Raw genomic sequence first — 137862 nt, forward strand, 5'->3', positions numbered from 1 at the left:
GTCTAGATAAAAATCTGCTCCTTCTCTAATTGGTGATCAACGATTTATAGTCGGTCAGTTGTTTTTGGACACAATATAAGGTTGAGATAAAAAGTTAAGGCATTAAAATAATACCTATTTATTCTGCATTATTAATATCAAATTAAAGATGAGTAATTATGCATTTTTAAGCCATCTCTAATGGAGTGCTAAATGCTCAAAAGTAAAAATATAACAAAAAAAAAAAAAAAAGCTAAAAAACTGTCTCTAACAAGCAAGCTAAATTCAAGTCAACATCAGATTAATCCTTATTCGCTTTGTCAGTCGGCCAAAGGGCTATCAGGTTTGACAAACATAACAAGCCTGATAGCCCAAAGATAAGTTTATGTGGGCTCCACTTTTCTTTTTCCTCGTCTCTCTCTCCTTTCTTTTCAAATTTCTTCCTTTTCTCTTTATCTCTTGCTCGTTCTCTTTACTCTTCCCAATTCTCTCTCATAAGTTCCGTCTCTTGGAGCACACATATTAATTCAAGCCATGGATACAATGTCATGCGTTTTAATATTCTTGCTTAATATTGTCCACCCATAGAACATGTAAATATTTCTCCTTAGTAGTTCAAAAAAGACTTATTGCACAGTGCATAACGTACTAATTGAAACGTTCTGAACCAATAATGCAAAAACTCACACACTGTATCTGCGTACAAGAAGAGATTACTGTAGTCAACCAGTCCTATACTGTTTTCGTGTTCACCTAGCCTTGCTCTGCTTTTTCCCCATTTCTTTATTACTCACATTTCAACGAAAATGCCATAAAAAATCATAAAAACAATACAACGCTATTATTATGTATTATTATTTTTGCAGCACAGTTTAAAGCTGCAACGGAATCACCCTATACAGAAAAGTGTGTGCGTAGGATTGGAGCATGCATACACTCTTTCCAGTTTCAAAGCAAACGAAAGGAAAAACAAGAGAGAGGAGAGAGGAGAGAGGAGAGAGGAGGGAGGAAGGGAGAGAGAGGGTGTGTAGAACTAGTGGGTTCATCGAAAGGTCGGTTTCTTTTGGAGGGTAAAAACAAGCACTCGATTAGGAGTGGGAGAAGGAGGACAGAGAGAGAGAGAGTAGGTGCTCTCAAAAACCCAAGCTTTGGTCCGCGTGCTTGGATGAAAGGAACTGATGGGTCTTGGTTTGTGCCAAATTAAAGCCCCACTAGTTGATAAAAAAGATCCTTGGCAGTGCCTTTGTGCAGTTTTTGTTCCTTGATTTTGGTTCTACTCTGGACTGTCCTGTGGGGGTACTCCTCTTCTGCTTTTGTTCCCCTTCCATCATTGGACTGGACTGGATTGGATTGGATTGGATTGTTTGTTTTCTCATGGGATTCTCACAAATGGGTTACTCAATTCCTTGGATTTTCAGATGAAAAAGTAAGAGATTTCTTGATTTGGGGTTCTGGGTTTTGCATTAAACATGTTAAAGTTCAAATATTTGGGGTAAAATACTGAGAAATCCGCAAGAGAAATGATGGTTTCCGTGGAGGAGAAGCTCAAAACTGGATGCTTGCTTGATGAGATGAAGCTGCTGAAAGAGCTGCAGGACCACTCTGGTTTGTTTGTTCTTCCTTTTTGATTTCAAAAAGTTTGAATCTTTCAACGTACCCTTTTAATGTTGCCTTAATTAAACGGCATTTTCATCAATTTTTGTCGGAAGTTTGTTAAGGATTGTGTCTTTGGTTTGTTTCAGGGACCCGGAAGGCTATAAATTCGGAGCTATGGCACGCCTGCGCCGGCCCGCTTGTTTGCTTGCCGCAGGTTGGGAGTCTCTCGTACTACTTCCCCCAAGGACATAGCGAACAGGTTTCAAATTGTTGTCCGAATATCTGCAATTTTGATGTCTTTCTGTTTGGTCCTTGGTATTTGAGGAAACTGATGAGGGTTTTGCTGCTGAAATGTAGGTGGCGGTTTCGACGAAAAGAACGGCAACCTCACAAATTCCGAACTATCCCAATCTCCCTTCGCAGTTGCTATGCCAAGTTCAAAATGTTACACTGCATGTATGTATTTTAGCAGATTGTCACTTGTTTTCTATACATAGGAGCATACTGTCAACGAAGTCGGAAAAAACAATGATTTTAAACCGTGATTTATGTTTCCAATAGGCAGACAAAGAAACCGACGAAATCTATGCACAAATGAGCCTTAAACCAGTGAGCTCTGTAAGTTTGATTACTATTGTAATTCTTAAATTTGTCACATTTTCATCTGTTGTTAACAATTTAAGTTCGATAATATGATGTGACGAATAATTTGTCGTTCGGTCAGGAAAGGGATGTCTTCCCGGTACCAGACTATGGAATGAAGCCTAGTAAACATCCATCTGAGTTTTTCTGCAAAACTTTGACTGCAAGTGACACAAGCACACACGGGGGATTCTCCGTGCCGCGTAGGGCAGCAGAAAAGCTCTTTCCTCCCCTGGTGAGGGTTTTTTTTCCTTTATTTTGTCTACCCATTTTTGTATTGGGAAATTTTAATCAGAGGAGGATGTGGATTTACATTTTGCTTGTAATTTATGCCAGGATTTCACAATGCAACCACCAACCCAAGAACTTGTTGTCCGAGACTTGCACGATAATACCTGGACATTTCGCCACATTTATCGCGGTGAGAATGCTGAAGTATTCGTTTCTACTTCATGCTGTAATATGTAGTTGAATTCAACTTATTGGTTCTGGAAGATATAGTGTTCGAGTTTTTAACTATATATAGTGTTTTCTCTCTGTCGAAGTATCTCCAGTTTAATATTACATGCATCTGCCAGCGATTCGTTGGATTTCGATTTTTTGAGTATATCCTGTTTTTGTCCATCTATGTAGGGCAGCCGAAACGACACCTTCTCACAACTGGATGGAGTTTGTTTGTTGGTGCAAAGAGGCTTAGAGCAGGGGATTCCGTTCTATTTATCAGGTACATCGGAGTTACATCTTAAGCTATGGTGCTATGTTCGCCAAACCCTCGCAGATAGTTTACGTTGTGATGCTACCACTGTTGTCTGATTGACCATTTTTTTTCTCACTATCACAAGGGATGAGAAGTCACAGCTATTGATCGGTGTGAGACGAGCAAATCGTCAGCAAACAACATTGCCGTCATCAGTTCTATCTGCTGATAGCATGCACATTGGTGTCCTTGCTGCTGCGGCTCATGCTGCAGCTAATCGGAGTCCATTCACTATATTCTACAATCCAAGGTCCGCATGATGTGTATTCGTTTCCCTGTTCATATTTCATGTCTTTTTTGGGGATATTTTCTTGACTGCTATTTCTACTCAACCGTAGGGCATGCCCTTCAGAATTTGTCATACCTTTGGCCACATTCCAAAGGGCTGTATTTGGGACACAGCTCTCGATTGGCATGAGGTTTGGAATGATGTTCGAGACAGAGGAGTCGGGCAAGCGCAGGTAATGGATAACATCGTTGGTAACTTGTTACGGAATCCAAGTACTTTTCTTAATATTTTCAATGGTCAAAGAATGCAGCTGGTTTCAATATGTTCTGTGTAATACAATAACTACGTTATCAACACGATAATGGTGTGTTCATCACTTTAATGGGCGGAGGGAGGTTAACATTTTCGATGATCTCTGCAGATATATGGGTACGATAGTTGGAATTAGTGATTTAGATCCGCTGAGATGGCCTGGTTCGAAATGGCGAAATCTTCAGGTAGAGTGGGATGAGCCAGGGTGTTGTGATAAACAGAACAGGGTTAGTTCATGGGAAATCGAAACTCCGGAAAGTCTTTTCATATTTCCTTCTCTGACTTCGAGTCTTAAAAGACCGATGCACTCTGGATTCTTGGGTAAGTTTTACTTTCTTCTGTTTTCCAGCAGGCAACTCTGTAAATGTTTTTCTTACTACTGTTTTGGCGCTAACAGGAGCAGAAGCCGAATGGGGAAATATGACCAAAAGATCATTCATCCGGGTTCCTGAGATTGGAAACGGGAACTCTTTTCCATACCAGATTTCAAATCTATGTTCGGAACAGCTAGTCAATATGCTAATGAAACCTCAACTTGTTAATCATGCCGGAACATTAGCTACTCTACAGCAGGAATCAGCTGCTAATGTAGATTCAGTAGATATGAAGGCTATGCAGGCCAAAATCAACCAAAAGAATCCAGCTGATGGCGTAAACGCGAATGCACCATTTCATGGAATTCCACCGGGAAATCTGAACACCGTAGCCAAGTTTGGAAGCCAAGCACCAGTTGGAAGTAGCACTGAGAAGACGAAATCAGAACCTGAACTTTCTGCAGATCAGTTAAGTCAGTTGAGTTCAGCAGGGCAAGGCATCGAGGATAAATTAGTTGCAGGGTTTGCGAGTCCCTATAACATTATGAATCAGCTGACATTTGCCAACCAAAACACCAGTTCAGCGCAACTACAAACTAGCCCGCGGCCTACGCAGCCCTTGGATTCACTACTCTACCACTCTCAACAAACTGATTTACCTCATTCGGATTTCAATGGCATGAACAGTTCACTTCCATTCCTAGACAATGATGAATGCATGTTTTACTCTTCTTGCCAACCCTTTTCCGGGGCACTCACATCACCGGGGGCTTTGTCTGCGTTTGGTTTACCAGATTCTTCAACTGTTTTAACTGACGCAAATACTTCCTCCCTAACTTCAATCGGTCAGGACATGTGGGATAATAGCCTCATTAATTCAAGCAGCCTGAGAGATTTGTCGGATGAGAGCAACAATCAAAGTGGGATCTACGGTTGTCCGAACGTCGATGTTGGTAGCGGCTTAAGTACTGTCGTTGACCCTTGTGTCTCAAGCACTATACTCGATGACTTCTCTACACTGAAGAATGCCAACTTCCAGAATTCTTCGGATTGTTTGGTTAAAAACTTGAGCTCAAGCCAGGATCTTCAGTCGCAGATTACCTCGGCGAGCCTTGGAGACTCTCAGGCTTTCTCTAGGCAAGACCTGGCAGACGCCTCAGGCGGTACATCCTCGAGCAATGTAGAACTTGATGAGAGCAGTCTACTGCAGAACAGTTCGTGGCATCCGGTGGTTGCACCCATGCGAACCTACACGAAGGTAAGCAATTTTATCGAATTGAATCTTCTATTGTAACGATTTTGATTAGGTATATCTCTCACGCCGAGCCTAGAGTGATGAGTTTGGTTTTGGTTGGCAGGTTCAAAAGACGGGTTCTGTTGGGCGGTCAATTGATGTTACTAATTTCAAAAACTACGAAGAACTATGCTCTGCAATCGAATGCATGTTCGGATTGGAAGGGCTGCTAAATGATCCAAGAGGTTCAGGGTGGAAATTGGTTTATGTAGATTATGAGAGCGACGTTCTACTCGTCGGGGATGATCCTTGGGAGTAAGCAAACCAAAACTTCTGCTATAAATTTGTGTTGAAAGATTGTACTGGTACTTCAACTCAACTTTGATCGCTGTCATTTGTTAAAATTTTTGCAGGGAATTTGTTGGTTGTGTTCGCTGCATCAGAATCCTTTCGCCTACGGAAGTTCAGCAGATGAGCGAAGAAGGCATGAAGCTTCTGAACAGTGCTGCAATGCAAGGGATGAATAGCACCATGTCCGAAGGTGGCCGTCCCTAAAATGGCCGCCACTGCAGCTACAATCGCGCACAATGGTCCAGGCAGGTTGCACGTTAGGGTTTGCAACTAGGATGCAGTGCTAGGCAAGTTGATGTGGGTGCTAATGTACTTTAGCTTTTGTGTTCTAGGCGAGGTTTGATGTACTAATACCTGACATTAATTAGCAGGAAGTGAAACTAGAAGGGTACTTTAATAGTGTAATGGAAACTTTTGTGCTTCTTAAAACTTCTATATCATCCGCTAAACACGAACGAGTTTATAATGCAGAAGCAATTGATGCAGATAAACATCGAAAGCGTTCCTCGGCTAAACTGGGATAGATGGCTAAATTATTCAGAAGAGCATGCATCTTTGAATGGTAAAATGAATCAAATATCAATGCCGTTATACATTTAAGAATACACTATGATTTTTTCACTTCCTAACAATTCATTGTCTAGGGAACAGAATAACTAATACTCCCTGAAGTACAAAATAATAGATACGATAGCTTACAAATTACAGAACCGATTCCATTTTCTACCACCTGCTCTTATTGCAATGTTGAAGGAATATCACGAGGATGTTAAAAAGCAATGAACCTGCACAAATTGCGTGCGAGGAAGCATATAGAACATCAAATTTTTGCTAACTAATGCAGTTTCTTGCGAGAAGTACCTGGTCATCATACTCTAACTGGTTTCTGCAAAACGGCAGACAAATAGATCTCTGATTTGCCTGACCCTGCTGCCCCCGCCTTCTCCCCGACAACCCATTTCAGCTTTTTATATCCAAACCGCTCGATCAATCTGGTTAAATCCCTCTTCTTTTCATCATCGGAGCCATAAAAGTTGTCCAACCAAAACAAACCTCCAGGCCTCAAAATGCGGTCGATGTCAAACATCAAGAACTCAAACTTTTCCGGTTTTCCCGCAACATCCAATCCACTAGCGGCATGAACCAAATCGAACACATTATCATAGAAAGGAAACCTATGATCTAAGCTCAAAAAAAGAGGGAAAAGCCCTCTTGCTGCTATGAATTCGCTAAACGGGGCTTCGATATTCAATGTGTTGGTGATCACAGTCATGTTCCTTTCTGCCATTCTAGCAGCAAAGGTACCAGACCCACCTCCAATATCAAAACCTATTCTGATTCCTCCACTCCCTAAAGCTAAAACATCATCAATGAGGAAATCATTTTTGCTCCTAGCCTTAACATATCTCTGGCTTTCGGACCCGTTAATCAAATCGAAACAACCAACGCAATCCCTATTCAATTTCTTAGCATTCAAGCATTCAAATTTCTTGCATCCAAGGCCACTCCAACTCACAATCTTATCACTAACAGGTTTCCAAAGCGAAATCGGTAAAGGGTTTAAACCCACCTTAGGAACCGTCTTGGCAAAGCACCTCCGTCGCGGCAGAGGCTCGCATCCCCGCAGAATCAGCTTCTGGGCAAGGTTCCAATCATCGGGGCAGGGCCCGGAGACCTTGTAGTTCATGTACTGTGAAAGCAAGTCAGCGGATTTCTCGCAGGAATGGCCGACGGAAGCCACCATTTCCGTGATCCCGGTTTTCGAATCTTTTCCGAGAGGGAGCTGGTGGTGCTGGAGGAAGACTTTGAGCTCGTTCGCGACATTGGGTTTCGAAAGATCGATGCTTTTGTATCCAAGGAGCTCCTTTTCCATCTGGGCAAGCTTCTTTTGCGACGAATCGATCTCGCGGAGGATCAGACCGACCTGCTCGGAGATGAGGGAGATGTTCTTCTGGGTGTGGTGGAGGAGGTGGTACGTTTGGTGGTCTTTCGGGGCGGATGTGAAGGCGTAGAGGGCGAAGAGGTTGGTAGTGATGACAGAGAAGAGCATGAGGAGGTTGACGGCGGAGGAACAGAGCGACGCTCTTCGGAATCTGGCGGTTCCGTCGCCGATCTTGAGAGAAACGGAGCCCATCTTGGCGGTGTGAGTGAATGAGATTTGGGGAGTGATTTGAATGAACAAACACTCACTCAGTGGGGAGTGGTGGAGAGGAGGATTAAAGAATTGTCAAGTGGGATTAGAGAGTGATTTGTGAAGTTAAGACAGTGTTAACTTGTCTAGGAATCAGGACTTTGTCGGCTGCGATTGTAACGTGTAAAGAGCGTAAAATGGGAACCGGATCCCTTCAGATCCCAATAATCTAAGCTTAATAATCAAATAATCCGATCATTGAAATTTGATCTAACGACTACAAACAGATGACTCCTCTAAAGTTATAATAATTGTAACGGTTGGATCAAATTTCAACTATCCGGATCAAATGATCCTTGAGCTTAGATTATTGGGATCCGGTTCTGTAAAATGGGATACCAAATGATGACGTGGTTCAAGAAAAACTCGATAAAATTGTTCGACTTAATTAAGCTTTCCAAAAATCAAGACTTCGTTTAATTAGCACAAACTCTAATTTTCTCTCTTACAGCAAGAATTTTCCTTCTTTGGAGGTGTTGGGTGCAAGTTGGATAGGAAATTACGATTCTTACTTGATACACATCCGCACCAAACACAAATATTGCAAAATTGGAACATTCTGAAGAGGAAGAAAAAATTGTATAGAAACCGAGAACGTATAATTTTCGAAATTTCAATAATTCTGCAGAAGATTTGGCCACAACTGATCAGCAAGGAGTTACGTTGAGCACCTGTATATGGAGAAAGAGGTTGCCGCAGTCGATCGGAAAAACTCTTAGGGTGGGTATAACAACATAAATTAAACAAATTTTGACAAAATCTAGCTCAAAAGGCAATTTTGAGCCACACTAGGAGGCTCCGCAATTGAAAGATGTACACACAGGAAGTAGTAGTAGCTACACTAACTGCTAATCTCCCTATCCATTTTCATTCTCTTTGTCTTGTGCACCTCCGGCACACTACCACCTCGTGGCTGGGACGATGCATCATGCTGGAATGTGCAATTTGCTCCTTTGTTGCATCCCCTTGCACTGTTGAAGTATATGCAAGGCTTCATATTCTTAGGCTTTGAATCTCTTGGTTTGTAGTTATTATTGGATTCTTGGTTTACAGATGAATGATCGCTATGTCGGTTTCCAAATGGTGGAAAGTTGTCCTGCCTGTCTCCTCCATGTTGTTGAATCAAGCTTTTATAATAGTTGATGTCCTTTGCTAGTGGAGGTGGTCCAACAGAAGGCGAAGAATGAACTGAAATTGATGCAGGAGGAGGTAGTCGTGCATCAGGAAAATGTCCCATTCCAGCAACGTTTGGTGGGGGATAGAAATGTCCACTTGATGAAGGTGTGCTGATTTCTGTCCTGATCATGTGAGATGAATCTGATAGGCCCATTTGGGGTGGCCTTGTTATTGGTTGTTGATCTGTAACCAATTTCTCAATCATTTTTGGGTTGCTGAGAATCTTAATGAGCAATTCATGATCAATCATATTTCCGTGCTCATTGTTATTCACAATTGCACCAAGGGCAGCAGCTACAACATCAGGTTCTGCTGCAGTAGGCATTCCAAGTGTTGCAGGTATGTGGTTTCCATTGTTAGGAATATTGTTTTGAGATGGAGCCGAAATTCCCTGAACGGATAGAAAGGACTGCGAGCTTGTGGAAATGTTAAACGCTTCCACGGATTCAGATGATGTTTCACCTCCTGCATCTTCGTCTTCAATAGGAGTAATAGGTATGATAAGAGGTTGCCCACCAGTATGACTAGAGTCTTCAACATCTGCCAAAACAGAGGGGCTGTACACAGAAAAAGAAATACTGTTCAATTCATGGGTGGGTGGAACTTAAATCCAAAATTGTAGAAAGCAAAGTGACGAACTTTGAAGGAATGGCAGATGGCCGTGGATAAACAGCTTCCAGTACTCTTATCTCTCTCTGATTTTGAATCTCCATCTCTTTGCTTTCCTCCCCAGAAACCACTTGCCAAGTGAAGTTTAGTACAACCTGTTAAAATTTAGTATAATTCGAAAAATATGTATTAACTAATATTCAGTATTTTTCAAGGCATACATGCTATTGAAACAAGGTATATTGGTCAAGATTAAAATCCCAAGCCTAAGGTGTACTTTACCTTAGGAGGGCATCTCCATTTGATCAAAGGAATTTGAGACAAGTCAATCTGCGGCTGATTTGCCGGATGAGCTCCCTCAAATCCAGGGGGTAGAGTGTCATCTGAGCCTGTTCCAGATGAATGTGATGGCCAAGATGCCTTTGCTTGGAGGTGATCTTGAGCGCTCAGCCCAACTTGCGAAGGAGATTCCTCCAAGAGAAACAGCTTTACCTGTTTAACAGAGAAGCATCAGTACGATAACCATTTAAACTAACATTAATATATCAACATTGTCGATCATCATTTTCCACAAACTTCTTCAGAATGCTGAGCTTAGATGCACAGGGAAACTTCAGAAATCTTTGGCATAACTTCTCCTTTAAATAATAACACGACTGAAATCCTAAAGCAAATTATGAAAATAGAAGTGAAAAAGAAAAAATGCACAGATAGAAGAAATAAAGATCATAGAAAATCAATTAAACTATACTAGAGATTAACGTGACTACATATCACTGCATTTAATCCTCCCATGTCCATCTCCACCCGGTCACTTGTAATCAGTTTATTCGAGATTGTACTGGACACATCAATTCGTATATAGCTCAACAAAAATCAGATTTAGCAAGGAGGATTTTGCTAACTATATAGGGCAATGAACTAGACAACCCACTTCTTAAAACAAACTTATTTCGGGCAACACTAATACGAGCAAGTTCATCCAATAATTAAACAGCGTCTTAGGAGTCAAGAAGTGGCAGACATCACAGTAAACTCTAGATGGCTTTAACAGAATTATTGATGTTGTATCAAAGAGATAGGAATCCTCTGAACATGGTTTGATAGTTTGAGAGTGACCTTTGACTAAATATTTAAGACAAGGTTGAATAAAAAACCCGCACTTGCCATTAAAATAAAAAATAAAAAAAAGACGACAAAAGATGCATCACATATCACACTCTGGGAGGTGATATTAATGCTATCCGGATGCACACCCAAGACCCCAACAAGCCTTTAGCTTTGATAGCTTTGCATGCCCCAGCAGATAATGTGGAAGTTATCCTTATGATATGGCCCTCCCATGTTGGAAGCGGCCCAAGTCTTGGGCTTATTCTCCTCTTCAAACAAAAAGAAAAGGAACAACTTTAGAAAGAAAATAACAAAGAAGACACTTCTGAGTAGCTTAACTTCATGTTTATGCAATGACACATTAAACTCTATTAACAATAGAACCAAGAAATTTGAAATAGAAGTTCCCTAATGAAATGATTCAACCTTTCTCAAACACAAGAACCTTTCACATAATTTGTAATGACAAAGTATCACACAACAATAACAAACCATTCATGAACACAACTACGGTAGACAACCAAATGCAATCAATTCAAAAAGAGAAATGCAGAAGTGGCCACCGTATTCAAATACACGCCAGTCAAAAAACCTTGACAAAACAAGAAACTCAAGTTTTTGGCCTTTCTCTGATGGTTTTAGAAAAGTCAGTCACTAATCCAAATAAAGCTATTCAACAAAGTGCTACACAACATGACCAGGTTTATGATAACGCTTATTCCATTCATCTTTATCAAACACTAGGAAACTACAATCACCCCACTATTCTATGGTTCTTGTAGAACCTTTTTAGCAGGAAATGAGAACACTTCTCAGGTGAGAAGTCGCGGTTGCAAAAGACCAATAACCTTATAATTCCTCAAAAATATCTAACTTGCATATATTTCTTATTATCCCCTTTTATTCCCAGCATGGCCAGTTATCAATCAACATTCTCAAAGTTGCTCCAAATTCAGTGAAAACTAGTTTAACAATTAGCTTGTGATTTTCGCATTCATTTACATGTATATTCATTTTAAACCTCATTGCATATTATCCTCTTTTGAAATTATATTGAAGAACGGGCCACCAACTTACGAATTCTTCATAAAAAGTTTCAATGTTGGTATTTGTACACAAGAATCCATTTGTATCTAATCTCACTTTCTTCTTCATAAGCTTTAAGCCACTTTTTTCTCAAACAATGATGGATTGCTGCAACGATGTAGATATGGATTTGGCGTTCAATGGTCATTCTCGCCCTAAAGATCATTAAGTGTTCCAATGGTTGTGCTTACCACTGTTCCAATTGATTAATTCATCAAACAGCACCAAGACAAAAACTTCGAACTTTACCCTTTCAAAATTTACAGCTTTACGAAAAGGTGGAAAGTAGATTAAGCTAAAAGGGTAACCTTATTTCATCACTTCATATTCTGCTTTTCATGAATACACAATACCAATTTCACAAGAAAACACAGGACTGTACGAGCTGCAGATGCAACAAATTCCAACATTTAAGTCATACAAATTCAGAAAAAGGCTTTCTTTCTCCATCAATCTTTGTCAATTGTCAGATGACACTGAGACCAACTTATCATAGACATGCAATGCAATTCGACACAGAATCACTTCAAACGAACGAAACGATTACCAAAAGTGGAGAACTTTAACATACATTTTCTAACAATTCATCAACTAAAACGATGCAGCATATAACTACACATCATAGCAAACCAATACATATGAATACATATCAAACAAAATAACACAATCCACAGAAGTTCAGATAGCTGATTCTTTTCGAGCTCATTTCGTATTCAACGAACAGAAACTACTGAATCGCTTATTATCATCAGATTGGGTCATTGAAAAATGCATTCTTTACCTGACAAAGATTAACATCTGAAGCCCAAGAAATCCTTTTCGTTTTGTGCAATCCCCGCATGTTAAACGAAATCCCCAAGAACCCTTCTTTTCCTGCTTCGATTCCAAATTTTAGTCACAGTATCTAATTCAGGTCAACAATTTCGGGTTCCAATCGAAATCTAAAACCCCTGCAGCTCTCTCAGATTCGAAACCCTAGTTCCTACTGCGTCGTCGGCGTCAAAAATCCCCTTTTTATAACTTAACCCTAACCCTAACTGTACAGATTTAACGCGATCCAATTGCAGAGAGGCTCTCTGTGCGTCGCGAAACGGCGATCGCAACCATGGCGGTTCGTCGAACGGAACGAAGCGCTATAAAATAAAATTCCTCTGGTTTTGGGCTTCGGCGTTTTTCCTCCTCCACCTTTTGTTATCCTATTTTTTTATTTAATTTAAATTTTCTTTTTATCATTTAAATAAGCGCGTGGTGTGTCGGATAGTTTTGCCTGTTGCGAAGATGGCAATCACGCGCTGGTATTGCGAACCGGGGTTTTTTTGGGTGGGCAAAGGTTTTTGGCCACGGCCTGTAGATTGTACGGAAAATGATGAATTTAAAGTGTTGAACTTGTTTGGAATAAAAAAAAAAAAAAAACAAAAGGAAAGTTCTCACTCTTTTTTTATTTTTATGTACTTTTGTTAATTTTTATTTATTGATTTTTTTTCATTTTATAATCGAAAATTGAGGATTGTGTGAAATAAAAAAAAAAGTGTTAAATAGCACTACCAAAAAAAATTGTGCTTTGTACAAAAATAATGAATGTTTCGATGTATATATATCAAATATATATATATCGATAGAATGAAGAGTTTAGATGTACCAACAATCCAACAACCATGCAAGATATCGACATATACATCAATTCATACTAGAAAATTTATAATATTGAGCTGAGATTCTTCTTTCTTTTCTTTTTTTTTTTTTTAGCCAAAGAAAAAAATGTCAAGCTCAATGTTATAAAATTTCTAGTATGATTTGAGCTTGATATTCTAAGTCTGGATAAACAATATGGACCCCAAAAGATAGAAGAAAAAAACCCACAACTTGAAAAGATTGGAGTACGGTTAGGTGCTGTAATTCATGGATGTATTATAATATAAGTGATTCTATATTGTTTATATTGGAAACATTAACCATGTCACCCACAAGAGAAATTTGCATAAAAAAGTGATGTAATATGATAGTTTGTTATTATGGTAAGCGAAATATAAAAAAAATTAACAAAATAAATAAATAAATTGAAAAGGGCAATTGGTATGAAGTTAGCGACGTAGCTTGGATGTTGTTGCTAGTGTTCTAGGGACTCTGTTCAAAGATAATCGGAACGAAAGTATCGATCATATCATCTTCTCTATTTTATAATATTTTTTTTCATTGAATTTTTTTCTTCCTTGTTGATTTTTAAAGTTGAAAAATAAACTGGTGGTGATGTTCCATTGACAAAAATAATGTGGTGATGTTTCAAACTTATTGCTCGTGGCTACATATTTTAACCACTTGCGTATGTTGCATGATTATTTTATGACAACCGACACTCAATTGGAAGACCAAGAGTTAACTATTGAGGCTTTGGGTTATCCAGGACACATATTTGAGATAGATGAACAATACTCCCCCTCCCTAGAAACGTATAAGAAAGTATGTAACTCAACAAGAAATTTCCTTATTTGTCCAATCTTTACACATATATTATTTTATGACACCGGCGCTTTACACATATATTATAATACGCAGATTAATTATACAACATGAGAAAGGAATGAGTCCCAATTGAATTGGGTAGAGACATATATTGTTATATTCTCTATTAGGAAAAGTATTTTTCCATTGATAAAATGAATAACATTACACTTTAGGTATTTATACAAAAGCTATCACAACTAACAAAAAAAGAAAACCTCCAAAACAAACTAAGATTCCTTAACCTCTAAGCATTATCTCTTGTAGGTGTAGTTACATTTTTATCCTTCATATCTCCCCTCAAACGAAATTGTGGAACTCTCAGTTGAAGTTTGTCTCTCAGAAGCAAGAACCTGGGCTTAGAGAGAGAGACTTGGTACAAATATCAGCTATTTGATCCTGTGTATATATATCAAATATATACATCGAAAGAATGAAAAGTTTAGATGTACCAACAATCCAACAACCATGCAGGATATCGACATATACATCAATTCATACTAGAAAATTTATAATATTGAGCTGATATTCTTTTATTTATTATTATTTTTTTTTTGGCCAAAGAAAAAAGTATCAGGCTCAATGTTATAAATTTTCTAGTATGATTTGAGCCTGATATTCTAACTTTGGATAAACAATATGGACCCCAAACGATAGCAAAAAAAAAACCCCACAACTTGAAAAGATTGGAGTATAGTTAGGTGCTGTAATTCATGAATGTGTTATAATATAAGTGAATATATATTGTTTATCTTGGAAACATTAACCATGTCACCCACAAGAGAAATTTGCATAAAAAAGTGATGCAATATGATAGTTTGTTGTTATGGTAAGAGAAATAAAATAAAAATTAACAAAACAAATAAATAAATTGAAAAGGAGAGATCGGTATGAAGTTAGCGACTAAATCTGGATATTGTCGCTAGAGTTCTAGGGACTTTCTTCAAGGAGAATCGGTATCAAAGTACCGATCAAATCATCTTCCCTATTTTATAATTTTTTTTTTGGTAAATTACACAGAACTACCTCAATTATTGGGTCATTAATAGTTCCATACCTTGTCTTTAAAAAGTTTCAATGTCATACCGTATCTTCGAATTTGTTATAATGTCATGTCTTCCGTCAGTTGTCTGTCAATTCCTCCGTTAAATGCTGACGTGACACTCTTTCTATTAAAAAACTAAAAAAATATTATTAAAAACTAAAAAAAAAAATCATTTAATATTTTGTAATTATTAAAATAATAATTAATTTAAAAAAGTTATTAAAAATAAAAATAAATAAATAACCCACCCCATGTTCGTCTCCCCCCCCTCGGGGGCCCAACCCCTGCAACCCAGAAAGGAAGAAGAAGAAGAAAAGAAAAGAAAAGAAAAAGAAAAAAAACCCATCTTCATCTTTCCCTGACCCCCCCTTCCCTGCAACCCACCCATTTCTTCCTCCTCCCGTCTTCCCATTCCCTCATCCTTCGCATCCACCACCTGCAACCCAGGGAAAAAAAAAAAAAAAAAAAAACCATATTCATCTTCCTCGATCCCCCTTTCCCTGCAACCCAGATCTCGTCTTCTACCGATTTCGTGGGTGGAGAAATTGGGCACGGAGAAAATGGGGGGAATGGGTGTGGATTTAAGGAGTGGGGTGTGTAGATGAGGGAAAATGGTGGGTGCAGAGGAGGAGGGAAGGGGAAGACGGAAGGGGGAAGAAATGGGGTGTAGGAGGGGGTTGGGGAAGATGAAGATGGGTTTTTTTTTTTTTTTTTTTTATAATTTTAATATTTAAAAAATATTAAATGATTTTTTTTTAGTTTTTAATATATATATTTTTTTAATAGAAAGTGTGCCACGCCACAAGCCACATCAGCATTTAACGAAGGAATTGACAGATAACTGATGGAAGGTATGAAATTGTAACAAATTCGTAGATGAGGTATGACTTTGAAACTTTTTAAAGACGAGGTATGAAACTGTTCATGACCAATAGTTGAGGTAGTTCTATGTAATTTACCCTATTTTTTCATTGAATTTTTTTCTTCCTTATTGATTTTTAAAGTTGAAAAATAAACTCGTGGTGATGTTCCATTGACAAAAATAATGTGGTGATGTTTCAAACTTACTGCTTGTGGCTACATATCTTAACCATTTGCGTATGTCGCATGATTATTTTATGACAACTGACACTCAATTGGAAGACCAAGAGTTAACTATCGAGGCTTTGGGTTATCTGGACACATACTTGAGATAGATGAACAATACTCCCCATCCCTAGAAACGTATAAGAAAGTACGTAACTCAACAAGAAATTTCCTTATTTGTCCAATCTTTACACATATATTATAATACGCAGATTAATTTTACAACGTGAGCATAGGAATGAGTCCCAATTGAATTGGGAGAGACATATATTGTTATACTCTCTATTAGGAAAAGTATTTTTCCATTGATAAAATGAATAACATTACACTTTGGGTATTTATACAAAAGCTATCACAACTAACAAAAAAGAAAACCTTCAAAGCAAACTAAGATTCCTTAACCTCTAAGCATTATCTCTTGTAGGTGTAATTACATTTTTATCCTTAATATCCCCCCTCAAACGAAATTATGGAACTCTTAGTTGAAGTTTGTCTCTCAGAAGCAAGAACCTGGGCTTGGAGAGGGACTTGGTTCAAATATTAGCTATTTGATCCTGTGTACAAACAAAATGCACATATACTTGGTTTGCCAAAACCTTTTCACAAATGTAGTGATAATCGATTTCAACATGCTTGGTCCGAGCATGAAAAATAGCAATACTAACAAATTCTCCACCAAAATCAGACCTTAGTGCAATAATGTTTGTACCCAGAGAATTTTCAACAAGTAATTTCCATTGCATAAAAGTGGAGAGTACATTAGATTTACACTTTAAGGGATAAAACTAACAATATCGGGTGACATAATACCTAAAACCATGGTGAGAAAATGTAGGTGATGGTCCCCAAACATTGGTATAGATAAGATTCTAATGGCTTATTTGTAGTACAAGTAGTATCAAAAAATGGAAGTTTAGAACATTTCCCTAGTGCACAATCTGAGCAAAAAGTCTTATTTGAACCATCAAAAACAGGAATACATGACTGAGATGTCAATTTATTGATGATTTTAACAATAGGGTGGCGCAATCTTTGATGCCAAAGATACCTTGGAGCTTTGACAGATGCAGTGAATGCTTGATGAAAAAGTAACAGGAGATGATTATGAGTGAAAAGGATAGAAGCCATGTTGAACTGGACCTTTAAAAAGCATCATCCCCGAAGAAAGATCCTTCACAGTGAAATGAAAAGGATAAAGATGCATGGAACACGAATTGTCAAGGAGAAATTGATTTGCAGAAAGAAGATTATGCTTTAGATCAGGGACATGTAAAACATGTTTCAGTGCGAATGAATTATTTGGAGTATGTAAAGATGATGAACCAGAGTGGAGAATTGGCAAACCTTTGATATCTCCAATATACATTTGCTCGGGGCCATTGTATGCTTCTGGATTCTGAATTTGCATAAGAATTCATCATATGCGAGCTTGCACCAGAGTCTACAATCCAAGTAGGTGTAGAATTGGAAGTAATAGCAACAGAATGAGAAGATTTGCCACTGTAATTTTGATCTATGAGATAAGGACAATCACAGGCTTCATGATCTGATTGACGAAAAATCTGACAAATGATCTTTCTATTGGAATATTAATTGTTACGAGCTCCGCGATTGAATCCTTGAGTGTTGTTGAATCTATAGTTTCCACGATTCTGATAATTGCCACGATTTGCATTCTGATAATTGCGTTCCACATTGCGACGTTGACTGCTGAAATTAAAAACATGCTGAGGAACAAAAGCTTGAGGATTAGGGTTTGCAAGCAAGGGAAGAATACCAGTAAAATAGTTATACACCTGAAGGCTGAAACGGTGCAGGTAAAACGGTTTTCGTTCGATTATTAAGTTAAATCTCTTTGCTGAGAAGTAAGCCGTGCAATTCATCAATAGTCGCAGATCCAATACGAAACTGAATGACATCCACAAAAAGTTAAATTCAGGAGGTAATCCATGAAGAGTGACTGAGATAAGTTCTGAATCTTTAATTGGAGCACTAGCACTTGCAAGTGCATTTGCGATTGCTTCAATTTGCTAGAGATATTGAGCAATAGTTGATTCACCTTTAACAAGACTGCGAAGACGAGATCGAAGCACGTGAATGTGAGATTGAGATGCAATTGCGAGTCGTGATTCCAATTTCGCCCAAAGTTCTTGAGCAAAAGTCACGCCAACCGTGTAAGGAATTAAAGATTCATAAAGAGTTGAATTAATCCATATAAGAATGTTTTGATCATTCTTAAACCAAGTGACATAGGCTGGATTGAGAGTTGTCGTCCGACTCCCTAACGAATCAAGAAGAAATTTAGACGCCACCATAGTTCCGTCAATGAGACCAGTGAGATTGTAACAATGGAAGATTGGAGCAAACAAAGCACTCCATGTCAGGTAATTTGATTGGAACCATGGATCCAATATTTTGGATCATAATGGAAGAAGAAATCGCAGAATTAGGGTTGAGATTGCATCAGGAAACGGATGAACAGGAGAATCTGATTCCAAAAGGAGATGCAGAGGTCACCATAGATGTAGGTTGAAGAAAGAATCACGATCAAGATCAAGAAATCGATAGATTGATCGGAGAAGATGAAGAAGATTAGACGATGCAGAGAGAAGCGGGAAAATTGGATCGAAGAGGTGTCGTGAGACTATAGGCGGTTGATACCATATTAGGAAAAGTATTTTTCCATTGATAAAATGAATAACATTACACTTTGGGTATTTATACAAAAGCTATCACAGCTAACAGAAAAAAAAACCTCCAAAACAAACTAAGATTCCTTAAACTCTAAGCATTATCTCTTGTAGGTGCAATTACATTTTTATCCTTAGTACTCTCCTGAATTGATCTTTCGACCTGAGTTGAAAAGGTGGAAACTTAATCCTGCCTACCTATACAGGGAAATCCTAAATACTTATCGAATATGGTAAACTATCCTATATATTCCTCACCTACAGATGACTACATAAATATATGTACACACACACATCCGTGTTATATCTTGAACTATCATCAATTAGTTGTGTCTTTTCTTCACCTGTGAGATATTATCATGGCTCGTGGTGCTGCTAATTTCACGTGTTTATTCGTCATGGCAATACTAATGCAAGCTTTCATGGTCGTGCTCTCTCAACCAGTCGAAGCAGAAGCAATCTCGAGGTCCTGGTTCATCACCGTCGACAAATCCGGCAACGGCGATTACACCAAAATACAGTACGCAATCGACGCTGTGCCGTCGGGTAATGCTCAGCTTGTGTTTATTTGGGTCAAGCCTGGTGTGTACCATGAAAAAGTAGTTGTACCTTCGGACAAACCCTATATAACAGTAAGTGGCACGGGTACTGCACATGAGACTGTAATAACATGGAACGAATGCGGAGAGATTCATGATGTTGCCGTTTTTACTGTGTTGGCTACTGATTTTATAGGCCGCTTTATCACCATTCAGGTATGAATATATGCCTATGAAACAAGTTTTATATTTACTAAAGAATAGATTATCGATATGTCATTTATAATATGTCAATACCATTGTAACCAGTAAAATGTACTAACATATTAACCCTAAACCACAGACACATTATCTATACATTATCGACAATTTCTTCACATGCATGCACATTAACGAATACTTTAATTTTCTCATTGCAGAATACATATGGAATTGGTGCGAAAGCAGTGGCGCTAAGAGTCTCGGCCGATAGAGCAGCATTCTACGCATGTAGAATTTTGTCTCGGCAGGATGCCTTATTCGACAACGTCGGGAGGCACTACTACGGACACTGCTACATTGAAGGTGACACCGATTTCATTTTCGGAAACGCTGCTTCTTTCTTCGAGAAGTGTCATTTGCATTCGCTCTCGGAGTACAATGGAGCGATCACGGCACAACGAAGGTATGCGCCTTCCGATCAATCGGGGTTCACCTTCTTGGCATGCAGCATCACCGGCGTCAAAACGGCACTACTAGGACGGCCGTGGGGTCCCTATTCGACAGTCATCTTTGCGTATACTTACATGTCGAACGTGATTCTTCCAGAAGGCTGGGACGGATGGAGACTAGCACCCAACAACTTAAGTCATGTTTACTATGGGCAATACAAATGCTATGGACCGGGAGCCGAGACATCACAAAGGGTTAAATGGTCACAAAGCCTTACAAGCGAACAAGTTACACCCTTCTTTGATCAAGCGGTTGCCCTTCGATCCGAAAGCTGGCAAGGTCGTTGGCCTCTCCTTCATCCTTACGGAGCAGGACAAGGAAGCATGGACGGTAAGAACAATATAGAAGAACTAGGGGAGGATCCCAGCCCCGTCGGAGAGGACGCGGGGGTTGGTTGGGACCCTGTGGAATGGAGTGGGGCAGAGGGGATGTTGATCAGCCCAGCGGAGGATATGTCGAGCTGCGAGAGTCGTAGGTCTCCTAGGATTTTTCTTTTTCTTCTTTTTAGTTTATTTGTTTAATGTCATGAGGAGTAAAGCAATACCAATGTATAACACTGCACTGACTTATCGATGTAAGAATGGCACAAAAAAAATCTTCGATACTAAAAATCAATTAGAACATGGCAAGTGACTACCTCGATCAGTTTTCAAGCATCTGTTTGGAGACCGATCGAAAAATGAAATGATTAACATTATGAAATAATGAAAACAAAGAAATAAGAGAAAATTGAGTTTATTACAATAAAACCTGGCAAAAAGCTTTCAAAAGCTCTTCACCTTATAGTTTGCCCCAAACTTTGGATAACCAAGCCAAAGCATCTGTACCGTACCCAAATCATATCACACAGCAGATTATACCATTTGGAACAAGTTGCAGAATACCAATTGTAAAAAAGGAAAAAATGTACATGAAAACGTCACTCGGCGTCTTATATTTATAGAAGGAAAACCCTGTAACTAGCGTCGTTAAATCAGGCGCCATCCAAGTTGAAAAAAGCTAGTTACAATCTGAAGTACTACCAGACATGTAATCATCAGACTCCGAATTTCCTGTTAAGGACTGGTCGTCGGCCACTGTTATCTTCAAGATGTCCGATTACTTCAATTCTTCACCTGTTCCATTTTCTCTCTGAAAGAAGCAGCACTCGAGCAGTAAGAAATCGGTTTATATTGCAGAGATTATACCCGATATGACATTATTAATCATGCTTTTTGGCAATGCAATCAAGTAGATGATTCATGAGAAAGTATGCATACCATTTGTCTTTGCACCCGGCTGTGCTTGAGACATTGACCGCTGGATGCGCGGAGACCCCTGCCTTCCATTTGTACCAGGTAAGGAATGTCTCTTCTTTACGTAAATGTCTCTGTCTTGCATATCTGGACTCGATCTTGGAGAGAGATTTGCTTGAAGTTTTGCTCTTGCAGATTCTGTGGCTTGCATGAAATGGGGGATGGAACAGTTGCTACTGCTGTCTCTTGGTTCTTGATCAATGTTATCAGCGGCGGGTTTTGCTGAACCAAATGAATTGCGTCTCTTCCCATTTTTCTGATCTTTACTGGATCCAGAATCATGATTTGGATTAGAGGGAGATTTCTTTCCTGCTGAAGCAAACTTACGTTTTTGGTTGGATCCACTCTTTTCAGCTTTGCCCCTTTTAGCTTTCACAGATAGCAGACTGGACGGTGTTCCTTGGGATTCTGGGACGGTCAAATGGCTTCTTGGAGAACCTTCTGGGGATGACGCATATGCTTCAATACCTGCCTCGGTGTACTGTTCTCTCTGGAGATCAGACGTAGTTCTCTCTGGCTGAGACTCTGTTTGATGGGAGTCCACAGCAACCACAGAATTTTTGATCTCACCATTAACAACTTTTTCTGGTTGATCCAAGACTGAGTCAGATAGGTTGGAGACTGGGATTGTAGGTAAATCTTTGGCTTGGACATCCGCATTTTCAGTGCTGTTAGCTTTGGGTCCATGCTCATGTTCCGTAGCTCCAACATCAGATCTATCAGGCGAATCAAGGGTGGAAGAAATGGAGATTTCGGTGCCACACTCAGAGCCACCAACTTGAACACTTGATACATGGGTGACTGGGTTTTCTGTCCCATTGACCTCCTTTCTGATTTCAGCATCCACCGCAGATGAGAATGCATTCCTTTGTAATTCACTTACAGCATCATCTTGATGGGACGGACTAATTGATCTACCTGAATTGGCAGTTGAACTCAGCACTTCAAATTTTGACTGTGCAGCAATAAATGCAGGATTACTCACTTTCCTCGATCCGAATACAGATTTCTTTCCGTCGGTTTCTAGATCTTCTGAGGCTAATCTTTTCATAGAACGTTTAGGTTGTTCAGTTTCCGTGACAGGCTTCCCAGAAATGGACTTGAGCTCCACTTGAGAATCTGCTTTTGATTGCATACTTTGATTTGAAGATAATTTATCTCTTCTGTGATCTCTTTCACATCAGATATACTTATATTCTGCAACTGAGGCTGTTCAATATTGGAATGGCTTGCCTGAAAGTTCAAGTTGTCAGCATCATAAGTAATCAGATTCTCTTCACTTTCAGATGGCACTATTGATTCCGTGATGCTGGACTTTGAGTCTGATATCTCACAAAGAACTTCATCATGAATTTTAGATTCCCCAGGGGACTCAGAAATTTCTTCCTTTCTTCTTACCTGTTTCTCCATCGCTGGCACTGCTTTTTCTGACTCTACAATATCCACCATTGACAGCGATGATAGTGACGTCCATCTCTCCATCCATTGCCAAGTAGAACCGGGCTTAGAGGAATCACACTTGACATGAAGAGGTTTGGTCTTTGGTGATGATTCCAACAACTTCAATTCAGAAAGTATGAGTTTAGGTAGTATATATGAATGAAAGATAAAATTAGCCAGGAGTACGGTTACAAAAGCAAAACATAGCAGATAAAGATTTCGAAGTATACCTGGCGGGCGAAACTATTCCTCAGTAGCTTCTCATTTGAAGTGTATGTTATATTTGATTTGGCTACTGATTTTTCCTTTTCCTGAAACAGAAAAAATAAATCCGGAAAATTCGTCATGAACAGGTAAAAACACTATTAAGTTGTCTCAAAGAACATTTCCACAGGGATTATGGGCTGATAATAGCAATAACAAATAACTTAACAAAAATTGCAATTGTGAAATAACCACTTATGCCTTTATTTCAGAAGGTGAATACAACACGTGATATGGAATAGAGCAAACAATATGATGTACAATACATAAGCATCTCAATGCCATAAACTAACCTCCCCAAGCTGAAGATCTTATAACACTGAATCTCAATGCGATTAGCTAACCTCACAATGATGGAGATCTTTATGACATTGAATCGCGACAAATTTCAGTTATTAGTTGACCTTTTCGTATTGCAAGTCAGACAATCTATTCATTACCTTTTTCTAAGAATTTGAACACAACATGCGATTTAAGCGGAAGGCTATCTCTATCAAACAGCGCCTAGCATTTGGATTACATACATTTAATCATTTTTATACGAGTACAGGTAATATTCTGCGTTACCATTATTCTGACTTGTTCCTATTGGCTTGACCAAGGACAGTTGGCATAGGTTAACAGACACCATACAAACTACCATCAAACAATTAATGAAGTTATGAACAAGATCACTTAAGGCAAGGAATATTTGAATAATGGCCTATAGAGAGCAGATTATTCTATTCTGAACTGAGTAGCATACCGAGATCTTAGAGTTATGGTCTATCTCTTGATGAGCATGACGAGCACGAACAAGAGCTTGCATTTTCACAAGAGCTTGAACACATCGTAGAGTTCCCACGGCATGCCTACGGACCAAATGCCCACGAACGGCAGCTTGCAACTTAACAACATTCTCAAGCTCCATAAATGATTTCTGAGCCTGCTTAATAATTCAATGAATATATTATTGGGAATGCTACTAATTATATACTTCAGAATTCATGTATATCAACAAGAAAAATTACCAATAATCCTCCGGAAGCAGTCTGCACAACAAGAACATCTGACTCATCCGGTTTGCATTTGACTGCATTTTCATCTTCTGCAACATTTTCAGTATGGGATACCTTTGGTTCAGTTTCGGTTACTTTCAGTTCAGTCTCCGGTACTTTTGGTTCAGTCTGGGATACCTTCTGTTCAGTCTCGGATACTTTCGGGTTCTCAGGAGTTACCAACTGGTGTTTCTCGTCAGTGCAATGTATAACCGATATCTTTTCTGGAACAGCAGTGCTCGTTGGAGGTTGGAAATTAAGAGCGGCTGATTCTGGGATCTCCTTATGTCCAGAAGTGGGGGTCTCTGTGATAACAGTGTTGCTCAACACTCGATGCCGCGCAGATCTCTTCCCGAAACTCCATCCGCGCTTGTCACTCGAACTCTTGCTCTAAAAAAAACCGAAACAACATTGATCAATACACCAAACACACACATATAACAACGTTTGATCAATACACCGCACACACACACATATAACAAAGTCCTCAATGAAGCAACTAACTGCAATAAGCAATTTAAACGATTTTCGGACAATATTATTAAATTGCAAATGGCGGTTATGATGAACCAGATATGCTTGAGAATCACACGATTTACGGACAATTAAAAGGTAGATAATTTTAGAATTTAGGATTGCATTTATCCTACTTATATTAAATCAGCAAAAGTTACACACACACTACCCAGATATAAAGATTATCTACCGTTTTTCGCAATCGGAAATCATGGTTTACAAGTATCAATTCTTAACCATATAACAGCTCCTAATGCTCCGTTTGGTAACACGAAACAAAGAGATTTTAAACAGTTAAATGCAAGATCAGATTCTTCAGATCTTCGCATAGAAAAGTCATTAATCTCTCAAAATCCAAACAGGGAATTAGCTGCTACAAACCTATAAATTAACGAAATGCAAATGGCATCATAGGCAGCAACGAAACCAAAAACGAAAAGTCATAGGAAACACCGAAATGCAGAAACCGTGAGCTATGAGAATACCTCAGGAGCTTCGAGGTCATCGTTGTTCGCTGAATCCTTACCGCAGGTGATAATATTGAAGCAAGAGGTAGATTTCCCCATTTTTTTTCCTTCTTTCACTTCTCTCTCTCGCTCGTTGTTGTTTCACTCTCTCTCTCTCTCTCTCTCGATTTTCGACAGACAACCGCCTACGTTGGTGCGGTGTTTCGAAATGCGACAAATGTAGTAGCTTGAGAACGCGGACCTCAACACACTCCTTAAATCTGGCTATAAGTCTTTTCTGGAGTCCGCCATTTATCAGCTCCGTTGCGCTTCTACGCCCCCCGTCTGTGGAAAGGGAAGGAAGTAAAACTTTATTTTAATTTTGAAACATCATATTTATAAATTGACCCCCAACTTGAAGTGCTTGTTTCACTTTGGTACTTAAGTAATGTGTCTCAAGTTGCTTCAGAACTCTTAAGAATGTATTAAATATGGAAAACATGGCATTATTTACCAAGTCTGGAGGTGTAATCATATTCAGGAGGTTCTATAGTTAGAACGACTAGTGAATTCCACAATGTCGAGTTAATTCCTGAAGTTTTAAAAATGCATTGATTATAAAAGTATCAAAACTGATCATGTGTATGATTATATTTTTTATTTATTTAGAATGACCCTTAAATATGATAATGTCAAATTTATTCATAAACTTTTAAGAATGTAAAATATGGATAACAATGACGTTAATTACAAAATTTGCCAAATCTAATGATAATTCAATTAGTTTAAGAGATTTTTTTTTTCATAACAACTCATGAATTCGGCAATATCAAGTTGGTCCTTGGATTTTAAACACCGACAACAATGTCGCCAATTACAAAAGCTATCAAATCTAGTGGCAGGTTCAACAATGTTTGACAAGTTTTATGATTAGGAACGACCCATGAATTCGACAATGTGCAGTTTGTCATTGAACTTTGAGAATGTGTTGAGTACATAAAACATAAAACAATAGCTTCAGTTACAAAACTTGCCAGCACTAATGACGTGTGCAATTATGTTCAACAATTTTTTTGTTTAAAACAATCCTCAATTTTGACAATATCATCAAGGAATTTTTTTGGACTGACACTTAGCTGTCAATGTTTTTTTAGACTATCGAGATAGATTTTAAACACATATAAAATTATCAGCCACGTATATTGAAGGAGATGGATGAAGATGGACAATAAATCTATGTTGCTAAGGTGCTTAACGAACCAATGTAATACCAAAATGACCACTTACATTGAGACACATTTACATCATTTGTTTGTTTAAGTCGTTTACCACTTCTTAATGTCAAAGCTAGTTTTTCAGTTTGGTAAATGTTAGGCCTAATCAATTTGTTTGGTTTGCCCATTTATTAGCAAAATATGCCTTGCCATAGGTACAAGTGGTCATATGGGAATAGACGATGACAATTTTGTTCAAAGTAAATGTGTCACTTAAAATTATTTAAAAAACAATCATGTGTTATTATGTCAATTTTAATTTGAAATAAAAATATGTTTTCTACCCTTATTAAACATGTTTTCGGCTTGCTAAATAATTTTTTTTTCCAGCATTGTAAAAGCAATGTCCCAAATTTGACTTGATTGGACGTTGAATTCGATTCCTTATTATTAAAGTATGAAACAGAAAACATAAGATACGGGACCAAAGTGAAAATATCCTCAAGATTTGTGAGGCAAATCTGCAATTAACCCTTAAAAAAACTGTAAATTGAGAATATCTTATCCAGTCCACCAGCCGTTGGTCATGGCTCACGAGCGTCTCGAGAAATTGCGTTTACCGGGGGAAATTGGATTAGCGGTAAGTTACCGTTAGATTAGATTAATAGCATTTATTTTTGTGCTAATGACGGTTTATTGGTTTATCCCCACCCATGTTTTTTGTGAGATGACACTCCAAACTCCAAAGTGGAGTTTCTTGGCCCACCCCCCTAATTATTGTTTTTTTCAATTACAATCAATATCTAACTTCTGACTATGATTATGATGGATGATTAAGTATATAAAACAAAACTAAAAATATTTGTAATTTATTGTGTTTTAGATTCAAACTTCAAACATTATTGTAGTGTAATATTTAGTGTAAGAATATTGCGTGAAATCAAAATTATAAGATATTTTTACAGAGTTTTATAATCAGAAATATAGTATGTCATATTCCTAAATTTATGAAATGAATCCCGAGTTAGTGTTTAGAAAAATTTGTCAGAGGGCAAAGTCATGCTACGTCTTAGAATGTTTATATGATACAGTTGAAACGTTTCCTTAAATTCATAAAACTGAATCGCATCACATAATTTTTCCCAAAGTTTAACTGCTATCCTTTATTTTTTTTTTTTTATTTTTTTTTCCAATTGCACTGAATTTGATCGATATAAGTTTGTTGAACCCACCCACCGTCTTTGGGTAATTGCTTCCATTTGTAGGCTTATCATTGGTGTTTTCAACTTGATTAATCATAAACCAAAACATTGGTACGTCAAAGCAGGTGATATAGCGATATGATTAGCCAATGGATTATAGATAAGATTGATTAGGCAAATTGGTCATTAGAAAATTCAAACCTAACAGTAAAACATAAGGCTCTCTCCCGACAAAAATTAGCTTATCACGAGAATAAGGACAAGGGTGTGCTGTGAGGAGAGTGGGGCCCAACCGTGGCTTTCATGTGAGAGGATTTACAACAACGAGATGATGGAGGAGAATAATATTTTATGTAAATGACAACGGTGGTATCCTAATAACAGGCAGATTTCAATCAGTAGTGAGTATGTGTGTGATTTGTACGACGTGATGAGAAAAATACTAATATATTTTGTTACTAAAATATTTTTAAGAGAATAGTCAACTATTCAGGCAAATCCAATTTACTGAACCACATCAACACAAAAACGTTATTTTTACGGTACAAATTGTATAGATAACGTAGTCGGTGTATCCTTTTTCAAAGTTTTTCTTGTATATAAGGGGCAGATGCTCTAAGGTGAGGGGGCGACGGAGGTTGCCAAGTAACATTGCTTCCTTTGACATATAATGTTGACTTATTGTTCTTCAGTACTCAGTATTACGGTTTGGTGGTATTTTTCTTCATTTGTAAATGAAAGGTCTTAAGTTTGAATCTCGTAGATAACAAATTCGATACCAAATTAGGTTGTCCGTTGTATGGCTTAATTGAGCTCCTCCTCTCTTTAGGCCGCCTCCAACCGACCTAGCCAAAGGGTCATAAGGCTAAAAATAGTTCGAAATAACACGAAAATCGTCTCCAACCAAGGGCTAGGCCAAAGGGCTTGTGGGCCCACCGGGCCCAAACCCCAAATCGAGCCAGCAGGCTGACCATTTCCAGTCAGCCCTCCAGCCCAACCGTCCAACGCTAGAATGTCAAGCTTGACAGTTTGCCAGCCTTCTAGCTCCAGAATGTCAAGCTTAACATTTTGCCAGCCCTCCAACTCAGCCCATTTGAATGTCAACGACTATCTGGCATCAGCATGACGCCAGCTATCTAACGTCATGCTGCCATCAGGTTACCGTCAGAATTTGAAAATTTTTTTTTTCGGACGAATTTAAAAAAAAAATCTAATTTTTTTCCTATAAATACCTACACCATTCCTACAACATTGAAAGCTGAAAATAAGAAGTGCCACGTAGATATCCTATCTAAAATTTGCACAATCAATTACATCTCGACACGTGACACATGAAATTCTATCTGAAAAATTATTAAGATTACATAAAGATTAGAATTTGGAGGGTTACTTACTTTAACAACATGTGTTACTCGAAATCCTATTCGAAAAGTTATTGAGATTACATAAAGATAAGAAATTTGGAGAGTCACATGTTAACGACACGTGTCACTCGAAATCATATCCAAAAAATTAATATGTCAAACTTTATTTTAATATGGTAGTTTAATTTAATTAACTATATTAATTTAATTAAAATAATAAATTATGTTTGGCCTATGTTTCTTTGGTCCTTTCGGTTGGATATGGTTTTTTGTCAAAAAGACTATGTTTGGACTATGGCCCATTGACCCCCTCAATTAGAAATGGTATAAAATATCGCATAGTACTGTTCATTAAAGTATAATTTTTGCAAGATTATAGGGTTAAAGAGAACTCTTTGATCCTTCTTCGGTTAGAGATTATCTTAATATAAAATATATTATTATGCTAAAAAATAAGGTAAAGATGCTCTAAGGTGAGGCGTAGACGGAGGTTGCCAAGTTACATTGCTTCCTTTGACAGATAATGTTGACCCATTGTTTTCCAGTAGCCAGTGATCAACGAACTACTGACATCTCTTTTGTCCTAACGTGCCACGTGGTTTACTGGGTGCACGACACGTGTGATCACATGGGAATCTGAGATCGTACACCATTGATAATTTGATATAGCTTGCTGAAGGCATATGTCGCCATGTTTGGGCTGAACTGCAAATGGGTTGCCACGAATCTGTCAGGTGCGGGCCCCACCACCAATTACTTTACTACACTGAAAGGTCTTTGCCATATGATTTTCATGGTGGCGGTTGCACCTGCTCTGCTCCATCTCAAAACAACTCCCCGCCGTACATTTGAAATCTGGCCTCCAATGTTGCTAGGGAACTTACTTGCAATCGAGATGTTATTTTTATCGGTATTTCAAGTTCATTACATGTTGCTAAGTGTTTTAATTTGTTCATATAATTGTATGATTGATCGTGACATAAGTTCTTTACCAAATTAAAATTCTAGAGTAAAATGTTCCTATACTATAACTAAAAAGTCCTCTACTAGTCAATTTGAATAATATCGACTAATTAGTTTTGAACTCGATGCTCACATTTGAACATAGCATTAGAAAAAAAACTACTCACATGTTTTGGCATGTTCTAATATCCTTTTTTTCTACAAGAGAAGGTAACGGCCATCTTCCCTACCGAGAAAAAGTAGGCACTTTGCACACGCCTATTGTAGAAAAAGTAATCCCGCTTAATCTTACTCCCGGCTAAGTGGCCATGATTGAATAATTATTGTGGATAAAATTTTACTAATAGTTGTGTGGTCTCCTTCCCATTTCTCCACTTTAACCATGGAGATGGACATAAAATGGCACCAACCCCATTAAAAATGGATATTGTTGATTGCACAAGGACGTTTTACACCTAAGATTACGATTAAAAGTAGGTCTTGGACTTAAATCTTTAGGTGGGGAATTATTTCAGCAAGCAGCTTTCTTTGTAACCATTTTGATTTAGGTACAACGGCATATACGACCGTCCACCACGCCGGTCCTCCAATTTGGAAAATAAGGCCAGGTGGAGCCCACTTGTCACATGGCCGACGAGGACGTGAGTGATAAAAATACTTTCTCCGAGGCCATTATTGCAATTATAGTATTACAATCGGAGGTCCTAGTGGTCCGACTGTCAATGCCATGAGCGTGATCTCTTTTCTTCGGCATACTTATTCTTTGGCCAGGCTGCCTCTATTTGGGCAGGTAGGGGGCACTTGCCTAAATTATTTGGGACGCGATTGTATAATTCTAAACCAATAGCACAACGATACGAATTTTATGTTTTTTATATAGATATGCGCTGTTTTAGTGTTCTTGTTTCATATAGTTTCTTTTCATCTAAGGACAAATTTGTGTTGTACTCACTACATAATCCTAATGGTAGCAAATCCCCATAGTGCTCCATAGTACCCCTAATCTCCGTCTGTTAAGGACCGTATAGTGCATGTCTCAGTATTGAATTATTCTGCAATTTTAAAACAAGTGACAAACACTCATTAGATGGTGGCGCTACTGAGATTTTGTCTCGGTTACAATACTTCTTTTATTTGAGATAAATTTTTCTGTGTTTGGGTGATTCACATGCACCCACACTTGATTAGGCAACACCTAACACTTCATGAATGATTGAGAGTCGCGCGTGGGTGACTGCCTAATAGAACACATGAAACCATTCAAGGAAATTCGACATCTCATAGGAGTTTGGGGTCTCAATATTTATCAGATGTTTGCTGATTTATGGACATAAAGTATCAACGATTAGGAAAGATGGGACCTGTTAGCCTCGTCCAGCTTTAATCCCATACCCAAAAGCTTTGTATTTAGTATGCAGCAACACGTTTGAAAGCAATTGATGCTTGCTCGCAGCTTTCCCGTTCCTCGACTTTACAAGCAAAAATGAGTGCCTTATTGGTCCCCTCTTCCCATAGATAATCCTAGCCAGACGTCTCGATCCGAAAATTTTACCATGCTCCGATATACAATAAAGAATCCAACGCCCTAAAATTTCAGTGTACAGTGCTATATATACTATACACCGACGCATACTAAGTCTCCAAAACCTTGACTTCATTACGGACAGATACATTCAATTGGGCCCCACTACAATTTTCCCTATTAATAATAACAAATAAATATATAAAAAGGAATAGAGAATGTCCACCAAAATAAAACTTTGGTACAATTTATCACTCGCATTCTTTCATTTCAGCCGGATGTTAAAAAACAGTGTTCAATCCAGTGTTTGTTTTCATCAGATAAGCACATCACTATTTGTAGTGCGGGAAAACGATAAAGATGAAAATAAAAACAGTACAATGAAGCAACTCGAAATGAGGCGCAAATTAAGCGCTGCGGAGTAATTAAGTACACTTCTCTACATTGAGAGAGCAAAATTTCGGATAGGGACTCGGTCCATAGGGAAAGCGCACAACTTACGACTTGCGAGGCCTTCCTCTCTTACCAGTTCCAGTTTTTGCTGGTGCAGGACTTGGGCTTTTATTTGCGGAAGGAGGGCGACCCCGTCCACGCTTTACCTCAGCTGGTGCCGCCTTTTTAGCTCCATTGCCTCTACCTCTACCAGAAGTCTTCCCACCTCGTCGCCTTTTAGGTTCTTGCTCACCATTGTCCTCATCATCACTTCCATCACTGTCATCATCAGGCTCATCACTGTCTTCTTCATCTTCCGAATCAGAAGGTTCTTTTGACTTCTTCCTCTTGGAATTTTCGGATGCTTTTGAAGCACCCCTTTTAGGAGTTTGCTTAGAAGCTGGAGCGGCACTCACAGGTTCCTCACTCCCTGCAACAAAAGTGGAAAGAATCGACAAACCAGGTTTAACTTTAGAGCTTCACTTAGTTTGGACCAACTTTCCAAAAGGCAACTGGCTAAAGGATGAATGAACTATTTCCCATCTGCAACCATTAAAATCAGCATACCTTCAACAGAAGCTTTGCCATCATACACCTCAAGCTGCAAAAACGAAGTATTTTTCAAGTTAGAGCAGCCATGCGTTAAACAAAGGAACTTAAAACAACTGGATTTTAGCAGAGATATGGAATTACCTGATCAAGTCGGTCAACAACAGTTGTTCTATCAACAATAACCATGGAATGGCCAAGTCCACATGCAACACTACAGAGCACAATCCTCCATTGTTAAGGCTGGAATGTACAATTGACTCTTATGGTACGCAAGGAATGTAGACAAGATAATACAAAAACAAATCATCACCTCATAACATGCATACCCTCAAGGATATCCACCTTTTTGGGAACTGCAGAAGACCTAAAGAGCCAAAACATAAAGCCAAAAATCAAGGAGGAGGAAAAAGACGTTAAAAGAAAGAAAGGTATAATAACACGAGATATCACGTACTTCTGTCCATTAGGGCCATATCCCAGCTCTCCATTTTGAGCATGACCCCAGCTTATGCAGGAGGAATCAGCACCAACGAAATGGTGCATATTGCCTGAATCCATGCAACGCAAATTCCAGCCACTATCAATGAAGATGAGAAAATTTTCTAAGAATTTATGCCACATTCTAGGTTAAAAACAGAACCGAAAATCCTAAGCTATTTTGATGAGTCCTCATAAAACACATCACAAGATAAGAAACAACTTCTAATCTAATTCAAAATAGTTCCCCTGCTCATTTCTGCAAAACAATGACAAGCAAAAGAAAAAAATATATGTAGTGATAAATGGCTAGGCTCTAGCTCTAGAAGAGTCAAAACTTCTAAAGTGAACAGACAAATTCAAGATAATCAAGGATGAGAGCTGAACCTTAAGTCCATAAGTGGTTTAGGATACATCCAGTCGTCACCTGTATTCTTAATTTTACCCCACATATACAATTGCCCTCCACCTGGAAAACCAAAAGAAAAGAGAAAAATATGATCATGACGAACATCTCAGACTGTAAAAGTGAGGGATTATTTCGGAATATAATGTTAACGTGATTCCAGTTACAAAGATCAATCACCAATCATCAATTTATGAATGACCTTCCAAAATATAACTATGCAAAGTATAAACGCTATGCTTAATGCTTTTAAGCTTTCCACTTCTTATAGACAGAATATCTGTTAAGAGGGAGCTAACGAACTTTAGAAACTATTAATAACATAAAAAGCACACTTATAATAGCAAACATGTGACCAAAAATGATCCGAAGAACAGATTAGTGAAATATAAGAACGAGAGAAAAAAGGTCATCCATTAATTATGATGTGATATAGCACCAAGAAAGTCCCTATACAGAAAGAAGAAAAATAAATAAAGACACTACACAGAAGGCCTCGTCTAAAAGCAAACAAGAACAAGTGAGGAAAGGAGCCTGGAAACATATTAATTGGGTACCTGCAGTACATGCAGAGTTTACAGAACCAGCTGAAATAATTGCATTAGGAGGAAGAATATTATTCCTTTGGAAGACATCAACACGACGAGGAGCCCATTCATCCTTCTGCTCCCTATGTCCAAGCCTATAAACAGCACTCCAGGAGTTATATGCAAAGCAAAAATGACAACAAAGAAGCTGATGAAAACGGGAAATATCCATAAGCAAAGTCATCCACTTTAAAAAAAGAGGAAAACTAATGAAAAGGGCTTGAAAACTTTGAGTTTTAACGACAACGACAAAATAAAGGGTAGAGTGAATAGTACCATGATTGACTTTTTAGTGTAAAAATGTGGTTTTTCGTTGAAGTGAACAGTACCAGGAGCTTTTTGTTAAAGTTACCTAAAAAATGTTAAAAATCTAAATGCTAATGGAATAGTGAGTACCAACCTTCCATAACCACCATAGCCCCACCTGTAACCATATATGATTGCAAATTAGACAAACATGCCAATCAAAAAGTTAGGAAGCAAGACAAGGGTAATGCCATATAAAAGAACTTACGTATAAACATAGCCATTTGCATCCACTGCCACTGCATGCTCAAAACAAATAAACTAATTAAGGAAATGATAATGACATATATTGCAGCGGAATTAGACGCATATACAATCACAGAGGAAGAGAGAGCAGGCATGGCAATAACCTGTATGATTTGTTCCACATGCAACTTCACAATAATTTCCCCAGCTAGAGAGGCTATTGCTTTAGGGCGTGGTTGGGCTTCATAAGCAAGCTTCACTGAGCTGTCTTTAGTATTATACTGCAATCACATGTCAGCATTTATCTCATCATCCAAAGATTAAGGTGTATACAAATGTATAGAAAACACCTATACGATCTTCCCTAAAAAATACCTCATTATCAGTACCATGCCCAAGTTGCCCGTACTGTGGAAGGCCGGCAGGTTCTGGAAAAAAAGAAACATTTTGTAATTCAATCAGTAACCATAACAAATTGAGAACCAAGCCAAACAAGCAACTGGCTGAAAAGAAAAAAAAAAATACTCAAGTATCTGCAGACCCTACAGTATCGAAGCTCCTTCAACACTAGATAACCACACAGTGAAGTCACCCCCACAAGCAACATTTTTAACCTCAGACACTTGACAGCGAACGGGAGAAGCCTCAACTTCTACAGAGGACAACGCAAGTGTGTAACCAGAAAGGCTGTTAGCAAGTATGCAACCAAGACAACACGGAATAGAAACATTTGAAATGGGCCCTAGATAGCAGAACACCATGAAAACTTAAGCATGATTCAATTAGGTCATCCATACAATGACTTGTCATCAGATTCTCATAGCAAACTCCGAAAATTTCATCTAACTAACTTGACAGAGTAGAACCTACCATTTTTTGCTGAACCTGAACCCAGCTGCCCATGCTTATTCCAGCCAAAGGCGAAAGAATGTCCATCCTCAGTAAGGACTACAGTGTGATTCTTCCCGGATGAAGCTCTAACAACTCTGTACCTACAACACAGAATTTTAAAAAATTGAAGAGTTCTCCAAATACGACCCACTAAGCAATTCAAAAGGGTCAGCAAGCATCAAAGATTCAACGTTCCAATTGTATAACAATGACTAATCTTTCAGGTGATTTTCATCAAGAAAACAAATGTGTCCAACATTAAACACGCAAACATACTTTGAAAGTTCCGACACTACAGTTGGCCTATCGCGCTGAATTGTATCACCATGGCCCAGCTGCCCCTTCTGCGAATCGTAAATTTATGCATAAAATATAATTAAGAGTCCCCATATGCATCAACAAAGAATCCGAAACTAAAGTTTGAACACACCTCATTGCGTCCCCAAGTATAACACCGCCCTTCCACATCCAATGCCACACAATGACACGAAGCTAAACCCAACACCAACACAAACAATTAATTAAATTCAATTAATAAAATAAAAAAATTGTGAAACAAACAGTAAGAGCGAAACTCACAGCAACCCGAGGCGACGAATCGGATATCGATGTCGACGAGAGGGCGGAGGCGCGTGGGGGAGATCAAGTTACCTTCAATGGTGCCTTTGCGGCGACCAATGGCGTCCCAAGACGTACCTCCGCAGAACAAAAGCTCTCCCGATTTCTCCACCTGCTTATTCTCCCCATCCCCCACCTTCTTATCCACCTCGACCGCAGACATTGCAGGACAAACTCCGGCAAAGCCGACCGCCTAGCTTTACTCTGGAAACAAACGGAGAGGCTATAGAGGCGGTGGATTAACGGCTAGTTTTCAAAGGGGATAAACGAACGGCTGTGATGGAGGTGAGATGGCGGGAAATGGATGTAACGGCTAGTTTGAAGAGATCGGAAGCGGCACAGGGTTTTGGGGGTCCGGACCAACGGAGGAGGAAGAAAATGGATGAGAAATGAAACCCTAATTCAAATGGGAAAGGAAGGTATTAAAAGGAGGGATTTGGTTGGGTTTACGAGAACAGGGACTTAATTAATTTAAAAGGGAAAAAGTGAAAAAAAGGAAAATTAATAAAATTTAAAGGGAAAACCCGCCGTGTAGTTAATAACAATAGCATTTTGTTTTGCTGCTGCTTCTCGCTCTTTAAAATCTTCAACTTCAAAACTTATCTGCAACAGAGACGTTATTTTATGTATTGATGTTGATGTGAAGGTATTTTTAACTTATTACATGTTGTTATACGTTCTATTCTCATATAATCGAAATACAACTAAAATGTTATTTTGACACCGACACGAAAACATATCAAACATATCTTGTGATTAGTTTATGATATCAACCGTTTTTGCAACTTTTTCTTTCGGTCTGTTCCTCGTGGGGCTATTAATTTCTTAGAGTACAGATGGTTTTTTGGACATAATATTAAAGTACAGTGGGTGGTTGTGGAATTTACGAACAATTCAAAAGGAAAAAGAAAAGAAAAATATAGCAGGCAAATCTCAAAGCAGTATTCTTTCACTAGGAAAATTTTCGATAGAGTCACCAAATATCCAATGAACCAAAAAATGAATTAGGTTACATAAATTCCATAATAATATTTATCTCAATGTAAATTAGACAGTTACATAAAGGATTTAATATATGACATCATATTTTCAAAACAAATTTTGGCACCAAAGGGACCAACACAAGCCAACGTTTGTGTTGGCCAACCTATTGGCTCAACTCCGGCTTAGCGGCAGCGTTGCCGTTCTGGTGATGCGAAGGTCGATTTTGCTGAGGCTGCTGCATGAACTGCTGCGGTTGCGTGTTCTGTTGAGCTTGGTGCTGTGGCTGCTGTTGCATTTGATAGAGGTTGAGATGCTGCAGTTGAAGCATTTGCTGGTTAATAGATAATTGCTGCGCCATGTTGTTTGAGAGGTGGCCTTCTCCTCCACCGAGCTCTCCAGCGGCAAGCTTTAGTCGCTGCACTTCTCCAGTCAAGGCTTCATTTAAAGCTGCAACATCATAGACACAAATTCAAGGAAGACACAATTAGTCCAGATCCCACCTTCATCAGCAGGAATTGGTCGTAAACTAATATAAAAGGAGTCCATTTCCCATGTGTGCTAGGACATTCATCAGCTGATATTTGTATAAATATTGACACAGATGGACCGAGTGTTAATCAGCCTACACAGTTTGGCAATTTAACTAGGGCAAATCATGGACCGAAAACCCATCAAGCTAAAATCTAGTTTTTGAGACGGGGAAGGAGAGGGGACAAGAGTCAATCAAGCTAAATCCCTTCAACCACCTCAGCCCGGGTCCAGAGCTGAGTTCAATTTCTCTGCAATCTCTCTCTTCCAATCAAAAGATTGACTTTAGGCCTACATGGCTGTGTAAATACATAAAATCATTGAAGGTGGATATGAATGATTTATAATTACAAACGTTGGAGGCCTAAAATCATACCTTGCTTCCATTCATCCAAAAATCACATGTATGTTTGGACGTAGTGATTTTTGGATGAATCACAAACAGACAGATACAACAGCACTTTTTTCTATTTCCCATCGAGATACCACAGCATAGTTGGGATTGTCGAAACTAACTGAAAAGTTACCGGTTCCAAGGTTTTGAGGAATTGGTAGAAGTGAAATGAAAATCCAAAGTCAAGGAGGTGGATTACCAAAGACAAGAGCAAAGAAAACTTATAGCTAGATAAGGTTACACCACCAAACTTACATGTAATAACACAACAACAAGAAGAGTTGTTACTCAAATCCACATATTATTAGGTATAACTATTATATTAGTTTTCAAATATCAATCATTTAACCTTGGGGGAAATAGAGGAAACTGTCTTTAGCCAAATCTAACTTTATGTGCAAGCAAATTAGAAATACATAAATCCTGAACTTTAAACATTTGTTTTGGTTGACGAGTTTTCACTAAAAATCATATAGTTTATATGGCACATATGATAACTGCGATGTTCAATATACATATAAAGAGCTGAAGAAAAAAGCACAATACCATCTTTCAGTTGGGCCTGTTGTTCCAGAGCTTGCAGCCGAAATTTCAACTCATTGTTCTCACTTGTAAGACCCACAGAATCTCTCTGGACACAAGCAGATACCATACAGTCAGTGATCATTTGATGAAGGTTCAGTAACTTTGGAATCAGAAAACCTCAAATGGAATTGCATACCTGCAACTTTGTAAACTGGGCAGACAAAGTGGTTGCCTCCGTCTGCAGGGTTTGCACCTTGTGTTCCAATTCTTGAATGTATCGCATCTTCCTCTCCTTGGAACGAGCGGCTGACTGACGGTTAGCCAAAATCCTGGATGAATTAAAAAAAACAAAAAAACATGAGCAAATTCACTAAACAAGACAACCAGTACAAACAAACAGATACAAGCAGAAGTTAAATGCATAATACCTCTTTGCACGTTTGGGGTCTGATAGTGCTATCTCAGCAAGTTTCTCACTTTCCATTATCTTTTTCAACTCAATTGCATTGAACTCACCACTTCCAAACTCCATGCTGATCTTGGCTGAGTTACCATCAAGCGAAGTGCTGGGTGATTGTTGGCCTAGCGGCAGGGGTTTCAATGGTTCATCATCGAAATTCAGACTTTCCATATAACTATCCATTGAAATGCTCCTACAGTGTCGGACATTAGATACAACATCGCCGCTAGCAGTCCTCTTGAGCCCTTCCCTCCTCTCACTCGGAAAACCAGAACCTGGCCTCTGCCTGCCGTTACCATTCCCCTTTAGACCACTTTCCACTTCATTATCACTACTCTCGCACCCGTTTGTCTTCGAGCCACTGGCTCTGCTATCCAAATCCTTATCCTCATTACCGGACGAGTTCATTTTGTCAATGTTCTCCAAATTCATGTATGCATTAAACAAATCATCCGTAATCTCTCCCCCTGATTTCCTCTCATCCATTCCCTCTGCATTCCCATTTGATCCCTGTTTCATCAGCTGATTTGGCTTTCCAATCCCTGAATTGTCTCTCCCAGAAGCCGATCCATCCAAACTTGTTCGCCGCCCAATGGGAATCAACTGAGGCGAAGATTGAATGATAGCTGAGAATCCTAACGGAACATCACTGTTAGAGCGCCGGTGCGCTCTGCGAGGGGGAAGGCCATCTCCAGCCCAAAATGCACTGCTATCAGAAACCGGGGAACGAAGTGAAGGTCCCTGAGAATTAACAACAGTCTCCTCCATGGAAACCTCAACTGAATTCGGGTCAGACAGAGAAGGACCAGAGGGGTCGCGGTAAGTCAAAGGGCTCAATGGGGGCAGGGAATCAAGCGAGAAAAACGGAGGCTGAGACAAAGACCTAGAGTGGGATGACCCTGGGCTCAGACTCTGTGTTCCCAACTGCCAAGAACGCGATTGAGGCCTCATGACATTCGAAAAAGGCATCGAATTGTGGTTATTCGGGTGCGAAGGAGGAATCCCGGGCCTCTTACTGTTCTCAGGACTCAAACTAGGGGAAGATTGACGCATGGGGAGACCCATCTGAGAAGAAGGGCTGAAATTGGGAATATCTAAATTGCTGTTTGGCTTAGGAACCGAGAAAGACGACGACCCAAAAGTTGGATTAGGCCGCTGCTGCTTGGCACTACCACTACCAGTGTCATCACTGCCCTCCATTTAAGCTCAGCTAAAAAACTCTAAAATCCTCGATTCGTCCCAAAAAAACCATCCAAGTTTTCTACTTTTTATCAAAAATCTCTAAACCCAAATCGAAGAAACGAAATTAAACCCTAGAGAGAGAATCAAAAAATGGGATTAGTCAAAGATTATGGCTGCAGAGTACCTCATTATATATAATCCCTTGAGCTGACCGGCCTGCTTTGGTGCTCAGTAGAACTGCAGAATGGCAAGAGAAGAAATAATCAAAAATGTCAAAAGGCGGTGATTTCACGGCGTTTTGATCATATAAAATTGTATTTGTTGACTACGAATACAATGTTGCCACGATGAACTTCAGACAATTTTCTCCCAAGGACGCGTTTTTCTTTCTGTATATATAATTTTGATATTTTTTTTCCCTGCCTTTATCACCGGCTTCTTCTTCTCCTTGTATCGAGGGGACAAGTGTGTCTGTATATTATATTAATTACGGATATTAACAAACATTTTTATATTTTACTAATCAAATCAATGAAGGTAAGAAAAGAATGAGATCCTCCGGATCATTTTTTGCCAAAATTTTGAGAATCTTTCAATTATATCTATTCATTGTATATCGTGCAGTTAGAAATCATTACAAATCTTTTTATTTAAAATTAAATATAAACAGTATCTAACAAAAACTGACCGCAAAATATATAATGAATGAATCACAAGTCATAAGCAAAGAAAATCATAATGGACCCTTTTGACAATTTATAATTCGACATAGTTGAATTTAGTTAAATTAATTAAAGCGTTGTGATTTTTTTATTTCTACATTCAAATTCAAATCGACATTTTATTCAAATCCAAATCAACATTTTTATAATTTAAATACTTTTGACAAGTGATCTTTTGCCACGTGTAAAGGTATTGAGCTTTTACATGTCAATGTGAATTTAAATTATGTCATTAGTTAATCTAACATCTAATCAAACGAAATTTATCGTCTATCCAAATAAATAATAATATAAATACTTTTATAAAGATAATCTTATCGTTTATTAAAAAATATTATAATCGAGCATGTATGGGTTAAAATTCGAGTAGATCACGTTCAACTAAATTTGCATATAAAATAAAAAAATCCGGAAATGAATCTATCCTAAATTTTGTAACAATTCATGGAAATTATCATTAAAAGATAAGGTTACCGTACGTTGATTGATAACCAAAAGAATAATAATTTAGAAAGATTAACGGAGATTAGGACATAATCTACTTGTTCTCAATACAGTATTGGATCTTTCTTTCCCGGAGATTGTGGAGGTTGAGTCGCTAGAACGCAACGGAAGATATCATTTTGCACTTCTTGCACTTAGTAGAAGCTAATATTAAGGAGATATTGTTCGAATTCCGTCGCAACGACAGTTCATGTCGTTGCGACTCGTATGCTCGCTCATTTCGGGTAGAATATGCTCTGAGGAAAATTTTAAATACAGTAACCAGCATCCAACGAATCAAAAAAATGATTTAAGTTGTTGTTGATCCTAAAAATTACAAAGGCTAAGTGGCACGCAGACTGAGTAACTAATAAGCTAACTACGTCATTCGGTTGATGCGGGGCGTGCCAACTCGTCGGCCGAGCCTGGCCGAGGAGTACAATTTGTCGATGTTGCGTTGAGCGCGTTGCTGATTTATTGATCTTGCGACTGCGTCCGAAGAAGGAACAAATCTCGACCTTTGGATTCTCGAGCCTGAAGACAAGGCTGCTAATTCTGCGAAGTTCACGAATCGTCAGCGCCAGATTCAGCCACAGTGATTATATTCGTGATGGTATAAGCACGTCGAATCGACACCAGACTATATAGACACAAATACTCAAAGGTGATGTATGTCTTGATGGTAAATGTGGTTCGGCCATCAGAATGTCGAACTCTGAAACTCATTTGCGAGTATCCAATCATAAAATCATTTGGCGTACAATATGCCGAATGTCGTAACTCGTAACACCTTACTTCCTCGAGAAGGCTAATAAGATGACCTCTGCCAATAAGGATTCGGAAACCCTTCTTGACCAAAACTTGTATAGATAACCAGTCGGCCTCGACACAGTGCTGTTTATCCAAACTGAAGGTGCTCCTCGGTCGGGTGCTGTTTATCCAAACTGAAAATGTTTGTCGGTTGCCTTCACAGTGCTGTTTATCCAAACTGAAGGTATGTTGGCGGAAAAAGAAAATAAAAATTCTCAAGATGTTTGAGAGGTTTGCGCAGGGCAATTGAGTGTTGAATTGGAGAGCTTTGAATGTTGTCCGCGACTTTGTATTTATAAGAACGAACTGCCTCACCCTCAAGTTGTAGCCGCATCACACGATTCTTGGAATATTACTCCAGGTAGAATAATCATCACTTAATCTTGCTGATTATCCTATACGCGCAATTGCATTAGGATAATTGTCCCTCATCACTCATCAGCCAACTGGGAGTCGTCACATGCATCATGATAGAATTTCTAAATTGCACGGAACCATAGATAGTCATTATTATCACCTCCACACGTTAGCCAAAGATAGAATCCTAATAGAACTCTTTACTTGCTGCATGCAAAATTAAAAACCCCCACCTCATCCTCCATTGTTAGTGATAATCCACGTGCATAGCAAACCTGTAGGTCTTTGGCTAATCCCAAAAGCCATTCTGACCACATCACCATTTCAATTTCATCTTTATCCCATGCATAGATTAATTGCATGAAATTAATCTAGTAGTAGATGCACTGCCGTATGTCGAATGTCTCCAATTAATTTGAATTGTAGGTTAGAGATATTATTTGCATCACGTTTATCTGGTACAAGAGAAAAACCAAGATAATTCACTATTAAAAAATAATCATTATGATTAAAAATCATAATATTATCTCTTAACAATAAAATTATCTTAATTTATTCATATGACGGTGTGAAGTTATGGTCATTCAACGGGCTTGATTGCACGGGCAGATGGTGTAAATTTAGGTCCAAACAGTTGCATAAACTTCATAATAATATATGCGCCGATTTAATTTAGACACTTACATATGGATTTAATATATGACATCATATTTTAAAATAAATTTCGACACCAAAGCGACCAACACAAGCCAACGTTTGTGTTGGCAAACCTATTGGTTCAACTCGGGCTTGGCAGCAGCATTGGAGTTCTGGCGATGCGAAGGTTGTCGGTTTTGCTGAGGCTGCATGAACTGCTGCGGTTGCGTGTTCTGTTGAGTTTGGTTTGAGAGGTGGCCTTCTCCGCTGAGCTCTGCAGCGGCAAGCTTTAGTCGCTGGACTTCTCCGGTTAAGGCCTCATTTAAAGCTGCAGCATCAAAGACACAAATAAAAGGAAGATTATATTATTAGTCCATATCACATCTACATCAGCAGGAATTGATCGTAAGCTAAATACGATGGTATGTGGTCACACAAGGGTATTTAATAGTTCAAAAGTTGCATTTATAAACGTTTTCCGACTTGTGCGGCGACATTCATCACCTGATATTCATATAAATATTGACACAAAGGGGTTCGAGTGTTAATCAAGCTCTGCGGTAGGCAATTCAACTAATGGAAAATCATGAAGCTAAAATCTCACTACCACCCACCGAACTTTTTGAAACAGGAAAGGGGAGTGGACAAGGATCAATCGAGCTCAATCCCTTTCCCATCCAGGGGCCAGGGGCCAGGGCTGATTTCAATTTCACTGCATTATTTGGTCTTTCTATCAAGATATCGACTTTAGGTCAAAAGGGTTGTGTGAATACATATCCTGCATTCTGTTTTAAAATGATATCTATTTCAGTTAATATTTAAGTTGGTTACGCAAGTTCTGCATTTTTATCTACGAATACAAAGAATATCCCGATCTTACTGTTATCCTTTTACTTGATTGCTGAAACCAACTGAAAAGTTACTGGTTACAAGGTTTTCAGTAATTGGTAGAAATGAAATGAAAATCCATTGTCAAGGAAGTGGACCGTGGACTAACAAAGACATGAGAAAATAACGCTTATAGCTGGAAAAGGTTAAACCGTTAAAATTATGTGTAACAAGAACAAGAGTTTTTAATCAAATTGACCTAGAGGTGAAGCTTAATAGCATAATTATGTATGCATCTGGAACTTTAAACATTTGTTTCGGTAGACGAGTTTTCACTAAAAATCATATAGTTTATATGGCACGTATGATAACTGTGATTTTCAGTAGACATATAAAGAGGTGAAGATATAGCACAATACCATCTTTAAGTTTGGCCTGTTGTTCCAAAGATTGAAGCCGAAATTTCAACTCATTGTTCTCGCTTGTAAGACTCACAGAGTCTCTCTGGACACAAGTACAGATAATGCAGAGTCAGTGACCACTATACCATGAAGGTTAGTTTCAAAATGGTAAGAGGTAGACTTTAGAATCAGAACAACCAAAAAAAACCCTACCTGCAATGATGTGAATTGGGCAGACAAAGTGGTTGCCTCTGTCTGCAGAGTTTGCACCTTGTGTTCCAATTCTACTATATATCGCATCTTCCTCTCCTTGGAACGAGCAGCTGACTGACGGTTAGCCAAAATCCTGGATAAATTCATAAAACATGAGCTAATTCACTAAACAAGACATCCAGTACAAACAGATACAAGAGAGAAGCCAAATGCATAATACCTCTTTGCACGTTTGGGGTCTGATAGCGCTATCTCAGCAAGTTTCTCACTTTCCATTATCTTTTTCAGCTCAATTGCATTGAACTCACCACTTCCAAACTCCATGCTGAACTTGGCTGAGTTCCCATCAAGTGAAGTGCTGGGTGATTGTTGGCCTAGCGGTTTCAGTGGTTCATCATCAAAATTCAGATTTTCCATGTAACTATCCATTGAAATACTCCTGCAATGCCGAGCACTAGATACAACATCTCCGCTAGCGGTCCTCTTGAGTCCTTCTCTTCTCTCATTTGGAAAACCAGAACCTGGCCTCTGCACGCCTGCGCCGTTACGATTCCCATTTAGACCACTTTCCACTTCATTATCGCTACTCTCACCCCCATTTGTCTTCGAGGCACTGGCTCTGCTATCGATATCCTTGTCCTCATTACCCGACAAGTTCATTTGGTCAATGTTTTCCAAATTCATGTATGCATTAAACAAGTCATCCACGACCTCTCCCCCTGATTTCCTGTCGTCCACTCCCTCAGCATTCCCATTTGATCCCTGTTTCATCAACTGAATTGGCTTTGCAGAAGCCGATCCATCAAAACTTGTTCGGCGCCTAACAGGGATCAATTGCGGCGAAGGTTGATTGATAGCTGAGAATCCTAATGGAACATCACTGTTAGAGCGCCGGTGCCCCCTGCGAGGAGGAAGGCCATCTCCAGCCCGATATGCAGTGCTTTCATTAACCGGTGAACGAAGCGTAGGCCCATGAGAGTTAACAACACTCTCCCCCATAGAAACATCAACAGAATTCTGGTCAGACAGAGAAGGAGCGGAGGGCTCGCGGTACGTCAAAGGGCTCAATGGGGGCAAAGAATCAAGCGAGAAAAAGGGAGGTTGAGACATAGACCTAGTGTGGGATGACCCTGAGCTGAAATTCTGTTGACCCAGCTGCCAAGAACCCGATTGAGGCCTCGAAAAAGGCATCGAATTGTGATTATTAGGGTGCGAAGGAGGAATCCCAGGTCTCTTACTGCTCTCAGGACTCATACGGAAACCCATTTGGGAGGGGTTGAAATTGGGAATATCTAAATTGCTGTTTGGCTTAGGAATCAGGAAAGACGACGACCCAAATGTTGGATTAGGCCGCTGTTGCTTGGCACTACCAGTTTCATCACTGCCCTCCATTAAATCTCAGCTAAAAAGCTCTAAAAACCTCGAATCATCAAACGAAAAACCATCCAAGTTTCCTACTTTTTTATCAAACTGAATAAAAAACAAAAATTCTCTAAACCCAAAAACCCAGATCGCAAATCAAATCAAACCCCAAAGAGAATCTGAAAAAATGGGATCAAACAAGATTATGGTTGCAGAGTACCTGATCATAAAACCCTAGCAGCGGCTGCTGGCCAGATTTGGCTCTCAGTACAAGTGCAGAATGGATAATCAAATGTTAAAGGCGGTGATTTCAAAGAGTTTCGATCAGCTAAAAAATGTTAGTGTTGACTACAAATACAATGTTGCCACCGACAGCAAGGAAGCAGCACAGTAGGAAGAGTTCAGACAATCTTCACCAGACGCGCTTTTTTTTTTTTGTTTTTTTTTTAATCTTCTTTTTATCTGCCTCACCGGCTTCTTCTCCTTTAATTAAGGATATCAACAAAGATTTTTGTTTTATTTATGAATTAGACTTCACGAGTCATAACCAAACAAAACCACAGTGGGCCCACAATGGACCCCACTAATTAATTTATTGATTACTTGTCGAAATTTCCCTGATCTTGTAATTCACGGCCAATTTGCTCTTTAAAAATTCATTTTACTTAATTACCCCTTAAATTTTATTACATCTCAGCTTCCCTACTGTTAATGTTAAATATTATCGCAAGTGGTCATTTAGTACAGTGATGGAAAAATATTGTACCCTTACATGATGGCGTAGGATTCAAATCCCGTCAATGATTAATATAACATCTAACTCATTAACACTATAGCTCGACTAAAAGTAAATGTCGAATATCACCACAAAAAAATTAAAAAAAAATTATAATTAAAATAAATGAAACAACAAACCACCAACCTCCAATTTATCTATCTCGATTATCTAACCGATTCTAACCCCCTCTCCACCCACTCCCAACCTCGAACCACCAGCCATCCAAATTCCTTATCGAATTCAACCTCACCTTAAAATCAACTCCAACACCGTCACAACCCCGAGGGCTGGTTGCTCACCTTATTCTTTCCAAATTCCCAACCCAAGCCGCAAACCCAATTTCTCATAGCACACCCACCGCAACAGCTCCTCTCTCACTTAACCACCTGAGTCCAACATACCAGGTGATGTCAGGCTCAATGAACCCTCTGAAGGTGTGAACCACTTATATTTGAACCAACGTGTGACTCTTTTTTATGTCCTCTAGCTTGTATCAAGCCAATTTTACACACAGTTTGATAATATACGTATCAACAAGAGAACTTTCTTCTTCGCATACGTTGGAAATATAAAGTTGATAGAAAAAGTGGTTTGCTAACGCGCACATTTTTTTTCCTCACGTCTAAACGGTTGAGATTTAACAGCTTTTTCTGAGAAGAAAAATGTGCTGGAGAGAATTATCACGAAGTAAAAGTGGTGTACAGCATTGCACTTTTTGGGCCTGATGTAGTATTCTAGGCCCACTTATTGACTGAATGATATTGCTATCTTGATACCTAATCATTATATGGAGGGTGGGTTCACTCAAGCCCCTAGGCCTCAAAACAATCTAATTACATCACAAAGCCCACTACTCAAAACACCTTAAATCGCAGCCGTCCGATCAAAACCCCCCAAACCCAAAACACCTTCCGAAATCTTTTATAAACGGTTCGACGCGCTGCCTTTTCAGTCGAACTGTAAAACCCTAGCCGTCTTTTCTTCCTCTTCCTCAATCTCAAACTTTCCCTCTTTCGATTTTTTCTATGTTTTTCGGAGCTTACTTACTGTCGGCGTTCGATGTTCCATAAATATTTTCTCTCTTGTTTGTTTTCCAATTTGTGTTTGTTGGAGAAATCCGCGAGGCCAGTTGATGAAATCTTTTTCAGCGGTTGAATGCTCGGATTTCGATTCGGGCATGGTGATACATTCTTAATTGAATAGGAAGATCTGATGCCTCTTATCTCTTCTTCTTCCCTTTTCTTTATTTTTCTATTTTTCAAAGGTTTTTAAGAAATATGAAACATGTTTTTTTTTTCAAAACGTTGTTGGTCGAATGTTTGGCCGGTGATGACTATGTTATATCGACAGAATCGCAGATTATAATTTGCGTAATGTGTTGATAGAAATTATCATGAACTAGGACGGTCTGAAGGCTCTGTATATTTTTTTAAATTTTTTTGGTTTTGTTTGATTTAATTGCTGTGGATGATGAGATCACAATATTAACAGTTATCCCTGTCTGACTTATGGATGCTGAAAACATGTTATCTGACACAGCTTAGCCAAAATTTCTATTATTCTCTTGAGAAGAACAATGGACGGCTGGGATTGAAAGAACCCCAATGATTTTTATTTCTCGCTGGAGAAGAATTATGGACGGCTGCGATTGAAAGAACCCCAATGAGTTATAGCAGTACATGATTCTTCGCCGTTGGATCCTTGATTGTTAATGTTAAATTTTTTTAATCCACGTATAATACTGGTTCATTTTTCCGGTGCATGGCATACACCTGAAATCCAATGTAATATCGAATTAACCATAGAATATAATTTCATAACACGAAAAAATAATCGGTAAGAAAAGAAGCTTGAACTGATTTGCGCTAAACCAATAGCAAACACATGTTATTAAACGATTGGTTTAGTTTTCCAAAACTGAGAGTGCTAAAATCGCTACAAGCTCGTAAAAGTTGGAAGTGGAAATGATTGAACTAAGAAGGACATGCACAGATTAAAGCTTGAAATGATTCAACTGAGATGTATCAACAAACGATGCCAGATACACGGATAAGATGTGGCAATTAGGGTTTATTAATACAATACAAACCCGTTTATTACAGGGGATGATCGGAGTCGGAGTCCTCGGTGCCAAGACTGGTTCGAAATGGCCCTCCTTCTTCCTCGCGTGACCAGACTGGCCTTCGCTTTCCAGAAAATCTTACTACATTATCAACCTACTCTTTTTTCAAAGGCCACATTGCTCGAGTAGATGCCTACATTCCCAAATCATACTATTTCCAACTGTCTATTATTGGATCATTATTTCGTCCCGCCATCGAGCTGAAAATAAAATTCATACATGATCACTAGGTTCCCTTCTCCTACCTGACTCTGACTGCGCTCTACCCAATTTTTATCTACTTGATCGTGATGTAGCGATTTGTTCCATGCTTGGCCCAGTGGTCCTTGAGATCAACTGGGTTTGACAGATCATGGCCTTCGGCTGCAAGGCGGCTAAGTAGCTTGTTGAAGGCGCTCCCACTCATCTTCCTCCCACCTACACGGGCATGTCTTTTGTTGGGCACTGCCGGCAATGGGTACATCGACATTGTAGTTGTGCAACATGAGGATTGCCAACCCCCATTCCCCCACTTGTAGCATTGCCTGAGGAGACCAGTGCACGAGCACATGGGTGCCGGCATGGTTGACTCATCAAACGCAACCTGGTTCAACCCCAGGTCCTGACATTTCCAATCAGACTTTGACACAACCACCTGCTTGTTAAGATCGTCACCTCCACTGCCCATATCCTGGCCACCCTTCCAGTCATGTAATTTATCAAATGTCATCTTATTTAAGTCTTCGCTCTCCCTCTTCACTTTCCTTGGAGATTTTGAAGGTTTCTTATTTGGTTGCACCGTCTTGGGCTCCCTCGGTCGTTTGGGCTGCCGCGACTTTGTAGGCACTGAAGCATCCGGTGGCATTGTGATGGAATCGCTTGTGTGCATATCCCTCGAACCATAAGAAGGTTCATTCATGTGCGGCATATGATGTACATGCTGCTGCTGCTGCTGCGTGTGGTGCACATGTTTGACCCCGCGGGAAATTTGGCAACCTGGTGGGCATGAAGATACATTGCCACTGTTTAAGGAGTTATCCCGGTACTGAAGAGTTGCAATGGCGCTGTCTCGTTCCATTATCGCACTATTTCGTTCTGCAATTGCTGCGTCTCGTTGCAGGAACGCCATGTCACGCTCTGCCAGGGCAGCCTTTTTCTCAGAAAAAGCCAAATTTCTTTCTTGAATAGCTGCATCTCTTTCGCCCATTATAGCCATTATCTGTTTCATTGATGGCTGATTGTGCATCAACCACTAAACAAAAAACGAGTCAAAATATCATCAGATAAGCATTGAATATGTATACAACGCATACCTCATGCAATAGTTTAGACGTGCCAATTCACATAATATTCAATTTAAGTAGCTGTATCCAGAAAATTGCTTCCACATACCTGACCCTGAGCTGCTTTATACTGATCTGCTTTGTGCCTTCCATTTTCGCGATGGCCACCGTCATCCATCTTGAGATTAGTAAATAGCAACAGCTACAGATGCTAGTTTTACACCTCCGCTGCAAGTATAAACACTATGCTAGCAAACCATCAAACTCCCATTGAGGCTACATATCCTGCAGTGGATGCCCATTAAGATAAATGTTCACATTTCGTTTATAGATTGCAGAACCCTAAACGCGATTCCTTACAACGTAAGTCAGAACAATCTAAGAGAACCCTAAATGCAATTCCTTACATATAAATCCGGGAACTTCATTGGTAGTCATGAATCCACAATAAAAAAAAGGACTAAACCCAGTGTGGCAGACATGGAATTCAATTGATTTCATCTCTATTTTTGGAAACATTATGCAATTTACAGAGCATACCAATCAAAACGCACACAACTCCTTACGATTTTTCACAGATTGTACTAAAACTAGCCAAGACAGAGCAGCTAAAATCAGACTTCTTCCCGATTCTTAAGCATCCAATCAAATTTTAAACCAGGCTAAGATCAAACATTCAAATTCTTACGAATAGTAGCTTCAAAGTTCCAAGAACCAGTTCCTAACTTCCTAAAGCAGCACAAGCGAAGCAAAACCCTAGAAACCCCAAAATCTCCAATCCAATCACAAAAGCAAGCATCATTTCCAGAACCAAAACACAATCGTAATCGAAATTATCAAACAAAAACCAACTAATTCCAAACTAATTCGAAGCTGCTCTGAAGAGCACCGCCTAAAACCAAGCTCCAAGTATAAACTGATAAAAAAGAGACCAAAGATATAATCTGCAGAAATGAAAAGAAATCGCCATGGAAGAAGAGGTGGAAGGGAATCGGAGCTTACCGGAGAGAGAGTGGGGGACTTCAGTAAAACCCTGAATATTGAGGAAGAAGATGAGAGGGAGGGGAAGGGGAATAGTCCAGGAAGAAGAAGAAGGAGAATTTTTCACTTTTTGTTTTGTTTGGGTGCTTTCTATCATCAGACTCTTTGAGAGGAGAGAGACGAAGACAGGATAAGTAGGACGTAGACTTCTGTACTGTACTCGAGTCTAGTGGTTTTTAACTGTCTATCTTACATTTTTTTTTTCTTCTACTGTTTTTCCTCCTTTTTTTTTAGCCATCTTGCTGATTTTGATAAGAATCGAACTTTTCACATACAAATGTAGATAAATATTACTATACTAAGTACTAAGTGGCTACTATCCTGCTGTTAAAATAAATAAAAACCAAGTTCTAATAAAAGAGATGGTAGAAATAGTTTGTTGTTTTAAGTAGTTAAAAGCGTTTGCTTTTGTTTTTAAATTTTGCGTTTGAATTCTCTCCAATATCGCTAATCATAAACAAAATTATTGACCTGAGTAACATACATTTTTACTTATTACTGACCAACAAAACTTTTGTCATCATTTTCTTAAATTATCACACTCTCAATACAAAATTGCTTTGGAGGCAATAGACAATCTCAGTTGTTTGTCATGGTGATAGGAGTGTGTGGCGGTCAACTCGAGACCCCCTCACACCTCAACCCATACCCCTGGCTGCCTACGTTGGTCAGTGCCGCCTACGGGTCGCCTGAAAATGAATATTGATGGTTTATGGAGCTCTAATCGAAAATTTGGAGGGGTGGGTTTTATTGTGAGAAATGCAGTTGGTGATTTTGTTGTAGCGGCCTATGGGAGCTTCAGAGGTGTTTTGGTGGTGGCTAGGGGTTTTCAACTACTTTTGCATCGAGTGATTTGCTTCATGTTATTGTTGCATTGAATGATTATTTGACCAATTATTCTCCGATTGATAAAATGTGGAGGATACAAAAGATTTGTTTTCTATGATCACTGAGGTTAGCTGTACCTATATCCGCTGCCAAACTAGCAGCTTCGCCCACCGCCTTGCCTGTTATGACCTCACGGTCGAGCTTCCTTGTGCTTGGTTGGATTCTACATTGAATTGCATAGTAGATTTACTGTTTGACCATTGTTATTAATTCAACTTGAGTCTTTTTTTACCACTGTTTTATACTCTTTGTTGGTTGAATGCAATACTCTCATTTTCATAAAAAAATTGTGGCTTGACCTAGAAATTCAACCAAGTTTAGTTGTTATCTTGGGCTCGTGTTGTGGGTAGAGAAGTATGACATGACCAACGAAAAAAAATGCTTGAGTGTAACCACGTGTGTAATATTATGATCTATGACATCTACTAACATTTGGTCGAACTTGACAAAGGAGTACAGTATTTATGGTCTTGTGAACATGATTCATGAAGATGTCAGCCTCTTGTCACATGCTTTGAGGTTGTTTTGCAGTAGTTGGGCTTGAGCCCAAAAAGTAAAGTAGGTTATCGCAACGCAGCGGTTGGCTTGGGATTTAACGCCCAAACCCTACTTACTAAGTCACAACTGTCATGTGTTATCTCTAAGTAGAACACGCCATGCATAACGCAGTCTTAGAGTTTCTGCTAGAGCTCGTCTGTTGAAACAGTCGCCATGACAGAACCAATCGCTTACGCATCTCCCGAGGACGCCGTGAAGACGGAGAAGAAGAAGAAGAATCGCAAGAGAAAGAGAGGAAGCCAAGCCATCGGAATCGAATACAACTGGCACGGAAGAATCAGAGTCTCAAATCCCTAATCAGACCGACAAAGAAGATAAAGGAGAAGGTGATTGGGAACAAGATAAGGATGAAATTAATAAGAGACATCGATTAAGACCTCAGGTACAGGGATCCAGCTGACTCTAACAAGAGAAGACGATTTCCGCACGCCATTCTTTATGCAGTGATTTTTTTTTTCTTTCTTGATTAATCTTTCGATTTAACCTAATATTTGAATCTGACACTGACAAGATATATATAGGTCACAGTAGACTATTGTAATGTGGCTAGTTCGCAAAGAATAGCTCTCCTATATTCTTTTATGGGGAAGCATCAGTATACGAAAGGGATAGTCTTCTTCAGTTCTTGTGACTCAGTCAAATTCCACTCTGACCTTCTTCGATCCCTTAATGCGAATTGCTTTGGTGTCCATGAAAAGCAAACGCAGCAGGAGAGGACAACTACTTTTTTTGACTTCTGCAAAGCAGAGAAAGGGTTCTTACTTTGTACTAACGTTGCTGCATGTGGACTGGATATTCCTGCAGTGGTACTTTCTTTTTCTTCATGCAATTCGCGGCTACATTCATGAATATTTTGGTTTCTCATTAGTTTTGTTGTTCGATGATATTGTAGATGACAATGGCAACGTTCTTACAAAAAACTTTTCTTTTGTAACACTAAGCGAATGCTTGTGTTAACTTATGCTTCTTTCTCCTTTTCTTTGTAGGACTGGATTTTGCAGTTTGATCCTCCAGATGACCTCATGGTGTCTAATTCCTTCTTTACTAGCACATTTCAACTAATTTTCGTATCCAGTTGTCTCATCGGATATCTGCTTGCAGGAATACCTACGCGGTGTTGTTCGAAGAGCTCGAGGGGAATGCGAAGTAGGAAAGGAATTCCTTTTCCTCATTCCTGAAGAGATGCGAATTATACGCTTTTTGGAGGTATGATTGCCATGCTTCCCGGATTAGAAGCATGGAATATTGTCTTGTCAATAACTTTTATCATCGCTTTGAATTCCATATTTCATTGTGTTTTCAGGCCGCCAATATCTTCCTTCGATCTCGGGTATTTAAGGTGAATAGAAAAGTGCAGGCTCAACTGGTAATTTCCTGTTTGTTAATGTAGTTCAGATATTGTTATCTATTTTTAAATTCCGAATTAAGGAACCTTAATTTTATGTATTGGTTTGATTGATATGCAGGAGAAGACGGTTGGGGACAACTACCACCTGCGCAAATCAGCAAAAGAAGCGTATGAATCGTATCTAATAGCATATAATTCACACTCCATGAAGGACTATTTTAATTTCGACCGGCTCGATTTGCAGGTACGTACACATCTTCTTCATGATCCATGTCATGTGTAAGCATCGCAGTTTGGTACTTCACATATTTTGTTTCCCAACTATTGCAGGGCGTTGCAGCTTCGTTTTGCGTTTCGATACGCACACGCCAGAGGTGAATTTCAAGTTAGACGGTAGTGCATTAGAGTTGAGGAAGAAATGCTCAAAAGTAGAAGGGAAATTGAAATGGATTCGATGAGACTCAACATATACATCTCTATCAAATATTCTTCAAATAACTATTTTAGCTTTCCTCCAGAACTTACAAATATTTTTATCATATATCAAATTTAATTTTCATTTATTCTTTGTGACTATGACCCATATGGTTGAAGTTAGGATGATTAGTACAGCAGTCATCCAAACAATCCAAACAATAAATGAATGAAGAAGGCGATCATGTTATTTGGCTGTTGTAAGGAAGAAAACTATGCCTAACGTATAAAAATGAGTAATGCTAGGAAGACCAAATGTTTACAATAAATTCTGTAAACCAAATGACGTAGTTGTTAATTGAATTATAAGTGTTGATTATGTGTTTATTTTCTATTAGTGAGCATTCTCCAACGTTTAAGTGGAGTAGTAGAACTCAATATTAGTTGAGTGGAGATATTGGAGAATATTAAAAATTTGGGCTACATCAAGCATAGGTAAGTTGTATTCCACATGCTGGAATACAAAAGTTTATGCAACACTTTGCACGAAGAGGTTTAGCAATGGTTATCCTAACGTTGATTGTAGTATCAGTTATCAGTTTTATCATTGACAGTGGCTTATCTTTAGAGTTTTCTTAACATTTGTTGTTTGCAGATGTTGCAAAATGCTCCAGATAATCCGGAACTGAAGTGTCGTAATTTGAATATGATTTGTTGCTCAAACTCATTGTAACTTGATGTTTCTCTATTATTAAAAAAAAAAATACAAAAATGAATTATAATATGTAAACAGAAATATATACAAAGAACTTATAATATGAATAATATATGAAGAAAATTTCATAAACTATAAGGGTGTGTTTGTTTCACATTCTTAAGTGTGATTGGACTGGCTAGGATTATTGTTCTATGTTTGGTATGCTTGGGGACTAACTTAAATGGGACTAGCCCGGACTCATGTCGACTCTGGGGCTCATTAGGTCGTCCAAATTAGTTTGGCGTTGAACCATGGGATTGCTAAGAACTCATTCCTCACAACGTTGTCTCATTCGCCGTTCCTTATCTCTCTATCTCTCCCTTTCCTTGCTCTTGCGTCTTGTCTTTGCTCTCGTTCTCTCACTGATGCTTGCGTCCTTTCCCTCTCACCTCGCCCCGAACCCAGATCACATCCTCTCCCTCTCTCTCCTCGTCCTGCAAGATGCCAAGCCAATCTGCACGACCCAACCCAGGTCACATCCTCTCCCTCTCTTTCCTTGTCATGCTCGAATCAAAGCGTCGTTGGGTATACAAGGAATGCAATTGCGATTTCGATTGAAATTGAGTTTCTAATTGTTTGTGTTTTGGAAGCTTTATTAATTCAAATGGAGGAGAAAGATGTGGTTGCAAGTAATGGAATTTGGACACAGATTTATCAATTGAAATGAAGGAAATGCAGTGAATGGAATCTATGAAGTTTGGATAGAAAAAAAGGAGAGGGAAGAGAGATTTCAGGCAAGAAAAAGAAATAGAAAAAGAAAAAAAGAATTATTTTTATTATTTTTATTATCCTATTTCTAATCCGATACTGTACTAAACGTTTCACTAAGTTAGTCCAGCTTAATCTAGTCCAACTTAGTCCCTGAAGCTAGTCCAGTCCGAGATAATCCGGTGCAACAAACGCAGCCTAAATGCATCCAATAACAAATCTGCATTATACCAATTAATTTGAGCAGTGCAACTTTTGCGGTCGGAAGAATGACAATAAGCAAAAAATTCCACAAACAAAACTCAAATATTTTAACTGTTTAGGTACATGTCCATCCTCACAAAATCTCAAGTTATCTGATATCTCAAACAGACGGGTAATGTGAAATGCAGAAAAGTCAGTCAGTACGAGCCTTCATCAAAATACTTAACTTACTAAGTATGAGTGCAGCAACTACAATGAGCAGGGCGCCTGCAAACCACTGTCAAACAAGCACTCTCGTTACGCAAATAACAAAAGCCAAGCAAGGTAAAGACACATTTTCTCAATGTTATCACAATGAACAATTATATTCACACATATAGAAATTGCGCCCAAGCAGTTGCATTTGTAGAGCTATGAAGAGTCTGAGCCAAAGAGAGAATATTTCATGAACAAAACTCCTCCATCCATCCATCACCGATTGTGTGAAAAAGGAATACTTGTTTCAGCCTCTTATTTATCGAAACCAATTTCTGAATGATATGATCTGTGAGCACATAGTTAGAGGCCTACTAATGAAGGTCCAACATTTCTCACCACTTTTCTAGTCCTAAGCACTTAATCCTAGGTCGCGTGTTTACTCCCGTGGTACGAGTATCAGAACCATCTTGATTCGTCCCAATGTTAACTAAAACACGGGTTTTAGAAATTTAGAATTATTCAAATTATCGACTTCCCCTTTCTTTGCTAATCCATACAAAATAAAACAAAAATGTGCAAGTCCATAATCTAATACTTGAGAACCATGAATCATATCAACTACGGTGGACTAATTGATCCCGTACTCATTCTTTTCTCCCTTACCCGAGCAATGACTTCCCTCGTTTCAAATAAGTAAACAATGTCGTGTATGACAACAGTGTCATCCAATCATTCGCCTCACACATTTGTATACAACGAACACATTACGCAAGAAACTTGGCAGAGTTAATAAATTTGAGCATTTTAATCACGAAATAAATGAATAAAATTGCATTCAATCAACACAAAGTGGAACAAAAAACTATGAATTTACCTTCTCGGATAAGGGTTCTTGAAACCAAAAGTATCCAGCCAGACCAGAAATGAGGAAGTTGGTAGCAAAGTTCGTCGCTGTAGCTTGCAGAGCCGAGATACCTTTTAAGCTTTGCACAAAACAACCCCACATTGCCACGATGAATAATACCACGAAACCGTACTTTACAATCTGTGAAAATCCCCAATAAGTATTCACCTCAATTATCAAATCAAGAGATTATAGGGTTTTTGAGATGTAAATCCAACGGTCTTAAATTCGTGAAATTGAAGATTGGAAAGGCACCTGAGGACCGATGATCTTCGCCGAAACGGCGGCGGAAGCGGCACAGAGTCCGGCTGAAACTGCCCACGCGTAGCCCTTCTTGCTAGCCTCCATCGAACCACCAAAGCTTTCAATTTTTCGGAGGAAGAAAACTAGGTCGAGAAGATTTAACCGTGTACGGAACGATGTCGTTTTCGTTTCCACGACTCGTTCGCAATTAGTCTCACAATAGAAACACAACTCGGCCGAGTTTTCCCTACTCACGACTCGTTCGCAATTACTCTCACAATAGAAACACAACTCGGCTCTTCCCAAATAATAAGGAAACACAACTCGTCCACCTGGCAATCCACCAGTCAGCAAATTAGCCAATCAGAGACAAAGCACGAGGATTAGGATTTCCTAAAGGAAACGGATCCTCTCTAAAGGAAACGATCCATTTCATCAATTCATCCGATTCTTAAATTCGAAATCTTGAAATTTGATCAAATAATTAAAATTATTATAATTCTTTAAAAAATTTCTTTTGTAGCGGTTGAATTAAATTTTAATAATTCAAATTCCATTTCAAGATTGGATAGATTTAGTAGAAGGAAGCTTTCCATTCCTAAAAATTTAACGTTCCCCTCCGAATGTCGTTAAAACTTGCAAGCCACGTATCGACTGCCACTCCCTCTATAAATAACCGCTCTTTCATTCCCTCCATGCATCTCATTCCCAACTTCTCAATTACCTGACAAAGTGTGAAGATCAAAACCCTAGTTCCCAATAAGTATTCACCTCAATTATCAAATCAAGATATGACAAAATATATATATATATATATATATATATATCAAATCAAGAGATTATAGGGTTTTCGAGATGTAAAGCCAACGGTCTTAAATTCGTGAAATTGAAGATTGGAAAGGCACCTGAGAACTGATAGCTTCGCCGAAACGGCGGCGGAAGCAGCACAGAGTCCAGCTGAAACTGCCCACGCGTAGCCCTTCTTCTTGCTAGCCTCGATCGAACCACCAAAGCTTTCAATTTTTCGGAGGAAGAAAATTGGGTCGAGAAGATTTAAATGTGTATGGAACGATGTCGTTTCTATTTCCATACAACTCGGCCGAGTTTTGCCTACTCACGACTCGTTCACAATTACTCTCACAACAGAAACACAACTCGGCTCTTCCCAAAAATAATAATTATACTGCAAAAAATAATTATAAAGAAACACAACCCGTCCACCTGGCAATCCACCAGTCAGCAAATTAGTCAATCAGAGACAAAGGCACGAGGATTAAGATTTCCTAGAGGAAAGGGATCCACTCCCTCTGTGGATCATTCTATCAAATCCGTCCGATTTTTAAATCAAATTTTTGAAATTTAATCTAACGATTAAAATTATTATAATTTTTAAAATAATTTCTCATTTGTAACTGTTTGATCAAATTTCAATTATCTAAATTTTAAGATGGGATGGAATCCGGAGAGAGGAGCCCTTTCCATTCCTAAAAGTTAATATTCCCCTCCGAATCCTAGTTGTCGTCGAAAACTTGCAACCCACGTATCAACCGCCACTCCCACTATGAATAACCGCTCTTTCATTCCCTCCATGCATCTCATTCCCAACTTCTCAATTACCTGACAAAGTGTGAAGATCAAAACCCTAGTTCCTCCCCTTTCGAAAGGTTCGAGTTTGAAATAGTTTCTTCATGTTCGTAATCTCTGGGTTCTGATCGGTTCTTCGTCTCTCTTATTTCAGATTTTTTTGCGTTTTTTGTGATTTATTTGTGAAGAAATGGCTCGTACGAAGCAAACAGCTCGCAAGTCCACCGTTGGTAAGGCTCCAAGGGAGCAACTCGCCACCAAGGTGCGTTTCATTAGGGTTTCTAATGTCTAGAAAATTTAAATTGATAGTTGCGAATGATTTGTCCCGAGAAACAATCAGTTAATAGGATCTAAGTTGCTAATTGTTTTAATTTTGTATAGGCTGCAATCAAATCATCACCCAGAACCGGAGGAATCAAGAAGCCTCACCGCTACCGCCCTGGAACCGTTGCTCTTCGGTATGTTTTCAACTCAATTCTGTTCAAATCCTATAAATCTGTTCTTGAAGTTTATTGTATGTATCGTGTTCTTTGAATTTCATTATCTGAACTCTGGTCTTGAATTTTGGTACGTGCGTTCTTGAATTTGGTCACCTAAATCGTGCCCTAATTCAATATTTATGATACTTTGCAGTGAAATTCGAAAGTACCAGAAGAGCACTGAGCTTTTGATCCGCAAGCTGCCATTCCAACGCCTTGTTCGTGAACTTGCGCAGGACTGCAAGACAGACCTCAGGTTCCAGAGCCATGCAATTCTCGCTCTCCAGGAAGCTACAGAAGCCTATTTGGTTGGTCTGTTTGAGGACACCAACCTTTGCGCCATTCATGCCAGAGAGTTACCATAATGCCGAAGGACATTCAGCTCGCTAGGCGGATTCGCGGCGAACGTGCTTAAACATATTCGTATTATTTTCCTAGACAATTTGGTACTTTTGTAAGAATCCTATGCGGATTCAACTCTTTAAAGATAAAAAAATAATATGTTGGTAATACAAATTAATAAGAGTTTGGGTACGTGGAAAGGTCTACATCCTATAATTGAAGGGTATACTTTCATCCTGCATTAGAAGGGAAGCACTAATCACAACCACCTCTACACGATCAGGGATTTGAAGCAACGGGAAAATAACCAACCCTCCACAATAGATGAAAGTTGGCTGCCATAATCCATTGCTTCTATAAGTGCAAAAGTTACCTGCTCATAGAAAATACGTGCAGCATTCTTGACCCTATCACCATCTGAACATAAGGTCTCTTAGTGGGTAAAAGAAACTAGTTAACATACATGGCTTCCTTAGGTTTGAGACCAACGATGTATATGTAAATATATATGTATTGAGAATTGTCATTAGAGTTTCTGTTAATTTACATGAACTCCATCAACTTTATGCAATAAAATTGGATTTTTTTTTGGTTTTAAGCACCGATATGTGAACCTTTTGGTAATTAATTTTCGAATATAACAGTGATTGATTACATTTTAGTCGGAAATTTTAATTTTTTCACACATTTTGGTTAGAAATACATGATTCTTCTAATACTCGTATAGAGAATTCCCAAACCTTTCACTGACACAATTTTTTAAACTTAGGCTATGATTGCTATGTAATTTTTCAACGATTTGTACCCAAATTCCCTGATCACTTGGATTTTGCTGATGCACCACAAATAAAAGACAATAACCAGAAGGTGCAAGATAACTTGAACTCTGTATCGTCACTTGAACTTGAAACATCGAGTTCCCAATGTGTGTAACATTCTCGGAGCTGAGTACTAACAACCTTAGATTCATCGAGAATGAATATATACAGAATGGCGGCGCCACCATCGTAACCGACACCAAATATTTTGCGAGTGTTCTGGTCACAGAAATTGAGTAGCTAATTTTTGTGTATGCTAATGCGTAGCGTGAGAACGGGGAATGATGATTTTGGAACGTTTATTTGTGTATTGGTCCTCCAAACAAGTAGGGTGAACTGCCTCCAACAAGAGGAATGGTGGTTGGATTTGTATGCGAAACCGTGTCCCAGGTGCACCATCGGGGCTGTAAACCACGGGGTTCAAAACCGGGTTGACCCACATTCCCATCTGCGGTCCCTGCAGCTCCACCATTGATGATCAAAACACCCCCATTTGGAAGCAACACCGTGTCACCCATAATCCTAGCTTGAGGCATAGTCTCCACGTTCAACTGCGGATCCGAGTCGGTTATTTTGATCCGTCCGTACGTCCTCAAAGCTTCCGGAAATGTCCCATTTTTCGCCTTCACATAGACCCTTTCGGAGCTCCACCGCAGACCAAAACCTGAGCCTCAACTTTCTCTGCCTGCAAGTTCTTCAATGGTAGCAACAACGCCGAATTGGTAGAGGTGAATTTCTCTCATGTAATCAATATTTAATTTTATTCGCATCACCGGAAGCAATAATAAAAAAGTAAAAATAAAAACATTGTTCAATAAAGACTCGTCACGTATCAAAGATGCACTAATGTTTAATAAGTTACGCCGTAATAAAATATTGTGACATAATAAAATCTTTAATTTAGGGAGTTCAGACTTCATCATTTGGTGTTTCTGAAAAGATTTTTCAGTATGACCGGTATACGGAATGGTACATCATGTATCATTATATAAATTGTGGGATATGTGTGTTAAAAAGTTAATAATTTAAAAAATAAAATTTTCCACTACTTTTATTAAAACATGTGTCACTTGTGTTCCCGTCGTAATGTAAAAAATTTCGTACTTCTGACAAAAACATGGATATTTTCTATATTCTAACCCTATTATGCCTAATCAAACAACTCTAGCAAAATATCTAGAAGAATTCAGGCGTCACAAACTAATATCTCAACCAAAAAACTTTGTTCTCATTTTAAAGCTCCAAAGTCCATCGGCCTAATGGAGCTGGTGAAAGCCCACATACCAAGCCCATTTCGCGGGAAGGACCAAATTCTCAACCCAGAGTTAGGAGGGCCGAATGCCAAATCATGAATTAACTATAAATATTACGTTCCACTTGTATTTTTTATTTTTGGTGAATAGAGGGGTAAAGACACCTCAGACAAACTAATACTTAGCATTAATAATAATAGAGCGGTCCATAGGGACACCAACAAGATCATCCATTAGATGTTGCATAAGCCATTGGGGAGGAGACTAAAAAGAATACAACCTAAGGTCCAAATTGTAACTCCATTTGCTAGCTAATCTGCAACATTGTTCACTTCCTTGAAAATATGCTTTAGCTCAACTCTTCAAAAGGGTAGCAAGGGGGTGGAAAGTATCTTGCACGGACTGATTCAACAATAAAACAGCAGAGGAAGAGTCCATCTCAATGATTAACTTAGATATGTCTTTTTCAATAGCAAGCTGGAGTTCAAAATACAATCCCTAACTTCAACTTCAATAATCTGCCCTTGACCTAGATTAATAGAGAAACCTCACAAGCAATCACCATTGTGGTCACGAAGAATTCCTCCAACACCGATGTTGCTCGAAACCATTTTCTAGATCAGTCCACATTCCATTTATGCCAACCAAGAACAGGAGGCTCCCACTTTAACATAACATGCATTCGAGGAGGTGGTTTATCAATTTTTAGAAGTGAATCCATCCATTTAGAGGCAACTCTAACAATAACCCTTTTAGGATCACTAGGGAGGGAAAAATCCACTTCAAAAATCTGGTGGTTCCTCCATTTCCAAATATACCAGCAAGCAAAGACATACAAACAATTCCATGCTATCTTGTTAGACCACATTACCTTGGACGTCACGTTAGCCATCAACCAGGCTTCCAAGTCCAAATTAAAAGTATTGCATAATTGAGAAGGAATCCGTAGAATATCCCAAATGCATTCAACTCTGCTACATTCCCTTTGAATATGTGTGATGGTCTCCAAAGGCCAAGAACAAAGGTTGCAAGAGGAGTCCACAGTTAAATTCCTTTTGGTTCTTTGCTTATTAGTAAGTAACTTACCTTGACCAATGAGCCAGAGAAAGAATTTAAGTTTTTTTTTTGGGGCGGGGGGGGGGGGGGAAGGATTTTGAGAGTCCAAATCCTAAACCAATAAAAAACAGGCCCTAATGATTGGAGAAAGAAATTATTGGATGAGTTGCACACTTTCAGTTCCTGTTGTTGGTCATTTTGGGTGTTTGAGGACTTACAAGAGGATACCCAGAAGCCCGGAATTAATAAATTTGTGATGAAAGCAGCAAGGAGTGATTTCCAACTTGATGTGTCCATCGATAATAGAATCTTTCTCTCCGTAGTTGAGGACAAAAAGACAGGGTTTCATGCAAGTTGCACGATTGAAATGAACATCTAGGAAGGAAAAAGTAATGTACGCCAAAAATCCCGAGGGGGCCGCCGCAGGGGGGTGGGGGGAGGTGGTCGGGGGGGGGGATTTTGAGAGTTCAAATCCTAAACCAATAAAAAACAGGCCTTCACTCACAATCATGTAACACATTATAGGCAGTATTTACGATGAAAGTTCCATTTGAAGTGCATCCCCATATAAGTTTGTCCTCTCCAGCACCAATAGTCCCAGCAGGCCAACTGATAAATTTTTGGACCAAGTTTTTGGGAATAGCAGATCTTAGCTTACTAACATCCCACCAACCATCCTGAAAGAAAGAAGAGATTGAAAATCCTCCTCAGAAAGTTATTAGCATCAATATAATTAATTAAAAGAGCATTCAACACCCAAGGATCTTTTCAAAACTTGACACCATCACTTTTTCTTCACTTATAACTATGAGGTATTTAGTTCAACTCTCGTAGGTTATAACTTATGCATTGTGACTTAACTCAGAAAGCAGCCAACCATAAATAAATAAGAACGGGTGAAAATCCTCTGAATTTGTCCCGTGGGATTTGAGATTTGGTGAGGTGTCAGTTATTTGGTTGGTGAAGGGGAAAGGTGGTTTTTAGCCCTTATGAACACAAAGCCGTGACCTGCGTATGAATCTTGCGAGGCCTCTCACCGTAACCCGTGACCTACTAAGTACTAACTGCCATTTGCCAAAAAACTATCATTCTACTCTGCATCTAGCACAGCTAGACTCTTATTCCCGAGACAAAAACCATATCACTTTTTGTTTTAGAAATTAACAATCATCATGTTCCATTCGGCTGCACCATTTTTTTAATTACCAATCTATCCATACACATCCATGGTCTGCCATTGACGGTAGTCACTCTCATCGTCTCTTTTACCTCTCTCCATTATCTATATAGCAAAATATTATTTAAGCTCTTGGAAAAGACACGCATCGCATAATTGACATAATAGCTGACTACTGGCATACATGAGCATCCTGCTGGAATTTATTCCATCCTTTCTGATGTTTGATTCTGCAACATGTGAACTGTGGGGTTAATCATTTTCGATCTCCCAACATGGTTCGCCGTCGATCTCCCAACATGCACACCAAGACAACCTCCGCAGTTTGGCTAAATTGACGCGCAAAGCCAGTTGCCTCATGTTTTGTTGTCGTACGTATGACTTTTTAAATTGACGCGGCAAAGCCAGTTGCCTCATGTTTTGTTGGGCGTTTTTGTTGATTGCGAAATGATAATTATACAATTTTTTGTTTTTTTTATAATCCTCTTACATACTGTTCTTTAATTATTTCTGATCGATCATTAAATTTAGTAGATTAAACAAACAAATGACAAGTTAAATAGAATTGTGCAGGGAAGAAAAATTGTGTTTTTATCATTTTATTTGCTTGATGGTGCGCAGTGGGAGGTTTCAAATATGAAGATGAAGAGTTGGTTTAATTTCCATGTGAACAGAAGAACCCTACTTGAAGGGATAATACATAGTTTTGGAGCCTTGCTTATGTGTGGGGATAATGCTTATCTTGTAGAATACAAAGTCATTCATGTACTTAGGAAATAATATGTACATAAAGTTAAAATACAGTCGTAGTTGAGACTCATATCTCAGCTGGGTACAAGCTGCTCCTTTGTTTGATTCTATATCGTTTCTATGAAGAAAAAGAAGTCGAAATGCAACTTTTCTATATTTGTATTTGACATTTTGGTGAAGCTAGCTGACAGGGAAAACGACTCAAAGGTTCCAGTTATTTGATGAAACCTCTGTAGCTTTTTATCTGCAGTGAAAATGATATAAAATGGTATGGGCGAATCGTATTGTATCCAAAAAATAAAATAAAGAAACATAGACAAAATATCTTTGTCCCAGCAGGTATATCGTACATAATATATGCGTTCTTTTCGATCAGAAACAGGTATGTATTCTTCATCCCAGAAGTTTCCTAGATGGGACGCTACTTGCTTTTAATCATGGTTTTCTATTTATCAGTATCTGTCGATGTAAAACGCCGACAAACAACTGGACGATCTAATCAATATAATGCTGTGAATTTTGTTGAGATTATAAACTATATATGTAAAATTCTGTTTATTACTATGATTCCAATTACAAAATGAAATGTAAAGCGATGTTAAATCAAACATTTACAAATAAGGAATTAGTAGTTTATGTGTTTAAGAGTATTTATTTATGTGCTAATATTAATATCCATATGTTCTTGTTACATATTCACCACTATGTCCCAATATAACGTTGGTTAATTACCAATGCCTCATGTATTTTAATCAATTTGAATCTAATTAAATAATATATATGATGTTGATGATTCACCTAATCATTGACTTTAAGCGGTACTGGGCAAAATTTGATAGAGACATATTTTAATTCTTGTAACTCCAATCATGATAATTTCTGGAAAAAAAAAAAATGTAAATACACTATTTGTAAGTAAATATTCGTACGTATCTCTATACACTATCATATATTTTCTCACAGAATTTGGACCCAGATGCCCTCACTCGGTATACTCTGGTGAACCACATACAAAAGATAATATCCAGAAGGCGCAAGATGTCCCGACCCCGGTGTCGTCACTAAAGCTTGGTAGGTCGATAGTGCCACATTTGTCACGCTCTCAGCTGCGAGAACAAGCACCCTCTGATTCATGGAGAATGAATGCGTCGTAAATGATGGCGCCACCATCGTTACCGACACCAAATTTGTAGCTACAGTCCCCGTCACCGAAAATCGAACGGCCAACTTTTGTGCATAAGTGATCGTACCTTGTGATTTCGGTGCAACAATTTTGGGACGCAAGTTTGCGTACTTAGCGTCCAAATAATCAGGATTAAATGCCTCTAATCTCAATTCAGTCGGAAAAAGCACGTTCTTAAACTCGTAATAAATATGTGGATTACTGCCCCCAACGAGCACTCTACCGTCACGCAACAATATTGCGGTTGAATGGTACATCCGCGGTATTGTTGTCGGGTTTTGCTGCACGAACCGTGACCCCACTGCATTGTTAGGCTGGTACAGAGCGGGGTTTAAAACCGGGTTCCGTCCAAATTCCCATCCCGCAGTTCCAAGCTCTGCGCCATTGATAATTAAAACGGTGCCGTCGGGAAGCAATGTCATGTCTCCCATGACTCTAGCTTGAGGCATAGTCTCCACAACCCACTGCGGGTTCGGGTCGGTTATTTTGATCCGCCCGCATGTTTTTAAAGCTTCCACAAAAGTGCCTTTAACAGCCTTCTCATAAGACCCTTTCGGAGCTCCGCCGCAAATCAAAACCTCCGCCTCAACTAACTGAGCTTGTAAGTTTTTTAACGGCAGCAACACAGCAGACCCTGTGCTCGGGTACGACCTTGGATCGCCGCCGGGGATTTTCGGGTAGGTTTTAACGATGATGTTCTTCACGTAATTGAACAGAATAGCTCGATTATTGGCGAAGATAAATAAATTCCCATCGACGTTGAGGAAAACAAATGGGTAAAGATTATTTTCGATTTTAGCGTCATTAGTCTGCACGAGGAATGGCAGACTGTAGACATTGCTCGAAGACGCACTTTTCGGATAAAACTCATAGTTGAACTGTCGCCTGCCGCCGATGATTATCTGCCGCCCATCTGGCAGAATATGGTTGGTGGCGTACCAGCGGCGGGCGGCCAAGCCGTTGTCGTACTCCTTCCAGTCACAACCAGTGCATGGCTGGTAAATCCTCACCTTGCGCTCCCCGTCGTTGAAGCCACCGGTTTGGATCAAGCGCCCGTCTGGGGAAATGGAGCCGGAGGAGCACCAGACATCGGTTTGGACCATGAGGGGGCGGAAGGAGTTGGTGGGGACGTCGTACTCAACGGAGTGGGCAGTGCAGTCAATTTTGAGAGCGGTGTCGTTGGGATCCTCGCGGCATTTACCGTCGGGCAAGGACAAGTTGGACATGCCAAAGTCGGTGCGGTCGTAGATGACAACGCGGTCGTTGTAGAGGAGCTGCATGTGCATGGCGGTAATGCCGATGTTTTGCTGCAAGAGTACCCATTTGCCGGTGGCGGCGTGGGTAGACTTAGAAATTATGAGGAGAAAGTTGAGTAAGAAGAAGAGGAAAGAAAGAGAGAGGGTTACTTTTGGGTTCATTCTTTCTTTTGTCGTGTGTTTTGGTCTGTTGGTGTGAAATGTAAAAGTGTGGGTGGGATTTGTAATGTCGAATGCTTTGGGGTGGGCATCTTTAAATAGTTGTGGGGTGGGTGTCTTTAAATAGCTGTGGTGGTTTCGACCAAAAAAAATTAAATGTATAGTTGTGGTGGAGTGAAAAGATAAAGCGTGGGGATAGATAGAAACCACTGCATGTAAACGTGTGGGGACAGACAGAGGAGTCCCGTCAGCAACAATGACTGTTGTCGCTAGATTGATGAAGAGAGCAAATACTCAATTTTAATCTCATATTTTACAGTAAAAATGCTAAAAGCTACTTGAAACTTGAAGTGAGAAAGAAATATGTGATTGAAAGAGAGATGAAGAAGTAAATAAAACTAATGAAAATAATTTAAAAGTGAAAACACCTTAAACATATGTTTTTCGGGTTTTAGCTTTTAGTTTTTATTTCGTGATTTTCTTGAACATCTTGTTCTACATCTCATTCTTGCTCCCCACTTTCTCTTAAAAAAAGTTGATTAATTAACTAATAATATGTGCATATTATCAATATATCTGTAAATTTGTTTAGAAGCTCGCAATGATTTTTGGTACCAGAACTTGGTCAAAGATTTTTATGTACAAGATGTCGTGTTATATATCCTAAGAAATCATACTCATCTGGGTCCTGTGTGCTCAATTGAATGGCCCTGAAGCTTGGCCAGCCAACCTCAAACTGAAGGCTCCAATACAAAACGTGCAAGAAATAGACTATTTTAAAAAGCCACATTGTCCTTTTTATCTAGTTTTTTAACCTTTTTTTTGTCTGCCTTGAATCGTCTTCTGCTAATTTAGTTTGTGGTCGAAATTTTCACTCCAAATATTTCTGTAATTAGTGGCGTTAGAGCGATAGCTTTCTTAATTTGTTATGATCTTGAAAAAGAGACGCATCTCTTATTATGTAGGTAACGTAACAATTTCTAAAGTTTTCTAGTTTTTGTACTGTATAACTGAGGAATTTCTAATCTCTACATTTAGATTTTTTGCATTTCGTTACATCTCAATCATTTTAATAATTTGACGACTTAAGTATAATTAAATGCAGATTAATGCACGAAATATTATAGCTCAAATATTGAAAATATAGAAGATTCTACTGAGCACCACCGATTTTCTTAATTTATAAATGCATAATGTATTTTAATTAATCAGATAGAATAATATGATATCATCGATTTGCTTAACCATTAAACTTAAGACGTGTTGGAGCCACTTAATACTATGATCTAGTGATTTTTCTTTTCACTTATAAGTGAGATGTATTAGGTTCAATTCTCGTCATAGGCAAATTCGAACCACATTATTGCTAGCCATTGTGAGAGTTAGTTCACCCCATCTCTTTTTTTGTAGATAATATCGTTTGTTAAAACAAAAAAATCGTAGCTTGCCAACAGTTGTCCCTATTTTTAAAAGAAAAAAAAAAAGAAGAAGCATTATTAATAGTCTTGGGCACAAAACTTGCAAAATAAACTCTTTGCAACGTACATAAGAATCATAAGATAACGCACTGGCGCCAAAAAAAAGTTCGACGGAAATTATATGCAACTTTATTCATCAGATTAATTACAACTTGTAATCTTTGGTAAAAAGATCAAAATCAAATAGAACAATACAACTTGCAAATTGCTATGACTCTAATTCTTTAAATGACACACATATCAAACGGTTGGCTTTTGTAGTTTGATCTTTGTCTATGAACATTTTAATGTTTTCAGCTCACAATTAATCATTTTTTTATTAAAATAAAAAGGAAGAGGAAATATTAAACATTGTATACATAAGATATTATATATATAACTTCATTTTATCACTGAATTTGGACCCAGATGGCAGCACTTGGAATTTGTTGATGAACCACATACAGAAGATAATATCCTGAAGGTGCAAGATTACGGGAAGCCGGCGTAGTCACCTGAACTTCGTAGGTCGTTGTCCCTCCCTTTATAATGTTCTCCGCCCCAAGAACTAGCAGCCTCTGATTCATTGAGAACGAATGTGTATTAAATGACGGTGCCACCATCGACACTGACACTGATTTTGATACTAGGTTTCCCTTCACCGAAAACTGAATGGATAGTTTCTTTCCGTAATTGATCTTAGCTTGTGAATTGGGTGCAACGATTGTCGGACGCAAGTTATTGTACGTAGCGTCCAAATAATCTGGACTAAAGGCCTCTAATCGCAATTCCGTAGGGAAAAGCACGTTGGTGAACTCGTATTTATCATGAGGGTTACTACCTCCAATTAGTACCCTACCATCGCGTAACAATATTGCAGTGGAATGGTACATCCGCGGTATGGTGGTAGGATTTTGTTGTTCAAACCGTGATCCAATTGCGTTGTCAGGTCGGTACACAATTGGGTTGAGAACCGGGTTCCGCCCATTTTCCCAACCTGCAGTTCCTGATGATGCACCGTTGATGAGTAGAACAGTACCATCTGGAAGCAATAACATGTCACCCATGACTCTAGCTTGAGGCATAGTCTCCACAACCCACTGCGCGTTCGGGTTGTTTATTTCGATGCGAGCACATGTCTTTAGAGCTTCCACAAAAGTACCCTGATTTACCTTGGCAAAAGACCCTTTTGGAGCTCCACCGCAAACCAAAACCTCAGCCTCAACAGACGGAGCCTTCAAGTTTTTTAACGGCAGCAACACGGCTGAACCGGTGCTAGGGTAACACCTTGGGTCGCCGCCCGGTATTTGCGGATACGTTTGGACCACCTGTTTCTTTGCATAATTGAACAGAATAGCTCGATTATTCGCGAAGATAAATAAATTCCCATCCATATTGAGGAAAACAAAAGGGTAAAGATTGTTTTCCTCGCCGGCGTCATTGGTCTGCGTAAGGAACGGCAAGCTGTAGAGATTGCTCGAAGACTTGGTCTTTGGATAAAATTCGTAGTTGAATTGGCCCCTGCCGCCGATGATGATCTGTCGTCCATTGGGCAAAATATGATCGGTAGCGTACCAACGGCGGGCGTTTAAGGCATTCTCAATCTCTTTCCAATCACAACCGGTGCAGGGCTCGAAAATCCTAACGCGGCGTTCTCCAGCGCCATTTCCCCCAGTTTGGATTAAGCGGCCATCGGGAGCTACAGCCCCTGAAGAGCACCAAACATCGGATAAAACCGTGAGAGGGCGGACAGTGTTAGTTTTGACATCATACTCAGCGGAATGTGCGGTGCAGTCGTTATTAACGCATGCTCCGTTGGGTAAGGACAGGTTTGAGGGGCCGAAGTCGGTACGGTCGAACATGATGACGCGGTCGTTGTGGAGGAGCTGCATGTGCATGGCGGAAATGCCAACGCTTTGTTGCAAGAGCTGCCATTTGCCACCAGCAGCGTGGGTCAGAGAAACATGAAATAAGAGGAGAATTAACGAAAGAATGAAACTAGTTGACCTCATTTTTTTTCTGTTTTTGAATCTCTTAATTATGCTTTAGCTTTGTGGGTCTGTCTCAACTCTCAAACTGAAGCTCTTTAAATACTAGGATTTGAGCTAGCTAACCACAAGTATATTATAAACGCGTAGGACTGACAAGATGCCCGGTCAGTGAGAGGGACTGTTGTAGTTGAAGAATAATTCGATATGATTAACCTGATTTTCAGAGTACGTAGGATATGCTGGCTAAGCATATGCTAGGGTTTAGGTGCGTGCTTTGAATCCTTCTTTGCTGTTCTTTTATTTTTATTACTTGTTTAGTCTTTCGTTGGTTGATGGAATTTATTTCGTCTTTTTTATTATACATATGTTAGGTAAATGTGGAAATAGTCATTTTTAATGCTTATTTTGGTGGTCGTAATATTCTTGTTTTAGAGACAGAATACTGAACCTATGGTTACTTGTTTTGGACAAAAAACGAAATTTTAATTTATTCATGGAGTGAAAACTAGTTTTCCCATTATAATTTTAACCTTTTAAATTTTTAACTTTTCAGTTCGACCTTTGCATGAAAAAAATTTGGGTTGGAGAGTGATACATCGATCGTATATATATCTGGCGGCTGCAGTCAGTTAACAAAAAAGAACAAGAATCGTATATCTGATTGAAGATGTTAAGTTTTAATTTGCTTCTAAGTTGCATGAGGTTGAAAGTTGTTCATGTTAATTTCACATTGTTGCAATGAGAGGTATGATTCTCATCGTTTAGCTAATTTGCAATATTTATTGATTATTCTGTAGTTTCAAGCGAGAATTCTCCTAATATCATGCAGGATGATTCAGTGTGTACTTCCTCTTACAACTTCAATGAAGTCTTCATTAATTTTCTTACAAATAAAAATAAATAATATAATTATTTTTTTCATTTTGGGGCAAGCATATCAATGTGTACCGCAGAATAAGTGCAGTGCGCGGTGGGAGTTAAATGATAGCTGCTTTTGTTAGGTTATTCTTCCCAATTATATCAATATCTGAACATGGAAAGGGATCCTCTCTCCGGATCCCTTCCATCAAGTCCTCCTCATCAACTAACATGGATCCTTGAAATTTGATCTAACGGTTACAAACAGGGACTCACTTTAAAAGTTATAGTAATATTAGCTGTTGAATCAAAATTCAAGGGCCCGAGAATTGATAGGGATGACTTGATGGAAGGGATTCGAAGAAGATCCCTTTCTCCTGAATAATACTAGTACATTCTCATCATGAAATTTGACCATAATTTAGGTGCGCCCTTGATCATGCATGGTTTTAACTACATAAATAATATTCAACGAAAATAAATAAATCAATACCTGAACATCCATAAGCAAAGCTTGAATACATACGCGTGCAAAGAAAGAGGCTTTTGGCATAAACAGCCATACTCAAACCTATGGTCTTCGAAGCACTACTTTTCTCGCTGAGCACTTCGTATCCGTCCTTGATTCTTCTAATGTTTAGCCGGGGAGTACTAACTCTCTTGGAATCAATGATACTAAACGGAAAGTATTTATTAGATGGGTACTGTACTTTTTGAGCATGTAAAATGCTTTTTAAACATATAATTTCCACTAGTATTGTGTCTTGATTGTGGGAGAGTGTCTAATTTAGTCGGCCAATGTGGAACCGTAATTTTCGAGCCATTGGACCTTGAAGGAATTAGCAGAGCTCTGGAAAGGATAGCTTAGTTCCAATTCTGGACTTCTGCCTCAGAAGATCAGATCATTATGGTTCTAATAACTTACATGGTCCGATCAGATCATCTAAAGACTAAAAGTATTGCCAGAACAAGTCAATCCGATAAGCTCCCTCCTTATCGAAAATGACCTACTTAGCCTTGAAGAAACCTGTATCAACTGATTATATTCTGATTAGGAGAGAATCTTGAAAATTCATATTATTATGGGAATAGGTGTACACCCCGAGTAATCATTAACCTAATAGGAAAGGATCTCTAAATTTCCTATATATTGGGATGCATGCTTTGCTTGTTCAACAACACTGCATTTGCTTGTATTCAGATCCTAACCAGCGCCACCTTGATATGAATCAGTGTGCAACACTGCATTCATATACCAACATTTGTGTGCGAGTTTAATTCCAACAATCAGTATTTTATCTCAAAAATTTTAATCGATTTTAGGGTTTTGTTATTGTCAATTTAGTAATTAACTTTTTATTTGTCGGCATTGATGGATTTACTTTCACTTGTTTTGCTCTTCGTTCTTTTGTTTGTTTTGTCCAATTGATGCGATGATTATATTTAGTACTTGTTGTCCTAACTTATAGATGGATCAATCTCTTCCTATGCATGTTGTATTAATTAAACAAGAAAATGAATGAAAAAAAAAACAAACAAACAGTGACGCAATGCATGGCATATTATTGCTGCCGACAATGCCGATCGAGGTCATTGTGTAAAGCTTGGGGCCGCCAGCGGCTAGTTCCTTAAAGCCAAGTCCGACCCCTATGGCCTGTACTCTAATTTTATTTTATTTTGAGGTTATGCAGCTATAATTTTGAGTTTAATAATATACAAATCAAGATCAACAACTATAGATTAATTGACTTGATCAATCGCGTGCCTCGAATTTATGGAACTTCAGAAAATATATCATCACCAAAAAAATTATATTTTTTTCTTCTTCACTATTGAAATCAGGTACATACAAATGATTTTTGTTCTGATTTGTATCCATAACTATTCTTGCTAGCTATAAACTTTTTCAAGTTTCATAAAATAATACTACTCTATTATTATATTCAACATCATTTCCAACCAGCCATTCACATTCTCAAAATATTTATAGAAGAAAAAAAAACATATCAGCATATTGATTTGCTGATTTAAGACCTCATCATAAATCCGTGTGTTTGTTGGTTTGTAACTTTTTTTAGATTATACTACTTTAATATTACAATTAGATATGATGTTTGTTTGCTTTTTTTATTTTTACGAACAATAGCGTTAGTTTATTAAATTGTTAAATATTAGACAAAAGAGGGATTAAAGGGGATTGACCCGCGCATTAGAGTGAATAGACATTATTATTTTTTGTTACTACGGTAAACCAGCATCTACGATTATATTATAACTTTGACAAGTATGATGACAAACTTACAGTAAGAATTCAAAAGGTAAGTCCTATAAGTAACTAGTTTTCTGACCCCTTGCTATTAAACCACGATGAAACAAATGACCTTAAAAACTTAAATTCGATTCATAGTTGGCGGACCCTTTCCTGATTATTTATGTTTACCCATTTTAGCATCAAACCTGAAAAATTCGAAATATGATTTAATTCTTTATGGTGGACATGTACTTATGTTATCCAAGGCTAAGCTACAAAGGGTTGTCCCGAATCAGTTCCTTTTATTTGATTCTCTTTCCGTGCTGACAGGATAACTGTAAAGAAAATATATATTCTACAAAAATTGTTAGGTCTCTTTAAACAAAGCAACATCGCTAAACGAAAACGTATTAACTCGACTTAAGAAAACGAGCAAAAGTCAAATAAAATTTCTTTGATACGGTTGGTCAAACACATACATTCTTCCAATAAATTTATAATTTTATTTGTGATCTTGTTCTTACAATAAATGGAAATCAACCTGACCAGTTTTAACGTTAACATTTCAACAGATAGGATGCACGGGTCAAAGGAAAGGTTTGAGTTCAAAGACGAAGTTAGCTTTGAAGGTACAAACTTTTAGAAGGTTCCTTACTTTTTATTCTCTAATCTCGTATGGCAGCTTTCAGATCTTTATCTTCAGTTTCAGGACATGCTGACATGCTTCTATGGCTCTTCGAAGTGAAGCCCTTATCTCGTATGATTCAATACATTTATCTCGTATGATTCAATACATTTGATTTTATAATAGAAATGAGATACCATCCGTATTCGCATTATATAAATATATATATATATATATATATATATATATACACACACAGGTTCTTTATGCAAAGGGATTCCTTTTTTTTTTTTTTTTTCAAAAAATAGATATTAGGTATGGGACTCACTCCAAATCGAACTTCAATAATCTGAACCGTTTATTTTGTAAGTCTCGAAACTATTTACATAATTAATTATCAAAATAAATTTTCACTGTTTCTTATATAATAAAGTATTTTTTAATTTCTTTGAACCTAATTAGATGTTTTAAATAACTTCAATTTGATTAATATTTTGTAAGAATGATCTATAAGATGTAACTTAAAAATAAACGGTTCGAATTGTTAAAGTTCGATATAATGTAGACCCCACAACTAATCCTCATTTTTATAAAAAATTAGAAATCCCTTCTCTTAAAGATTTCCTATATATATATATATATATATATATATATTGTTCAAACGGACTTTTTTTGTTTGTTGTTGATATGAACATTCTGTGTGTGAAAGTCGTTAAGTCTGATGTAAGACAATGCACAATATAGAAATTGAAGCTCTTAATCCAAGAACCAGAATAATGATTAGCCGTCATGAGTGCTTCTAGTTAACTACCAAACTGTACGAGTCAAACCTTGGACTCATGAACTTATAAGCACCAGAGGGCGTAAACCATCTTTCTTACCACCGGAACACAAAAACCATTGACAAAAATATACTGCAAGAAATATTATTTGATGACGACTCAGAAAAGTAAACGCTTTTAAAATTTCTAAGTTTATCTAGTTTCAATTTTGAGATAGGATTTTTGTCGGATCTTTTTTATGAGGATTTCAGAGATTCTTTAATCTTGTTCTTTTATTATACATCGTAAAATTAAAAATTATTTTAAATTATATTATTTAAAATTAAACATAAACAGTATTTGATAAAAACTGATCGCATGATGTACAATAAACAGACATGATTAAAAGATCCTTAAAATCCTCGCAAAAAGGATCCTATCTCAATATTGAGGTACTGATTACCAAAGCTGTGTGAGGGCCAAAAAAAAAGCGTGAACAACACTACTTAAATTCAATACGGTTTCTCACTATGGTAAGCCTTCTCATCCCTCATTTAACTTAGTTAAGAAAGATTACGCTGGGCTCTGCCCAAACGCTTCTGTTTGGTCAAGCCCCTCAACAAAATAATAAATATTGTACTAATTAATAAATAAGACGTTTCCAACATGATAATTAATATATATTTTCCCACTTTGATTTTTTAATTTTTTTTTAGGATCGAATTTCCACTTTGTTAACTATGCCATAGACATCAAACCGTACACAGCTCAGCTAGCTTCATCGTTTTCACAAGTAGATATATTATATATATAATTTTTTTTTTTTTGCTAAAATAGATATATTAATTATATTCTACATGATGTTGAAGTTTATAATTATAAAATGATTAATTTCTGTTATAAAAATAAAGTCAACAAAATTATTGTATTTTCCTCTTTGTTTGGTTCACTCTTCGGTTTGAAGATTATTTGTGCTTAAGGGGAAGTATTGGTAGGCTTCTTCTTTTTTTTTTTTTTTTCTTTTTTTTTTAATTTAATTTTTTATAACAAATGATATTATGTATATTAAGGAAAGAGGATGAGTCCGTAATAATGTTGTTTAAATTTTCTTTTGGCAATAATCGAACATAAAATCTCATTTACAAGTAAAGAGGAATACCATCAGACTGTAGTACTAAATGATGATAAGGTTTTAGAGATTAACTAGAAAATAGTTAGGTAGGCACTCTCTTTCCACACAAAGGTCTAAAGCAACGGTTCAACTTGATTAAGTAATGAACATTAATTAATTACAAGCTAAAGAAAAGCAGATTCCAAACGTCATATCCTCTACTATATAAAGTATTCCCTGGCGTGTTTGAATTTTGCATCAAATATGACTTGTTCATATGGAGTTCCTCCGATGGTTGTTTCTGCAAGGCCCTTTTTCTGTTAACTCAAATACTTGAAAATGACGCAGAAACAACTTCTTGTGATTGTGCAAAAAAAAATTTTAATCAACGCTTGAAACTTTTTGCTGTACTCTAAGAGGGAAAAGGCTCAATTACAAAATTCACCGAATTAATGAGAAATACATATTCATAAGAACAATCCACCACTTGCATATAAAGAAGTTTCACTATTTTATTCAAAAGTAAACATGCCATTTCATGACGGATTCTTCCATAATTACCTTGTAATTCTACTTGAACATGTCGATATCAGATCTCCTCCAACGTAATCAACCCTAAATCCTTGTCCAAAATAACAAGCAATAGACTTCTTTTTGGAATATATAATATTATCATATACAGAAGGAAAGTGATTTGAAAAGAACTTGGATGGGTTTAGATTATTATTCTTTTCAATCTATTGAATAATGAAGTGTACAAAATCGGATTTCCAATCATAAATCTGAAAGCTAGAGAATATATCAGAGAGCACGTGGGGATGAATGACTCCTCCATCAGTACAATACAATCAGCATTTCAATTATGTAACTTTTTGCCAAAACAAAGTGGGACAAGTTTTTTTGGGCAAAGTAATCTGTTCATATAGGATTTTACAAAGTAACAAACCCAGCTAGACTGGTTTTAATAAAAGGAACTTTAACAAAACAATTTCTGTATCGTTCATTTTAACGAAAAATCATAATTTGACATTAAAAAATTAAGGGGCTTTTCGATCTAGGTCCAAAAACAAAGTTAGTTTTTTTTAACTAAGTCCAGTTATCCAATTACATATTTTTATACTAATTTTCCCCTTTTAGATAAAAATATTTAAATTCTTTAATTTTTGTATCATTTATTCAGTTTTTAATTTTGAATATTTAAATACTAACTAAAATATTATCTAGTAACCACCTAATGATGTTTACCTACAAAACCAATATAATTTAGTAACTACCTATTGTATAGGAAGAAAAATACTTTATACCAACAAAACAGATGTAATCTACCTACAAAACAAAAATAAACTACCTATTGTATAGGAAGAAAAATGCTTTATACCAACAAAACAGATGTAATCTACCTACAAAACAAAAATAAACTACCTATTGTATAGGAAGAAAAATGCTTTATACCTACAAAACAGATATAATCTACCAACAAAATAAAAATAAACTACCTATTATATAGGAAGAAAAATGCTGAACCTCCATGGCAGAACATTAGAATAGAAATATGATATAATATACCTCTATTAAAGGAACAAATACCAAACAAAAAAAAGGAACAAATACTAAGTTTCAGTTTACCTTTATGATACGCACAAAAATATAATAGAGCAAATATAAATGCATGATACTGTATTATTGCTTGCAATTGATACTGTATTGCCGAACGAATATGTAAAAAAATTGTGAAAGCTATGTAAAAACTGAAATTGTCATGAAAGAATTTGGAGGGAGGAACACAAAATATCACCCATGAAATATGATAGAAGAAAGAGGATGATTGATTCCATGATCTAACAAAGGAAATTGTTTAGAAGAAGGAAAAAAAAGGAGGGATGAAACGGACTGGGGGTTGAGATTTTATTGCTATAACTAATCCTACAATTAAGGGATTAGTTAAGTCACAAATAATGATATAATTAAGAAATTTTGAATATTTACTACAATTTATAAGTCTAAGGGATAAATATGGTACAAATTATAAATAAGCTTACGTGGAATATCAATTATTGGACCTATTTCAATGCAATGGACTAATTATAGTAATGGCTCACAAAATTGGATCTATATCAAATTATCCCAAAAATTAATTCTGATACTATTCACTTTACCTTTTATTTTGTCCTTATCGTTAAAATTCAAAGTCTTCAAACTTTTTTTATTAGTTTTTTAATAAATGGGGGATCCTGCTGGGATGCAACACTAAAACTAGGTCATCCCTTGAGTGGAAGAAATCGAAGCCGACAACGGTTCAGGTTTAAAGCTTTCGGTCGCCTTGTGGAAAGGACTTTTTAGGGTGATGCAGTCCAGAAATTGAGTTATTTGAGATGTAACAATAGTAAGATAAAAAAACTGACGTTCAATGAATAAAGTTATTAGAGAATTAGAAATTCTGGGGTTAGAAGATTATTTGTTGTTGCCATATCTCGAGAGTTATAGCAGCTCCACTAGTGCTCCAATTGTCTGGGAACATTGGGTTTAACTATTCCTAACCCAATGTTTTCAACAAAAAAAAAAAAAAAAAAAAAAAATCCTAACCCAACAATTCAATGGTAAAAAAATTTGGAAATTAAAGATTGTGCCATCTGGTTCATCTGATTTCAAAAAAATTTAAAAATCAATGGCCAGAATTAAATCAAAGGTAAAAAAATACCAAATTTTATTTTAACAACAAACTTAAAATTAAACACACTTAAGCAAATTTACAAAGTTCAGCCATCTTCTTCATTCGCATTTTATTTTTAATTGATTATGCTTGTCTGTAATTCTATGCTTTGCTTTGTATTTAAAATTAAATTACCGGATTTAACCAAGAAGTTTATTTTTTACACACTTAAACACACTTACAAGGCATAAAAAATAAGTAAATATATTTATGAATAGTAATCGCACGTGCCCTTACTCTTGCCAAACAGGTGGACTGGCTTTTGGCAGAAATCTTTATTTCACGTTTTGGTATTTTATGAAATCTTTGGGATTGAAATATTTTGTATTTTATTTTATTTCAGATTTTAGGGTTGTATTCCAACAATTCGTTCATATTATTACCAATAAACTTCAGTTTCTTTTTTTTTTCTGTTTTTTTGTTGTTGTTGTTGTTGTGGATTCTAGATTACTGATGGACTTCGACTTATGTTCTAGGATGATGTACCGCTTCTCGGTGCGTCAAAAGGACCTCAAAGCATTGCTTGTTTCGTTATCTGAGTTACAAATACCACATGGTTTTGTACCCGAAAAATAGGACACCACATGGTTCAAATTTTACAAGCCAAAATCATTAAGCCATCTAATTCCAGAGAACAATTAGTGTCACAAGCATTATTAGTACTCACCAATCAGCATAAAAAATTTCTCTCTGAAATATCGTAGCAAACTAGCAAGGCCAGGCGAAATAATGGAAACCTAAAGTCATGATAGAGAGGTTCAGTTTATGAGAATTCAGAATCCAAGGATGTAAGTAGCCATTCAAGACAAGAAGATTCAAAATTTAGTTCGCGAGTGATGTTGGTCACACTAAATAATCAAGAATGTGGACTCTTTTATCATCCACAAAGATCCAGTTAATAGCTTTCAAGCAACAACAACCTGCCCACCACGACCAAGAATTTGGCACCTCTGCTCGGAGACACCGCGTGGCATATCTTGCCGATGCCATTCGATGTAAGGACCAAACCCCATGTACATGTCCACATCATTCACTGTGAGTTTGGATCTGTTGTGCTTAGTTACAAACATGCAGCCATAAATCTAAGCATACCACAATTTCGAGTTTCCATGATTTAATTGACTACAACTATATAATGATCATCAAATGATAATAATACTGATCATCGATGTTCTTCTATTGGATTATATAGACCTCTCACTCACTTGATACTCTCTTATCCCATCAAAAGCTTCTCATTATCCCTTGATCCTCAGTATTATATCTCTGCTACTGCTAATACCAACTGAAGCCCTTTTCCAAGGAAGCAACCAAGCCCGATAGGTTCAGAATCCAGCCCAACGTCCACAAACTTATTTCATCCTAGGACCACAATAGTGCAGTACCATAAAGGCGATATCGTTTCACGTTCGAGGAGGAGAGATCCCAAAGTGCCACCATTGCGTCTTCTGATGCAGAGACCATTAGCTTACAACCAGTGGAATAAGAAACAGCATTACACTGCAAACAAAATTAGGTCCAGGAAAAAGACCGACAATAACACGAAGAACAATACTTAAATTAGCATTAATACGGACCCATGCTAATTGAAGATTTGCATATACCACATCTTTGCAAGTAATATATGATTATGCACTGGCTGTAAGACAGACCACAAATCACTTTGAGAATCAATTAACTTGGAAGCCAAGTTATTGGACTCTTAAGTAATTCCATTTACAAAATAATTGATGACTCAAAATCGGTCTAACACTGGCGCCAAAATTTTGTGGAAATAACGAACGACAACTTTATTCATCAGTTTAGATACAAAGTTACAAACTTCACAATTTCGGTAAAAAAAAACTAGAGAAAATTGAAAGTACAACTTGATCGAAATTACATGTAACAAGTAAGCATTTTTAGCTAGCTTTTTTCTTTTTCTTTTTCTTTTTTTTTTTTTGGTCAACGGAAAAAAATGTACCTTATATTATACACACTGTAGAATGTACCTTCAAATTTCTCAGTAAATTTTAACAAAGATGCCCTCACTTGGAATTTGCTGATGAACCACGTACAAAATGTAGAATCCGGAAGGCGCGAGATTTCCCGAAGGCGGCGTTGTCACTTGAGCTTCATACGTTGTTGGTCCTACCTGTTGTACGTTCTCTGCACCAAGAACCAACAACCTTTGATTCATCGAGAATGAATGCGTGCTAAACGGCGGCGCCACCATTGTCACCGACACTGAATTCATTGCAAACGTGCCCGTAAGTGAGAATTGAACGGTTAACGTTCTTCCATAATGGATTTTGGCTTGGTTTCGGGGTGCAATGATTGTAGGACGTAAATCCGCATACTTAGCATCGAGATACTCAGGACTGAATGCCTCTAACCTCAATTCTGTTGGGAAAAGCACGTTGCTGCCAAACTGGTATTTGTCGTGGGGGTTACTACCTCCAACGACTACTCTACCGTCACGTACCAATAATGCTGAGGAATGGTACATTCGTGGTATAGTCGTGGGGTTTTGTTGTTCGAACCGTGACCCGATTGCATTATCAGGTCGGTACACAACTGGGTTGAGAACGGGATTACGCCCGATTTCCCAACCTGCAGCTCCAGACGACTGCACCGTTAATGATTAAAACAGTGCTGTCAGGGAGCAATATCATGTCACCCATGACTCTGGCTTGAGGCATGGTTTCAACAATCCACTGTGGATTAGGGTCCGTTATTTTGATCCGAGCGCATGTGTTTAGAGCTTCCACAAAAACACCCTTATTTGCCTGGGAAAAAGACCCTTTTGGAGCTCCACCGCAAACCAAAACCTCAGCCTCAACAGCTGGAGCCGTCAAGTTTTTTAACGGGAGCAACACGGCTGAACCCGTGCTAGGGTAACACCTCGGGTCGCCGCTGGGTATTTGCGGGTAGGTTTTGACGACGGCGTTCTTCACGTAATCCAACAAAATAGCTCGATTGTTAGCGAAAATAAATAAGTTGCCATCGGGGTTGAGAAAAACAAAAGGGTATAGATTGTTTTCTTGGCCAGGGTCATTGGTCTGCGAAAGGAATGGCAAGCTGTAGACATTGCTTGTAGACTCGGTCTTCGGAGAAAATTCATAGTTGAACTGCCCCCTGCCGCCAATGATAATCTCGCGTCCATCGGGCAGCATATGATTAGTGGCGTACCAACGGCGAACGGCTAAGCCGTCCACAGTTTCCTTCCAATCACAACCCGTGCAGGGCGTGAAAACTCTAACGCGGCGCTCTCCGCTGTTGAAGCCGCCGGTTTGGATTAAGTTTCCGTAGGCGTCCATTGAACCGGAGGAGCACCAGACGTCGGACATGACCGTGAGCGGGCGGAGGGCATTGGTTTGACGACGAACTCGGCGGAGTGGGCGGTGCAGTCGTTGTTGACACAGTTACCATTGGCTAACGACAAGTTGGATTTGCCGAAGTCGGTGCGGTCGAACATGACGATGCGGTCGTTTTTGAAGAGCTGCATGTGCATGGCGGAAATGCCAACGTTTTTCAACACTTGCCATTTGCCACCGGCAGCGTGGGCCGTCAGAACAGAGAAATTAAATATTAACAGCAGAAGTGAAGGATCAATGAGACTAATTGTCTTCATTCTTTCTTAGATTTTGCTTACGTACGTGGTCTTTTTTGAATCTCTTAATTTGTGCTTTTAGCTTTGTGGGTCTGTCTCAACTCATTACCTAGAGCTCCTTAAATACTAGGGTTTGAGCTACCCATACGTATATTATATACCTGTAGGACCGACAAGTTGTCCGGTAAGTGAAAAGGACTGCTTTGAAGAGCAATTCACAATGGGAATGCTAACTAGGTCTTCTTCTTTTTATTTTTATAATTATATTTGTTAAATGTTTATTCTTTCGTTGGTTGATCAATTTCATTTCGTTTTTTCTTGTGCATATGATAGTTATAATTAAACTTATCTAATTCTTCCGTTGGGTTGATGAACTTTGTTTCGTTTTTTTAATTTCTAGTTCGTATGCTATGTAAACATTAAAAAAAATCAGTTTAATGCATACATTTATAATTAGAGACAAAATATGAACTTACGATTACTTGTTTGGGTTAAAAATCGAAATATAGTCTTGAAGAGTGAACTATATGTTTCGAATTTTAATTATTAACTTCTTAATTTTGAACTTAATTTCCAGTTGGATGATGTTATTATTTGTGCATGATTTAGAAATTTTTGTGTATATACTTTAATTTTTGGCAAGCAAATTTCAATGTGCATTGCAGAAGATGCTCTTGTTAGGTTATTACTAAGATCAGAACGATAATATTAATTAGATTCTTATCATTAAAATTGATACTAATTTGGTGAGCCCTCTTGGTCAAACATGGCTCTAATATTCCATTTGGTAGAAATCCATTGCACTTCTCTTTATTTTCTGGACATTTGGTCTGTATTAATTGTAAAATCTTGCAACCTAATAATAATGCAAAGGTTGTCTAGTACATGTATGGCCGAGGGAGTTGACAAGGTGACAGCAATATATATTATATTCCAGTAACTAAATATAAAGCTAGGTCAAACCTGCCTGCGATCAAAGCTTTGTCGTCTTATATATTCTCATAATTTTTATTCTTACTTTTAGTTAGGTCAATCTTATAATTGTGATACCAAAGAGTTATATTATCGATGCTAAGACATATTGATAAAATTTAAGAAAAAGGGTCTAGCACCGATGTTAATTGTTTCCAACTTAATCACATGAAGCTTTAAGAAGTGTGAGATTTTATCTTGAAAGATCACGGTGTAATTAGAAATAAAATCATTTGTATGTAAATTGTAATTTGTTTTGTCAAATCTCCAATACAGAATTTTCAATACACATCCTCACATAGGACTATATTTTTACTGGGACACACGTAAAGAGAAGTTCCGCATCAAGAAAGGAAATATAAGCACGTGAATACTATGCACCTGGAACAAACCAAGTAATAGGGTCCAAAAAGGATACAGTATTCAATTCCAAACAAAACTCACTCTCATACCAGACAGAAAAAGAATATCACAGCAACTTGTGTACTTCATTGATACATTGTAAATATATACAACGGGTTCTCTTGTACAATAAGAAATTCTATAATATAGGAATGGAATCAAGTATCAATACAATTTCAATTGCATGTAAAACTAATACGTATTGAATTTCTAACATATACCCATATCATCTAAGTTATTTCTGACAGAAAAGGCCATTCCTGTATTCACTAATATTTCACTTTAGCAAATACCTTAACATCCAAGCAAAAGCTTTGAATATATAGACGTGCAAAGAAAGAGGCTTTGGGCATAAACGGCCAGCCATAATCGAATCCTATCTAAATAAAGAGGCTTTTGGCTTTAATATACATGTACTTTGTCCTAATAATAATATATCGATGGGTCGATCTCTCTCTTCCTATGGACTTGCACATGTTGCAAATATTAAACAAGAGAAATCGCAATAATGCATAGCATATAATTGCTGCCGAAAATGCCGATCTAAGATTTTTTTTTTTTTTTTGTATAGCTGGGGGCCGGCAGCTTCTGTTCCTAAAGCCAAATACCGAAGTACGAGCCCTATGTCCTGTTCTGTAAATTTATTTTATTTTGAAGTCATGCAGCTGTAACTTGAGTCTTATAACAATAAGATTAAGTAGCAAATGGAGTGGTTTTGATCTCTACCGATCATTTTCTTTTAATATTTAACAATTTAATTCATTAACATTGTGAAAAAGAAAAATATTGAGTACGGACTAATTTACTTGATCAATCGCATGCCTTGAATGTATGGATCATCGATATTATATTTTATATTTAGCATCAGGTTATGATTCTGAACAAATTATATGATTAAAGAAAGAAAGCGATTATCTTGTTTTCTTCTTCTCAATTTTGCACAGATTTGTGTGCATAACTATTTCTTGCACTCAAACATAAATTTTTTTTTAAGCTTATAATGAAATAATACTCAATATAAACTTTTTTAAGCTTCATATCATAATTATCTAGTATTGGGTATTTTTTGACAAATTCTCAGATCCATTTTCCAACATTTTTATAGAGAAACGAATATGATAGTAAATGAAATATATACATATTATATTAATTCATTAGAAAAACATGACAAAGTCAAATCATTATCCATTAATCCTTTACTGTTATTAGATGAGATATTCCTTAGTTTATTTTGATGATTTTATATGCATATACACGGTTGAGGAAGATCAATCAGAATGTCTTTGATACGGTTGGTCACGCACATACATTCTTCCAATAAGTTTATAATGTACTTCATTCCGATCTTATTCTCACAATAATTGAAAATCGACCTGGCTAGTTTTAACATTATCATCTCAAATGGTCGGCACGTCTCAGACCAAGACTCTCAGTATTATTCAATATATATCCACCATGAGTATTCGTATGTATCGTGTGTGTGTATATATATATAAATATATGTGTGTGTGTGTGTGTGCGCTGTAGCTTTGAAACATTCTTTGTGTGAAAATTCTTAGTACCTTTATTTTCTGTTTTGGTCGAAGAATATTCTTAATTAGTTCGAGAGCATCGTGAAAGTTTCCTCGCTTATTATATCTGGAATTTAAAATCAAGCTCTTAATTCATGAATCTGAAGAATGATGAGCAGCCATGAGTGCTTGCAAGTAGACAGAACCACCAAACTGTACTAGACTACTAGTTGGACCTTTGATGCAAGGAGACAAAACCATTGCTGTTGGAGAGACAAAAATATAATGGAAGCAATAGTATTTGAGGAAGGACTTGGAAAATTAAACGCTTTTAAAATGACCTAGCTTAATTATCTAGCTAGTTCCAGTATTGATGTACCAATCAATATATTGTTGGTCTTCTCACTCTTTTGTTTAGCCTAATCAATACCTGCACAGACTTTCTTGACAAGAATTGGCAATGCGAATTTGTATTTACTGAGAGAAGAGAATAAAGTTTTGTTTTCATGCTTTTGAGAATATGCTTTTGATAGAGCAGAGAATAAAGCTTAATTATCCAGGAATGTTAAATACTGTTTAGTGTTTTGGTTTGTTGAGTTTAGTCCAACCCCTCAAACCGAAAACAAAATTAAAGATATTGATGTACTAATTATTAAACAAAACGTTTCCAACATATAATTTAGACTTGGATTTTTTTTTCCACTTTGATAACCAGGACCATAGACATATCCAGTCTTCTCAAGCTGATCAGCTAGTTTCATCGTTTTCACAGTATAATATATTATTGTATTCTACACGACGTTGAAGTTTATAATAATAATTTATTAGTTTCTATTATATATTGAAATTAAGTCAATAAGATTATTGTCTCTTCCCCTTTTGTTTGGTTCACTTTGCTTTTGGTCAGAAGAATATAGGTCATTAATTAAGAAGAAGGATTAGAAGGATTAACTAGAATTAGTTAGGTAGGCACTCTATTTCCACAAGCCACAAGCCACAAGCCACAAGCCACAAGCAACAAGGTTCAACTTGATGAAGTAATTAACATTAATTATTCACTGGAGACGATTGGCAGATTCCAATCGTGTTTGAATTTTGCATCCAATATGCATGACTTGTTCTTATGGAGTTTCTCCGAGTGGGTATTTCCAAAAGGCGTTTTAAGACTATCAATTCAAATATTTGGCAACGACACATAAGCAATTTGTGACTCTGTACAAAAAAAACTTTTACTTTCTCTCTTTAAAGTTCAAAAGAAACTTGAGGTTCAAAGAAAATGCGGAGCACATGTGATCGTTGGATTTTATACGTAGGATATCATGTTCTAAGCATATGAAATCATGAAGAAAGTTGAGATTACACTATAAAATAAATTGGTAATATGAAAAATATTTCAACCTCTTATAAGCATTTGCATGATTTAGTCCTTCACTGTTATGAGACTTTGTCCTCACGTTCTCACATTCAAAGCATTGCTTGTTTGTTATACGAGTTCCGAAATCTAAATAGTTTTTGTACCAAAAAGAAACGATATTGCACATGATAAGAAACTGAAAAAACTTGACGCCACCATTGTATCCTTTAGGCCTTGGCTTCTTCTCTTTGTGTTCAAGTAAAGGGAGCCATTCCTATGCATGACTCAAGTCGCACGTACGATAAATTATTTGTATATAAACACTTTCTATCTTAAATATCATATAGCGACAAAATGGAAACCTGTTAGTTCAATTTCAACATCCGAGAAATGCATCTAATATTGTCCAGAGGCGGGAGTTGTAAAACATCTAGTGCTACAAATTTTCAAACTATTATCAAAGTTATCATGTAATGATACAAACTATACAACAGAAAAAAAAATACAAAAGAAAATTGAAAGTACAACTTGCAAATACCAAAAAGTGTGCAAGTAATATATGAATATGCACTAGCTATTGCCTGATAAGTGCATTATTTCTTGATGACAATTATAAGAGTTTTGTTAAGGAGTTAGTTTCAAAAAAGCCTTATTATTATTATTTTTTTTCAATTGCAGCTAATATGCTCACTTAGGAGGTTTTAAATGATAAATTGACTTCTTGGAGAAGTTTTGACACAAGGCCAATTGGAGGAGAATGCTAAGAGGCTGAGGATATTGTGCTCAAATTTCAATTTTATATCAAGCCAAACATTCCAGTTTTGCAAGACAAACATGTGGAAGTTGATTGAATTTTCGTTAGAATTGTGCAGCTGTGTAAGAATGAAGATTTGAAGACTTTCTTAATTTTTGCAAGTGATGCCAGCGTACACTTTAGTGTCAAAAGTTCAATTTTATTCATCAGTTCACATGTAAAACTTTACAATTCCGGAAGAAAAAATAAAGAAGACAAAATACGAAAGAAAATTGAAAGTACAACTTGCAAATTATGATCGAAATTACATGTGACAAGTTAGCCTCTTAGCTAGCTTGATCTCTGGGTACATGAAGATTTTTTTTTTTTTTTCAACCTGATAATCAATCATGTTTCTCTTTTTGGAAATGAAATGAAATAAAACCGAAGCGGAGGAAGCAACTCTACGCACTGTAAAATGTGCCTCCACGTTTCTCAGTAAATTTGAACAAAGATGCCCTCGCTTGGAATTTGTTGATGAACCACATACAAAATGTAATATCCGGAAGGCGCAAGATTTCCTGAAGGCGGCGTTGTCACTTGAGCTTGATACGTTGTTGGCCCTACCTGTTGTATGTTCTCTGCACCAAGAACCAGCAGCCTTTGATTCATGGAGAATGAATGTGTGCTAAAAGGCGGCGCCACCATTGTCACGGACACTGAATTCATTGCTAGCGTGCCCGTAAGCGAGAACTGAATGGTCAATTTTATTCCGTAATGAAGTTTGGCTTGGTTTAGGGGTGTGAGGATTGTAGGACGCAAATCTGCGTACTTAGCGTCAAGATACTCAGGGCTAAATGCCTCCAATCTGAATTCTGTTGGGAAAAGCACGTTACTGCCAAACTGGTATTTATCATGGGGGTTACTACCTCCAACGACCACTCTACCATCAGCGTACTAATAAAGCTGAGGAATGATACATTCGCGGTATGGTGGTGGGGTTTTGCTGTTCGAAGCGTGACCCGACTGCATTATCAGGTCGGTACACAACTGGATTGAGAACTGGATTACGCCCGATTTCCCATCCCGCTACCCCAGACGATGCACCATTGATGAGTAAAACAGTGCTGTCTGGAAGCAATATCATGTCACCCATGACTCTGGCTTGGGGCATGGTTTCAACAATCCACTGTGGATTAGGGTCCGTTATTTTGATCCGAGCGCACGTGTTTAGAGCTTCCACAAAAATACCCTTATTTGCCTGGACAAAAGACCCTTTTGGAGCTCCACCGCAAACCAAAACCTCAGCCTCAACAGATGGAGCCGTCAAGTTTTTTAACGGGAGCAACACGGCTGAACCCGAGCTAGGGTAACACCTCGGGTCACCACCCGGTATTTGTGGATAGGTTTTAACCACGACGTTCTTCATGTAATCCAACAAAATAGCTCGATTGTTGGCGAAAATAAATAAGTTGCCATCAGGGTTGAGAAAAACAAAAGGGTAGAGATTGTTTTCTTCGCCGGGGTCATTGGTCTGCGAAAGGAACGGCAAGCTGTAGGCATTGCTTGTAGACTCGGTCTTGGGATAAAACTCGTAGTTGAACTGCTTCGTGCCGCCAATGATAATCTGGCGTCCATCGGGCAGAACGTGATTGGTGGCGTACCACCGGCGAACGGCCAATCCGTCTACAATCTCCGTCCAATCACAACCCGTGCAAGGCTGGAAAACTCTAACGCGGCGTTCTCCGCTATTGAAGCCTCCACTTTGGATTAAGTTTCCGTTGGGGGCCATGGAGCCGGAGGAGCACCAGACGTCAGATAAGACCGTGAGGGGGCGGAAGGCTTTTGTCTGGACGACGAACTCGGCAGAGTGGGCGGTGCAGTCGTTGTTGACGCAATTACCGTTGGGCAAGGACAAGTTGGATTTGCCGAAGTCGGTGCGGTCGAACAGGACAATGCGGTCATTTTTGAAGAGTTGCATGTGCATGGCGGAAACACCAATAGTTGCCAACAGTTGCCAATTGCCACCGGCAGCGTGGGTTGTCCGAGAGAACCCATGAAATATTATTAACAACAGAAATGAAAGAAAGAGACTAGCAATTGGCTTCATTCTTTCTTTCCTTTTTGGATTTTGCTTGCTTAATTTGTGCTTTAGCCGTGCTTAATTAGCTAGCTCTGTGGTTCTGTCTGTCTCAAGTCTCGACCTGGCCCTCCTTAAATACTAGGGTTTCGAGCTACCCACATGTTAATTTCGCCCTAATTAAATAACTAAATGAATATACATATTTATATTTTATATGTATCCTGAACGACATTAGATTATTTTCATGAAAATTGTTAGTGAATTGGATGCGGCCTATTGATCGTGCATGGAACTAACTAATAAATATGGGAGTACTCCTCTAATCAACAAGTTTATATTTCATTAATTAGCACTATATTGAGTGGTAATTTGGCATGTGTCATTAGCATTATAATTTAATACAATATATCTTATTTATGAATAAGTAAGATACCTTAATTAAATTCGACTCTCACGATAATAACAAATTTGATACTTAAATTATAACTTTCCGATTGTACAGATTGGTCATAATCCCTGCCCAATTTTACTGCATAGAGGAACGAAATTAATCAACGCGTATATAATTATAGTAGATATAAATCATTTGGTTATATCCATTGCATTTCTTTTAAGTTTCTTGACATTTGGCCTATATTAATTGTAAAATCTTTCAACATAATTATATTGCAAGGTTCCAATTCATCTATGGTTGAGGTAGTTAACAGGACTTGGTTGACATCTATATGTTACATTGCGTTAATCTAACGCCCTATTTTGGTCAAACCTAGCTCCCCAACCATGCATGAAAACTTCGAGGTTCTATCCTAGATGTTTCAATGTAATTAGGTATTGTACCATGTATTACAAGTTGTAATTTGGTTTCTCAAATTATCGATACGGGATTCTCTGTCTAAAACTGAAGATAGATTATGAGAGTATTACTTGTTAACATTATAACCGTTGATTTGTTTGATACATATGATTGCATGGTTTTCAAATTTTGTGTTAGAATAGATTAATTCAGTTAGAAACATGTGAACAAGTCAAGTCATGATCTCTTTTTTATATTTGTTATTAAATGAGATATTCTTTCGTGTACTTGGATAATTATGTATACGGTTGATGGGGCTCAAACAGAATGTCTTTGATACGGTTTGGTTTAGACAGATGCATTTTTCAACTAAATTTATAATGTATTTTTCTATATTTGTTATCAAATGGTCGGGCAGTGCAAAATAGAAAAATACAGCACGTCTTGTTATTCTACATATACACCATGCGTATTCGTATATGTATTTTATATATCGTTGACATTCCTTAATTAGTTAAAGCTTCCTCACATTCACTCGTCCTTTTGGTCAACATTTACCTATTTTTGTTGTTTGCCAATCATATCTTCTTCTTTGTGTTTGTAGTTTTCGAAAGTGCTAAAAATATGTTTAGGAGTTGCTTACAGAGAAGAGCTAATTAAAACCGGTTTCTGAAAACTTCTAATGATTATGATACTTACAGAAAAACTTAAAGTGCTAATGAATTGTAAAAACACTTGAATTCTAGTACTAACTTTAACGGTTTTGCCTCGTAAAAACACTTTTGAATCACTCATGAATATTAAGTTAAGTGCTTAATTAGTTTTTATTTAAACATACTGAAATGAGCCCTAACATATAATTAAAGGAAAATTAATGAAAATGACTTGAAAACTTTGAGTTTTAACGATAAGAACAAAATAAATGGTAGAGTGAATGGTATCAAGATTGACTTTTTAGTGTAAAAAAATAATTTTTCGTTAATGTGAACAGTACCGAAGTTTTTCGTTAAAGTTCCAATAATTAATGAAATGAGTACATCAACCAAACAATTTAATTAAACGCAGATTATCCATTCAAATTAAATTAAGCTCTTAATTCATGAACCTGCAAAAGGAATGTTTAGCAGCCATCCGTGCTGCTTGCTAACCACCAAAATATGCGAGTCAAATCTTTCATATATATTCATGAACCTATAAGCACCAGATGCCATAACCACCCATGCATTTTGCTTTACCAGCAGGAGACCAAAACCAAACCAAACCATTGCTGTTGGAGGGGCCAAAAATATATAATGCAATTAGAAATATTTTTCTGGTGAAAGATAGAGGACCAGAAAAAACCCTAAAAGGTTTGCGGCATGCATGATCATTAAACTTATATATTTCTCAGCATTGCATGGTAACCATGACGACCATAGACCTTCAATCCTCTCACATCTCAACTTACTACTGTACATATTGTTTCAATGTTATAAAATAATTTTTCATGATTATATAACTAAAATTCAACCTAACGGATGACTTGGCTGCAAAATCGAGCGTAGGAACATTGTAGATTTTATACAACCAACTCCATTTAGTGAGATAAGACTTAGATGTTGTTGTTGCATAAAAGTAAAAGTCAAGTGTTAATTCGTATTGTTTATTGTAAAATCAAGTAATGATACTATTTAATTAAACATGTAAAATGACACTTTCTAATATTAACATTGACATGACGAACGCAAACATGTCAGTTTTATATCTCGTAAGAGTTTAATCCGTTATCTACATTATATCTTCTCCAATTTAACCATATTTACTATCTTCTTCAAAACATGTCATCTAATTAGGTATCACTTAATTAGCACAATTTAACATCACTCCAATACGCAATTTTCTTGCCAAAACCTGAGTGGAATGAGTTTTTTTAGGCAAATCATCTGTTCGTGTAGGATGTCACTAATAAGCAACTAAACCAGCCAGGCTGCTTAATGAATGGCTCATGGGATGCAGGTCATGCTTCGAGCGGAAGGAAATGAGGTTGGTCTTAAATTTTCGGGTGCCTTGTAGAAGACTCACTCGTTAGGGACCTCGAACCACGTTGTTTTCGTATCCTAAAAAGAGACACCACATTGTTCAGATTGCACAAGCTCAGACAGTATGAGGCCATCAAGTTGGAATGGACGACTCATGTCGGACGCTAAATCTGTTCAGAATAAATTGAACGACGGGAGCAGCCACCTAAAGTGATAAAGAAGTCCAAAATTTAACTTAAATAAGGTACCCAAGGGAAGCAAACGAAAACATCACAAGCAGAAAGAACACATTTGTAACAATACTGATTACTAATGATTTTCTGTTAAATTAGAGGGAATTTTACCCCATGACCATAGTACAATACAGACCGTATCGTTTTAAGTTCGAGGAGGATAGAGTTCCCATAAAGCCACCGTTGTGTCTTCTGAAGCAGATGCCATTAGCTTACAATCGGCTGAATAAGAAACGGCATTACACTGCAATAAAAGAAAAATCCGCATAATCAGGCCCTCGCTAGTGAGAAAAACACCCAAGCCAGATGGAGTGGTGGTTTCAGAGAAACAAAACAGGTGACCAAACAGACCAAGTAATCGACAATATTTCCTTTTTTGGTAACACCAGAGCTCGAATTAGAGAAATAACTGCAAAATCTCGAAAATGAGAATCTTTGTCTATCTAATTTCTTGTGTTACTAGGAACATCATACCGTTGCATGGTGATACTTCAATATCGCCAAAGCATTTCCTTTACGATAGTTATATACCCTCACTCTGGCATCAAGATGTAAAATGAATAAGGGGCAAGGAGAAAAGACGTAAGAATGCAGATCCGCTATGAATGAATTACAAGATGTACTTCAAATCTCAAAATGAAAGTTCTGTTCCCAAACCTGTGGTCCCAGCCAGCGGTTGCAAAAATTTTACCATCAGGTCGAATGGAAGTGCTTGAAATTCCAGGTCGTTCCAAAATAATTTCTTTCTTGATCACACACGTACCCTGGGTTGGACAGCACAACATTAAGGCAAAAGAGATGAAGTATGACTTGAATTTCAATTAGAGTAAACAAGCAACAGGCACAAAATCAGAGCATGAATATTTGACTTGGTTGCCTTCAGCTACTTTCACAGCCAATTCTTTGTATATTGGAAATCTTTCAGGTTACACATTAACTGCAATTAATTATGTATTAAAAACCTCACAATAATATGGTGAACAATACTCTCATGTTTACATGAACATACAGACCGCAGTTAAAGATTTTTTTATGAAAAGGTAACATTTTCATTGATAAACACCTGGGAAACAACTCTAAGGTTCAGAGGTAGGAGCTGTAAAACATCTAGTCCTACAAACTTACAGACATGACTAAGTTACCATTGCAGGATCCAAACCATACAGCACAACTTTCTCATCCGCAGCTCCTGAGATACCACCATTGCATGACCCATCCACGCATAGACTTAGAACTGCAGATAAAGATGCATGAAGAACACGGCTTATTTCAAAAGGCAAAATGAGAAAGAGTAATATAAATGCATGGGGTTCTTTGGATTCTAGGTCTCTCACCTGGTTCTGAATGAAACCTGACAGAGGTCATTGGAACCCCCGGATTTCTAATATCCCACCAAAGCATGGAACCATCCTCATAACTGTACCATGTAGAACAAAGAAACAAAATCAAAAATCAATATGGGTGCACGCTCACATTGTATAAACAACCTTTAAGACCTGTTATATACACATCTCGATTCAGTACCCCCTAAGTTAGAAAGGGAAGGATAACTCATGTATGATACACACATCTCATTTTTACATTGTGCATCAACAACTGACAAACCGGGTTATCAAATGCTTCTGACCGAATGAACTACATACACCCTGAAGAGCTTTAAGATTCCTACAGACAACTAGTCAAGAAACTCATGACATATGATTTCTAACCAACCCTTCATAAGCACATTGGTTCGAAAGAAGATGAGGAAAAAGCACAGTGGTTTGAAAGAAGATGAGGAAAAACAAATTTGAGCGATCTTCATCGAGTCTGACAACAGACACACAGAACAAACAAAAGAGATTCTACTACGAGTAGATGACGATTATGAAGTCAAACATCATTAAAACCACAGACACACGGATGAGCTACATTTCTATCAAAATTTTGATCAGGTACTCGGCTTCATAAAACATAGAAAATGAGAAGTGAAAAGAATATACCCAACCAAGACATTTAGGAATCCCTGTGATTCAGATGGTGAGAATGCTTGAATAGCCATGCACATTCCTGCCAAGAACCAAAGGCTATATGTCAAAGGTAGATGAAACCAACAAGGAAGGACGAACAGAAAAGTGATGGCCCAAAACCATCTGGTATAAACTGAAACACAATCAAACCCGGAAACTAGTAAGCAAAATGTTGAAAGAATTAGAAATGGACCTCTCTCCTTGGAAGAAATACCCGGGGAACCACCAAAGCAGCTTTGAGGAAGCTGTGCAAACCTTTCTGCAGTATTAAGATCCCAAATCTCAACCTTTGCAAACCACATGAAGGTAGTGAGTAATCGGGGCTTCAAAAATGAAAATCAAACTAGACATACTCAAGGTTAGATACAAACCTCAGAAGTTTGCTCCCCTGCTACAGCGACATATTTAGATAATTCATCTTGAGTATTTTCTGTTTTAAAAAAACGTCTATCAACATTCTTGTTTCTCAACTATCACAGAGCAATAAAGAGAAAACAAATTGAAAATACAGTACTAACAGATATATCTAAAGTCTAAGCCTTCATCTCCTGCGAGAAAGTAGCTAAGGTGCACAGAAAACACTCCTGACCGGAATATCAGTTTCAAGTTTAAATAAACCTTCAAAGGCGCTGGGATGCTCAGGCAGATTCCCTTCAACATTGTCTCTACTATCATCTAGAGTATCTTCATCAGTGGTCCCCCTAACCCTTCTGTCCTCTCCATCATGACACTTAACCCCATCCACTTGTGTAGAACAAGATTGAGGCCTCTTCACCAAGGAAAGTTTACAAAAGTGGTAAGAGTTTGTCTTGATTGTAACAGACGGAGTCCTACCAAGGCGATATCAAGGTTCAAAAGTAATGAGGCACATGCCATGATCCAAAATAACAAATGAAGCAGTGTACAATGGAAACCGAATAACTATAGGCTACAATTATGGGAATTAGCTAAGAACCTGTGCAGACCTCCACCTTCAATATCCCAACATTTAACCGTCCCATCCCTGCCCTGGCTGCACCAACATTTTCAAATTCAATTCTACTACTAATACAGAAAGTGTGTGTGTGTGTGTGTGTGTGTGTGTGTAGCCAATAAATAAACAAAAGTAGAAAAAATGAAAAGAAAATCACCTGATAACTCTGTTGGCAGTACAAGCAACAGAAGCAATACCATGTGCTGCATTATGCACCCTGAAAAGTTGCAAATAAATTTTTACTTTTCATTCCAAAAACAAAAAAAGATATGAACTTTATAATCATAAAAATAAAACGAAAAATTGGTATTAAAATTACCCAGCTGATGATACAGTCCGATGCTGGATAGTATCCCAAATCCTCAGTTCGCCATCCGATGAACTAGAACAAAAAAAAGGCACCAAATTTTTAATTTTTGAGAAATGATAACAAAAGGGTAGGTTGCATAAGTGTACTGAATCGTACCCGGTGAACAGGAGTGGTTGGGAAGGATGAAAAGAGAGGTCCATGACGGAGGCACGGTGGCCCCTCAGAACCGCCACTGGGTCCGGCGGCCGTCTCTGCTTGCTGCTCATCGGAACTGCTTTCCCAAGTCCGGCGCTCGGTGGAGAAGCTGACTGCTGAGGAGTGAAAACGAGGACCATGAATTTTCAAACACCAATTCAATTGAATTTTCAAACCAAATTAAACACCTTCATAAATTTGAAATTATCCCAATATATAAGCATACCTGTAAACTTGGGTTGGGCAGCGCCAGTCGTGCTCCGTTCTACCGAAGGAAGAAGAGGAACGCACCAGAAGTTGGAATTCTATGTAGTATGAACGACAAATCATAGCTTGCTGTTTGTGGGCTTTTTACTATTATTAGAAGATGGGCCGTCCCGTTCCCCATGAGAGCATCCGACTGGTCCGATTTGTGTCCCCTCCTAATTTTATAGGTTACGTTATTAGAATTTTAAAAGTTTCATTCTACACTTCAAATTTTCTATGTTAGAAAAAAAATATAAGGAGTGTAGAATAAAATTTTTGAAATGTTAATAACACTTTCCTACTTATAATGTCGAAATAAATATATCCAAATTTATGCGAAGTTTTGAACTCCTTTAAAATTTTTATTGAATACCAGTGAATTTTTATGAATTCAATTAAAATTTTGATGAAATACGACCCCTTATATAACATGTAAGAAAATAAATAGTTTAGGGGCTACTGCTCACGTAGTCGATTCTTTACTGGGTATTTAGATAGTTTTGTAACCACTTTTGTTTTTTGGGTTAACAATTCTGTAATCACTTATTAGGTGCATTGACTTGTGAAGTTATAGAATCTTTTCATTTTCCAATTTAAGCAAGAGAATATAAATTCTTTTTTCTAACAAAAATTTAGAAAGAGATTAGTTGCTCTCGCCATCGACGTCATGACATATATAAATTCATTTTCACAATCAAGAATCTAACCCAATCTTTTAAATGGTATATGAATTCACCTCAACATTTATATGAAAATATATCTTTTAGAAGGCTAGAAATACACGACTAATATCAATTAAAAGTTTGGCAGTATAAAAATGCATGTTATGAAATACTTGAATTCTGATGAAGTATTTTGTACTATTGAGGGAGCATCACGTATCAAAACATGAGAGCCCAACATGAGCGTTTAACAGATTTTGAATCTCTTAGCTCATGAATCAACAATTAATTTTGAGTTGGATGATCTCGTTGTGATATTATATTAAAACTAAGTTATTCACGTAGCAGGACCTAATGTTTTAATTAGAGTTAGATTATTTATGTGTTAATCTAACATATTTAAGGATTTCATGTGCTCTCACATTACCAAATACTCACAAATAGACAATTGATGTTAACGTTATTAAACTATAAAAGATACTTGTATGGTGTGTTTTTCCCTTCCAAAATGGCAATTAGATTACTAAATAATAATTATTTAGAAAAGAATCATAATTAAGTGGTGCCATCCGTAGGTGTCTGCTCCCACAGACACTCTCATTTCTCTCGTACAAATCTTGTCGGGCAAAAAATCCCTCCCCAATACGTTCCCATTTTTATTTTCCTTTTCTTTTTATTTCCACCCCGTTTAATTTCTCCCGCGGCGCACTTTATACAGCAGACCTTCCCAATTTTCCTACGCGACGCTAACGTGCGCACTTCACTCCCTTCGACGAATCCATTAACGCCACCGCGGTAGAGCTCCTCCGCACACAGGTCTGACCTCCGCCACCCCGCTCTTATCCTCTCATTAGGGCTTAGTAACTGGATGAAAAACCCTAGGTAGATTTTATATTTTTTTTAATTCCTTTTTTTTCTTTTTTCTTTCTGTATTTTCAATGGTAGAATTTCTCGATTGAGGACTTAAGAGTAGAGGGAGGCCATTGGCAGAGGGCGGAGAGGAGCTTACTCGTTGGCAGAAGCTTATCGAGGATTTGAATTTTGCAAGTTTTAGAATTGTGAATGTTTGTGATTGTCTGCGATTTGATGGGTGTTCGGATTTCTAGGTGTGTTTTCAAATTATGATGATTGTAGCTGAATTGCTCAAGGGCGGGGTGCATGTGAATCATGAGCTTTAATTTTTTGACAATAGAGAAGTGGAAGGTGATGATTGGTTTCCCTGATTTGGGCACTGAAGTTGGATTAGGGTTATGAAAGACTCCGTTTTCGTAAAAAGATATGGTTGACAAAATGGATGGGGAGGAGAAGAAGTCCGGCCTTAAGATAAGATCGAAGTTTGTCAAGGCGAATATGGTTGATTCTGAGGATGATGAGCCAATTGGGTCACTTTTGAAGTCGAAGAGGCAGAGAAACCTTAAGAAGGTTAAGGGTGGCGGCGAAAGGGGCAAGATGGTTGACGATGAAGAAGAGGATTTGGGGGGCCTGGATGATACTTTGGCAAGTTTGAGGAAGAAGTTGAAGGGTCCCAAGAAAGATTATGGGACTGGAACTATGAGGGGTAGGAGTTTTGCTTTGGATGATGTACAGTCTGTGGATCGGTCCTCTAATGGGTACGTGGACGACGGGGGTTTGGATGGAAAATCGGTGTCAAGGGTTTTAGAGAAAGATCCTGTTATGGGTGATGATGGATCTGATGTAACTATCAATATAGAGGTAGAAAACAAGCTTAATGGAAAGGGAAAGAGACCCAAGATTTCAGGGTCTCTGGGATTTGGTGAAGGTTCTAATTGCCTTTTGGATCATCATCCGGAAGATTCATTATCAGCATTTTCCCGGAAGTCACAATCTGGTTTGATTATGAATTCTCGTGCCTCTTCAAGTCCTAAAGAGAAGAGTGGTTCTAAGGTTTTGGAGGATGGGTTGAACACCATGCCTTTGGCTTGTTCAAATCCATTGGATTCCTCTGATCAGTGTAAGGAAGATGAAGGTCAAAGTTTTGATGACAGAGCCTCTAACCGTCACAGGGAAAATCAAGAGACATTCGATGATAAAAAGCATAAAAGGCCCTACAAAGTCGTTTCAGAAGATCGAGTTCCTCTCTACTCACATTCAGGATTTGATTCCAAATTGATTAACAATGAAGCCATAGTGGATCCTTCTGGTTCAAATTTTCAAGAGGGACCATGCAACTCAGATGAAGTTAATGATGGAGACAAAAAACATTTGACGCAGCAAATGCAAACTTTTGAGGATGGATTGAAGAACTGCTCTATGGGAGGTAATTGTAATGGTCTAATTTCTTACACTAAGAATCCTGGCCTTGCTTCTGGTCCTTTGCGTGAGGAAAATGATGTTCTAAATCATGATCATCTTATCACTAGTGAAGAGGCTGATGAAAATGAGAGTTTCCCAGAAGACACAGCATCTCTACCAGATGTTGAAAACAAAAACACTAAGCTATCAGCTGTCCAGCGTGTGGGGCGCATTGTTAGAAAGCGTAGGCATGGAGACATGGCTTATGAGGGGGATGCTGATTGGGAGGTATTGATAAATGATCAAAGTTTGGATAGTGACAATTTGAGAGTGAAGTTTGATTCCTCTTCAAGTATTGGTACAGAATCTGAAAGTGGTGAGGCTGCAGCAGTGTCTGCTGGTCTTAAAGCTCATGCAGTTGGTCCTGTTGAGAAGATCAAATTCAAGGAGATCTTGAAGCGCAGAGGTGGGGTTCAGGACTATTTGGGATGCAGGTTAGTAGTTAATTCTGAAACCTGCATATGATAGGGGTTTCTTGTGCAAATCACAATCTTTCAGAAATTTGTACTTGATACTAATTATAGCTGTTACTTTATCCATTTTACTTGACAATTCTTACTAATTATTCAAATGTTTTGGTTTTCTTTCGCATCCTACTAATGCTAAGTTCTGTTTGGAGGGTCGAGTTTTCTTTTTAAATTTTGATGCCGCTTTACTTAAGTTGACATTAATAAAATTGATGGTATATTTATGTTTGTATTATTGGCATTTTGGTTTAGATTTTTTTTTCTCTTCTTTAAGTGGTTGTGTCCAAGTTTGGAGGTGTGGTCTTCTCTTCTTTTGAATGAAAATATTATATCAATTTTTCAATGTAGTTCAAATGTTTTTTCTTCTGGTTTAATTGTTTTGCCTGATAAGCTCTACCTTGTTTAGTTAATCACTGCTTGGTGCAATACAGGAATCAGATCCTTGCTCTGTGGAATAAAGATGTTAGTCGAATTTTGCCTCTCGCTGACTGTGGGGTAACATATACTGCTTGTGCGGATGAACCACCTCGTGCTTCCCTAATTAGGGATATTTATACATTCCTCGATCTCAGTGTAAGTCTATAAAGCCTTTTATGGATTTTTATATGTGCCAGTTCAATATTGATCAATCTTCTTCTTCTTTTCCTAGTGTGTTTTCATTCTTGCATTTCCTAGGGGAGGATTGCATTATTAGTTTGTCTCATCTTTCCAATGTATGAAAACTTGGACAGGGCTATATAAATATTGGAATTGCTCGTGAGAAGGATAAAGCAGAATCTGGTCCCAAGCATGACTATAAAATTCTGAGAGAAAAAAATTTTGAGGAAATTTTTGGGGTTTCAGTTGCTGATTCAGAGGATGGAGTTTCCTTTATCACAGGCCAGGTTAAGAGTTCTAAAACTAAAATTGATGCGAAGAGTGGTGTCATAATTAAAAGTGACAACTTGACTCAGGAAGTCACAAAAGACAACGGGCTTGTAACCACAGCGGCATTGGAATTGTCCAATACAAAAAACCATGCTGAGTGTGAGGCTGATCACCCGGAAAACACCAGTGTTGATGCAAGGTTACAAAGTAAATTGGACAATATGGATGTTTCAAGTAGTGATCCAGTTAGTGAGACATTGGGTGATGGAGGCATCCCTCTTGAAACTCCAGAGTTAAAGAATGTATCACACAGTACTCAGTGTGCATCACAAGATCATGCAGTGAGGAATAATAATCCGCAATGCTGTGTGGAAGTGAAAAAGAAGATCATTGTCATAGGTGCTGGTCCTGCTGGATTAACTGCTGCACGCCACTTGCAACGTCAGGGCTTTTCAGTCACTATATTGGAAGCTAGGAGTAGGATAGGGGGCCGTGTTTATACAGACAGGTCATCTCTATCAGTTCCTGTGGATCTTGGTGCTAGCATTATAACTGGTGTTGAGGCTGATTGGGCGACTGAAAGACGACCAGACCCCTCCTCTTTGGTTTGTGCACAGCTGGGCCTTGAGTTGACTGTCTTAAACAGTGATTGCCCTCTTTATGACATTGCAACAGGTGAAAAGGTTCCTGCAGATCTGGATGAAGCATTGGAAGCAGAGTTCAACAGCCTTCTTGATGACATGGTATTGCTTGTTGCACAGGAGGGAGAACAGACAAGAATGTCTCTCGAGAAAGGTTTGGAACATGCCCTCAAGAGGCGTCGTATGGCAAAAACAGCGACCAGTGTTGAAGAAAAAGAACTGTATGGTTTAATGGATGGTTTCATTGATGCCAAAAAAATTATTGATAGAGCTGAGGAAAGTTGTCAAAAGCTAGAGCTTTTGAGCCCTCTTGAGAGGAGGGTCATGGATTGGCATTTTGCCAATTTGGAATATGGTTGTGCTGCTCCGCTGAAGGAGGTATCTCTCCCCAACTGGAACCAGGATGATGTTTATGGTGGCTTTGGAGGAGCTCACTGCATGATTAAAGGTGGTTACAGCACTGTTGTTGAGTCTCTTGGAGAAGGACTTCAAATTCACTTGAATCATGTAGTCACTGATATTTCATATGGCACCAAAGACACTGAATTGAACACTAACCGGTGTAACAAAGTCAAGGTTTCCACATCTAATGGCAGCGATTTTTCAGGAGATGCAATTTTGATTACAGTGCCTCTTGGGTGCTTAAAAGCAGAAACCATCAAATTTTCCCCACCATTGCCCCACTGGAAACATTCTTCCATTCTGCGGCTTGGGTTTGGAGTTCTTAATAAGGTAGTTTTGGAATTTCCAGATGTCTTTTGGGATGATTCTGTGGATTACTTTGGAGCAACTGCTGAGGAAACAGAACTGAGGGGCCAGTGCTTTATGTTCTGGAATGTCAAGAAAACCGTCGGGGCTCCTGTTCTCATAGCCTTAGTGGTTGGTAAGGCAGCTATAGATGGGCAAAATATGAGCTCTTCTGAACATGTTAACCATGCAATAGTGGTTCTTCGTAAATTGTTTGGAGAGGCTTCAGTACCTGATCCTGTTGCATCAGTTGTGACAGATTGGGGTAAGGATCCTTTCAGCTACGGTGCCTACTCATATGTTGCTGTTGGAGCTTCGGGGGAAGATTATGATATACTAGGGAGACCTGTTGAGAACTGCCTATTTTTTGCTGGTGAAGCTACCTGCAAGGAGCATCCCGACACTGTTGGTGGTGCGATGATGAGTGGCCTCCGGGAGGCAGTGCGTATAATTGACATACTGACTACTGGAAATGATTACACAGCAGAAGCAGACGCCATTGCAGGTATTCAGAGACAATCAGATTCTGAAAGGGCTGAAGTTAGAGACATAACAAGGAGACTTGATGCGGTTGAACTTTCAGATGTCCTTTACACGAACAAGGAGGCCCTACTCCAGGACATGTTCTTTAATGCAAAGACTACCAAAGGAAGGTTACATCTGGCCAAAGAGTTATTGAGTCTTCCTGTTGAAACCTTGAAGTCCTTTGCTGGCACCAAAGAAGGGCTGACTACTCTCAACTCGTGGATACTGGTAATTCTGCATCCATATTTATCATCATTCAATCAAATATGAATTCACAATATGTTGACTCACACATATTTTGTTGTTGATAGCATCCAATGTTTGCTTTCTTGGAGATTTTGTTTTTCTGAGGGTATAAATTTCCTTGCTATAACAGGACTCGATGGGGAAGGCTGGGACTCAACTCTTGCGGCATTGTGTTCGGCTCCTTGTGCTTGTTTCAACAGACCTACTGGCTGTGCGCTTGTCTGGTATTGTCTCTTTATTTCTCGATCTTTATCTACTGGCTTTCCTATGTGCATTAATGGGTATCATAATCATTAGAATGTATTTCTTCAAAATTAGTTAATCTCTTGTTTGTTGGTGCAGGCATTGGGAAAACTGTACGAGAAAAAGTTTGTGTACATACAAGCCGTGATATACGTGCCATAGCAAGTCAGCTGGTTAACGTGTGGCTTGAAGTTTTCCGCAAGGAAAAAGCTTCCAATGGTGCGTTGAAGTTGTCAAGGCAAGCAACTGCTGCAGATGCATTGAGGAGAAAACCAATTAGAGATCCATCTTCTGGTAAGCCGCCTCTACACACATTTCATGGTGGTTCAGAGCACAAAGGAAGCTTACAGGATTCAGCATCGACCGCAAGCCATTTGCCTTTGAATGCAAATGGTAAGAAAGTGAATGGCAAAACCATTAAGGGTGAAACAGAAAATTCCTCAAAATCGGAGATTAATTCGTCAAGGCTTAGAGGTTCAACTGGCAGACCACATTCTGAGCTAAAGGAGAATGACGTTGCTGTGACAGAAGCAGAACGAGCTGCCATTGCTGCTGCTGAAGCAGCCCGTGCAGCAGCACTTGCAGCTGCCGAGGTTTGTCTCCCTTGACTCTACTCAATTTAGTGTGATATAGTACTGCCTATCCCCTTCCTATTTGTGCCATTTTGTTCTACAGGAATTTAGTTATCGTTGTTCATTGTAGGCATATGCATCTTCAGAAGCCAAGAGTGGTACTCTGCTTCAGCTTCCCAAGATTCCCTCATTTCATAAGTTTGCTCGACGGGAGCAGTACCCTCAAATGGATGAGTATGATTTTAGGAGGAAGTGGTCAGGTGGTGTTTTGGGTAGACAAGATTGTATATCAGAAATCGACTCAAGAAACTGCAAAGTTAGGGACTGGTCTGTTGATTTCTCTGCCGCTTGCGTCAATATTGATAGTTCAAGAATGTCAATCGATAACCTCTCCCAGCGGAGCAATCCAAATGAGACTGGTAGTCAAACAAATTTCAGAGAGCACTCAGGAGAGAGTGCTGCTGTCGACAGCAGTCTTTATACAAGAGCATGGGTTGATACAGCTGGTAGTGCTGGGATAAAGGATTATCATGCCATTGAGATGTGGCAATCTCAAGCAGCTGCAGCAGACCCTGATTTCTTCCATCCAGAACCGTATATACATGACGAGGAAGATTCAAATACGACTTCAAGAAAACACAGCTGGAAGCATGAAGGACCTCTGAATGAGGGCTCTGTTTCCCAAGTTACCGTGAACAAGGAGTCGTTAAAAAATCATCATCGAGGAGCAGATAATATTAAGCAGGCGGTTGTCGATTATGTGGCATCATTGCTTATGCCTCTTTATAAAGCTAAAAAGATAGATAGAGAGGGATACAAGTCAATCATGAAGAAAAGTGCTACCAAAGTTAGTCATTTTTCATTTTTCCTTCCTGTCATACTAAACAGAAAATATACCAATGTTTCAAGTCAAATTTTGTTGCAATTTTGTTGAACTCAGTTTTGCAACTATTCTTATTGTTTTTATTTACAGTCTTAAATTTTTGGGGAATTCAATTTTCAGGTCATGGAGCTCGCCACAGACTCAGAAAAAGCCATGGCTGTTTATGAGTTTCTTGATTTCAAGCGCAGGAACAAGGTATTCTTCCATTTTTTTTGTTATAATAAGTCATATTTGTCTTTCCATGCTTACTTTAATGAGTTTTTTTTTGAGTCATTAAAGTGATTTCCTGGCTGATTTTTGAAATATTTTCCAACGGCTTTCTTCACCTGACGAGCAAAGAGAATACAAAATTGTTGGCAACTTGAAATTTTTGTACATGCTATCCTGAAAGTTTTTTTACTGTACATCAATTTGCGCCAGGAAATGAACAGAAGTTTTTTCATTAAGAAATATAATATATGATGCAGTGAAATTAGTTTCTTCTTACCAAGTTCCTTTTCAATGATTTAAAAACTGCAGATCCGTGCTTTTGTGGATAAATTGATTGAGAGGCACATGGCAGCAAAGCCCACGGTGAAATCTTGATGGTCTCTTGGGTTAATTGACCTGTGTTTGTGCATGACTTCTGTACGGTACATGCAGAAGTCTGTTGTTCCCGGATGAATTTACAGCATAAGCTGGAAGTGGTGGCGCACAGATAGAATCAAATTAGATCTTAATGAAACTGCCAACAAGCACTTTTGTAATTTAGAAGGAGCAATGGAAGAAAGGCATGGGGTTTGTTGCCTGTCAATCCGGGCATCATGGAATGCAATTATCGTTGGTCAGTGCAACAGGGACAACCATTTTGGATACAAATCTAAGTTAATGAATTTGCTCAAAGCAGGTTGCTGTGTCCATTTCAGTTACATGCATCAACTTGGTATGGAGATGATAGTAGATTGCATTTAGAAGTTGGCTTGTCGTCCATCAAGGATGTATTTCTAGGGCTGAAAAATTAAGACCTATTTTTCATTCAGGGATCCTCAACAAGGACAAACTAATTCCTGACTTTTTTTCTTTTATCATTTTTCCAATGTGTACAGAGTAGGATTGTGTTAGCTCAACAAGAATACAGAACATTTTTCCATGGTGGCCAAAGTACTTTAATATGTTATGGTTACGCTTTTGGTTTTACAGAATCACTAACTTCACATTTGCTCACCATTAAATTGAATGAAGGAGTTGCATATTTCTCTATTAGAAGACTCTGAGGGATGAAATATCTGCTTTCTGAACTTTTTTCCTCTCTAATTATTTGCATTGGGTCGGGAGGCTTTTCCATTCATGTATGATGTATGCGGTAATAGTTTCAACTTCTTGTTCCAGCTTCCAAAATAGTTATTCATTTGAAAGCATACATGTAATAGTGGTATTACATTGAAATCCAGAAATAACCGCAGGTATATTTTGTTATAGTTGTTCTGTTACATGTCTAAAACTATGCTTACACAGCTGTATGCAGTTTTAGCTTCGATTATGGTTGGATTGCATGATGAATGCCAAGTTTTACCTGTCGTATTGAAAAGCATTTTCACTCATTCTATTGTTTTCAGTCTCTGATTACGCCTCTGTTTGATTGTTGCTAGGCCAGGATAGATGTTTTTGGCTGTTCGGATGAAGCAAGAGGTATGCGCTCTAGCCTCTATATCCCCACATCTGTTGATGCTAATATATTTTGAAGATTTCTTTGATCAACCCTTGCCTGATTTATGTTCAATGTGCCAAACTGTTGGCAGATGCCATGGATTGGAGATGAAATAGTCTAATAGATGTGTTTGTTTAACATGTTATGTGTTTTTTTGCCCGACATTCGTATTTAGTTCCTCTCAGTTGGGATTCCTAATATCTTACATGGCGGTGCTGTAAGTATGCCAACATCCGTTGTGTTTCACGCTTTGTTGCTTTGAGAATTGACATGAGCTTTTTTATTTTTCTTGAAAGTTGGTAATGGTATCTATTCCATTTGAGCGATTAGTGTTACCCGGGTAGTGGAGATATCATATATAAGTATTCTCCTTCCTTTTCATTTGGGGTGAGGTTCAAATGATACCGGGCATTTGAAATTTGTCGTTTCATATGCAGCGTCCGTGTTCAATGATTTCGAGATGAATTATTTGTTGCTGTCTGTAATTGTTTACGTGGTCTTTTATACTGTTAGGCAAACATTTTTTTTACGTTTACTTTTGACAGACTAAACAAATAGCCAGAATTCCAATGCACGTACCTGCTGTTATGTTGAAAGGAATTGTTTACAGGAAAGTGGTCGTCTCATCCTTTGGTTGTTTAATGCCCTTACTTACTCCTCCAGAGTCTAGATCGATTCGTGGGTTGGGTCGTCTTCTGTGACAACCCTCTCATTGAGTGGTGGGATCCACATCCACATACCGTCTTGGTGTTGGTCCCACCCTAGTGAGAGGGCCACTCCATCATGTTGCGCGGTACAATATTTTCTCCCCCGCTGTAGTGCATCATGTAAGTTGTGCTATATGCTGGAGTGGAGTCGTCTTCCAATAGCACTGTAATTAGCAATAGATGAATGATCTTGTAAAAGTCCCATGCATTTGAAAGGGCCAATGATTTTTCCACACCTTTTTCACCTCTGCAAGCGCATCCTATTTTTTTTTTTTACCTACCAATTGAATTAAACAAATCTAAGAGATTCAAGGGTCATAATTAAAAGAGAGGGTTCACAAAAGCAAAAGACGAAAAACGACAACATTTTTTAAATTAAATCATTTTAAATTGGTTTTTATTTTATTTTTTTAAGGCCATATTTTAATTAAAACTACTCTAATTTGTGGAATAACAAAACCGGGTTAAGGATTTCGAATCCTGCAAAGCCATGTCGGTGTTTCCATTCGATGGGCTGGGTTGGCCCCAACTAACCATTCCCAGATTGGGCCTCAGGCTACTGATAAAGTGTACAATGAGATGAATTGGGCCTCAAGCTAACCTCATCAGCTAATGACTCCTCTAAAGCGCGGTATATGCGTAATTACAGAGTCTTACTTTCTGAGGCTGAGATCGAAACACCCGTAAACGCTCAAAGGGATCTTCGCGGAGAGGAGAGGAGAGGAGAGGAGAAAACAAATCCATCAAAGCCCAGATCCGATCAAAGAATATCTGTCCGTAAATCGAGGAGAATGTCTTCTTCAACCTTCAGTGGCGATGAAACGGCACCGTTCTTCGGGTTCCTCGGCGCCGCCGCGGCCCTCGTCTTCTCCTGTATGTTCCAATTCGGCCCAGATCTAAGCACCTAGGGTTTGGTCCGGGCGGATATAGGGATTTTGATCAGAATTTGTGTGTTTTGCAGGTATGGGAGCGGCGTATGGGACGGCGAAGAGCGGAGTAGGAGTGGCGTCCATGGGAGTGATGAGGCCGGAGCTGGTGATGAAGTCGATCGTGCCGGTAGTTATGGCGGGAGTGTTGGGTATTTACGGACTCATCATCGCCGTCATCATCAGTACCGGTATCAACCCCAAGGCTAAGTCCTATTACCTTTTCGATGGCTATGCTCATCTTTCCTCTGGTCTAGCTTGCGGCCTTGCCGGTCTCTCTGCCGGTATGGCTATTGGCATTGTCGGTGATGCCGGTGTTAGGTAACATCTCTCGTTCTATCTCGGTATTTCCGGATTCTTTCTCGATTTTGCATTGCTTCAATCTGGTTTAGGATGTTTGTACTCATTGTGCTATTTTAACCTGTCACTGCTTGTATAAATTGCAATACAACATCGATTTGATTGTTTAAGAACCGGGTTTTCTGTGGCGTGCCGTGCTTGTATTTACTGGTTCTTTGTAATAGCAGTCTGCTTTTTCATATGCCTGGTGTTATATTATCGAATTTGGGACATATTAAGTGCTGACTTTCCCATGGTTGAAGGCCATCAAAGGAATATCGCAACTAAAAACCAGTTGGAGATTTTGAAGTGTGTTTGTATAGAAGCTATATTTGTCAGTCAGTTTTCCTGAGCATTCATGAATTGTCTTTACTGCCGTGTTACTCATATTTGGTATCTTGTTGCGTTTCGATTGAGAGTTTCCTCCTCTAATGTCATTTTGGTATTATGCAGAGCCAATGCACAACAGCCAAAGCTTTTTGTTGGAATGATCCTCATTCTCATTTTTGCCGAAGCACTGGCACTGTATGGTCTGATTGTTGGTATCATTCTCTCTTCCCGATCGGGTCAGTCAAGAGCTGACTAGAAGGTGTGCTTGGTGGCGTTTTCGGTTGCTGCCGTTTATCAAGAACTACGTTACTGTTTTGGTTAAAAGTTGTAGTTTTGTTTCGAAGGTGCGGTGCAGCTGATTCAGGTATGGTGTGATTGATGGTGTCTTCTACCAGGTGGATTGTAGTAGTATTTATGTGCCAAAGGTGGTAGAAATAGAATTAGCTATTAGTTTTACTTCCGAATAAGTTTGCGTTGTGTTTCACGATCCCATGATGTATTGAGAAATCGAATTAAACATTTATTTGTTCAAGTTTATATAGCCTGTATCATTGTGTTTAGAACATTCATTCTTATTTTACTTCTGGATTTGTTGGCCAGTAGTTATGTGTTGCAATACCGATTTATTGGCATGGTCCGTTAAGTATTTTTTGTTTAATTTATGAAGGTGAAATAATTTGAGAAATCCAATGCAGGGGTGAATGTATTTTTAGGTCTCTATCTGATCAAATCAAACCCCAGTGTGAACATGGTAAGAGTGAGTTTGGAGCTGTGTGTTTGGGTTGACGTAAGGGCTCATTTGGGCGTCGTTTGGTATATAGGATTGAATTGAATAATTCATTATGCTCACGGCTTTACTGATGTATAAACTTAACATTTGTAATACCCACGGAAAGAATTATAATGGGTAAGTTTCTTTCATGTCTAGTTTCTTGGATTAATTTTTAGGTCATCTCCAACCTATCCGGCCAAGGGGTCATAGGTCTAAAAGTAGCTAAGAAAGACACAAAAACCGTCTCCAACAGAGAGCTAGGTCAAAGGGCTTGTGGGCCCCACCGGGCCTAAACCCCCAAATCAGGCCAGCCCGTCCTCCAGCGCCAGAATGTCAAACTTGACATTTTGCCAGCCATCCAGCTCTAGAATGGGCTGGCACCAGAATGTCAAGCTTGACATTTTGCCCGCCCTAGAGCTCATCCCATTGAATGTCAACGGCTACTTGGCATCAGCATGACTCTAGCTAGTTAACGTCATGCTGCTGTCAGGTTACCATTGAAATTTGATTTTTTTTTTTGGACGAATTTAGAATTTTTTTTTTCTTATAAATACCTACACCATTCCTTCAACATTGATAGCTGAAGATAAGAAGTGCTACGTAGATAAGAATTTTATCTAAAATTTGCACAACCAATTACATTTTGACACGTGACACTCGAAATCTTATCCAAAAAATTATTAAGATTACATAAAGATAAGAAATCTAGAGACTTACTCACTTTAACAACATATGTCACTCGAAATCTTATCCGAAAAATTATTGAGATTACATAAAAATAAGAAATCTTGAGAGTTACTCATGTTAGCAACACGTGTCACTCGAAATTATATCCAAAAAATTATTGAGATTATATAAAGATAAGAAATCTGAAGGTTTATTCATTTGGCGACAAGTGACACTCTAAATATGTTCGAAATCATTATTTTAATATGGTAGTTTAATTTAATTAAAATAATAAATTATGTTTGGTCTATGGCCCGTTAAAGGGTTATGTTTGGCCTATGACCTCCTCGGTTGGAGATGGTATAAAATATGGCCTAGCGATGTTCATTAAAATATAATTTATTGCATAACTATAGGGCTAAAGGGAGTCATTTGGCCCTCCTTCGGTTGGAGATGGCTTTACCTTTGTTTTCATATACAATGGGTTCTTTGCCCATCAATATTATTCTATTCTATTCACTGAACGACCATGTATAATAAAAGACTTTATATAAATATGAGTCCATAACATGTTTACTTAATAGGAATACAAGCGTTTATTTCGATTCTTACCAAGAGAAGATATAACATACTAATACTGAATGAATAAAAAATTAGATGTGGTTCTACAATAAAAACAAGAAAGGATGGTATTTTTCACTTTTATTTTTATCTTTCACACACTATGCTGATTTACGTATTTTAATGTTCTTCAATTTATTTAATCCGATGGTTAAAAATTAAGAATTGTTGTAAAATCGACGATGTGTGTACAGTGGAATAAATAAAACAAGACACAAAATTTACGAGGTTCCTCTACAGTCAGTGTGACTGGAGTACGTCCTCGGGCAGCAGTGATGCTTTTATTATAAATAGGAGTACAAAGATAACTCTATGTATTCTCTCCTCTCCTCTTCCTCTCTTTCTTTTTTTTTGCTATCTGTTCAAAGCATACGGAGTGCTCTATTTATAGAGCAACTCCAAGCACACATCTTTGACAATATAACTTCCTTTATCTCCCAAGTCAAGATTAACTGCACGGGCATTGAAAACCCACCCAAAGTCTGCAGTTTCTATGTGGGCATTCAATACCCACTAGACTTTTCAACACTTCCCCTTGGATGCCCACATATCAACATGAATTGCCTCGTTAAGATCTTGATCTATTTTTGGATGTTCCCCCTTGATGAGTATCTCCCCCTGATTTCAAATTATTTAAGCTGATCATTGATCCTGCTGCTTTAGTCTTTTAGCGGCGATAGTTGCCGAATGAGGTGTTTCACTTGTTGTTAACTTTCCACAGACTTGTTCTTGAACTGGGTTGGAGGGCCTTTCTGCTAGACTTCCTCCAAAGGTCTGAATTTACCTATTTTATCTGGAGCTGAATTTGATTCAAGAGTGGTGGACACTTGATCTTGAATCGGACTTGTGATTTCTTCAAAGGCCGTCTAGGCTTGATCTTGAATGAAATTGGATCATGAGGAGCTTCATGTGACAAGTGATTTTAGGCTTTGTCGGGGATGAACTGACATGTGTTTGTTGTGGTTGTCTCCACATGCTTCAATGTATCATTTTCACTTGCCTTACTTGCTCCCCTTGCAGAAGTGGTATTTTCCTTATGCAGGTTTGGCATCTTCTCTTGTAGTATTTGTCCTCTGATACAGGAGTGGAATGCAAACCTTGTATTTGAATGGACCATCACTTCTTGGTGGCAGCGAAAGTTTGAGTGGAGGTTCTGACATATTGCTTTCTCTGTCATTGTCTTGGCAGGTAAGAACAAGGACAAAGGAAAGGACAGGGAGATTGCATGATATGAGATACTCTTGCTCTCGTCCCTGATGATATGAGATATTCTTACTCTGGTGTGACTTGTTTGTAGAGGTATTCTCAGAGAGGGGGAAAACTGAGTATTTCGACATACTTTGTGAAAGATGCATTCTCGGAGATGAGGAAGAGTTAGATATTTTTCAGTTCTGCCTTGCCATGGAGGACAGAGGTTGACATATATATTGATTTTCCAATAGCAGGTAGTAAAGCTGTGTCTTTACTCTTGTCAACAACTGCGGTGTAATTAGAACAGTAAGATTCACGCGTTTTCAACTTTATCAGAAATCTTTGACAAAGTTGCACGTGATATCCAAGAACTGAGATTGTGTCTGAGAAATGTTGACAGACGTCATGCAGGGAAATCCAGCTTTTGAGATTCGAAAATCGGTGTCTCTTCGATTTTTGAATAAGTGGTCCTGTTGTCCCTCCTTTTATAGAGATCAATTTTTGTTCAGTAACACTCAGAAAATTGTTGCCTGCAGAAATTTCCCTTTCTTGTACTTCTGAGATTTTATCTGACTTCCTTCATCATTTCTGAAAATGGCTTGCCCATCTAACATTTGTTTAGATTTGAGTCTCAGGATTGATACAGACGAGCAGCGTCAGGATAACAAATGGCGCCCGTCCTTCTCAACTTCTAATGGTCCTCTTACGGTTGGGGACTCTGTGATGAAGAATAACATAACTGCTATAGTGGTAGCCAGAAATCTTCTCACTCCAAAGGACAACAGAATCCTTTCAAACCGGTCTGATGAGGCGGCCGTTCAAGACTCATTGGCTCTCAGTGTTCAATGTGCGGGCTCTGTATCCAATATGGGCCAGCGTCTACTTGCTCGAACTCACCAAGTTGAATCATTAATGGCTGAGGTGGCAAGTCTTAGACAAGAGATTAGAGGGCTCAAACATGAGAATAGAGTGTTACACATGCTTGCAAATAATTACTCTACGAGCATGAAAAGAAAGCTCGACCAGCTACTAGAATCCGAAGGTCGGACTCAAAATGACAATCGGGGGTTCGAGTCTTTATTCCAAAGACATCCATTGTCTTAGCTGTATGGAGTTCCACCAAGTATTGAGACTCCAAATAATCAACTTCTGGTGTCTTCCCCTTCTGGGGTACTTCCGAGTACTGAGGCTTCACATGAGTAACCTTTGTGAAGGTTCATTTCTGTTTGTTTGTTTTAACTCATGTGTATGTAATTTCTCGGAGATATTAATAGATAAGCTTTATTTCATTCAGTGTATTGTGTTAAATACAATAAAGCATATATTTCACTAAGATGTGGTACTTCTGGACCAAATATCAATTTATCTTTACTCTCGCGAAGATAAATGATCATTCTTTGTGTCTAAATCATTTGAGTATTCAACTCATAATCTTCAATTCATACGATTCTTTAATGTCATAAACATCGTGGATAAGATTCGTGTTGGCATATTGTTCGATTCTGCAGTTCGAGACAATATTTCTCTCAACACTTTATAATCTTTCTTGACTCTTCAGGAGTCCCAATTTAATATCATCAACTCTTGCAAGAGATTTTAGTATGTTGCAACAATACCATAATGAAAGTACTCACTAAGGCAATTTATATCATACATTGGTATTGAGTACATATTTCATGCTTTACCTTTCCGGGGCTTTCTTCAAGCAATTTGAATCCTTCAGGGATTTTCTACATTTCATGACACATTTTCCTTTAGAATTTATACAGAGCAATTTGCTTCCATGTATATTTGAGGGATTTACTTATGGAGATATGATGTGGGCGACTCATAACCCTTCGTATATAATTCTCCATTCATATGAACTCCTTTACAACCTTGTGTCATATCATGTGAATGTATTTCATGGTATTACAAATGCCCATATGTAACCTTCTAGGTTCAACATCTTTTGGCTATTTGTATTGTATCCAAATATATAGGTCTATTTTTCCACGTTCTTACAAAATTGTAATGGAATTGCCTTTCTCCATTTTGGCCCATAATTTTGTTGATGGAAAAAGAACGGGACTCAATATCACCATAGCTCATTGATGAATTTAGTAGCTACTTGTAAGAACCAAAATTACCATTGGTTATCATCAATTTGTGATCCCATATTCTCATGTACATGCGCATGCATAAAAGCTTTTCATTTCTTTTGGGATATCCATTGCCTCTTCAAGGGCATTACACTATCTCTTCCAGGATAGTTATAATTTATAGAATGCGGATCATAACCTCCTCTTGAGCGTTATAGAGCTTGGATTTTAATCTCCACTTCCGGTAGTTGAGTCATTGGAACCTATATATCTATCATGCTTCATGCATGAGACATCAATATTCCCATGTCCGCGGAGTGACCTTTTCGGGACAAGTATCCTTGCAACAACTGTTATGCGTCTGGCATGTGACAGTTATGCAATAGTTCAGTAGTGCCATATTCTTCTTCTTTCGAAGGACTGAACCTTTTGAGTCTGAGGATCTGCCACGCTTCAAGCGTGTAACAGATAAATCATTTGCTGCCCTATTATTTTGTCCAATAGGGACATTAATTCTTGTAGGCACACTTGCAGCAAGTATATGTGATTTTATCATTTTCGTTGCATCATTAAATGCATCTGGCATTTGATTTGCATATCGTTGCATCATTCAATTATTCTCACTTTGCTTGTATATTGATTGCTTCATGAATCAAAATACGACAAATTCTCTTCGTTTTTCTAGAACGGTTTTTTCTCATCATTCTTCTGGAATGATATTTGCTTATCGTTCTTCTGAAACAAAGTTATTTTCTCCCCCTAACGGCAGGAAAACTGTCTTATCAAAATGACAGTCCGCAAACCACGCGGTAAATGTATCCCCAATCAAGGGTTTTAAATATTGAATGATAGATAATGTTTAACATCAATGCCTAATCCGCAATGATGCTTCATTTCAGTATGTTGTGGCAGTGCAATAGACACATAGATAACACAACCAAAAACTCGTAAATATATAATGTTTGGCTGGTTCCCAAACACGAGTTGTACTGAGAAGTATTGATGGTTGTCAACAGGTCTCAACCAAATCAATAATGCATCATGTAAAATGACATGTACCCATGTAAAAACGGGCAATTTTATTTTCGTGAGCAGAGCGCGGGTAATCTATTTCATCCGCTTAATAAATGCTTCTGCTAAACCATTTTTGAGTATGGACATAAGGAACTTCTGGTCCTTATTTAATAGTCTTACAGACCGAGACTCTTATGACTTTTATTGCAATTAAGTTGAGGTACTGCGGCACTTCAAACTTAAGATACTTATCAAGGAACTTTATGTCCTAATCTTGAGGATCAAGGGACTTTATGCCCGATCTTTTTGTTTGATGGAACTTCAGGTCCAATCATTTTTATATGATGAGGATCAAGAAACTGCAGGTTCTGATCTGATCAAGGAACTTCGGGTCCAGTATGTACTCATAGTAACAAAAAGAAGTACAATAAATAAATTAAAGCAATAGGCGGTAATTCCAGCCATAATGAATAAATTGCATTTAAGTAAATAAAGCTTGTGACAGGGGCTTTAATTCAGCACCATTCACATAAATCAAAACTTAAAGCAGTAGGTGGTAAAACCGTCCATGATAAATAAATTACTTTAAAGTAAATAGAACTTGTGAAAGGGTTTTAAACCAACACCAATTCACATAAATAACAAGAAGTATCATACCTCATTTTATTTATTGTTTTTCTTTCTTTTGTCAGCACTTATTCAAGCTTTACTTTTCTTATTTCTGTAGCATGGTGCCATGCACCAACATAAACCATTTATATCATTTTGACTAAATGGTGTCATGCACTATTCAAATCATTTTATATATATATATTTTTCTTATGTTGCAGTCAACATCTTTTTTTTTCTTCTTCACATGTGCCTTGTCATTCTATCAATCCCCATTTTCTATCCTTCCTTCTCTGTCTCTGCCAGTCTCGAAACGCAGGGCCAGTTGGGTAGTTATGGAGGTTGCCCAAATTCAATTCAATCCAAAAAAAACTACTAGAAACTGGCGTTGTTCTTGCATGACCCAGGGAACATGTCATCGTTAAGCAAGAACTTCCCTACAGAGACATAGATGACAGTGGGGTTGACGGAGGCACAAGAGAGGGAGGCCTGTGTGGATTCATTCTTGCCATCACCATCTCAAACAACCAAGTATTCATGGGAGTTCTCAAGATTTGTTGAAAACAACGTGATCTGGGTTTCCAAGTCTGATGAGATTCTTCTGGATCTCTGGAAACCAGTTGTCAAGTACGAGTTTTCTCATCTCGTGACGACTTCAGGTCGTAAATTTCAATTCTCATCGGAATTCAGTGGGGCGCTTCTGGCGCAGTGGGAAAGACGAAAAATGGACATACCTTTTATTCTGTGAGATTTTAGATGATGGAGGTGAGAGGTGGATAGTGCTTCATCGGATTTATGGCGTTGTGCTTTCCACTGACATAAGAGCTTCTCGTGCTGATAACGTGTTGTAAAATCGACGATGTGTGTACAGTGGAATAAATAAAACAAGACACAAAATTTACGAGGTTCCTCTACAGTCAGTGTGACTGGAGTACGTCCTCGGGCAGCAGTGATGCTTTTATTATAAATAGGAGTACAAAGATAACTCTATGTATTCTCTCCTCTCCTCTTCCTCTCTTTCTTTTTTTTTTGCTATCTGTTCAAAGCATACGGAGTGCTCTATTTATAGAGCAACTCCAAGCACACATCTTTGACAATATAACTTCCTTTATCTCCCAAGTCAAGATTAACTGCACGGGCATTGAAAACCCACCCAAAGTCTGCAGTTTCTATGCGGGCATTCAATACCCACTAGACTTTTCAACAAGAATGGCTTTTGGAAGGTTAAAATAGATGTTTGGCATAGCACCACCAAACAAGAAATTGTGTGTGAACTCGGAGGCTTTCGTTCCTGTTTCATGTGGGCCTCACAAGGCTAAAATTTACGTCATCGCCAACGTCTTTACTCGAATCACCGTCAATGCTGACGACTGATCCAGAATTTAACACGTGTCCCGTATCAGCTTCGAAGAAACGAAGCTCTTCTGTCTCCTTCCGTCGGAGTCGAAAAAGCGCGAAACATTGGCAAAGAATCGGCGTATATATAAACTTTCCGTTATTAGTCGCAGCCAAAAATCAAAGTTTCCATTTGTTTTGAAAGCGTATGAACCTGCGTAGAATTTCGTCGAGAATGGCCGGCGAAGTCAGCAGGTCCGCCGAGCAACGAACCTCCCCTGCCGCCGTTGCTGCAGCCTACGAATCCGATGCTGTTGCTGCTGCGGTTAATCCCAAGTCCAAATCGTTTTGGCCCTCTGTCCTCCGTTGGATCCCTACATCCACCGATAAGATCATCGCCGCCGAGAAGCGCCTGCTCTCTCTTGTCAAGTAATCCACCTCTCTTTCACTCTCTCTCCAATTCGTTTGATTGCAGAGTTGTGTTAATTTGTTGAGCAAATACTGAAACGGAAACTAGGAAATTTGTTAGTTTGTGCCGTCATGAAGTTCTAATTTTAAGGATTTTTCTGAAGTACAATTGTAGTAAGAACCTTAATTTGGAGCTGAAGTTGGCTAATTTCTCAAATTTCTTATCAATTTTGTGTGTTCAAACCGCAACTCTTAACTTTCTTCAATTTACTGAACGGTTGAAAAGGTTGAATTCTGACAAAATAATGGGAATTGCTTGAATTTCGCAGGACTTCTTATGTTCAAGAACTGGTGAATATAGGATCTGGACCACCGGGCTCTAAAGTCAGGTGGTTTCGATCCAAAAGCAATGAAGAAAGGCTAATCAACACGGTTTCATTTGACAGCAAAGAGAATTCTCCTACTATTGTTATGCTTCACGGATACGGTGCTTCTCAAGGTTTCTTCTTTAGAAATTTCGATGCCCTTGCCAGTCGGTTCAGGGTCATTGCCATCGATCAAATAGGGTGAGCAGATTCTTAACGTTGATTGTTGAATTTATTCTTTGTTTGCTTAGTTTTTTAACCCCTCTTGGAAGTTATTAACTTTTACATGCTTTAAGTTATTCCTTGGTGTGCAACCCATCCTAACTACTTTGTGAAGATAATAAGATATCCTTTTGTTTTCAGTTGTAATGTTAAAACTTGTACATGTACACCACAGCGATGAACGAACATAATTTTACAACTCTTAAGTAGTCTAACTGATGCTTAAGTAGTTGTGTTTTTGTACCAGATGCTTAGTCTTGGTTCAAGATTAAACTCTCTTCTTTTCTATTTTTGGTGTCTGGTGCTCCGGAAACATTTCTTAAATAATTACTACAGGCTTTGTTGGGATACAAATTTTTCTAGCTCTGAGTCCGCAGGCTTTTATTTTGGTGTTCTCCGTTGTAGTTCTACTGTGCACTTGGTTTCTTTTCCTTCTGGTGTCGAAAACTTTTTAAAGACACACAACTTCCCTTTCATGTTTGATACCAAACATTTTTAACCTTTTGTAGTTCCATGTTAGATGGTGCTTTTCGGGGTGTATTTCTGTAATATATTTTGTTCTCAAATCCTTGGTTTAATGTTATTTACAGTTGGGGCGGATCAAGCAGGCCTGATTTTACATGTAAAAGCACTGAAGGTAATTTTACTCTGGCGTTATATATTAATCTTTGTGCCGCAAGTTATAACTTACTTTGACGGTGGTCAAGAGTTTTTTTCACTATTAATCTGTAAGATGGACAGTATAACTTTTCCAGAGTAATTAACTAGCAACTGGTAATGCAGAAACTGAGGCATGGTTCATCGATTCCTTTGAGGAATGGCGAAAAGCCAAAAACCTCAGCAACTTTATATTACTTGGACATTCAGTTGGTGGGTATGTTGCATCAAAGTACACTCTGAAGGTATTTGCTATCCCATATATTTACTTGAATCTAGGGATAATGGTGGTAGGTCTGGTATTCATGGTCGTAATTTTTTTAATATGATAGCATCCAGAGCACGTTAAGCATTTGATTTTAGTGGGACCTGTCGGGTTTTCATCGGAGTCAGATGCATCCTATGAGAGGCTTAACCAATTCAAAGCAACATGGAAAGGAGCAATTTTCAACTATTTGTGGGAGTCTAATTTTACTCCACAGAAGTTAGTCAGGTAGATACATATTTTCCGTCCTCATACAAATGTCAATACGATTTGCAAAATCATATCATGCATGGTACATATTATCCATTTCAATCATTTTTGTAGGTTTCTGATATGGTAGTTGCACACTTTACAGATGCAGGTTGCAACATGTTCTATGAACCTGTAATACTAATTCTTTGGAAATATTATTCTTTTGCATTTATTTGAAACAACTTGAGCTTCCCACCTCCACTCATACTGATTTCCCGTGCTTCCCCTCCTCTCTCACCCTTCTCCTGAGAGGAATAGACCAGAGGAAGCACGGAGGCATGCGCACGTTTCTGTTTGTTTTTTAAAATTATGATTTCAAGTTGTGTGGTGCTTTTGTTCAAATTGTCAGTTTGGACACGAAGTACTTTTTCTCATTCACACCATGCGCATTTTGAGCCATTGGTGCACTTTGAAATCCATTTCTTCCAAAGATTAGTGATGGATCAGAGATGAAAGAGAGAAAGAGGTGGTTCATGTTGTGCTTTCCTTAGATCTTATGTTTGTGTATGTTTACCTTATTTTTGCAGAGGGCTAGGGCCTTTGGGTCCAAATCTCGTTCGGAGTTACACTACTGCCAGATTTGGTTCTTATTCAACAGGGACCGCACTAACTGAAGAGGAATCCCGACTTCTAACAGGTAATGTAAGGTCAATTTATTTGTGCACAGAACACACTTATCCAACTTTTAAGATCTTGATGGTTGCTTTTTTATAATTGCAGATTATGTGTACCATACTTTAGCAGCCAAAGCTAGTGGGGAGCTGTGCTTAAAGTACATATTTTCTTTCGGAGCATTTGCTAGGAGTCCCCTTATACAGAGGTCTGATGATACTAATCTCTTTACTGAACATCAAAGAATAGTTGGAAGTTTGTTGTAATAAAGTTGCTTTGCGCGAATCATTTACACGGAGTCCTTTTCTTTTATGTACAGTGCATCGGAGTGGAAAGTGCCGACTACTTTTATTTACGGATATCAAGACTGGGTGAACTACCAAGGGGCTCAAGAAGCTGGCAAAAAAATGAAGGTCCCATGTGAGATCATTAGGATTCCGGAAGTATGTTTCTCTCTGCCTTCTATTTATCCACGCAGTTGTTGTCATTAATTAATTTTTTGATCTCGATGAATAAGGTTTTCCTGATAAAATATTGCAGGCTGGGCACTTTGTATTCATAGACCAACCCGAACGATTCCATTCAGCTGTTTTTTACGCTTGCCGTAGATTTCTTTCGCAGGGCCCTGAGGTTGAATCCTTTCCCGAAGGTTTGACAGCTGCCTGAAAAGTGTACTTAGTTTCCTGTTTTTTTTTTGGGTACAAATTAGACAGTCCAACTAGTAGTCTCTGTATCTTTGATACTCTTTGTATGCATAAGTTCCTACCTCTTAGTGCAAGATCCGCAGTTTACATTAATAAAGGAAACCGAGAGGGCAGATTTACTTTTACCACCATTTTTTGAACCTGTATTCTGCTGCTTTCATCACGGTGGGATTCAGAGAGTTAAAGGCCATAAGCACCTGTGGAGGTATTCCAACTTACCTCTAACCGCGAAGCAACTGTGATGGTATTTCAAACCGATCAAAAGCATAAATGATTCTTGCATTATTCTATTTGTTCTTATCTCTTATTTCAAAGTTAAGTTATTTGATGAAGCGACTAGAAGTAGAAATGTAAGGAGGTGTCTGAAGAATAGAGAGAGAGCGTAAATCATTTCTCCTTAAAACCTACCATATCAGTTGTCATGTTGTAAGTCAACATATAAGATATTATTTGATTGTGTTAAAATACCGTCGCAATGACTTTTGGTTGTGTATACGTTTGAAATTTTCTCCCGCCAATCGTTGTCTTCCCCTTCTTTTCCCAGAGTCGTCATGGACATCATCATTGACCTTTTTTTGCGGGGCCTCCTCCAATTATTACACCCATTTTTCTCTCTCCTCATTTTTTATTCAAACTAAAAAGAAAATAAATAAATAAATAAAAGGGGAAGTCCTGAGATTTGCTTTTCCCTTTTTTTGTCGCAATCTTCGTCCAAAAGTACGAAAGACTTCACCCAAAAGAGACTATCAGCTTGTTCAAGATTCAAACTTTTTGACTCTAACAGCGGACAAGTACGTACCTTTCCACGTGGCATCAGTTCATTTGCCTGGTTATGAACTTCCCATACATCTGGCCACACCATAACACACCACCACTTCAGTCATCAGTATGTCAGCATCACTCAGGAGCTCACACGGCAGTTAGAAACCCTAAATCTGTCCCTCTTCACTCCGCCATTTCTTTCCTCAGAGCAGATCTTCTTCGCCTTCTCATCTGCGGCAATGGCGGCCTCTCGATCCGACTCCGTCTTTCTCGATCTAGCTCCTCCCACCACCGCCACAAAACCCCGCCGCAAACCCAGCAGCATGCACCCCACACCCAGCATAATTAGTTTATAAACCTAGCACATTTTGCTTTCCAGTGCTCTCTCTCTGACCTCTCTCATGGCGACGGCCACTTACTTCTTCCTTTTCCTCATACAAATTGTTATTCCTACAATTTATTTCCCCGCCGCCTTAACGGCGGCTCAACGGCCGAGTACAGAAACGGCACTCTCCGAGATCCAAGCGTTAACGGCGTTTAAGCGTAACCTCCACGACCCTCTTGGCGCTCTCGACGGCTGGGATTCGTCCACGCCGTCAGCCCCGTGCGACTGGCGCGGCGTCGTCTGTTTCAACAACGGAGTTCAGGAACTCCGCCTGCCTCGTCTCCACCTCGGCGGAAGAATCACTGACCACCTCGCCAGCCTCCGCGACCTCCGCAAGCTCAGCCTCTACAGCAACAACTTCAACGGCTCTATACCTCCCTCTCTCTCCCAATGCGCTCTGTTACGGGCCATTTACCTGCATGGCAACTCGCTCACCGGGACTCTTCCGCCGGCGATTTTGAACCTCACCAACCTCCAAATCCTTAATGTCGCCCATAATTTCCTCTCCGGAAAAATATCCGGCGACATTCCGGTGAGCCTCTGGTACCTTGACCTTTCCTCGAACACATTCTCCGGTGAAATTCCGGCGAACTTATCTGCCGAATCAAGCCTCCAGCTGATCAATCTCTCGTTCAATCGGTTCTCCGGCAGGGTTCCGGCGACCATCGGAGGGCTCAAGAATCTTGAGTATCTGTGGCTGGACTCGAACCAGCTGCACGGTACTCTGCCGTCGGCGATTTCCAATTGCTCGTCGCTAGTGCATTTGAGCGCGGACGACAACGAGCTGAGAGGTCTGATTCCGACGACGATCGGAGCGATGCCGAAGCTTCAGGTGTTGTCGCTGTCGCGGAACAACCTGTCAGGGGCGGTCCCCGCATCGTTGTTGTGCAGTACTGCAAACAACGACTCCTCGTTGAGGATTGTGGAGCTCGGATTCAATGCACTCACGAGCATGGCTCAGCCGCCAGATATCTCAAAATGTTCGAGTGCAATGGGGGTTTTGGACTTAAAATCCAATCGGATAAGTGGCCCCTTCCCATCTTGGTTGACAAACGTGACAACAATTATGAGAATTCTAGATCTTTCTGGAAACATGTTTTCGGGTCAATTGCCGGCGAAGATTGGCAATCTTCTCCAGTTGCAGGAGTTTTGGGCGGCGAATAATTCACTGAGTGGTGAAATTCCCCGTGAGATTGTGAAATGTAGTTTGTTACAGGTCCTTGATGTTGAAGGAAACAGATTTTTGGGTCAAGTTCCTTCTTTTTTAGGAGGAATGAGGAGCTTGAAGGTGTTGTCTTTGGGTGGGAATTTATTCTCTGGTGCCATTCCGTCAAATTTAGGGGCACTTTCAAAGCTCGAATCTTTGGATTTGAGCAACAATAATCTGACTGGGAAAGTTCCAGATGAGCTCATGATGCAGCTAAGCAACTTGACTAGTTTGAATCTGAGTAATAACAAGTTTTCTGGTGAGATTATTAATGTTGGAGAGCTGAAAAGCTTGCAAGTTTTGAATTTGAGCAATTGTGAGTTTTCTGGAAGTGTTCCTGCGAGCATTGGCGGTTTGATGAAGCTTGAAACACTGGATTTGAGTAAACAGAAGCTTTCTGGGGAGTTGCCGATTCAGATTTTCGGGTTGCCAAATTTACAAGTTGTTGCTGTGCAGGAAAATCACTTATCAGGAGATGTCCCTCAAGGTTTTAGTAGCTTGATTAGTTTGATCTATCTTAACCTATCTTCCAATGCTTTTACTGGTGATATTCCTACCACTTATGGATTTCTCAACTCTTTACTTGTTCTATCTTTGTCTGGAAATCGTATTTCGGGTACAATCCCGCAAGAGCTTGGAGATTGTTTGAATCTTCAAGTCCTTGAGCTTCGCTCTAATCAATTAGAAGGCAAAATCCCAGGTGATATATCTCGCCTATCCAATTTGAAAGAACTCAATGTAGGTCAGAATAAGCTGACCGGTGAAATCCCAGAGGAGATTTCAAAATGCTCTTCTCTGACTTCTCTGTTGTTAGATGGGAATCGACTTTCAGGTCACATACCAAACTCATTGCCTAAGTTATTGAACCTCACAGCGTTAGATCTTTCTTCTAACAATCTGAGTGGCACCATCCCTGAGAGTCTGTCGTTCCTCGTCCCTAACTTGAAATACCTGAATTTGTCATACAACAACCTTGCTGGAGAGATACCGAAGCCACTCGGTTCTCAGTTCAATGATCCTTCCGTGTTTGCAAGGAATGGAGACTTATGTGGGAAGCCATTGGATAGAGAATGTGCAGATGTGAGAAGGAGAAAAAGAAACAGGTTGACTTTATTAATTGCGGTGGCTGTGGGCGGAGCTTTCCTGCTGGCATTGTGTTGTTGTGGCTATATTTACAGCCTACTGCGATGGCGGAAAAAGCTCAGAGAAACAGTAATTGGGGTGCAGAAGAAGCGAACCAGCCCTCGAACAAGCTCAGGGGATAAAAGCAGCCGGGGAAGTGGCGCTAATGGAGGGCCAAAACTCGTGATGTTCAATAGCAAGATCACGTATGCAGAGGCATTAGAAGCTACAAGACAATTCGATGAGGAAAATGTGCTTAGCAGAGGAAGATATGGATTGGTATTCAAGGCTATGTTTCAAGATGGAATGGTGCTCGCAATTCGACGTCTTACTGATGGTTTTCTTGATGAAGGTGGCTTCCGCAAAGAAGCTGAAGATCTTGGCAAGGTGAAGCATCGAAACCTGACAGTTCTACGAGGCTACTATGCCGGTGCTCCTGACGTGAGGCTTCTTGTGTACGATTACATGCCGAATGGAAACTTAGGCGCTCTTCTACAAGAGGCATCTCACCAAGACGGGCATGTATTAAATTGGCCAATGCGGCACCTCATAGCACTCGGCATTGCTCGTGGATTAGCCTACCTTCACTCTGCCTCAATGGTACACGGCGATGTAAAGCCTCAAAACGTTCTTTTTGATGCTGATTTTGAAGCCCATTTATCCGAATTTGGTCTAGACCGGCTAACCATAGCCACACCAGCAAAAGCTTCCTCGTCTTCAAGCACGATTGGCTCCCTAGGCTATGTGTCCCCCGAAGCTGCATTAACAGGGCAAGCAACGAAAGAAGCCGATGTGTATAGTTTTGGGATCGTATTGCTGGAGATATTGACCGGGAGGAATCCTGTGACATTTACTCAAGACGAAGACATAGTGAAGTGGGTGAAGAAGCAACTTCAGAGAGGTCAAGTTTCTGAGCTGCTGGAGCCCGGGCTGCTGGAACTAGACCCGGAATCTTCGGATTGGGAAGAGTTCTTGTTGGGAGTGAAAGTGGGGCTTCTTTGCACGGCTCCTGATCCGCTTGATCGACCATCCATTGCCGACATCGTGTTCATGCTTGAAGGTTGCAGAGTCGGACCCGACATCCCGTCCTCAGCTGATCCAACCTCTCTGCCTTCACCAGCCTAATTTTTAATCTCTGTTTTATTTAAAAAAGACTACATTATCTTCGTTCCAGCAGTTTTAGGTTTTTGATTAATTCATTTTCTACCATTGGTTTGGCCTTTATTCTTGTGTTTTTCCTAATTTTGCTCAATTAACTTTGACCCAACGGCGCCATGGGACCGCTCCATTAATTTTTTTTTTTTTAATTCTATTGAGCTTAGATCCAAACAGTCAGATTTCAAATTTTTAAAGGAATAGATTTATTTCCAGTATTCACATAAGTTATGAGCGCTGGTGAATCAAACGATGATGGCATGGGAGAGGTTGAAATTCCTCTACAAGGCTTCCCTGTCCTAGAAAAAGTAGACTATTGTAGTGAAGTCATCAACTTTCCTGACGCTAACGGTGGTAAAATTTTTATTTTAAACATGAGAGTGATTTACATGTCACAGGTAATAGTGTTAGTGTTGGTATTACATTGTATGCTTCACACAACGTGTATTATTGGTATAGAACTATATTGGCATGGGAATCACCGAAGCTGTGTATCTTGGATGTAAGTTGCTCTCCTAATAGGAAAAGGATCCTGGTCGCATCATTTTTCCAGGATCTTGCGATCGTGATCGTTTATCGTATATTGTACGATTAGAAATCATTTTTAAAATTTAAAATTAAATATAAATAGTATGTAACAAAAATTGACCACACAATGTACAATTAATAATCACCATCGCAAAATTCTTAGAAAAATGATCCTATTCTCGCCAAAGCTAATGCTCATTTGGGGTGAAGCACGTGGCTAGTCCTATAGAGGGGAAAGTAGCCGTTAAGATAGAACGTTCGCGAGGCACGTGGTCCCTTAATCAGATTCTTTGGGCCTTGCTTGTTAACCAGCACGTGGTTTTTTTTTTTTGTTTTTTTTGTTTTTTTTTTTAAGGTTGCTACCAGCACCTGGTCCCTTACCAACCACTTTGATGTGAACCAAGTAGGTTTTATTTTGTCAAATGATCTTTTACTACAGTGGTAGAAATAAGCTGAGTCCTTATATTATTGTGTGAGTTCAAACCTCATCGGTAGCTAATCTAATATCTACTATAACAAAATCTATTGTTTGACCAAAAAAAAAAAAACAAAGAGTTTTATTTTGAGGGAAAGGATTATCTTCGGATCCTTCCATCTAAATTTAGAGGATCCTTCAATTTTATCCGTTCAAAAGAAAATCAAATGACCAAAAACATTCAAACATCTTTGACGCCATCAGACTGAGAAGAAGATGTGATGGCAGCAACGACGATGATGTTGACGGCGGAGGGTTGAGAGGGGCGCGGATGTGGAGGAGAAGACGGTGTTGTTGGAATTGTAGTTAGGATTGATGGCTTTGCGGTCTTATTCCGAGGCAAGGTTGCGATCATGGCTTCGTGGCCTTGTTCAAGGAAGGAGAAGAAGCTGCTCTTACTCTGTTGGAGGCAAGCCTTGCAAGTAATTTTCAAGATCCTGAGGATCCGACGGGAAGGGATCCGGAGAGGATCCTTTCCCTTATTTTAGTGGCCACGTAAATTGAAATCTTTTGCGAGTCTTTTTTATCTTTGAAAGAATATACAAGCGTGACAAAATTATCAGCTGATCTCCTTTTGAAATTAAAAAAAAAAAAAAAAAAAAATCTGTTTTGTTTCTATTAGCAAGTTAGTTCAATGTGCTCATGGACCCTATAAAATATCATGAAAACGACACAGACCACCAGAGTAAAGGAGCAGGAAGTACCTCTCACTATTCAATTGCAAAGACATGTCACTCTCATAGACTTTAACCTTATTTGCCTCTATTTCAATTACGCCTACATTTGTTGGGCCTTTGGCATAAGCCCGTATGAAATTATGAAACCAAAGATAAAAGTAAGGGCTTGGTAATGTAAGAAATTAGGCCATTGGCATAGGCCCATATGAAATTAAACACCCAAAAGCAAAAAATTATAAAAAGAAATGTTTCCGTTGCCGGGACTTGAACCCGGGTCTTTCGGGTGAGAGCCGAATATCCTGACCAACTAGACTACAACGGATTGTTGATGTGAGTTGCACGCATATATTATAAATAGTGTAGTAATCAGTAGGGGTCCTCACGGATCAAATCTTTGAATTTTTGAAGTGTATCTTTGTTACACTTGTATGCTTAAAATGCCTATAGGAAAAACTGAGGGCTGATTTACACCATGGTTTGCTAATACAAACATTGCACGTAGGTTGTATTTTGTGGAAAACAATCCTCGTCAGATCCTTTTCTTAGGGATCTCGTGATTTCACCTGTTCATCGTATATCGTGCAGTCAGTTTTCGTTAAGTTCTATTTATACTTAATTTTAAATTTTAAATTTTGAAATGATTTCTGATTGCACGATATACGATGAACGGGTAAGATCAAGGGATCCTTAGGAAAAGATTCGGTGAGGATCCTTTCACGTATTTTGTTACCTTTGGACTTCAAATAGGCTGCAATTTTCAATGCAGACGGTTCTAGCTAGTCAAGCTCCCGTACTCAAGTTTTTTTTCTTCAAAATATGGGATTATAAATATGAAGTCAACACTCGCTTAACGTGTTTTCGTATTTAGTAGTACTTCACATAGTCATATTGGGTCAATACCCGATTACAATGCCTTTGTGAATTAGAGGCCAATAATGACTTAGAAGGGAGTAATAACTTACACAAAGTCATTCATGCCATTCAAATCGCTTCCGTCATACGAACGACATAAGATATAAAATGTAAAGTATACAACGAGCGATACATGAAAGTTTATCTCGTAATAGAGGGTGCTAGTGGTAGCTTGTGTATGGCCCGAGCGAGTTATGAAATGCATGCAATGACAATGGAAGTGAGAACGACATGTCATGCAATTGAATACAGTGAATAGTTTGTTCCCTTATTGATAGTCTGTTCGTTTTTCATGACCCGATTAAATGTGTTGTCGACCTTCATTTGATATTTGTTATACATCCATCGTGCATGCCCATCCTCGGTAAAATTCACCTTCATTTTAACCACCTAAACTTTTCACTTTTCCACTTTTTTTTGACTTGGTCACGTACTCTGCAACCTTTCTATTATCATCTCTGTTCTTGTTCTTATTACTCAGTGGTGATGTCTCAGTCTGATGCAGTTGTGGGATCCACAACAACTACACAGTTTTCCATGTGCCAGTCCTATTATTGTTTACAACTGTTTTAATCACGAGAAATTTTCTCTTGCAAACAAGATTTCATTAGCGTTAAAGTCACACATGTATATTAGATGTTTGTTGCATGGGATGAATTATAGACGAGAACATTTTATCAGAGAATAATTTACATAAAATGTGTTTACTTACAATGAATTCGTTCGATATAAAGTATAATAAAAAAAATTGAAGGAAAAGGTCAGTGTCGGTTCACTTCGAATGCTCTTTGGACCGGTCAGGGACCACGTGATGGTCAACACTTTCTCGACTAAAATCCGACGTGCAATGCCCAAAGAATCTTGATTAGCGTAGGGGTCCGACACTTCCGTGGGTCCCGACGCCTCTGCAACTCTTTTTTCCGATAAAGACGCCTATGCCCTGGAGGGAGACGTCGTATCTTAACGGCTACTTTTCCCTGTCTTCAGGGCTCGACACGTGGCCCATCCCGATTGAGAATTTGTCACTTGGCGGGAATTAGAATATCTGAACAAAAAAAACAAATGAGTTTTAACGAAACATTTTCGGTACTATTTATTTTTAACGAAAAATCATATTTTTACATTTTTCTGGTACTATGTAGTACAATTTTATTTGTTATTTTTCATTAAAACTAAACTTTTTTGAACTTTTCGTTAGTTTTCTTAAGAAATAAACCTTAACCTACACCAAACCACTAGAATGAAATTGAATGATGATGTTCTGCTTAAATATTTGAAGTGGTCATTAAACACTAACTTAGATATCGCCACCGTAGCATATCCGTTGTAGTCAAATTCTCCCCTTACGCAGTAATATTTGTTTGCTAGAAATAACTGTCTCAAAACATACGAGAAAACAAAAACGTTAAAGTGATACCGTCTCAAATAAACTATGCGACGCGAGGTTAAGCACTTAGCGATGCATAATAGTTACGAACACTGTCGCCTTAACATTCTTTAACGTCCATGATTCAAGAGAACTTAGTTTAAGTCTTTCGGCGCTGTCAGGTGCAAGTTATGAAATTGAGCAAAAGCAGGAAAAAGGAGGAATAAAGGGCAAACCAATAAGTACATACAACTGCAGAAATGAAGACGATGATGATTGAGGATAGTGATTTTGTTAAAATTAAAAAATTAAATTAAAAATTAGACCGGTGAAGGCAGAGAGGTGGGATCAGCTGAGGACGGAATATCCTGTGCGACCCTGCAACCTTCAAGCATGAACACAATGTCGGCAATCAGCGGCCGATCAAGCGGATCAGGAGCCGTGCAAAGAAGCCCCACTTTCACTCCGAGCAAGAACTCTTCCCAATCCGACGATTCGGGGTCAATTTCGAGCAGCCCGGGCTCAAGCAGCTCGGAAACTTGACCACTCTGCAGCTGCTTCTTCACCCACTTGACAATGTCTTCGTCTTGTGTAAACATCACCGGCTTCCTCCCGGTTAAAATCTCCAACAATACAATCCCGAAACTATACACGTCGGCTTCTTTCGTCGCTTGCCCCGTCAATGCAGCTTCAGGGGACACGTAGCCTAAGGACCCAATCGGCGTAGTAGACGATGAAGCTTCTGCTGGTGTGGCTATGGTTAGCCGGTCTAGTCCGAATTCGGACAAATGCGCTTCGAAATCAGCATCGAAAAGAACGTTTTGAGGCTTTACGTCGCCGTGTACGATTGACATGGAGTGGAGGAATGCTAATCCGCGGGCAATGCCGAGCGCAATGAGGTGCCGCATTGGCCAATTTAGTACGTGCCCGTCTTGGTGAGATGCCTCTTGGAGAAGAGTGCCTAAGTTTCCATTTGGCATGTAATCGTACACGAGGAGCCTCACGTCGGGAGGACCTGCGTAGTAGCCTCGGAGGACTGTTAGGTTTCGATGCTTCACCTTGCCGAGAGCTTCAGCTTCTTTGCGAAAACCACCTTCATCGAGGAATCCATCGGGAAGACGCCGAATTGAGAGCACCATTCCATCTTGGAATGTAGCCTTGAATACAGGTCCATATCTTCCCCTGCTTAGCACATTTTCCTCATCAAATTGTCTTGTTGCTTCTAATGCCTCCGCATACGTGATCTTGCTGGTGAACATTACCAGTTTTGGCCCTCCATTTTCTCCACTTCCCCGGCTCCTGTCTCCTGAGCTTCCTCGTGGGCTTGTTCGCTTCTTTTGGGGCCCCGTTACCATTTCTCTAAGCTTTTTCCGCCATCGCAAGAGGCTGTAAACGTAGCCACAACAACACAATGCCAGAACCAAAGCTCCTGCCACAGCCACCCCAATTAATAAAATCAACCTATTCCTTTTTCTCCTCCTCACAACTGCACATTCTCTACTCAACGGCTTCCCACATAAACCTCTGTTCATTGCAAACACAGAAGGATCGTTGAACTGGGAACCCAGCGGCTTTGGAATCTCTCCAGAAAGGTTGTTGTTTGACAAATTCAGGCATTTCAAGTGAGGGACGAGGAGCGAAAGATTATCTGGGATGGCGCCGCTCAGCCTGTTAGAGGAAAGATCTAACACTGTGAGGTTCAATAACTTAGGCAATGAGTTTGGTATTTGACCCGAAAGTTGATTGCCATCCAACAACAGAGAAGTCAGGGAGGAGCAGTTGGAAATCTCCTCTGGGATTTCACCTGTCAACTTATTGTGACCTACATTGAGCTCTTTCAAATTGGAGAGGCGACAGATATCGGCTGGAATTTCGCCTCCTAATTGATTAGAACGAAGCTCGAGCACTCGAAGATTCAAACCATCTCCAAGCTCTTGTGGGATTGTGCCCGAAATGCGATTTCCAGACAATGATAGAACAAGTAATGAGTTGAGAAATCCATAAGTGGTGGGAATAACACCAGTAAAGGCATTGGAAGACATGTTTAGATAGATCAAACTAATCAAGCTACTAAAACCTTGAGGGACATCTCCAGATAAGTGATTTTCCTGTAGAGCAACCACTTGTAAATTTGGCAACCCGAAAATCTGAACCGGCAACTCCCCGGAAAGCTTCTGCTTACTCAAATCCAGTGTTTCAAGCTTCATCAAACCACCAATGCTCGCAGGAACACTCCCCGAAAACCCGCAATTGCTCAAATTCAAAACCTGCAAGCTCTTCAAATCTCCAACATTAATAATCTCACCAGAAAATCTGTTGTTACTCAGATTCAAACTGGTCAAGTTGCTTAGCTGCATCATGAGCTCATCTGGAACTTTCCCGGTCAGATTATTGTTGCTCAAATTCAAGGATTCGAGCTGCGAAAGCGCTCCTAAACTTGCCGGAATGTCGCCGGAGAATAGATTCCTACCCAAAGACAACACCTTCAAGCTACTCATTCCTCCCAAAAACAAAGGAACTTGGCCCAAAAATCTGTTTCCTTCAACATCAAGGACCTGTAACAAACTACATTTCACAATCTCACTGGGAAGTTCACCAGTCAGCGAATTATTTGCCACCCGAAACTCCTCCAACCGGAGAAGATTGCCAATCTCCGCCGGCAGTTGACCCGATAACATGTTTCCAGAAAGATCTAGAACTCTCATAATTGTTGTCACGTTTGTCAACCAAGAAGGGAACGGTCCACTTATCCGATTGGATTTTAAGTCCAGAACCCCCAATACACTCGAACATTTTGAGATATCTGGCGGCTCAGCAATGCTCGTGAGCGCATTGAATCCGAGCTCCACGATCCTCATCGACGAGTCGTTGTTAGCAGTATTGCACAACAACGACGTGGGGACAGACCCTGACAGCTCGTTCTGTGACAGCGACACCACCTGAAGCTTCGGCATCGCTCCGATCGTCGTCGGAACCAGACCTCTCAGCGAGTTGTCGTCGGCGCTCAAATGTACGAGCGAGGAGCAGTTGGAAATTGCTGAGGGCAGAGTGCCATACAGCTGGTTCGAGTCAAACCACAGATATTCAAGATTCTTGAGACCTCCGATGGTTGCCGGAACCACGCCGGAGAACCGATTGAACGAGAGGTTGACGAGCTGGAGGCTTGAGTCGGCGGAGAAATTCGCCGGAATCTCCCCGGCGAATGTGTTCGATGAAAGGTCGAGGAACCGAAGGCTCACCGGAATGTCGCCGGAGATTTTTCCGGAGAGGAAGTTGTGAGCGACGTTGAGGATTTGGAGGTTGGTGAGGTTGAAAATCGCCGGCGGGAGAGTCCCGGAGAGGGAGTTGCCGTGCAAGTAAAGAACTCGTAACAAAGCGCATTGGGAGAGAGAGGAAGGTATAGAGCCGTTGAGGTTGTTACTGTGGAGGCTGAGCTTGCGGAGGTCGCGTAGGTCGGCGAGGTGGTCAGTAATTCGGCCGCCGAGGTGGAGACGAGGCAGGCGGAGCTCCTGAACTCGGTTATCGTCACAGCCAACGCCACGCCAGTCGCACGGGGCTGACGGCGTGGACGCATCCCAGCCGTCCAGCGCGCCAAGCGGGTCGTAGAGGTTGCGCTTAAACGCCATTAACGCTTGGATCTCCGGTAATGATGCTTGCCGTTGAGCGGGAGTTAAAGCGGCGGCGAAGCAAATAGGAACAGCAAATGCTACGATGAAGAGGAAGTAGAAAGTAGCCGTTGCCATGAGTAGTGCTGGGTATGCGGTGAGGTCAGAGAGAGTAGTGGAACGCAGAATGTGCTGGGTATACAATTTCAACTTTATGTTAATTGTTGGGTGTTTTTGGTGGCAGTGGGAGGAGTGCTGGGTTTGTGGTCGGGTGGGAGGAGCGTGTGAAGAAACGGAAGGGAAAGGGGTTTTGAGAGAAACGACGCCATATGCTGCGCTTGGAGGGCAACTAATTTGTGCGTCTGCGTTTGTGTTCCCCACCACTATCGCTCTGGATTTTTTATTTTTTGTTTTTCCCGTTTCCCCAAAAGCTATAATCTAAAAGAAACCTTTTTTATATTGACCAAAAAATATTAAACCTTTTTAATTTGTGAAAGTGACCGCAGAAAGTCTCTTCCCGGCGAGGTTCTTACATACGGCCGCCGTGGGCCGGCACTCTCTCACATAAACGGAGCCCCTGCAAGGCCGGGTAATACCCAAATATGAGACGACTGGGTAATTCGTGCCGGACGTGCCACGTAGTCAGCAAACAGGCATTAGAATTTCTCAAAAAATTTATATGATGGTATCGTCACGTATCGTTATTTATTTACTTGTCTTGCAACTCATAATTTATTTTTGTTATTGACATAAGTTTCTTAGTTTTACTATCATAGAGCTACGGAGTATTAATAAATTGTTCTTCTCATGTGTTTGTTTGAGAAAATTTATGACAATTTTAGTACTTTTCATAAAACTTAAAACGCTTGTAACTATATTGGAGAACTAAAAACGTTCTTCTGTCGTATAATCACTTATCGTAGGAGCACTTGCTTTCTCATAAAGTACTAGTTTAAAATTTTCAACATGTTTCTAGTAAAATACTTATAATATAAACAATTATGCAGATGACATTTAATTCTCTCCATCTATTTTCCCTAATAACTAATTATTTAATCCAATAATAATATCGTTCTACTAAAAAAACACTTATGAATTAAGTGATCTCTAGAAAAGTAGTCTGAAGATGACAGAATTATTAATGCATGCATAAAAGTGAGTGATGTGTAACTTGAGAAATGTTAAGGAGACTCTCTTAACAGTATAACTCTTCATGAACTCACTGTAACCTCATGTTTTTAACATAATATTTTACAATGTTGACATAAGAATTATCGATAAACTGTAAAATGATAAATAATTCATAAAAATTATATTTTGAAATAATATATTTAACATTTCTCCTTATACTTAAAAGCGAGAGATGTGTACCTTATTACATGTATTTATTTATCAATGTCGCTCACACGTATTATAACTGACAAGATAAGAGTGTAGCGCGACAATGTGATCAATCACATTGAAATTTTTAACACGTCATGATATCACATTACACATTTTTTTAGGGAATAACTCACTTTTCATTGGTCTTTCTGTTTTTCTGTTTCTGCGATTTTCTTAATTCTAATGGGCCATGGCCCATGATGGGCCCCTGAATCACGAACTTCTCTGAGTTTTTGTCAATGTGGAGTTTGATAATTTCACCCCAAGAGACACGTTGACTGGTTTCCTGGGAAAACGATTTTTAATTTATTTTATTGTACAAGTGGACATGGAATCCCGCCAATTATATAACGGCTTAAGGATAACGTTTCTGTTATGAATTTCTTTATTCACATCACCGGAGAAACGGACAAAGTAAGTATTTTTCCTACTTCGTAGCCTTTGCATTTTTTTCTTCTTCAGCTTATTCCGTGACGATGACCGTGACCGTGACCTATTTATTTTAGTTAAGATTATTGAATAAATTTTCATAATATTAAACTAATATTATATTATTCACATAATCAGACAAAAAATACGTCACGGCTATGAATATGGAATAAGCTTTAACTAGTATTGCATTAGTTACAATTGCGCTTTCATGTCACCTGTATTCGAATCTTTCTTTCATACAATATAATTTAGAGAACTTTAAAGAAAATCTTCCGATACTGTTTATTAAAAAAAAAAAAAAAAACCACATTTTATACTAAAAAGTCAATCATGGTACTATTCACTTTATCATTTATTTTGTTCTTATCGTTAAAACTCAAAATTTTCAAATCATTTTCATTAATTTTCCTTATAATTTAACATAGAAAATTACTTGTATTTTAAGAAGAAAAAAAAAATAATAATGTTTGAAGTTGGGCCTATATCCACAACAATTTTTTGGGCTAAGGATATGAGAGTAGCGTCTCAATGAGCGTTTAACTGAAGCCCATATGAAAATAAAAACAACAAAAAGTATATAAATAAAATTCCGTTGCCGGGACTTGAACCCGGGTCTTTCGGGTGAGAGCCGAATATCCTGACCAACTAGACTACAACGGATTCGTTGTTTAAGAAATGTTAATTTCCATATGTTGAGTTGAAGCCAACAGATAACAAAGAAAACTTAGACATAAGTCTCCCAGAAATGACGGCGAGGGTTTAAGCAGACGCGTCAAACTCTCCAATGGAGACCCTCAAACACTTCGGCATCGGCTTCTCCACTCCCCGCCTCCTCCTTTTCCGCCACCACCTGCTTCGCCAGCAAATGGGCCGAGCGCCTCCTCGCCGACTTCCAATTCCTCGCCGACTCATCCTCAGACCACCATTCCCTCTCCTCCACCACCGCCACTCTCGCTCCTTCCCACCTGCCTCCCGCAATTTCTTCCCCCGAGCGCCACGTGTCCATCCCCATCGACTTCTACCAGGTGCTGGGCGCCCAGCAGCATTTCCTCGGGGACGGTATAAGGAGGGCGTACGAGGCTAGGACTTCCAAGCCGCCTCAGTACGGCTTCACCCAGGAGGCGCTGTTCAGCCGGAGGCAGATTCTTCTAGCCGCTTGCGAAACCCTAGCCGACCCCGCCCTCAGAAGAGAGTACAATCAGGGCCTTGCCGAAGACGAAGATGGAACCATCATCACTCAAGTTCCTTGGGATAAGGTAATTGTGTGGTTTCACTTCATTGTGTTCTGTTTGGTTGCTGAGAAGAAATTAAGAAAACGTGGTATTGAATTCTGATTCTAGTTAGTTTTATCTACATTACTACGATTTCCAAGTGAAAATTGATTGAAAATAAAGGAAAATTTGGAGTTAAAATTAAATTTTTTCATTGGCTTTTTTCCGCGTTACTGCGATGGATTAGTAAACAAACAGAGAGCGGCTGTATTTTATCGTGTTAAGCTATTTGTAGGTTCCTGGAGCTCTGTGCGTGCTGCAAGAAGCTGGGAAGACTGAGCTGGTTCTTCAAATTGGGGAGAGTTTGCTAAGAGAGAGGCTGCCCAAGTCGTTCAAACAAGATGTCGTTTTGGTCATGGCACTTGCTTACGTTGACATGTCGAGGGATGCAATGGAATTGTCCCCGCCTGATTTTGTTCGGGGTTGTGAAGTGCTTGAGAGGGCTTTGAAACTCTTGCAGGTAATAGAGTCCTCATAATGCAATGTCTTGTTTGTTTCAGTTGTATTACAAATTTTGATGCTTCAGACTGATCTTCAACATGCAGGAGGAAGGTGCGAGTAGCCTTGCACCTGATCTTCAATCGCAAATTGACGAGACACTGGAAGAGATCACCCCACGTTGCATTTTGGAACTTCTAGCTTTACCCCTCAGGATTGAGTACCGATCAAGAAGGGAAGAGGGCCTCTATGGTGTGCGCAACAGTACTGTGGTCTGTTGGAGGTGGGGGAGCAGTTGCAATTGCGGGAGGTTTCACTACGTGAAAATTTCATGAACGAGGCCTTCTTACATATGACAGCAACTGAGCAGGTAGCTATTCCTGTGAATTCCTTCCCATGCCCGTACCGTGTGCTTTCCACTCAATTGTCTAATCTCTTTGTTGGTTTGTTCTTTTTTTCTCTCTAAAGGTTGATTTATTTGTCGCAACCCCAAGTAATATCCCAGCAGAAAGCTTTGAAGTTTATGGAGTGGCACTTGCGCTTGTTGCTCAAGCCTTCATTGCTAAGCAGCCTCATCATGTTCAAGATGCTGATAACCTATTCCACAAACTTCAGCAATCTAAAGTAACAGCTGTAGGACATTCTGTCGATGTAGTGAGGTATACTTTGCTTTAGAGAGGGGTCTCTGTTCACTTCTTCTCGGGGATCTTGATTAGTGTCGCTCATGGTTGGGCCTTGACAATGATAATTCACCATATAGAAATCCATCTGTTGTAGAATTTGTCTTGGAGAACTCAAGGGCTGAAGATGAAAATGATCTTCCTGGACTTTGTAAGCTGTTGGAGACGTGGTTGATGGAGGTGGTACTCCCCAGATTTAGAGACACAAAAGATATAGAGTTCAGACTTGGAGATTACTATGACGATCCTATAGTCTTGAGATGCTTAGAGAGGCAGGACGGAACTAATGGTTCGCCCTTAGCTGCCGCTGCTGCCATAGTGAATATTGGAGCTGAGGCTACTGCAGTTCTTGGTAATTTCAAGGCGAGTGCAATTCAGGCATTGCAGAAGGTGTTTCCTCCAGATCACAGGGATGAGATTCTTACACCTCAAGAAGATAACGAAATGAATTATCCATTTCTTCCTGTGGAAAATGGAGAGCCTCTGGAAGAATCTGATAGAGATGAATCTGTCCATGTAGGTGAGGTTTCTGGAAGAAATGCTTCTATTGGAATATGCAAGAAGAATTGATGACTGACAAAATCAAAGACGCAACTGTTAAGATTATGTTTGCTGGTGTGGTAATTGGACTGACGTTGATTGGATTGAGGTATTTACCCACAAGGAGGAGCTCATCCAACCTGCATAGAGAACTTAGCTCAGCGACTGCATCTGATGTCACAAGTGCAGGTATGATTTTAACCGTGCATTAGAGTATTAATAAAATGATTAACAAAGCCTTATTTTCGTCAAGTTATGAAACATGAAAAGTACTTATGATATCTTTGCATTTTCCACTTCAATGTGCTTGATGACATGTTATTTCACTCAACCAGAAAAGCCGGTGGTAGTATTTCGCTAGCTATTTGTCAAAGTGCTATGATGAATCTTTCAATAGCCAGTAGTACCTGGGATATTTCTTCCTTTGAGTCAGTCCATTTCACTTCGTAAGCTTGCCGCTTTGCTCTTGATGCAAGGGGATGAAGATTAATTCATATAACCATGCCAGGGCTACCAGGAGATGAAAAATCTGCGGGAAATACCCAAAATGGATGCAAGAATAGCTG

General features: G+C 38.8%; 19 protein-coding genes, 1 long non-coding RNA gene, 5 other non-coding genes and 4 pseudogenes across 31 annotated transcripts; 13 read left to right on the forward strand and 16 right to left on the reverse strand.

Annotated features, from left to right (window-relative positions):
- The first annotated feature begins 793 nt into the window (after positions 1 to 793).
- Positions 794 to 5849, forward strand: LOC103927986 (auxin response factor 5). Of its 2 annotated transcripts, XM_048577474.1 has the most exons (14): positions 794 to 1405; positions 1496 to 1584; positions 1722 to 1834; positions 1933 to 2031; positions 2137 to 2193; positions 2300 to 2452; positions 2554 to 2638; positions 2851 to 2941; positions 3060 to 3224; positions 3313 to 3435; positions 3625 to 3836; positions 3913 to 5087; positions 5188 to 5378; positions 5477 to 5849. In XM_048577474.1, the coding sequence occupies exons 1-14, from the start codon at positions 1398 to 1400 to the stop codon at positions 5616 to 5618; spliced, it is 2703 nt and encodes a 900-aa protein (XP_048433431.1). In that variant the 5' UTR covers positions 794 to 1397; the 3' UTR covers positions 5619 to 5849. The 2 variants fall into 2 exon arrangements, with proteins under 2 accessions (XP_048433431.1, XP_048433436.1); XM_048577479.1 differs by having other exon boundaries at positions 796 to 1584.
- Positions 5850 to 5966: 117 nt separating this feature from the next.
- Positions 5967 to 7724, reverse strand: LOC103941557 (probable methyltransferase At1g29790). The gene has a single exon (XM_009351769.3). It carries the CDS (start codon positions 7546 to 7548, stop codon positions 6283 to 6285), a length of 1266 nt encoding a protein of 421 aa, XP_009350044.2. The 5' UTR covers positions 7549 to 7724; the 3' UTR covers positions 5967 to 6282.
- A 602-nt stretch (positions 7725 to 8326) lies between these two features.
- Positions 8327 to 12778, reverse strand: LOC103941556 (zinc finger CCCH domain-containing protein 6). 3 transcript variants are annotated; one of them, XM_048577490.1, is made up of 5 exons: positions 12368 to 12778; positions 10647 to 10769; positions 9673 to 9882; positions 9421 to 9545; positions 8327 to 9338 (listed from the first exon to the last, which is right to left on the reverse strand). In XM_048577490.1, the coding sequence occupies exons 1-5, from the start codon at positions 12425 to 12427 to the stop codon at positions 8447 to 8449; spliced, it is 1410 nt and encodes a 469-aa protein (XP_048433447.1). In that variant the 5' UTR covers positions 12428 to 12778; the 3' UTR covers positions 8327 to 8446. The 3 variants fall into 3 exon arrangements, with proteins under 3 accessions (XP_048433447.1, XP_048433458.1, XP_009350042.2); XM_048577501.1 differs by having other exon boundaries at positions 10558 to 10769; positions 12368 to 12393; XM_009351767.2 differs by lacking the exon at positions 10647 to 10769.
- A 6373-nt stretch (positions 12779 to 19151) lies between these two features.
- Positions 19152 to 21144, forward strand: LOC103928018 (putative pectinesterase 11). The gene is made up of 2 exons (XM_009337020.3): positions 19152 to 19661; positions 19865 to 21144. The coding sequence occupies exons 1-2, from the start codon at positions 19266 to 19268 to the stop codon at positions 20675 to 20677; spliced, it is 1209 nt and encodes a 402-aa protein (XP_009335295.2). The 5' UTR covers positions 19152 to 19265; the 3' UTR covers positions 20678 to 21144.
- Positions 20876 to 25491, reverse strand: LOC103928025 (protein IQ-DOMAIN 32). Its single transcript, XM_048577513.1, is given in 7 exon segments — positions 20876 to 21287; positions 21416 to 22597; positions 22600 to 23011; positions 23122 to 23202; positions 23901 to 24080; positions 24166 to 24582; positions 25194 to 25491. Coding segments are annotated over 7 exon segments (2373 nt in total). The 5' UTR covers positions 25275 to 25491; the 3' UTR covers positions 20876 to 21267.
- Positions 25492 to 31638: 6147 nt separating this feature from the next.
- LOC103941552 (protein RCC2 homolog) lies at positions 31639 to 36046 on the reverse strand. The gene is given in 17 exon segments (XM_048577524.1): positions 31639 to 32281; positions 32419 to 32452; positions 32545 to 32614; positions 32714 to 32767; positions 32858 to 32980; positions 33268 to 33349; positions 33844 to 33968; positions 34274 to 34297; positions 34388 to 34418; positions 34530 to 34553; positions 34556 to 34646; positions 34741 to 34793; positions 34907 to 35017; positions 35236 to 35357; positions 35533 to 35600; positions 35687 to 35748; positions 35836 to 36046. Coding segments are annotated over 17 exon segments (1641 nt in total). The 5' UTR covers positions 36038 to 36046; the 3' UTR covers positions 31639 to 31916.
- Positions 36047 to 36794: 748 nt separating this feature from the next.
- On the reverse strand, positions 36795 to 40274 carry LOC103928071 (bZIP transcription factor 29-like). The gene is made up of 4 exons (XM_009337088.3): positions 38734 to 40274; positions 38502 to 38634; positions 38327 to 38411; positions 36795 to 37305 (listed from the first exon to the last, which is right to left on the reverse strand). The coding sequence occupies exons 1-4, from the start codon at positions 39963 to 39965 to the stop codon at positions 37022 to 37024; spliced, it is 1734 nt and encodes a 577-aa protein (XP_009335363.2). The 5' UTR covers positions 39966 to 40274; the 3' UTR covers positions 36795 to 37021.
- A 2655-nt stretch (positions 40275 to 42929) lies between these two features.
- Positions 42930 to 46019, reverse strand: LOC103928062 (bZIP transcription factor 29). The gene is made up of 4 exons (XM_009337075.3): positions 44618 to 46019; positions 44398 to 44530; positions 44203 to 44287; positions 42930 to 43283 (listed from the first exon to the last, which is right to left on the reverse strand). The coding sequence occupies exons 1-4, from the start codon at positions 45787 to 45789 to the stop codon at positions 43090 to 43092; spliced, it is 1584 nt and encodes a 527-aa protein (XP_009335350.1). The 5' UTR covers positions 45790 to 46019; the 3' UTR covers positions 42930 to 43089.
- A 1655-nt stretch (positions 46020 to 47674) lies between these two features.
- Positions 47675 to 47753, forward strand: LOC125480251. Its single transcript, XR_007260634.1, has one exon. It is a non-coding gene; the product is annotated as a small nucleolar RNA snoR64a (small nucleolar RNA).
- A 106-nt stretch (positions 47754 to 47859) lies between these two features.
- Positions 47860 to 47953, forward strand: LOC125480253. Its single transcript, XR_007260637.1, has one exon. It is a non-coding gene; the product is annotated as a small nucleolar RNA snoR20a (small nucleolar RNA).
- Positions 47954 to 47996: 43 nt separating this feature from the next.
- LOC125480225 lies at positions 47997 to 48078 on the forward strand. Its single transcript, XR_007260617.1, has one exon. It is a non-coding gene; the product is annotated as a small nucleolar RNA R38 (small nucleolar RNA).
- Positions 48079 to 48530: 452 nt separating this feature from the next.
- LOC103941549 (protein BASIC PENTACYSTEINE6) lies at positions 48531 to 51105 on the reverse strand. Its single transcript, XM_009351758.3, has 3 exons — positions 50924 to 51105; positions 50031 to 50206; positions 48531 to 49890 (listed from the first exon to the last, which is right to left on the reverse strand). Exons 2-3 carry the CDS (start codon positions 50097 to 50099, stop codon positions 48937 to 48939), a joined length of 1023 nt encoding a protein of 340 aa, XP_009350033.2. The 5' UTR covers positions 50100 to 50206; positions 50924 to 51105; the 3' UTR covers positions 48531 to 48936.
- Positions 51106 to 52924: 1819 nt separating this feature from the next.
- Positions 52925 to 54825, forward strand: LOC103928088 (DEAD-box ATP-dependent RNA helicase 27-like). Its single transcript, XM_009337107.3, has 6 exons — positions 52925 to 53214; positions 53395 to 53433; positions 53510 to 53614; positions 53712 to 53774; positions 53875 to 54000; positions 54087 to 54825. The coding sequence occupies exons 1-6, from the start codon at positions 52990 to 52992 to the stop codon at positions 54132 to 54134; spliced, it is 606 nt and encodes a 201-aa protein (XP_009335382.2). The 5' UTR covers positions 52925 to 52989; the 3' UTR covers positions 54135 to 54825.
- Positions 54826 to 55922: 1097 nt separating this feature from the next.
- Positions 55923 to 58222, reverse strand: LOC103928106 (the record flags this gene model as incomplete). Its single annotated transcript, XM_048577554.1, has 4 exons — positions 55923 to 56116; positions 56912 to 57082; positions 57197 to 57516; positions 58090 to 58222. Coding segments are annotated over 4 exons (708 nt in total), but the record flags the coding sequence as incomplete, so codon positions are not given.
- Positions 58223 to 58379: 157 nt separating this feature from the next.
- LOC103928116 lies at positions 58380 to 59805 on the forward strand (annotated as a pseudogene).
- Positions 59806 to 65462: 5657 nt separating this feature from the next.
- On the reverse strand, positions 65463 to 67352 carry LOC103928130 (aldehyde oxidase GLOX1-like). The gene has a single exon (XM_048577558.1). The coding sequence runs from the start codon at positions 67242 to 67244 to the stop codon at positions 65601 to 65603; it is 1644 nt and encodes a 547-aa protein (XP_048433515.1). The 5' UTR covers positions 67245 to 67352; the 3' UTR covers positions 65463 to 65600.
- Positions 67353 to 68565: 1213 nt separating this feature from the next.
- On the reverse strand, positions 68566 to 70710 carry LOC103928140 (aldehyde oxidase GLOX1-like). The gene has a single exon (XM_009337158.2). The coding sequence runs from the start codon at positions 70708 to 70710 to the stop codon at positions 69109 to 69111; it is 1602 nt and encodes a 533-aa protein (XP_009335433.1). The 3' UTR covers positions 68566 to 69108.
- Positions 70711 to 80945: 10235 nt separating this feature from the next.
- LOC103929262 lies at positions 80946 to 82662 on the reverse strand (annotated as a pseudogene).
- Positions 82663 to 88064: 5402 nt separating this feature from the next.
- Positions 88065 to 89679, reverse strand: LOC103929271 (annotated as a pseudogene).
- Positions 89680 to 92239: 2560 nt separating this feature from the next.
- On the reverse strand, positions 92240 to 96557 carry LOC103928152 (protein DECREASED SIZE EXCLUSION LIMIT 1). Of its 3 annotated transcripts, XM_048577567.1 has the most exons (15): positions 96410 to 96557; positions 96145 to 96299; positions 95998 to 96060; positions 95836 to 95895; positions 95661 to 95717; positions 95324 to 95535; positions 95077 to 95135; positions 94899 to 94992; positions 94679 to 94745; positions 94031 to 94113; positions 93839 to 93930; positions 93354 to 93460; positions 93171 to 93234; positions 92833 to 92940; positions 92240 to 92668 (listed from the first exon to the last, which is right to left on the reverse strand). In XM_048577567.1, exons 2-14 carry the CDS (start codon positions 96252 to 96254, stop codon positions 92842 to 92844), a joined length of 1167 nt encoding a protein of 388 aa, XP_048433524.1. In that variant the 5' UTR covers positions 96255 to 96299; positions 96410 to 96557; the 3' UTR covers positions 92240 to 92668; positions 92833 to 92841. The 3 variants fall into 3 exon arrangements, with proteins under 3 accessions (XP_048433524.1, XP_009335442.2, XP_009335447.2); XM_009337167.3 differs by lacking the exon at positions 92240 to 92668 and having other exon boundaries at positions 92670 to 92940; XM_009337172.3 differs by lacking the exon at positions 92240 to 92668 and having other exon boundaries at positions 92670 to 92940; positions 96145 to 96296; positions 96410 to 96541.
- A 1152-nt stretch (positions 96558 to 97709) lies between these two features.
- LOC103928180 (lysine-specific histone demethylase 1 homolog 3) lies at positions 97710 to 105257 on the forward strand. Of its 2 annotated transcripts, XM_048577577.1 has the most exons (9): positions 97710 to 97907; positions 98037 to 99838; positions 100303 to 100444; positions 100603 to 102879; positions 103028 to 103121; positions 103240 to 103733; positions 103843 to 104559; positions 104716 to 104790; positions 105115 to 105257. In XM_048577577.1, the coding sequence occupies exons 2-9, from the start codon at positions 98370 to 98372 to the stop codon at positions 105178 to 105180; spliced, it is 5334 nt and encodes a 1777-aa protein (XP_048433534.1). In that variant the 5' UTR covers positions 97710 to 97907; positions 98037 to 98369; the 3' UTR covers positions 105181 to 105257. The 2 variants fall into 2 exon arrangements, with proteins under 2 accessions (XP_048433534.1, XP_048433531.1); XM_048577574.1 differs by having other exon boundaries at positions 97710 to 99838.
- Positions 105258 to 105259: 2 nt separating this feature from the next.
- On the forward strand, positions 105260 to 106604 carry LOC125474136. The gene is made up of 2 exons (XR_007255819.1): positions 105260 to 105481; positions 106224 to 106604. It is a non-coding gene; the product is annotated as an uncharacterized LOC125474136 (long non-coding RNA).
- A 1005-nt stretch (positions 106605 to 107609) lies between these two features.
- On the forward strand, positions 107610 to 109183 carry LOC103928202 (V-type proton ATPase 16 kDa proteolipid subunit). Its single transcript, XM_009337215.3, has 3 exons — positions 107610 to 107862; positions 107951 to 108236; positions 108708 to 109183. The coding sequence occupies exons 1-3, from the start codon at positions 107625 to 107627 to the stop codon at positions 108838 to 108840; spliced, it is 657 nt and encodes a 218-aa protein (XP_009335490.1). The 5' UTR covers positions 107610 to 107624; the 3' UTR covers positions 108841 to 109183.
- A 7841-nt stretch (positions 109184 to 117024) lies between these two features.
- LOC103928212 (probable 1-acylglycerol-3-phosphate O-acyltransferase) lies at positions 117025 to 120483 on the forward strand. The gene is made up of 9 exons (XM_009337223.3): positions 117025 to 117302; positions 117611 to 117847; positions 118459 to 118505; positions 118652 to 118770; positions 118858 to 119018; positions 119570 to 119679; positions 119763 to 119862; positions 119974 to 120097; positions 120195 to 120483. The coding sequence occupies exons 1-9, from the start codon at positions 117082 to 117084 to the stop codon at positions 120318 to 120320; spliced, it is 1245 nt and encodes a 414-aa protein (XP_009335498.1). The 5' UTR covers positions 117025 to 117081; the 3' UTR covers positions 120321 to 120483.
- Positions 120484 to 121358: 875 nt separating this feature from the next.
- LOC103928223 (probable LRR receptor-like serine/threonine-protein kinase At4g36180) lies at positions 121359 to 125058 on the forward strand. Its single transcript, XM_009337231.3, has one exon. It carries the CDS (start codon positions 121522 to 121524, stop codon positions 124957 to 124959), a length of 3438 nt encoding a protein of 1145 aa, XP_009335506.1. The 5' UTR covers positions 121359 to 121521; the 3' UTR covers positions 124960 to 125058.
- A 1860-nt stretch (positions 125059 to 126918) lies between these two features.
- On the reverse strand, positions 126919 to 126991 carry TRNAE-CUC. Its single transcript has one exon. It is a non-coding gene; the product is annotated as a tRNA-Glu (tRNA).
- A 2180-nt stretch (positions 126992 to 129171) lies between these two features.
- On the reverse strand, positions 129172 to 132986 carry LOC103929280 (probable LRR receptor-like serine/threonine-protein kinase At4g36180). The gene has a single exon (XM_009338449.2). The coding sequence runs from the start codon at positions 132688 to 132690 to the stop codon at positions 129268 to 129270; it is 3423 nt and encodes a 1140-aa protein (XP_009336724.1). The 5' UTR covers positions 132691 to 132986; the 3' UTR covers positions 129172 to 129267.
- LOC103929287 overlaps positions 132689 to 137862 on the forward strand; it is a 5712-nt pseudogene continuing 538 nt past the window's right edge.
- TRNAE-CUC lies at positions 134955 to 135027 on the reverse strand. Its single transcript has one exon. It is a non-coding gene; the product is annotated as a tRNA-Glu (tRNA).

Source organism: the organism of the source record quoted next, unplaced genomic scaffold, assembly GCF_019419815.1.
Source record: "Pyrus x bretschneideri cultivar Hongxiangsu unplaced genomic scaffold, Pyrus_bretschneideri_v1 Contig1, whole genome shotgun sequence".
In the NCBI taxonomy this organism is placed as follows: Eukaryota; Viridiplantae; Streptophyta; class Magnoliopsida; order Rosales; family Rosaceae; genus Pyrus; species Pyrus x bretschneideri.

What these genes read in the sequence shown, in the direction of transcription:
- LOC103928212 (XM_009337223.3), top strand. Translation starts at nt 117,082, where the DNA reads ATGAACCTGCGTAGAATTTCGTCGAGAATGGCCGGCGAAGTCAGCAGG. An exon ending in CGCCTGCTCTCTCTTGTCAA is followed by an intron (nt 117,303 to 117,610) that starts GTAATCCACCTC and finishes TGAATTTCGCAG; the next exon opens with GACTTCTTATGTTCAAGAAC. An exon ending in ACTCCACAGAAGTTAGTCAG is followed by an intron (nt 119,019 to 119,569) that starts GTAGATACATAT and finishes TTATTTTTGCAG; the next exon opens with AGGGCTAGGGCCTTTGGGTC.
- LOC103928130 (XM_048577558.1), bottom strand. Translation starts at nt 67,244, where the DNA reads ATGAACCCAAAAGTAACCCTCTCTCTTTCTTTCCTCTTCTTCTTACTC.
- LOC103928223 (XM_009337231.3), top strand. Translation starts at nt 121,522, where the DNA reads ATGGCGACGGCCACTTACTTCTTCCTTTTCCTCATACAAATTGTTATT.
- LOC103928071 (XM_009337088.3), bottom strand. Translation starts at nt 39,965, where the DNA reads ATGGAGGGCAGTGATGACACTGGTAGTGGTAGTGCCAAGCAGCAGCGG. An exon ending in CCCAGTTTACAAAGTTGCAG is followed by an intron (nt 38,412 to 38,501) that starts GTATGCAATTCC and finishes GCTTGTGTCCAG; the next exon opens with AGAGATTCTGTGGGTCTTAC. An exon ending in ACAGGCCCAACTGAAAGATG is followed by an intron (nt 37,306 to 38,326) that starts GTATTGTGCTTT and finishes ATGATGTTGCAG; the next exon opens with CTTTAAATGAAGCCTTGACT.
- LOC103941549 (XM_009351758.3), bottom strand. Translation starts at nt 50,099, where the DNA reads ATGGATGACGGTGGCCATCGCGAAAATGGAAGGCACAAAGCAGATCAG. An exon ending in ATAAAGCAGCTCAGGGTCAG is followed by an intron (nt 49,891 to 50,030) that starts GTATGTGGAAGC and finishes TTTTTTGTTTAG; the next exon opens with TGGTTGATGCACAATCAGCC.
- LOC103928180 (XM_048577574.1), top strand. Translation starts at nt 98,370, where the DNA reads ATGGTTGACAAAATGGATGGGGAGGAGAAGAAGTCCGGCCTTAAGATA. An exon ending in ATACATTCCTCGATCTCAGT is followed by an intron (nt 100,445 to 100,602) that starts GTAAGTCTATAA and finishes AAACTTGGACAG; the next exon opens with GGCTATATAAATATTGGAAT. An exon ending in CTCTCAACTCGTGGATACTG is followed by an intron (nt 102,880 to 103,027) that starts GTAATTCTGCAT and finishes TTGCTATAACAG; the next exon opens with GACTCGATGGGGAAGGCTGG.
- LOC103941556 (XM_048577490.1), bottom strand. Translation starts at nt 12,427, where the DNA reads ATGCGGGGATTGCACAAAACGAAAAGGATTTCTTGGGCTTCAGATGTT. An exon ending in CAGATGTTAATCTTTGTCAG is followed by an intron (nt 10,770 to 12,367) that starts GTAAAGAATGCA and finishes TTTTGTTTGAAG; the next exon opens with AGGAGAATAAGCCCAAGACT. An exon ending in CCATCTGCCATTCCTTCAAA is followed by an intron (nt 9,339 to 9,420) that starts GTTCGTCACTTT and finishes TTCTGTGTACAG; the next exon opens with CCCCTCTGTTTTGGCAGATG.
- LOC103928088 (XM_009337107.3), top strand. Translation starts at nt 52,990, where the DNA reads ATGGGGAAGCATCAGTATACGAAAGGGATAGTCTTCTTCAGTTCTTGT. An exon ending in ATCCTCCAGATGACCTCATG is followed by an intron (nt 53,434 to 53,509) that starts GTGTCTAATTCC and finishes ATCTGCTTGCAG; the next exon opens with GAATACCTACGCGGTGTTGT. An exon ending in GAAAAGTGCAGGCTCAACTG is followed by an intron (nt 53,775 to 53,874) that starts GTAATTTCCTGT and finishes ATTGATATGCAG; the next exon opens with GAGAAGACGGTTGGGGACAA.
- LOC103941557 (XM_009351769.3), bottom strand. Translation starts at nt 7,548, where the DNA reads ATGGGCTCCGTTTCTCTCAAGATCGGCGACGGAACCGCCAGATTCCGA.
- LOC103927986 (XM_048577474.1), top strand. An exon ending in GATTCCGTTCTATTTATCAG is followed by an intron (nt 2,942 to 3,059) that starts GTACATCGGAGT and finishes CACTATCACAAG; the next exon opens with GGATGAGAAGTCACAGCTAT. An exon ending in GATGCACTCTGGATTCTTGG is followed by an intron (nt 3,837 to 3,912) that starts GTAAGTTTTACT and finishes TGGCGCTAACAG; the next exon opens with GAGCAGAAGCCGAATGGGGA.
- LOC103928018 (XM_009337020.3), top strand. Translation starts at nt 19,266, where the DNA reads ATGGCTCGTGGTGCTGCTAATTTCACGTGTTTATTCGTCATGGCAATA. An exon ending in GCCGCTTTATCACCATTCAG is followed by an intron (nt 19,662 to 19,864) that starts GTATGAATATAT and finishes TTCTCATTGCAG; the next exon opens with AATACATATGGAATTGGTGC.
- LOC103928202 (XM_009337215.3), top strand. Translation starts at nt 107,625, where the DNA reads ATGCGTAATTACAGAGTCTTACTTTCTGAGGCTGAGATCGAAACACCC. An exon ending in CGCGGCCCTCGTCTTCTCCT is followed by an intron (nt 107,863 to 107,950) that starts GTATGTTCCAAT and finishes TGTGTTTTGCAG; the next exon opens with GTATGGGAGCGGCGTATGGG. An exon ending in GTCGGTGATGCCGGTGTTAG is followed by an intron (nt 108,237 to 108,707) that starts GTAACATCTCTC and finishes GGTATTATGCAG; the next exon opens with AGCCAATGCACAACAGCCAA.
- LOC103929280 (XM_009338449.2), bottom strand. Translation starts at nt 132,690, where the DNA reads ATGGCAACGGCTACTTTCTACTTCCTCTTCATCGTAGCATTTGCTGTT.
- LOC103928152 (XM_048577567.1), bottom strand. Translation starts at nt 96,254, where the DNA reads ATGAGCAGCAAGCAGAGACGGCCGCCGGACCCAGTGGCGGTTCTGAGG. An exon ending in TATTTCTTCCAAGGAGAGAG is followed by an intron (nt 94,746 to 94,898) that starts GTCCATTTCTAA and finishes GGTTCTTGGCAG; the next exon opens with GAATGTGCATGGCTATTCAA. An exon ending in TTCCTAAATGTCTTGGTTGG is followed by an intron (nt 94,114 to 94,678) that starts GTATATTCTTTT and finishes TACATGGTACAG; the next exon opens with TTATGAGGATGGTTCCATGC.
- LOC103928062 (XM_009337075.3), bottom strand. Translation starts at nt 45,789, where the DNA reads ATGGAGGGCAGTGATGAAACTGGTAGTGCCAAGCAACAGCGGCCTAAT. An exon ending in CCCAATTCACATCATTGCAG is followed by an intron (nt 44,288 to 44,397) that starts GTAGGGTTTTTT and finishes ACTTGTGTCCAG; the next exon opens with AGAGACTCTGTGAGTCTTAC. An exon ending in ACAGGCCAAACTTAAAGATG is followed by an intron (nt 43,284 to 44,202) that starts GTATTGTGCTAT and finishes TTGATGCTGCAG; the next exon opens with CTTTAAATGAGGCCTTAACC.
- LOC103928140 (XM_009337158.2), bottom strand. Translation starts at nt 70,710, where the DNA reads ATGAGGTCAACTAGTTTCATTCTTTCGTTAATTCTCCTCTTATTTCAT.